At 35.0% G+C, this 144,179-nt stretch overlaps 1 pseudogene; it reads left to right on the forward strand.

Annotated features, from left to right (window-relative positions):
• The first annotated feature begins 24,694 nt into the window (after positions 1-24,694).
• Positions 24,695-73,910, forward strand: LOC123795504 (mitochondrial intermediate peptidase pseudogene; annotated as a pseudogene).
• Positions 73,911-144,179: the final 70,269 nt, after the last annotated feature.

Consider the following 144,179-nt stretch of genomic DNA (forward strand, 5'->3'; position numbering starts at 1 on the left):
TGTCAAGCCCTGGACACTTGTTTTTCGGGAGGTTTCTGATCACTGCTTCAATCTCTTCATAATTAATCGGTCTGTTTAAATAATCAGTTTCTTCCTGTTTCAGTCTTGGTAGTTTATAGGTTTCCAGGAAGGCATCCATTTCTTCCAGGTTATTTAATTTATTGGCATAAAGCTGTTGATAATAGTTTCTAATGATTGTTTCTTTTTCCTTGGTGTTGGTTGTGATCTCTCCCCTTTCATTCATAATTTTATTAATTTTGGTCCTCTCTCTATTCTTTTGAATAAGTCTGCCAGTGGCTTATTGATCTCATTTATTCTTTCAAAGAATCAGCTTCTAGTTCTGTTGATCTGCTCTACTGTGCCCCTGGTTGCTAATTCATCGATCTCTGCTCTAATCTTGATTAACTGCCTTCTCGTGCATGGGTTAGACCTGTTTTTCTGTTCCATCTCCAGCTTAGACAGTCTCTTCAATAAATGGTGCTGGGAAAATTGCACAGCTACATGCAAATGAATGAAACTTGACCACTCTCTCACACCATACACAAAGATAAACTCCAAATGGATGAAAGACCTCTATGTGAGACAGGAATCCAACAAAATCCTAGAGAAGAGCATAGGCAGCAAACTCTATGACATCAGCCAAGGCAACCTTTTTCATGACACATCTCCAAAGGCAAGAGAAACAAAAGATAAAATGAACTTGTGGGACTTCATCAAGATAAAAAGCTTCTGCACAGCCAAGGAAACAGTCAAAAAAACTAAGAGGCAGCCCACGGAATGGGAGAATATATTTGCAAATGACACTACAGTTAAAAGACTAGTATCCAAGATATACAAAGAACTTCTCAAACTCAATACACGAGAAACAAATAATCAAATCAAAAAATGGGCAGAAGATATGAACAGACACTTTTCCAATGAAGACATACAAATGGCTAACAGACACATGAAAAAATGTTCAAAATCATTAGCCATCAGGGAAATTCAAATCAAAACCACACTGAGATACCACCTTACGCCAGTTAGAATGGCAAAAATTGACAAGGCAAGAAACAACAATTGTTGAAGAGGATGTGGAGAAAGGGGATCCCTCCTACATTGTTGGTGGGAATGCAAGTTGGTACAGCCACTCCGGAAAACAGTGTGGAGGTCCCTTAAAAAGTTAAAAATTGAGCTACCCTATGATCCAGCCATTGCACTACTGGGTATTTACCCCAAGGAGACAGACGTAGTGAAGAGAAGGGCCATATGCACCCCAATGTTCATAGCAGCATTGTCCACAATAGCTAAATTGTGGAAGGAACCGAGATGCCCTTCAACCGATGACTGGATTAAGAAGATGTGCTCCATATGTACAATGGAATATTACTCAGCCATCAGAAGAACTATTACCCAACATTTGCAGCAACATGGATGGGACTGGAGGAGATTATGCTAAGTGAAATAAGTCAAGCAGAGAAAGACAATTATCACATGGTTTCACATAAGAACTAGGAAGATCGGTAGGAGAAGGAAGGGAGGAATGAAGGGGGGTTAAACAGAAGGGGGAATGAACCATGAGAAACTATAGACTCTGGGAAAAAAAACTGAGGGCTTCCGAGGGGAGGTGGATCAGGGATTGGGATAGATCAGTGATGGGTATTAAGGAGGGCATGTATTGCATGGTGCACTGGGTGTTATATGGAAATAATGAATAATGGAACATTACATCAAAAACTAAGGATATACTCTATGGTGACTAACATAACATAATAAAAAATTTTATAAAAATAAATAAATAAAAAATAAAAATACACCTCAAAAATATTCTGAATAAACTGGTAAGAAACATAAACTTACAACAAAAAAAACCTTTAAATATATAAGGGAAAAAAATGGTCATCAACTAAACCAACAAAGTGTGCAATTGCAGATAAGGAAAGTTTGTATATAATGAATATAATGACGATTCTTATTTGTTAAAATAAACTATAAAACTTAAAATCAGAATTATGATGAAAGAATAAAAATCTATTAATGTGATTTGATTAAAAACAAATAGACTTTTAAATTAAAACTATAACAATTGATTTTAAAAAAATCAAACAGGGGTGCCTAGGTGGCTCAGTTGGTTAAGCATGAGACTCTTGGTTTTGGTTCAAGGCATGATTTCCAGTCCAGAGATGAGTCCCTCATCAGGATCCACGCTTAACAGGGAGTCTCTTTCCCCTCTCCCTCTGCCCCTTTCTCCTGCTCAGGTGCATTTTTTCTCTCTCTAAAATAAATGAATAAATTAAAAAAAAAAAAAAGGTCAATCAGTGGGTGGGGTAAGCCAAAGATAAGGCACAGCTGGGAAGAGGGTGAACAGGAGGACACATCTGAAAATTAAAAAACCCAAGATAAGCAACATGGAGACAGGTGCTGGGAAATGTGAACGAGAGGAAAATTAGAATAGAGAAGAGAGCAAGAAATGTTTTAATACAAGGTCCGATTTTTTTAATATATAAAAGATGTACAACAGCCAAAAGAAGAGGATAGAAAGGACTGAAGAGATGAGATTTTCAAAATATAAAACAACTGATAGTGTTCTGGGATTGATGGATGACACAGGTCCTTCATTTCAGAAGCCCCATGATTCCCAAACAGGAATAACAAACAGAACTCTGTACCCAGACACATAACACCGAAATGCAGAAGATACTCTAATTAAAGAGAAGATTTTAAAACTCGCCAGAAAGTAGGGCCATACCACCTGCAAAAGAAGGGCAATTAGCGTGATGATGTGTTTCTTAGCAATAATGATGCAGCCAAGAGACAGTGGAATGATAACTTCGAATTAGAATCCTATACCCAGGGGCATGATCTTTTAGGAAGACAGACTTTTACAAAAGAGTGTATTATTAAAATATCCTCAGGGCGTCTGGGGGGCTCAGTCAGTTAAGCGTGGGACTCCTGATTTCAGCTCAGGTCATGATCTCAGGGGGTGAGATGGAGCCCCACATTCAGCTCCCTGTTGTGCTGGGTGTGGAGCCTGCCCAAGATTCCCCCCCCCCTACACACATGTGCGTGCTCTCCTTCAAGCTCTTAAAAAGAAAAAAGTGGAGAAATGTTATAAAAGAAGGGAGGGATGGAAGGAGAGTGGAGCATTAATGAAACATTATACTTTGCATAAACCTAAGAAAAAAAGTGATAGCTTCAGGTTTCTATGAATCAGTTTGTTAAGATCCATGGAACTACATTAATGAAGTTTATAAAACATTAAAATTTAAGAATTTTAATTGCATTTTTTCATGTATAAAAGCTACAGAAAGTTCTAATGCACAGCATAGTTTTTAAGCCTACAAAAAAGGAGATGAAGATTTATCAAGTATAAGTAAGAACGAGAAAGCCAAGACTTAGAAAGGTGGTCTATGTGGATTACATCATTTAAAATAGAAATAAGATGGCATGACTATTATAGGTATTACTGCAAAAAGAAGGTAAATGTGAACTTTTTCTCCATAGAAGTTTTATATAATGTAAAATTCTACAGAATAGCAATATACAAACAAAACATTTAAAAAAGAATTAATGGGTGGTATGAACACAACATAGACTAAAGAAAGACTTGATATTTATCTAATTCACCGGGATATAAAATTGTTTTACATTGGATTCTAAAGTGTAAATAGCTTCAGATAATAAACACCTATGAAAATGTGAAATATAATTATTAATAGAAGCCAAATCACCTGTAAGCACACTCTAGAAAACAGAAGAAAGTGAATACTAGCAGTCATAGTTGATACCATAGAAAAATTATGAAGAAATGGAAGTAAAATAATGAACAGAACAAAACGGAATGTAATAAATAAAGTCAAATATACTTCATGTATCACAAGTGCTGGCTACTATAAAAATAAATAATTTTTTATTATTCCTTCTCTTTAATTCAGCCAGCCCCTGATGACTTGCCAAATTAAGGATTTTTTTTACAAAATCAAGCAAAATAGCGAAGTACATTAAAAATAGGAAGAACTAAAATACTTATCTTTCATATGTCAATCATAGAATCTAAGTGGTGAAGATTTTTTATATTGATAAGTATAAATATAATATATATAAAACTGAAAAGCCTAAATACACACCTTTACTTATATTGATGTCATCCTGCCCTACATATACAGATTTGTTGCAAATGCTGAAAGAATAATTTTAAGTGATTTCCATAAAAAAAATCAACTGATTCTAACAATAAAAAATTTTTTTAAAGATTTTATTTATTTATTTGACAGAGAGAGAGACAGCCAGTGAGAGAGGGAACACAAGCAGGGGGAATGGGAAAGGGAGAAGCAGGCTCCCAGTGGAGCAGGGAGCCCGATGCGGGGCTTGATCCCAGGACCTCGGGATCACGCCCTGAGCCGAAGGCAGACGCTTAACGACTGAGCCACCCAGGCACCCCATGACAATAAAAATTAAACGGGATACCAGATATTAATAAAACATGAAGTCTAGCAATCAGTTACAAAAAGAAAAAGATCTCAACAAAATTACAAAATATATAGTAATACTAAAACAAGAATTGTTTAGAATTTCTAGAGAAACAATGACCAAATTTTGCTGAGGAATATGATAATTTAGTACATGCAAAATGATTTAACTCACCTGGGATTTGATCAAATTTGGATCAAACTAGCAAGATTCTCTTTTTCTTTAAAAAATAATTCTCATATCAATGTGGACAAATAAAGAAGACAGAATAGCCAAGAAAATTTTTGAAACATTTTAAAATATTTTTTTGAAAAATTCTAATGTAAAATTGACCTCCCAGATATTAAGTCATATTAATAGAAAGAGCAAAATACATGGGTGCCAAATAAATTTCAAGTAGAGAGGTTTGAAGCAGATTTTCAAAATGTACAATTCTGATCTGTAATAAAGGAGCATCTCGAATCAATGCCAAGATTGTATTATTGCTTTTATCAACTTGGGAAAATTGACTAAGTCATTTAATAGTTCAATTCCTCTTATATCATTTACTCAAATAAATACTGGAGAGACCAAATATTTAAATGCAAAGAGAGAAACCGTAGGGGCGTCTGGGTGGCTCAGTCATTAAGCGTCTGCCTTCGGCTCAGGGCGTGATCCCAGCATTCTGAGATCGAGCCCCGCATCAGGCTCCCTGCTCCGCTGGCAGCCTGCTTCTTCCTCTCCCACTCCCCCTGTTTGTGTTCCTTCTCTCGCTGGCTGTCTCCCTCTCTGCCAAATCAATCAATAAATAAAATCTCAAAAAAAAAAAAGAGAGAGAAACTGTAAACATAATTGAGGGAAATGTCAGTGCGGTGGGGAAGGATTTTGAAGCATGAACTCAAAGAGAAAACACTAAAAATATATGGATTAATCTTCAGTAAGTGAAACCTTCTAATTCACACAAATTCAAATACATGTTAAAAATTTAGAAAAAATTTAAAACATCTGTATCATAAACTGAAACTGATGTATTCCTTCAAGAAGTCTTACACACAGAAATAAAGTAAACCCAAAATAAAAAAAAGTTAGGGTGTAAATGATTCTTAATTATATGGTGATGTCCAATTTGAAAGTAATCAAAAGCATAAATTAAAAATTTTAATGGATTTTTAGCAGAAATGAAAAATATTTGTAATTATCTGTATTGATGAGAGAATATATAAAACTCCCTCAACTGTATATTTGCATATATATATATATATATATATATATATATATATATACATATAAACAACATATATACATATATATTATTGAGGCAATTATAATGGTGTAAGTCTGGGCAATTTGCTACTAAAAGTCAAGACACTTGGATAACATGCTATTTGACATTTGATTAGCTCTCTTACTTAGTAAATATAACTAGCCACAGTTCTATTGTCCATAACATGAGAATAAGGATAATAATTTCTGTGTATATGTGTTGTATTTATTGACATAGAAAGAAATTAACTTGTTATAAAATGAGAGAAATTACCTAATTGTTATATATCCAGGTTTCCGATTATGCACCTTAATAAATAAAGAAAATGGGTGGCATATAAACAAAAGTTATTCCCCAATGATTGTATTATGTGATTTTTTTTACTAGAATGAACTCGTATTAATTGTGTAATTAAGTATAAAATATAAATGAACCCAAAAATTGAGGACTATAAAAGCAGAAATTACATTCCCTTGCCCTTAATTGAGTGTAATCAAATGGTAGAGCCTTTTCCTAACCAACTTTATTAACACTTTCCTTACTGTGTTGTAAGTTATACCAAGAGATTTCTCCAGGCCGTTTTTATGGATCTAGCTTCTAGCAGTCAGGTATGGTGATGTCCCAGCTTTTGTCTTTATACCTGTGTGTTACTCTATTGGAGCTCCGATGTTTCCCACAGCTCCTTGGCTTTAACTGTGATACAAACTCCAGTCTGCCATCTTCCAGAGAGGGTGTGATTTTCTCTATTAATTTATTCCCCCTTTGCTACCTTCTTACCATATTTTCACATTCCTCTGAACTCTTGAGCATTCTCTATTCTTATACTAATAGACTTTGTGCTAGCCTTCTTTTTCAACTCTTCCATTAACAAACCAAACAACAAGCTCACATTAAAGGATTTAGATGTGTTTCACCAGCTGAATTATTAAGTGATAAAGGTGTTCAGACAGATAAAAAGAATTTTGGTGATCATGACTTCAGTGTTTTAGCTGAGCCTTTTAAAATATCACGTCGCCTTGGTAAAAAATAACACGTTGCATGTTCAAAGTAGTTGTAATAAACGTCTAAAGCAGCAGGTTGTAATTCTATCCACATTATATGCAGAAGAAGAAGGAAAAAAGGGTTATAAATGAAGGGTCAAGTTCAGTGGCTTCTGCAGCTGTTACTTGCTGTTTATTAAATTTGTTTAACAAGCAATCAAGCAAGATGCTGTGCAACTGTAGTGAGACTTCTCCATTGGTTTCAATACAACATACAGTTATTTAAAGTTTTTGTTGTATACATACATGTATCTTAACATTTGACTTTCAACTATGTAAAACATTTGTCAGTGGCCATCTAATAAAACTCAGAGTAGTAATATTTGAATTTTTTAATGAAGTTTCCTGTGGTTGGTTGGTGACATTTTTCCTCAATTATTTTTAGTTGGCGAAATATATTTAAATATATTATATAATGGCCTAGTGTCTGGGGTTGTTTTAATAACAATCTGTGAATAACATTTTAAATACAAAGTGTTGTTGCTTGAAAATCGGAATGGCAAGATCGGATCTAGGATTTTTTTCAGCTAGAGAAGAAAAATGTGATAATGAAATCAGAGGATAGCAACAAAAGGGACTCGATTTTTTAACTACGTTGGGCAAATTCTTTTCTGGTTCCCACTAATAAAATAGAAGTTGCAGCCCGAACTATTATCAGAATGCTTGCTGAGATTTTTCATTTTTAATGAACAGAAGTTGGTCGAAGCCCCATTTCCAGCTTGCTGCTCTTACTTCTTTATAGATGCCTGCCCACGTTCCTGGGTTTGGGTCTCAAAGGGCGATGCTAGATTTACTTCTAAAAGAAAATGTTATCAGCTATCCCATGCTTCTGAGCAACACTAGCATAACGCATAGAACCCTGACACCATTTCTTCAGTGTGGCTAGTCAGTGTACAAGGCAATGACTTTAAAAAACCCACAAGTCCTTAATTACCTGACTGTGAGCATTTAACAAGAGGCAGCCATCATGTTTGAACTTCAAGACCATTGATTATTAGTGTTTTCTGTTTTTCCCAGTTAATTTTAATGGAAATATTTTTGGAAGATGCAAGTAATTTTATGAAAAAAATCTCTTTTTGGAATAATTTAATACTGAAGACAAAATTGGATTTGTCCATTGGATTTCATGTTGAGTTATTTCAGGAACAATATACAGATTATCCAGCAGTTTTAAAATAAATTTTTTTTTCTTAAATAGTTTTTATTTCAAGACTCTTACTTATAAACTTAAATTTTATCTTACTAATGGATATTTAGGATGTGATTGCTAACTTAAAAATATAACTGCTTTTTGTCTTCAACTAGAGCTTGTCTAATTTTTTTTAAAGATTTTATTCATTTATTTCAGAGAGAGAGAACCCGAGTTGGGGGAGGGCAGAGGAAGAGGGAGAAGCAGACTGCTGTCTTGGGGCTCAATCCCAGGACTCTGGGATCACAACCTGAGCCAAAGGCAGACACTTAACTGACTGAGCCACCCAGGCACCCCTAGAGCTTGTCTAAATTAAATAAATGCTGAAAAGATCTTCAAATTGAGATAATAGATGATACTCTAATAGAAATGACAGCAGTAATTTCTAATTACCTATATTTGATGTCAACCAAATGTTACCTGTGCCTATTACCAGATATCAATAATCTACACATAATACAAACATCTCTTCCTATTTTCTATATATTTGAACAATGTCTAGTGAGTTCTCAAACTATGAAAAGAGAAAAATCTATGTTTTAGGCTCAATATTGTATATCACACTGTAATTCAGAAAATGTATCATCAACTTCTTTTTTGTCTGACCTGGATCTTGAAAGGTAAACCACACAGAAGAGACTCTAGTTTTAAAAATTATGTTTATTATATAATCTCATTATCTGAAAGAAAAACATCATTCTTTTTTCCTGCCAATATTGCTCAAATTTTCTATCATCAGTGCACGTATAAAATAGCATACATATTTTTTTTTCAAATTTGTAGTTTCCTTTTTTTTTTGTATTTTTATTCTCAACAAATTACACCTAGTCAGCTTAGCTTGTTTAGACAGATTTTCATACTTCTTATTTATATGTTGCACATTATTACTCAGTGATTTTATGACTTTGGAGCAATGAGTCACAGGCACAATCCCACCCTTTCAAAGACAAACACCCTCGCGACATTGAAATAATAAAAATGACAAGAGTATCAATCGTGATGATGGTATCTAACTGTCATTGTGAAAAAAATCCACAAAGTCTTTAGTTACCTAAAATGAGCTGCATTTTTAAGAGCTTATTTATCATGAGTTTTTTATACTCCAAGAAATGGGCAATTTGAACTTTTGAAAATCTTTTAATCCTCATAGCAATGACATGACGAAGATACTAATATTATCAATCTTCAATCTTTTCTGCTCTGGATGCTGAAGATCACTTCACTGAGCAACACTTTTTTGGGGGGGAGGGGGTAGAGCAGGGACAGGGAGAGAGGAGGAGAGAGAATCTCAAGAAGACTCCATGCTGTGTGTAGGGCCCAACTCGGGGCTTGATCTCACAACCCTGAGATCATGCCCTGAACCGAAATCAAAAGTCAGATGCTTAACTGACTGAGCCACCCAGGCGCCCCAAGCAAACCTTGATAAGTCAGGAAAGACCTTAGGTCAGTAAATCAAGTAACTATTTCCTGTCCCTATGTACCCGGGCTGATTTACATTGCATTCTCACTCCCCTTCCAACTTTGTCTTTCTCATTCTTCTCCCCTACTCTTTACCTTTCTTGCAGTACAGTAAGTCTGAGCCACTATGCCCTTCAGAAATACAAAAGTAGCAAAATTAACACCAAAGTCAATTTGACTTCTCTAGTGTGTCATATACCTGCCTTTTATTTTCTCCAAAGTAAGTTTTCTTATCATTTAATGTCAGGGAATATCAAGTTTGGTTTTGCATTGTAAAAGAGTCTTATACACCTCTGTCTTCTCTTAGCATTGCTGTCTTTGTTTTTTATGACCAGCAAATTTAAATTGCAGGCCAGATTGTACCATGCATTACCTGTAGCCCAGTTACTCATTTGAGTATTGTTTCAACTTATATTTAGCAACACCTAACACTTTCTAACCACAGGGCTGGTCTCTGGTCACTGGAGATGCAATGGCGCAAAGACCAAAAACATCGTCCCCTCCATGAGCCTTATCAATTTTGTTCAAATCATCCTATCAACTGAGATAAATAGTGAGAAAGGAACATCTAACAAAGCAAATTAAAAGACTCAGGGGACTCAGAGAAGGTGGCTCTGAAGAAGCTGTTTTTGAGTCGAGGTCTGGTGAAGGGACTGAGGAGATACCCAGGCAGTGGGGGAAAGTCCTGGCCCTTTCTATACATGTAGCCTGTCTTCTAACTGTATTTATCAGACCTTTCTGATCTTCCAGGTTGGAAGTTAGTTCTTTATAGCTAGCATGAATATATGTGAAGCATACCAACAACTCTGTTCATTCTCTCCTCCCAAACTGCAGCTCTAAAATTCTAACTACTCAGTTCATAGGTTAGGCACACACACTTGCATACATGCGTGCACATGCCTGAATAAAATAGGGGAGATGCTTCTGAGGGAGGAGTGAAGGGTTAACTGAGTTGTCAGGTTATGATGCAAAACAAGCTATGACTTCCTAACTGTGCTCTGAATTTTATTGCTTTAAATTAAGGTGAGTGGCTATTTCAGGGAGAGATGTCAGATTATTTTATTGAATAATCTCCCCTCCCCCCCCAGAGAAATAGATAAGACAGGTTTCTTATTAGCTATCCATTTTAAATTACAAGGTAAATTTGTCATTTATCACTCATGCTCAAGATCTGCATCTTTGCTGATTCAATTAATCGTAGATTTCAGCATGTTCTCTCTCTTATATTCTACACTTTTATTTTTGAAACATCAAATTGCCATCAGTTTTCATCATGACAAAATCATTTTGGGGAAATAGGTTTGTGAGCATGAAAGCAAAAAAAGGAGTTATACTTTCCATCTCTTAATCTACATTTCAATACTTTGGAAATGTAAAAAGGGAACAGCAAAAGGACATGGTCTTCCCCAACCCCGCATATCACAACCTCTCGGTAAACAAAGCTTGTCAACGTGAGTGGCTGAGTGGATGGGCTGACAGCATTTATATAAGTGCTTTTAGGAATGAGTGGGCAAACCCATTTTAAACTGGGACTAGAGCCAATACACATCTCTCTCTCTGTTTTTTGCTCTTAAAATGTTTGACAAGTGAAATACTGTAATGTCATGAGAGAGATGATTCTTGTCATATTTCCAAGGTGGTTGAGTTGAGGAAGCATTGTTGGATTTTTTTAATTCTATCAAGATCCCACTCTGAAGTGAAGACCCAACTTCCAACTTTTTCTCTATGCTTTTCTGTTTTGTTGTCATTGGCTTTTGTTTTTACGATGGGCAAAACAGCCCTGTCAGATTTAATAATTTTGGAAAAAATATTTTAAGGTAGCCATACCAAACAGTTCATGTATCACCTTGACTCGATAACATGCAGGGACACACACACACACACACACACACACACACACACACACAAAGAAAGGTATGTTATATTTTGTTATATTTTATATTTTGTATCACAAAAAAGATGAGTTTTAAAATAAAGAAAACCAGATGAGGGGCACCTTGGTTCAGTTGGTTAAGCATCCGCCTTTTGCTCAGGTCATGATCTCAGGGTCCTTGCATTGAGCCGTTCATGGGGTTCATGCTCAGCAGGGAGCCAGCTTCTTCCTCTCCCTCTGCCCCTCCTCCCTGCTAGTGCACTCTCCCTCTCTCAAATAAATAAATAAAATCTTTAAAAAAGAATAGCAGGTGATTCATGGAGAGAAACAGAGAAATTTGGTGTGAAGAATATGGTTTTTGACAATGGGCAGATTTGGGTTCAAATATTTTCTCTGCCACTTAGGAGCTGCATGACTTATAAGCAATTTTAAAAATGTCCTTGAGATCTCAGCTCCTCATGTTTAAATAAGAATAATGTCAACTTCTACATGCTCAATGATAGAGAAGACTAAGTGAGTTTACATCTAAAAATTACATGCTATGGTATATGGTATTTGCTTTAAATGCTATCTTTTTTGCTGCTGTTACTTCTCCTTCTTCTCCTTCTCCTCCTCCTCCTTCTCCTTTCTCTGCCACGACCTCCTTCTCCTCCTCCCCTTCCTCTTCCTCTTCTTCTTTTTCTCCTTCTCCTTCTCCTCTTCGTGGTCGTGGTTGTCCTCCTCCTCCTCCTCCGCCTCCTCCTTCTTCTTTCAACATCGTCAGGAAGTGACACCAGATATAAGGTATGGCTGTTACCTCTAGTGGCCGAGTGGTGACCAGCCTGTGATTTTCTGTTTCTGTCTGACAGCATCTTCCTGTCAGAATGAATTTCAGATCATCTGCAGGTTCATACATTAAAAGGAATGAAGCAAAATAGAGGAGATAAACCACAAAACAAAGAACAGATAAAAACCACCATGATAGAATCAAATAATGTGGTGAATAGTCGTGGCCAAATTTTTGTTGAGTAGAGTCAGCCCTTATCAGAAGAAAATATGTTACAACTTGTATTATTTTAACTAACATCTTCTCAATATAAAGTCTACTATTATGTAGGAAAGTATTCTAAAATGGTATTTCAATAAATGCCGAGTTCATTTTGAAAGCAGTTTGACTAATAGAAAAGTAGAAATTAAACTCTTGTTTCAATTGGAAAAATAAAACTTCTCCTTTTTATGCCTGTATCTCTTAAGGTCTGGTATATGATATGGAATAAAATATTTATTATGGGGTTGAGACCTTCTACAATTATGGGAGAAGTCAGCGAAATTAATTCTGAATGGGAGTGATTGGTAGGTCAGAGAAAAGTCACCAACCAGAGATGACAGAGGGACCTGGGGACAAAGTCTATGCAGGGCTGTGGGCTCTGCTTTTGCTAATGGGTAGCCTTGAAGTGGGAGGTGGACAGGTGAGGGCCTGGCTGTCCCATGTCATCAAGGTGAGCCAGCCAATCAGTAACAACGTGTGGGAGTTTTGTCTGCAGAAAATAAGTCCTTCTGCTTCCCTCCTGCCTTCCACATCTGCTAACTTCCGTGGTCAGTCCTAACCCAGAACCATATGAGGAAGGAAATGTGGGAAATGTAATCTCAGCTTGGCAAAATTGACACAGTAAAAGAAACCCAAAAAATGAAAACCAAAAAACCACATCAGTGCTTTAAAGATAAAGAAAGGAAATTCTGTTGATTTTATTCTAAAAAAATGGAAAAATAAAGTAAGAAAAGATACGTTAATCATAAGAGCTGTACTTAAGTAAATTTGAGACCCATTTTAGTTTCCTGTAAAAAAGCAAATACTAGTTATAGATACTAATTCTTGCTGGTCATTGGTGTTTCTCCTACACTGAACTCAAATCAGAAACTTCTTAAGACTTTCTGGTGGCTCAGTTCTATCAAATATAATCACTTCCACTCAGGCTCAGCGTGAAATTCAGAGATACTGTGAAATTAAAAGCATATAGGGCTAGAATCTCTGAGCTCCTCTTATGTGAGTAATACTAAGTATGTTTGTTGGTTTATGTTGCCTACTCTATAAAACAGAGCTATGGTGTCTTCGGAATCTTCAAATGCTCTGTCTTGAGTTTCACTGCAACTCACCACAGCTGAGCAGATGTAGTTATGACACCTTTGTCCCACTGTTCCCATTTCCTCCCTCGCCCCTCCACTGGGAGCTCTCTGTCCATTCTCACCATCTTACACGTCAGGTCATGTCTCTTCATGCCCAGCCAAACTACAAACTCTCCTGTGAAGAAGCAGGCTTTTATTATTTTCGTGTCTGACCTTCTTATGTATTATACTGTCAGGTGGAATATTCTCTCTTTTTCTCATTTTTAAAAGTAATCTCTACGCCCCATATGGGGCTGGAACTCACAGCCCCAAGATCAAGGGTTGCATGCTCTATTGACTGAGCCAGCCAGGTACCCCTGGAATGTTCTCTTAATAGAGATTTGTGAAAGGGTGAATGAATCAAACCAAAGCCTCTATGTGCATCTTTAACTTATGCTTAGTAAATACAGACATAGTTGCTTTCTTCTTTAATTTGTGCTTCCTTGATGCTCTGTAAATATTTCAAAATCTTTGGCCAGGGTTTGTCAAAATTATTGAGCTCTTCCAATAGTATCTATTTTTGAGCTTCTCTCAAAAAGCTTGGTGTCTTCAAATTATATTTTAAATTTCCAGTTTGATTTGCTATGACCCCATGTCGATACAGAATGAATGTTAGTTGACACACTTCAGTTTTTCTGTTCTTACTTACTTCAAATAGTAATGGTATGCAACTAAAGAATTGATTTTCTAGGAGAGTATTACATTTTTAACAATTAACTGCACTCATTCTGTTTACAAATGTTCCTTAATACTTACTGTTGTCATCCTATTATAATTCTTTCCTAGAAATAAATATATAGAACGTTTTGTCAGGTTTTGCTCAAATTTGTTATTAGTTTATTAGTTAAATTCACCATCGAGGAAGATGATTTAAGAATTTCTTTCAATTGGGGCGCCTGGGTGGCTCAATCAGTTAAACGTTTACCTTCGGCTCAGGTCATGATCCCAGGGTCTTCAGACCAAGACCTAAGTGGGGGGGGGGGTCCTGCTCAGCGGGGAGTCTGCTTCTCCCTCTCCCTCTGGACCCCCCTCGCCAGCTCATGCTCTCTCTCTCTCAAATAAATAAGCAAAATCTTAAAAAAAATTTCTTTCAATTATAAAAAATATCAAATTTAAAAATATTATATTAAGTAATCCTTAAATTCGAGCAGTTAATAATATTATTCCTTTGGTTATAAAAATCCTTCAAATGCTAATTTCATTCTTTTGTTTACTTATGTAACTTATTCAGCATTCCTGTATGTTCTCTAGACTAATCTAAATTTCAAGAAGGCTGAAAAGGTTAACATTATAAACCTGATGAAGCCAAGTAAGTTTTTTTTTTTCCTCAACAGAAACTATGTTTGCGATAGGAAATTGTAATGGCTTTTTAAAAAATTTTTTTTTATTTTAATGTTTTTTTATTATATTATATTAGTCACCATAAAGTGCATCCCTGGTTTCTGATGTAAAGTTTGATGATTCATTAGTTGCGTATAACACCCAGTGCACCATGCAATACGTGCCCTCCTTACTACCATCACCAGTCTATCCCATTCCCCCACCCCCCGCCCCTCTGAAGCCCTCAGTTTGTTTCTCATAGTCCATAGTCTCTCATGCTTCGTTCCCCCTTCTGATTACCCCCCTTTCTTTATCCCTTTCTTCCCCTACCAATCTTCCTAGTTCTTATGTACCATAGATGAGAGAAATCATGTGATAATTGTCTTTCTCTGCTTGACTTATTTCACTTAGCATTATCTCCTCCAGTGCTGTCCATGTTGCAGCAAAAGTTGAGAACTCGTTCTTTCTGATAGCTGAGTAATATTCCATTGTATATATGGACCACATCTTCTTAATCCAGTCATCTGTTGAAGGGCATCTCGGTTCCTTCCAAGATTTGCTATTGTGGACAATGCTGCTATGAACATTGGGGTGCATATGGCCCTTCTCTTCACTACGTCTGTATCTTTGGAGTAAATACCCAGTAGTGCAATGGCTGGGTCATAGGGTAACTCAATTTTTAACTTTTTAAGGGACCTCCACACTGTTTTCCAGAGTGGCTGTACCAACTTGCATTCCCACCAACAATGTAGGAGGGATCCCCTTTCTCCACATCCTCTCCAACAATTGTTGTTTCTTGCCTTGTCTATTTTTGCCATTCTAAATGGTGTAAGGTGGTATCTTAGTGTGGTTTTGATTTGAATTTCCCTGATGGCTAATGATTTTGAACATTTTTTCATGTGTCTGTTAGTCATTTGTATGTCTTCATTGGAAAAGTGTCTGTTCATATCTTCTGCCCATTTTTTGATTTATTTATTTGTTTCTCGTGTATTGAGTTTGAGAAGTTCTTTGTAGATCTTGGATACCAGTCTTTTATCTGTAGCATCATTTGCAAATATATTCTCCCATTCCGTGGGCTGCCTCTTAGTTTTTTTGACTGTTTCCTTGGCTGTGCAGAAGCTTTTAATCTTGATGAAGTCCCATAAGTTCATTTTATCTTTTGTTTCTCTTGCCTTTGGGGATGTGTCATGAAAAAGGTTGCTTTGGCCGATGTCATAGAGGTTGCTGCCTATGTTCTCCTCTAGAATTTTGATGGATTCCTGTCTCACATCGAGGTCTTTCATCCATTTGGAGTTTATTTTTGTGTATGGTGTGAGAGAGTGGTCAAGTTTCATTCTTTGGCATGTAACTGTTCAATTTTCCCAGCACCATTTATTGAAAAGACTGTCTTTTTTCCACTGGATGTTTTTTCCTGCTTTATCAAAGATTAGTTGCCCAAAGAGCCGAGGGTCCATTTCTGGGTTCTCTATTCTGTTCCATTGGTCTATGTGTCTGTTTTTGTGCCAGTACCATGCTGTCTTTGTGATCACAGCTTTGTAGTACAGCTTGAAATCCGGCATTGTGATGCCCCCAGCTTTGTTTTTCCTTTTCAACAGTTCCTTGGAGATTTGGGGCCTTTTCTGGTTCCATACAAATTTAAGGACTATTTGTTCCAGTTCTTTGAAAAATGTCCTCGGTATTTTGATCGGGATAGCATTGAAAGTGTAGATTGCTCTGGGTAGCATGGACATTTTAACTATGTCAATTCTTCCGATCCATGAGCATGGAATATTTTTCCATCTTTTTGTGTCTTCCTCAATGTCTTTCAAGAGTGATTTATAGTTTCTAGAATATAGATACTTTACGTCTCTGGTTAAGTTAATTCCAAGGTAACGTATGGTTTTTGGTGCTATTGTAAATGGGATGGATTCCCTAATTTCTCTTTCTTCAGTGTCATTATTCGTGTATAGAAATGCAACTGATTTCTGAGTATTGATTTTGTATCCCACCACATTACTGAATTGCTCTATAACTTCCAATAGTTTGGGTGTGGATTCTTTTGGGTTTTCCATATAGAGTATCATGTCATCTGCGAAGAGAGACATTTTGACTTCTTCTTTGCCGATTTGGATACCTTTGATCCCTTTTTGTTGTCTGATTGCTGTTGCAAGGACTTCTAGTACTATGTTGAATAATAGTGGCGAGAGTGGGCATCCTTGTCGTGTTCCTGATCTTAAGGGAAAGGCTTCCAGCTTTTCCCCATTGAGAATAATATTTGCTGTAGGCTTTTCATAGATAGCTTTTATGAGATTGAGAAATGTACCCTCTATCTGCACACTCCGAAGGGTTTTAATCAGGAAACGATGCTGTATTTTGTCAAATGCTTTTGCGGCATCAATTGAGAGGATCATATGGTTCCTGAGTCTTTTCTTGTTTATATGATGTATCAGATCGATTTGCGAATGTTGAACCACCCTTGCATCCCAGCGATGAATGCCACTTGGTCATGATGGATAACCCTTTTAATGTACTGTTGGATTCTTTTAGCCAGAATCTTGTTGAGGATTTTGGCGTCCATATTCATTAGGGAAATTGGCCTGTAATTCTCCTTTTTGATGGGGTCTTTGCCTGGTTTGGGGATCAAGGTAGTATTGGCCTCATAGAATGAGTTTGGTAGCTTTCCTTCTGTTTCTATTTTTTGAAATAGCTTTAGGAGAATAGGTATTATTTCTTCCTTGAATGTTTGGTAGAATTCCCCAGAAAAACCATCCAGGCCTGGAGTTTTGTTATTTGGAATGTTGTTTATCACTTACTTAATCTCTTCATAATTGGCCTGTTTAAAAAATCAATTTCTTCCTGTTTCAGTCTTGGTAGTTTATAGGTTTCCAGGAAGGCCTCCATCTCTTCCAGATTGCTTAATTTATTGTCATGAAGCTGTTGATTTTGAGCTGCTTTCTTTTATGCTGTCTATTTCAGTATCTACAACTCTTCTAAATTAATATTCCAGAAATCACTCTCTGATTTTATTTCTTTTTTAGCACAATTTTAAAGAAAGGTGCTATCTTGACCTTATCAGTAGTAATCTGGCAATATAAAAAAAATATTTGAAATTATAGTGTAAATGGTTTGATGGTTCTTCTAGTATATGATCTAGCAAATGATTTATATTTAAAAAAATCTCCTCTGTTGACTATCATAGGACAAAGAAAAGAGATTTGTTTACAATGGTATTTCAAAGGAATCAAAACCATGTAGTTTATACATTTTTAAAGCAACCAATTCCATAGTTGAGAAAATATTTCTCTGAAAATAGACCAAAGAATTTCTCTAAAGCAGCTGTGATCAGGGCCCCTGAAATGAAGTATGGAATCTTAAGCATGAGTGATTTTTTCCCCAGTTTTAATTAAATTGACCTTAACAGTGCTGATATGTCCCCATCTTTAAACTGAGCAGAATTTAATGTGTACCTCTTTACAGTAATGGCCTCTTATGAATAACACTTAGAAGTTCTTATCTGCATGCTATGATTAAATGTCTTTATCTCTAGGGACCACATTCTACTTTATTTGATTCATTTCCCCCCTCTCAACTCTTATTCACCAAAAATCAAAACTTTGGAGTCTGGGTGGTTATAGAAAAATATGTTAATGTAGATTAAAGCATAGAATAAATGAGGATGTCTCTTAAGAGTTTTTTCTCAAAAGGAACTCTGTCTCGCCCTCCACTGATAATCACATCTGTGCCCATAGCTTGAACCACAACCCAAATGTGGGCAATTCTGCTTCCAAAATACCAACCTGAAACATTCGCCTGTGATGACTGATTCCTCTGCTTGTCTTGGGCTTGACTACTCTGTGGGAGCAGTCAACACTAATGATCAAATCACAGGGCCTTCTACTTTCATCAGATGTCTCTCCCAGTTACTTCTTAAGTCCCTCTGGACATTGCATGTGCTTGGAGATATGCTTACTCCAGGTCATCAGTTTGCCCCTCTGCATGCCCATGAAAGCACCTCACCACCTCTGCTACCAACGCCAGCTTCTCATCGAGTGCTTCTGCTCTGCCCCACCTGCCCTGTGGTTTCTGGAGCCCAAACCCCTTTGTTTTGTCAATTCTTCACAAGTTCATTGTTTCCTTGTCTAAAAGGTGTAAGAGCTTCCTGTTCTGGTCACTTTGGAGAGTCTCATATTTTTATGGGCTCCCATATGTACAAAATTAAATCTGTTTTTCTCCTGTTAATCTGTCTTAATTATTAGACCAGCCGAAGAATCTAGAAGGGAAGGAGGAAGAGTTTTCCATCCCTACAGTGGATGCTTAGACTTCTGTGGATTCAGTTCGTTTGATTTTGATGTTTCTTCCCTTCGTCTTCAAAAATCAGTCTGGTAAATTAATCAATTAATGTTATAATTAATCTTCTCTTACCTCACCTACACAAAAATAATTTCTTACATCAAAACAATAATAACAATAAAAGGAAACAAATGACTTAGGAGACCTTGAGCCCACATGTTTCACCAAGAGGCAAAATCCATCTTCCATGTGGACTCAGATTTTGTATCTTACTGCATGGTAATATGAACCTTTTACAGTTGCCTAGCCTTAAATTCCAAGTTCTTTGACTCCTTTTCAAATCAACTGATGAATACAGGCAGTGATTTTCAGCACAGCATCTCCTTCTGGTCCTCTCTCTTCTTAAAGTTGCTACCCTGTATGCCTTGTTTTGTCCTGACCAATGCATTAGTTTTCTGGAGTACCCCTGTGTGTGGGCATGTGCATACATGCATTTACGTTTTGGATCTTGCAGTGACATTATGTCAGTGGTTTAAAACAGAAGAGGAAGAAGGAGAAGATTAAGAAGACATTAATGGGTTTAGAGGGAGGAAGAAAGTAAACCCAGGTAGGTGAAAACAAAATGATGCTGAAATGATGCATTATTTAAAGCATTCTTTGGCTGATGATGTAATTTAAACTAAAAGGCAAACTAGGTTATAAAATTTTCAGGTAAGGGAAAATATAGAACAGCCAGCCAGAAAGCGTAGATTAGTTTCATGCAATCAGGTGTTACTATTTAATGCAGGCAGTTGGAAATATGAGATTATTCTCTTGATGTGTTTGCATCTGAATAGAATTTTAATATTAAGCTAAATGTATAATTGTAGAGTAGTGATGCACAAAGTAAGGATCAAGAAGATTGATGGTGGTGTAGAAGCAAACTTTAGATCTCCTATTATTTATTTTAATCTAAAAAATAAAGAAATTAAGATTTACTAATATTTGAATGCAGTTTGAATTTACAGATTGACATGGGCCCCCTATCTTGGTCTGAGTGTGGAGAGATGGTTGCATATCATATGTGTTAAAATGTTTATCGTATTTCAACACTGAGATGCTAATATTCCCTCATGTTTGAAGGTACAACAGGAAGGAATAATACATGTCCGATTTATAGTATCTACAGACCATATTTCCTAGAGCCAGCTAACTTAATTTTCATTTGTAAACCTTCACATATTTTCATCCCACAAACAGGGTTGTAGTGAACTTTGAATCTAGTTTGCAAATATACTTTACAAAATATTTGTTAACTTTTCTGAATGGGTGTTACTATTAGTTAAAAGTTCAGCTTGGGGTATTAAATAATTAGTATGCATTATTATGTCAGTATATTTTGAAATTAAAATATGAAAGAAAAAAATCTTTAAATGATTAAGTATGCAGTATTTTCAATATCTGGCTATTTGCCACGGCTTTATACTTTTATTAGTTTACATCTTAAAAGCAAACCGTTCATCATTAAGAGTGATGGTGGCAAATCAAAACTTCAAATATTTTGGAAAATGGAGTGCCTGAGTGGCTCAGTCGTTAAGCATCTGCCTTCTGCTCAGGTCATGATCCCAGCCAGGGTGCTAAGATGGAGTCCCAAGTCGAGTCGGGGTCCTTGCTTGGCAGGGTGTCTTCTTCTTCCTCTCCCTCTACCACTCCCCTTGCTTATGCTCTCTCTCTTGCTCTTGCTGTCTCTCAAATAAATAAATAAAATCTTTTAAAAAAACCCAAATATTTTGGAAAATATACTAATGTTTTATGCTAATCTGTTGTCATGTCCAATTAGATCCCTCTGGTGTTTTCCTCCTCTTAGCATTGAATTGTCAGGTGGTCTTTAAGTTCTCATTGGGTCCCTGCTGTTTTTATAATATTCAGTCCATAATACAGTTAGAAGTATGTGTAAGACACTTTTGTGAGGCATAATTTAGTTAATGTATGATAATGTAATCTGTGAAATTCCTACATCACACTCTTTAAATCTCTGACACTTTTTAACAACTTCTAGATAAAATAAACTAGTCAAATTAAAATTAATATTTTCTACCAAATTTATAAGGAAGTCTTCAGTCCAGATTTAAACAGTCTATAACTCTAGCCTTGCTATCACCCTTTAATTTAGCCATTCATTACAATCCTTCAAGCCCTCTTCTGTACACTCAAGGGGATCTCTTTATCATTCCTTGGTTACATTTCTGCTTTAAGGCTTTGGTTCAAAGTGTTCTTTATCCTTATGAGACCATCTGCACCCCAAGAGCTCTGAGTGTTGAAACCTTATTATCTTTCTGGACTTCCTCAATTGTGACCTTTCTTATGAGGTCTTCTTTGATCACACCAACAAGGAGTCACCTCTCCCTTCTTTTATCCCCATGGAGGTTAACAACATCTTGTGTAATAGTTACTTTGTTACTGCTTTGTAGCAAAGTTGTTTATGAATACTTTTCTCCAACTGGAATATAAAACCAACCAAACCTTATCACTTGCCATACGCTCTTCCACTTGGCAGAAGACCCTCTTGGTAAATAAATGGTAGCAAGATGAATAAATAAAACAAGTACCTATATTACCATTTAAAAACAATGGTTTAGATGCAAGATTTCTTTGCTCCTTGGAGGCTACAATAGAAATACTAATGGCAATTTTTTTGAATCCATGTCCCATATAATATTTTGGACACTGTTAAAATTGTCACATGTGCTCTCCATGCATGAGAATCTTCTTGGTATGACTTTGTCCATTTTAAATTTAGATTTTAAAAAATTCGCTCCATTTTGTTTATTTCTACTCTCACTGGCTTCCTACAGGATTGGTTTCCTTTGTATTCAGTTTTCCATTTCATTTACTTTTACTGAGGAGATTTAACCCCTGGGTACAAGTTTACATTGTATTAAATTAATACAAGAGTTCGAAGTCAGGCTTCCTTTTTATTTTTATTTTTTAAAGGTTTATTTATTTATTTTAAAGACAGAGAGCATGTGAGCTGGGGGAGAAGCAGAGGGAGAGAATCCTCAAACAGACACCTCGTTGAGCACAGAGCCTGATGCAGGGCTCGATCCCACGACCCCAAGATCATGACCTGAGCCAAAACCAAGAGTCAGACACTCAACCGACTGAGCCACTCAGGCGCCCTAGGCTTCCTTTTTAAAAGAATGGAATGTTTCACAAATTTTCAAGTCACCCTTCAGCAGAATTATGCTAGTCTTTATTCCAGATTTAAATCTGTGCAATTTTCACTGAAACAAGCCTGTCCTAGATCATTTTAATGGAAGCTATAAATCCTATAAAAATAAAGACGAATATAACATAGTGAATTTAACTGTGAACCTTCAGAAAACTAGCTGTAGGGCACAGTCTGAATTGTAAACATTTGTTTTATAAGTGTCTGTAATGAGGAAAAGGAAGAGTGAACATCATTGGGGGTATCAGTATATATATCCACTTATAACTACACTTGTTATCACTCTATACTAAACACCAACAGAAGTTTTATGGCCAAGTAGAGAGCACATCTATGAAACTTCTATGGTGAAACCAATAAAAAACGTAATTATTTTTTTCAAGATGTCAAAATAGTTTATCATGTTAAAAAGGAATATAGTCCCTATATTGTACTAGAGAGAACTTGAGGTCAGAAAACCTGATTTTAAGCTGTTTCTTCCATTACGTGTTCACTACGCATAATACCACTAAGGCAGCAGACTGTCTCTATGCATTTTCACTATGTTTGGCAGTAAAGATAATATATTTGGTGACCTAATATATTGGTGAATGTGTGTTTTTATGAATCAGTTTTAATCACATTAGTATTTAATCATATTAGGTAAAATTTCAGTTATTGCTTGAATCACTCAACTTGCTCACAGAAATTCTGTGTTATTAAAGAAATGTATTGAAAAGGTATTCATCCCCATATATGAACTAAGCCTATAACATGCATGTGGGACAGTCAATTGAAGTTAAAGGGGCAAAAAAATTGGCTCTTTACTTGTTTGGAGAGAAAGGAAACTTTCCCTACAAAAGGGTGACCAGAAATTCCATGCTTTATCAACCTATAATTCACATGTAATGAATAACAACATAAAGAAATGTTTAGAGATGAAGGTATCCTTGTTGGGAAAGGGACGAAACACCTAAATCTTTGATCTGACTGAAAAATTAGTCAAAGTAAAAATAAAAGGGCAGGGACAATATGATAATAAGGTAACAATGTCGAGCAATGATAGTAGGAAAATATATACTGCCTGTGTACATTGATTAAACTATACAAGATACAAGTCTCTTATGAGATGCACAACTTGCAAATATTTTATCCCATGTGAACACTGCTCTTATAGGGTTATTCAATAGGGATAGTAATAGGGATAATAAAATTATTTACTAGCACTTTATGGAAGAGTTATAAAAAACCCATATTCCATCGTTGTTTGGGATATTTTAACAAAATGACTTCCCTAATCTGATATTAGAGACAGGTAGAACTTAATGTTCTCCAAGAGTCGTCTTCTCCTATTCTTGGTTGTGCAAGTAGACTGTATTTTAGGCTCCCTCTCAGCTAGGTGTGGCATTTCACTCCGTTCAAGCCAGTGGAATATGGGCAGTTTTGATATCTCCCACTCTCAGGCCTGGCATATAAAATATTTTTTGCTCCTTTTCTGTCTCTTTCCTCTTCAGTATGATAGATGCACTGGAGGAGAGAGAATACACAAGATGTAAAGAGATGAGTCTCTGAGTGATCATGAAGTAGAGCTCTCTCGACAATCTTAACATCCACCCAGGGCTCTTCCATTAGCAAAATATAAACTTCTATATGATTAAGTCACTGAAATTTTTGTGTCTGTTTGTTAGTTCAACAAGCCTAGTCCACAGGGTCTGTGCTTCTAAGATTTAAGCATATTAAAATGGTATCAGAAGAGAGTGTAAATTTGGATAATTAGAGGAAAAGGAGGCCAGCAATACCAGTATATCCTTTATGAAGCAATAAAGACAGAATACATGGGTCGATGAATGGCCCATAGACAGGGGAAGAGTGTTCATGTTATCCATTTCTGTATAATAAACTATTATGGAATTCAAAAACTTAAAGCAATAATAAATTCATTCTATCTTCTTATAAATTAAGATTTTGAGGGTCAGAAGTCAGACAGCTCAGCTGGACAATTCTTCTGCTCCTTGTGGGATTGAGCGATTGTTGGTAGATGGGTGAGTCTGGATCTGGACCATCCAAGACTACCTTTTTTGTGTTTTGTGTCTTTGTAGAAATGGTCAAAAAGTTGAGTTTAGGTGCAATTATGGATGAAGGGCCAGCATGTGATTTCTCCCCAGTATCAGGGTAAACTAATTCCTTACATGGCGCCTGAGGCCTCCCAGATAGAGTGTTTTAGGAGACTTGGTTAAAATCTGCAAGACTTCAAGCGATCTAGTCTTAGAAGTTCCAGCTCAACTTCAGGGGCAGAATAATTAGATTCCACCGCTCATTGAAAAGTGCAGCAAATAATTTGTAGTCACCTTTAAAGCAGAAGAACAATTCTTTTTAATAATTTGAAAGGAAGAATTAATTGATAAGAATGTAAATAAGCTTTTAGAATTTCTGGAAGAAAAAGTTGAATTTCTGTTGACTCTGGAAGGTAGGACTGGGAGGTGATGTTTTTGAGAGTGCTTGGAGAGAGTATAGGTTACTGGACATGCTGGTTCAAGTCCTCCGGGAAGCAGAATGGAACTGGATGTCCAAAAGAATTATTTGGGGATGTTCAGTGAATGATGAAGGGCAGTTAGCACAGGAAGCTTTCAGACCAAACACAGGTAAGAACAACTATGAAAGGAAGTGGGAAAGGAAGGGTGTTTGAGTAGAAGGACACCCCAACTGAGACAGCTTTAACAGAGTCTCAATCAGGGTGATGGGGTCCCAGAGTGAAGAGTGTACTTTTGAGGAGTCATTTCTCAGACAGAACAATGCTCCGTTCCTTCTGCCACACACAATCACTGGCAGGGAGCAGCCCAAGGAGAACCCGTCCTGTGTGTGAGGTGGTGATGGAGCCAAAGTCATGGCCCCTGACGTCAGTAAGCCAGCTACATTCTCGGTGGGTTCCTCTTGGAGGAAGATCTGAGCAGTACACACCCCTGGCTGCCACATCAGGCTTGAGAATAGTCGAGAAGGTATGAACAATTGTTTTTCTCTTGAATGGGAGAGAATCAGTCCAGGAGACATAGTAATGAATTCTATAATCGCTACCCCTAAGTTCAATGTCCACAAATTTTGAGCACAATGGACCTCCTGCAGATTTTTTTTTGCTCAGCCCTCTGGGTTCAACATTAAACTTTACTTCCCTGTTTTTCTCATTCCTTTAGTGCTCTTGTCTTTTGTAAATTATGACACAATTGAATTGATCTAGAAGAGAGAGTTGATGATTTAAAAAAATACTTTCCATTCTTTTAGACAAATCAAATTGATTCTGCTAAAAATATGCATATACATGTCCTCTGAAACAAATGGCCACCGAGTGAGAGTATACCTATGAGTGAAATTTTCAGGTCACAGAAATTGCAAATGCTAAAGTTTAGAAGATCAAGGGAAATATTTTCCAGAATGTACTAATTGCCAATTCCAACTGCACAGAGTCCAAGAATTTCTGTTGCTAAACTTGTTTGCTAATACTTGGTATTGTCATAAGCCTGCTTTTGTTTTGTGTTTGTTTTTTTGCCATTCTGGGGCATGTATAGTGGAATGTAATTATGCTTTAATATGCACTTGTTTGATTACTACTAATAAAAATAATCTTTACAGGTTTTTATTGAAGACTTGGCCATCATCCATTATATAGCATTTATAAGTCTTACACATTTTATTACTTGGTTATCTGTCTTTTATTGAATTCTGGGTAATCTTTATGTATTCTGACAAGGTTGGGTATGTTCAGAGTGGTATGGTCATAGACTGTGTATTCTGGATGTGAGATCTCAGTCAGCTTTATGTATTTCAAATACCTTTCACTGGTCTGTGGCTTGAATTTTCACATTTTTAATGATGCCTTTTAATAAATGTCTATCAATGTTAAAATTGATAAATAAATGGTGGCATATTCATTCTAAAATTCTGTACAGCAAAAACAATGGATAATCAGCATCTACTTTTAAAAATGCATGGATCTTAGAAACATACGGCTTACGAAAGAAATGATCTAATAAAAATAATACATTCCTTGTGATTCCATTTATCACAATTTCTAAAATAAGCAAAACGAATCTCTGCTGTTAGAAGTTAGGGTTGTGCTTGGACATGGATGTGGAGGAGGCTTCCAGGGTTCTGGTACTCTGATTTGAGTTGTATTTACGTGATTGTTTGTTTTGTTCGCCAATGAGTTTTATGAGTGTGCTCTCTGTACTTGTAGGCACAGAATGTATACTACATTTCACTTTTAAGAAATAATGAAAAATGTGAAATGCTAATTTTATGAAGAAAGTGTGAAAATTATGAAAAAGAAAATGGCATTCTTAATGCATGATGTATTTTAAGGAAGTCTCAATGAAGATGGGTACAAAAAAGCACAATACACTCACTCAGATTTATAGCATTGGTCTTCACAAGTGTTATCATTTATAATGTTACTGTAGAATTGTTTTCCGTCTTGTATCTTTTGAGTTATATGTTAAAATCTCAGATTCACATTTTTGAGCAACAAGGAGAACTACTCCAGATAAGAAGTTCAGAATTAGGGGAGCTCCAGGATATGTTGAGTCCATGTGCTATGAACTGAAAGTTTGTGGCCTCACAAAATTCATATGTTGAAACCTTAATTCCCAATGTAATGGTATTTGGAAATGAGGCCTTTGGGAGGGCTCTTCTTTCCTGTTCTTATGATGGCATTAACATCCTTGTGACAAGAGATGAGTGAGCTTATTTCTTCTCTCTCTGACAAGTGAGGATACAATGGGAAGACAATTGTCTTCAAATAAGGAAGAGGGCACTCACCAGACATCTAGTCCCCAGAACTGGGAGAGATCAATGTTTATTGTTTAAGTTACATAGTCTATGGTATTCTGTTAACAGCAGCTGACTGAAGACACCAGTAATGGCCTTAGGAACCCAGACTTTGAAAATCTTTTTCTTTGCTGATTTACATCAGATTATCCTAGGCTGGTTCATTTGTGTCAAAATATCTCATTTAGTCCCTATAACATCCAAGGTTTTAACAGGGACTCCCCATTAATTAGTAAGAGCAAGGGCACATTTCCTAGAAGCCCCTCAGAAGTTACCCTTTGTCTCATTAGCCAAAATGGTATTCCATAGCATCTTTTTAAAAAATATTTTGTTTACTTATTTGAGAGAGAGAGAGAAAGAGAGCAAGAGAAAGAGCATGAGCAGGGGGAAGGAATAGAGGGAGAGGGAGAAACAGACTCCCCATTGAGCAGGGAGCCCAATGTGGGCTCGATCCCAGGACCCCAGGATCATGACCTGAGCCAAAGGCAGACACTTACCTGACTGAGCCACCCAGGCACCTCTCCCATAGCATCTTTTAAACCAACCTTTGGTTGGTTGACTTATATCAATCAAAACCCATTGCTGGGCTTGATATGAGCATATCTACCATAAATCATAAAGGTCAAAGGTAGAAGGAAAGAAGGAAGAAAGGAAAGAAAGAGGGAAGGAGGAAGGAAGGAAGGAAGGAAGGAAGGAAGGAAGGAAGGAAGGAAGGAAGGAAGAAAGAAAGGAAGGAAGGAAAGAAGGAAAGAAGGAGAGGGAGAAGGAGGGAGGGAGGGAAGGAGGGAGGGAGGGAAAGATGTACATACAATATGTCACATATATGTTTTAAATTTCACATTCCAAGAGGAGAACATAGACATCATTAGAAAGAAGAAAATAGGGTAGACACACCATCTGTATTGCTTACATGATGCTAAATTGAGCAGTGAAGGACATTATCAAACAGACTGTGTACAGATCATTTCATGGTATATTATGAAATTATAGAATATCTCCCAGAGAACTTCATTGTGGTTTTAAGTTTGCTTCTCTCTTATATATACTGTTTCGCTTTCACTTTGAAATATTAATTTCCTTCCTACCTACTTATATTTTATTTATAAAATTCAAAATTCAGTTGGAATATATTAAACCACTATCTTGTTTTCTTTAAAATATTGGCTGTGTTATCAACCATTAAACAGATTTATGGCTGTTTCGCTGTTTCAAAGTGAATCTTTTCTCATTTTTCATGGCATGACAAGCAAAGGTTTTAAAATTTCTATTATTCAGTTTCGGAAAGTTAAATTACATTATAATTTATTACAATCTCTATAATAGCAATGTCACTCAAATGCTTCATAATTTTTAATATACCTGTTATAGCAGTTTTCCTAGTTTATGTAAATTTAAATCTTTGAAGATAGAAGCAAAAAGGACCATTCTTTTTGTTTTTTTGAGGTTGACTATTCCTTTTTAAAATTTTTATGTATTTAAAGTTTTTATTTCGATCACTCAGTGCTCATCACAACAAGTTCACTGCTTCATCACCATCACCTATTTCACCCATCCTGCCATCCATCTTCCTTCTGGTAACCATTAGTTTATTCTCTATAGTTGAGTCTGTGTTTTGGCTTGTCTCTCTCTCTGTTTTTTTTTTTTCCTTTGCTAATTTATTTTGTTTCTTAAATTGCACACACAAGAGTAATCATATATTTGTCTTTCTCTGTCTGACTTACTTCACTTAGCATAATACTCTCTAGCTTCATCCATATCATTGCAAATGGCAAGATTTCATTCTTTTGATGGCTAACATTCCATTGTATGTGTATACCACATCTTCTTTATCCATTCATCAATTGATGGACACTTGGGCTGCCTCCATGACGTGGCTATTGTAAATAATGCTATTATAAACATAGGGGTGCATGTATCCCTTTGAATTAGTGTTTTCTTATTCTTTGGTAAATACACACAGTACTGGGCTTGCTAGAGCATAAGATAGCTCTATTTTTAACTTTTTTGAAGAACCTCCACACTCTTTTCCACAGTAGCTGCACCAGTTTGCATTCCTACCAACAGTGCATGAGGGTTCCTTTTTCTCTACATTCTTGCCAACACCTGTTGTTTCCTGTGTTGTTGATTTAGTCATTCTGACAGGTGTGAGGTGATGTCACATTGTAGTTTTGATTTGCTTTTCTGTGATTGTAAGTGATGATGTGCATCTTATCATGTGTCTCTTGACCATCCATATGTCTTCTCTGGAAAAAATATCTTTTCATATCTCTCCCCATTTTTCAATTGGATTATTTGTTTTTTGGGTGTTGAGTTTTATGTCTTTATATATTTTGGATACTAACCATTTACTGGATACATCATTTGCAAATATCTTCTCCCATTCCATAGGTTGCCTTTTAGTTTTGTTGGTTGTTTTCTTCCCTGTGCAGATTTTTTAATATATGATCCCAATAGTTTATTTTTGCTTTTGTTTCCCTTGCTTCAGCAGACATATCTAGAAAAAAGTTGCAATGGCTCATATCAAAGAAGTTACAGCCTGCACTCCCTTCTAGGATTTTTAAGGTTTTGGGCCTCACATTTTTATCTTTAGTACATTTTGAATTTATTTTTGTGTATGGTGTAAGAAAGTGGTCTAATTTCATTCTTCAGCATGTTGCTCTCCAATATTCCCAACATCATTTGTTGAAAAGAAGCTCCCATTGGATATTCTTTCTTGTTTTGTTGAAGATTAATTGACCATATGATTGAGGGCTTATTTCTGGATTTTCTATTCTGTTTCATTGATCTATGTGTCTGTTTTTGTGCTAATACTATTTTGATTACTACAGCTTGGTAATATAGCTTGAAGTCTGGAATTGTGATACCTCCAGATTTGCTTTTCTTTTTCAAGGCTGTTATGGCTATTTGGGGTCTTTCGTGGTTAAGATTGTTCTAGTTCTGTGAAAAAATGCAGTTGATATTTTGATAGAGATTGTATTAAGTGTGTAGATTGCTTTGGGTAGTTAGACATTTTGACATTATTTATTTTTCCAATCCATGAGCATGGAATGTCTTTCCAATTCTTTGTGTCATCTTCAATTTCTTTCATCAGTGTTCTATAATTTTCAGAGTACAGATTTTTCACCTCTGTGATTAGGTTTATTCCTACATATCTAATTTTTGGTGCAATTATAAATGGGATTGTTTTCTTAATTTCTATTTCTGCTGCTTCTTTATTGGTGTATAGAAATGTAACACATTTCTGCAGGTTGATTTTGTATCCTACAGCTTTACTGAATGTGTTTATCAGTTCTAGCAGTTTTTTAGTGGAGTCTTTCAGGTTTTCCATGATAGTATTAGATCATCTGCAAATAGTGAAAGTTTTACTTCTTCCTTACTGATTTGGATGCTTTTTATTTCTTTTTGTTAGTCTAACAATTGCCCTTCTCTACAACCACAGCTTCCTCCCAACCATAGCATCCATGAACCGTTTTTCTCCTAAGCTACCTCTCCACACTTCCTACCTTCTTTGATGTGACCTCTTCTCTACCTTTCGTTGTGGAGTTTGTTCTTCCAGTCTTGATTGAATTCTGGAGTATTTAGGATGATTTGATAGTTATCTAGTTGTATTCATGGGATGAGGCAAGCCTGGGGTCCTCCTACTCTTCCACCATTTTCCCCTCTCTCTCAAAAGAAATCATTCTTGATGATTTTTAAGTATAGGTCATGCAGATAATAATAATTCATGTAATAAAACTGTTAGGTAAGGTAATAAATAGCAAAAAGCAATGTAGTAAATGTAGATAAACATCATAAGCATTTACAATAAAGAAAAATTTCATGGCTCAGAATTCTGAGTTATATATTCCTTTCAACAGAATTATTATCCATCATTCTTTTAATAGGTATCTAACACATACAAAGCACATACAATACAACAATGAAGAGGAAATTATATTGTCCCTAAGGATCTTAATCTAACAGGGAAAACATCTGATTCCACTGAAATATCTCAAATGCAGGTATTATTTAAAGTGAAAGCAGGGAGCATAAAAAAGGAAGGAAGCAGTTTTTTCTACTTGGGGGGTTAGGAAAAAGGTTTGACAGGGTTTATACTGTGAGTATAAATAATACTGTGAGTGTCCTAAAGATGTGAAAGTCTATGGCTTCCTATTACAACTATTTTTTTCATTATTTAAAATAAACAGTATTATATTGTGAAATTGTTTAGAATTCCTTCTGGTTAGTACACAATGCATATGTATATTTTGATATCAGAATTTTCCAGTTTTAAAAATTGCTTTTGAATTTTCCAAACATATGCCAAAGCAAAGATCATAATTTGAATAACTTACTTATATAAAATACATTGTACATAATTTATTTTATGACTCAATAAAGTCAGATATTGAAAGTCATATACTTTTGTTAAATAATATAGCCAGCAAGTTAAACTAACATTATTCATAGATGAAATCTCAAAGCAACTTTGTTTTGTCTTGCATGTCTCTTTCAAATATATTCAGTATAATTTTTTTTCCATTGCCCTAGATGAAAACTATGATGGTGGCAGGGTTTTGTACTCACATGTCATATGTCTTCACAATATAAATTAAAACATTTCATTTTGAAAATTAAATTGGTACTATTATACAATGAAAGTGTTGAAATTAATTTTAAATATATCCACCATCCCCAGATATGTAGTGCAGGAAGAGATAATTTGATCAGCAAATATCTGCTCTTTGACTTTTGGCTTCTTTCTTTACTTGTTTTTCTTCTGCAACTTGTTAACTATAGTTTCTGAGAAATGTAAGAGAAGGGAAAAATGAAAAAGGGAGCAAAAGTATTTTCACTTGTACTGTTAATGTTTAATTGATACTGTGAACTTCAATTCACTTGTTTTTTTTTTAAGACATTCTAAAGCTATTGGTTTTCTTATATTTATTTTATAGCAGACCACCTTATTGGAAGTTCTAACAAATCTACCAATGTGACAGACACTTTTCTTGGTTATTCCAAACCAGCAATAATAACATTAGCATAAAGATATCTGTTATGTCTCTTTCATTCTGATATTTATATCTCATTCATTTTTATGTCTTAAAACTATTACCTAGAAATTGCAGGTAGTATTGAATATTACAGAGATCTTGAGCATCCATATTTTTTTCCTTGACATTCCTTTTAATGTTTCTAACATTTTATTATTCAATGTAATGTGTGCTATAGATTTTTGAAGGTATCTCTTCCATTTTTTATTAAAAAATATAATCATACATATAAGTTTTGAAATGAGTCCTGATTTGTATTCTCTTATTCCTGTGAGAGCTTATCAGGGAAAATGGAATCAAGATTGAAGAAGCAGGAGCTAAGGGTGGTCACAGTAAAATTGAAAGGGGATTTGACTCTCTAAGACCCAAGAGATGGCGAGCGTATAAGGAACACAATAGTAGGACAGTACTTTTGATTTCCTCTACCTACTCCTTGAAACTGATCATTGACAAGGAAGTGTTACTTTAGAAATACCTAAATAAATGTTGAAGAATATTGTTTCCACTGTTCTGCTTCTCAAGACTGTGGACCAGCATAATTTCCAACAGGGAGTGGGCATGGTGGTGCAGAGATGAGGGTGGTGTGGAACCTCATTGCAGAGTCTGAAGAGGAACTCCTTGGTACACATGGCTTGGCCACAGTGTGAAAGGATCCAGAAGTTTCTGCTTACCCTAGTGAGAAAATGCACAAGTTCTGAGAATGGCCTGTGGGCACCCAGAGGTCTAATCATAGAGACAAGGACCCAGAAAGCATGACGAATGGCTAGGACCATTGGCTAGGCTGTATCCCAATAGATCCGTTCAAAATTTCCAGTGGGATCTGCCGCACTTGGGAGTTGCCAACCCAGATAACAGGTCAGATGGAAACTGGGGCAGAGAGCAAATTTGTGAGACATCACATGGGTCCATAGAGAGAGAGTGGACATCTTCATAACCAGAGACTCTTTGGAAAGGGGGAAGGAGAAGTGGATTTTTAAAGCATTTAGCTCAAAATCACCAAAGAGACTTTCTAATTCAGCAACCAATAGGAAGCTAAATCTTCTACTATACATACTGACTGTTTAATGGAAAGATGGCAATTAAATTTGAAAAGACCAAGTTATTCTTGATTTGGAAGTATACATTTACAGATTATTCAGTCAGGTAGAAACTTCTTTGCACATGTGAGTATAGCTTGAATGAATCTGTGATAATTATTATTAAGAATAACTTCTGCTTATTTCTTTACTAGGAAAATGTTAAATTTTATAAGATGGATTTTAAATACCCTTTGAGAAGATTGTGTTTCTTTATTTTAACATGTTAATGTAGGATAATGATTCTCAAAATTTTTTGATTCAAGACTCCCTTATACTCTGAAAATTTTTTGGGCACCTCAAGGAGCATTTGTTTATGGGCATTATTCTATTAAAATTTGCCTAGAAATTAAAACTAAGAAAAAATTTAAACATTTATTTATTCATTTACAATAGCAGTAATTCAGGTCATGGGCTCAGGTTCATGAGATTGAGCCCTACATTGACAGAGCTGGGCATGCAACTTGCTTAAGATTCTCTCTTCCTCTCCCTCTGCCTTTCCTCTCCCCCAGCCACCTTCTCTCTCTCTTAAAAAAAATAAACAAACAAATAAATTTAAAATAGCAGTAATAATCATTACATGCTAACTTACACAACATACTTTTGTCTCAAATAATTGTATTTTGGAAAACAGACAAAAATGGTGAGAAGAATGGCACTGGTTTACATTGTTGCAAGTGACTTTAGTGTCTGGCTGGATTTTTATACTTGTTCTTGAATTCATTTTTCATGTTTCATGGATCTCACTTATGTATCATATTTCATGCAGCCTCTGGAATCTTTATTCTACACTCTAAGAGAATGGTAGTGAAACAAACATAGAATGTATTAGTATCATTGTGAATATAGATTTTGAGCCACTGAAATGGTGTTATGTTTTATAGTCAAGGTTTATGGCTTTCCTGTAGTGAAAGCTAAATATCAAAAGCATCTCTAACGTGGGGACATTGTACTGAGTCTTCTGGTGTCCACCCCATTCCCTAGCCCAACCTCTGGTCTGTCTTCTGGACTCCCCTGATCTATAGGTGATATGGTATGTACATGGAAGACTCTTCAGGACTCTACTCTAGCCCAGGCTGGTGCCCAGAATTGTTAGAGCCACAAGATTCAGTGGATCTCCTGCCTGTCCTGTATCTTGTGTAGCCAGTGGCTGCTTGCCTCCGATCCTGCTATGATTTGAGTTACATTGTGGGACTACTTCAGAAACTCAAATAATCTATTATTTACTAATACACACACTTTTGGGGTTCAAATTTTTGAAATTGCCACACTGAGCATCAACTGTTTTATTATGCTGGCATAGACATAAGAGCAAAAAAACAAAACAGAAACTGTGAGCTTTTCTTTTAAAAAAATGGTTCAGTTTTTTGAAGACTTTGCACCATTTTGTGTTTAAGGGTTGTGTCTTCAGACTATACCAAGTTTGGAGGTAAATTTATGAAATTAGTGTTCTCTAAAGCAAATCTGGCTCCTGTGGTAGGAAAATCACTGTTTCATATGCTAAAGCCTGCAGTGGCAGGGTGGAGAGCTGTTTGTTTTTATTTTTATTGAGCCTAAGGGATGTTTTGCTCTATATTAGCTTGTGTGCCTGTGAAGTTAATGATGTCTGAGAATACCAAAAAGGAAGTTTCTTTTGGATAAAATTTGATGATCGCCCTCATACAAAATTAATTTAACTAAATTTTGACAACTTAGACATCAACTACTTTTGTTTATTTGTTTTTAAATGATAATTCCAGTATAGTTAACATACAGTGTTATATTAGTTTCAGGTGTAAAATATAGTGATTCAACATTTCTATACATTACTCAGTGCTCATCATGTGTACTCTTAATCCTCTTCCCCTATTTACCCCACACCTTCCCTCTGGTAACCATCAGTTTATTCTCTATAATTAAGAGTCTGGTTTTGGTTTCTGTCTCTCTCTTTTTTTCTTTTGTTCATTTGTTTTGTTTCTTAAGTTCCACATTTGAGTGAAATCATATGGTATTTGTCTTTCTATGACTGATTTACTTCACTTAGTACAAGACTCTCTAGCTCCATCCGCATCATTGCAAATGGCAAGATTTCATTCTTTTTGATGGCTGAGTAATATTCCATTTATCTTCTTTATCCATACATCATTTGTTGGACACTTGGGCCACTTCCATAATTTGGCTATTATAAATAATGCTGCAATAAACATAGGTGTGCATATATCCTTTTGAATTAGTGTTTTCATATTCTTTGCATAAATACCCAGTAATGAGGTTACTGGGTCATAGGTTGTTCAATTTTTAACTTTTTAAGGACCCTCCATAGTGCCTTCCACAGTGGCTGCACCAGTTTGCTTTATTACTAATAGTACATGAGGGTTTCTTTTACATCAACTACTCTTTGTGAAGGCATTAACTCTTCCACTACTGAGAGCAGATAGATGGAAAATGTCAAATGTGATTTAAATCATATAAAGTTGCTATCATTTTCAGATTAAAAAGCAGTCCCTCATCCTCCCTTCCAAGCATTTACTATCTCTTAATACTTCCAGTTAATTTCTTAAAACTCAGAAACTCAAAAAACTTAAAAGCAGAGACTAAATTGAAGAAACTTATGCTAGTCTTTATCTCAACCAAAAAGAAGTCACAGTACTGGAAAGAAGTCAAGCTAGTTCTAAAGTAGGAAATTAATTTTTTTGTATCATCGAGTCCTTTGGAAAACTGATAAAGTCTTTGACTCCTCTCTCCAGAATAGAAAAATGAACAAATCCACAAAATGTTCCAAAAAATTTCACTGAGTGCATGATCTCCATCTATAAACTTTGAAAGGTTTCATGGATCTCCGAGAGTTTAAGAAACTTTACAAATGAAAACACATATAAATTTTAATGAAATGGAAATTACCAGCTGTACTAATTTTGATAAATGTTTCAGTGTTTTACATTTAATGATTGTTATCTATTGGTATAGCCAAAGCTGAAAATTCAAAAAATTATTATTCCAGACAACACTCATGCATGCTGCTTCTGAATTAAAATTCTGACAAATTCACAATGGTGTTGTCTGACTTGTGTCTTCCCAGTGCCAAAACTCACAGAAAAATTCAGCTTGTTGAAAAAAAAAATCAATGAAATGATGTCAATAAGCTAAAAAAGATTTTGAGGTAATTTAACACATTTTATTGTAAGTCATCAGATGACCCATTACTATATTACTGATTAAAGTATGGCTGATCCGGAGTTTTGTATTTTTTCCTTCTAGAGTGGCTGTCCAAATGAAATATAATGTGAGCTACATATGCATTATTTAGTATTCTACTATTTTTAAAAACTGGTAATATCAATTTTAATATTATAATTTTATTTAACACTATCCAAAATATCATTATTCCAGCATGTAATCAATATAAAATAATTTTCTGTTTTACATGTTTTTTTTTTAACTAAGTCTTTGTAATCCAGTGCTTGGTTTATTGTTTACAAAAATCTCAATTTGGACTGGATACATCTCAAGTGTTCAACACCACATGTGGCTAGTGGCTACTATATTGGACAATGTACATCTAGAGACTGACCTAAAGCAATCACAGTCCTTTTCTACATCTTAAGGTCTATATATTGTTTGTATTATTTCATATTAAAAACATTTTATTAAGGCTAAAATGAATAACATTGTGGTTCTCTATTTGTAATTATCTGTCACTGTGCAGGTTTTATAAATTTTAAAAGTTAGGCATCTGATACAGATATTATAGTTTATTGATATTTTTAGTATGCAGTTTGGCTCATGAGTCCAGTAACAAACTGTTCTCTGCCTCCTAAGGTTAGACAGAAAGGCTGGTGGGCACATGAGTCAGGTAAATAACATGCCAAGTGTAATAAGGCATATAAATAAATAAATAGAGTCTTCTTACTTGGAGAGTAAGCCTCGGTTTTGAGGAATGCTCTGGTTGTACTTCAGATGTTAATTTTCTGCTCCTTCTGCCAGAACCATGAAGTTATCTTATCTTTCAGGATCTTCACAGTGAGAACCTGTTGAGTTCCTTGAAGCAAAATCCACAAGACTGGGGGGAACCCCTAAGACAGGCCACCAGGAGTTTTTCTCTGGTACCAACCTCACTCAGACTTGAGCAGTCTCCAAAATTACCATTTAAGCATTCCTACCTGTTCATTGTTCTCATGGTTTCTGCTCTGAGTAAGCAGATCACTGCTGTGATTCTGATTCACAACTCTTTCTGGATTGGGGGATGACCAATTTATCCTGTCTTGAGTTCTCTATGGGTTCAAGAAAATTCACTCATTTTTAGTTTAGATTTTTCTTACTATAAGGATAAGAGTGACACAACACAGGTTTCACATGTCAGAATCGAAACCATAACTCTGTAACTCCCCCTCTAGAATGTTTTTATGGTAAATCAGATAGGATCTTGCTTATTCTCACACATTACTCCTTCACATATGCACACTCCTAAAGATGTCCTGTGTTAACTTTAATACTTCAAAGGTGTAATGAAAAGACCTTTTTGGGTGTGGGGGGCATATTTGGGGGTAAGGGGTTGATTTCAAATATAGTGCTTTTCTAAGGCCTTGGAGATCTTAATGCTACTCCAATAGACACAAACTGTTCTTGTAACAAGCACAGTAAATCAAACATGGTATACAATGGACATTATTCTGAAACACTCACACTGAGATCTTTCCTCTGTTTGGCTGAACCAGAAAACGGATTCCGTTTGTATAGGAGTCTATCTGGTCTTCTGAAACAGAACTGTGTCATCTTAATGTATCTTAACGTGTGGCTCAGGTCTTCAAATGTACCCATCTGTATACATAGTACCTAATCTAAGAGTGGGTTAATTTCTACATTTCATAAGTTAGCCTCAGATTCCAAAACTTACATGGAAAAATAGCAAATAACTGCTGTTAGAGAAATGTATACTGGAGGAGGAAGAAAATAAAACTATGCATAGAATTTAAATGAAATTTATTTTTATTTCTATGCTTAGATCTAAAGGTTATTAGTGATGCCAGATGTGAGCTCCTCGTTTGCGAGAGCGTACCCCACACCATGGTAGCACTGACAATTTGATCTCAAAAGAAACTGAACCTCTCACATATCTCAGGAATCTCAATTCCTTCCCTAGTAATCATTATGTTAAGAGCATTCAGCAAGCACATTTTGGGAATGTGGTCTCACTGTTGATGAGATAAAATGTCATGACTAGACCGTGTTAAAATAAAATTCAGAGGACATATTCAATGGTTTCTACTAAAATCATCCTTTGAACAAGCATATTCTTGAAAACTTGCAAGAAACAGGGATTTCAGCTGCTTCCTAATTACTATGCCACGGTCAGCTTTCCCAAGCGTATTCTTCGTAATTGACTAACATTCTGCTGAGATTATTCAACTCATTGGAAATAAAGAAATATTTAAAATATTGGAGGCATCGACTCACCAAGACTTTTTCATATTAAGGATTTAATTAGAGACATACTTTGAAGTTTATAATATTTTAATATAAAAGAGGCATCACTGAATAAGATAAATCATTAATGTCTGGCATGACTAATGCAAAGAGGAGCAATAACTAATGAAATGATATATTATTATTTTCTCTCCCCCTAGATAAACAAATGTAATTTGATATACAGTGCTACAGGAAATCATTAAGAAATAAACTAAAGCTCATCTGTGTGTGTGTGTGTTTCTGTACAGCGTAGTATAGAGAAAGAGATGGTAATGATTTTATCTACGGATCTCAAAAGCATAACTTAATAGCAAGAACTAAGAAAAAGTCAAATTGTTTTCTTGGAGTGTATCTTGTATAACCAAGCACATTTATTAGTTGAGAGGTACATGGCAATACAGTTCACCCTTTGAAAATGAAAACAAAACAAAACAAAATGACAGACAGAAAGAAATGCATTATTTCAGAGCTTTCTCTGAAGAACATTTAAAAATTTATGCTATTTTCCCCTACCCTGTTCTCATTATAGAGAGAACATTTTTAAATTGAAAGGAACTCTATGTTCAGATTACCTCAATATTTGAGATACAGAGAAAGTTTGGAATTTTGAACAATTTTGACAAATGGAAACAACTTGGTATGCATGTGTTTTAATTTATATTAATCATGAAAATTTCTGAGAGAGCCTATCTAAATTACATGAAGAGCATTTACAAAGTCTGTAATTTAAATAAATGTATAATTTGAGAAGAGTGAAGAAAACAATCTGCTTTTAATATTCCTGTGAATCAATACATTTTCTCAACACATATACTGCCATATGAAAATAAATGCTATACCATGCCATTAGAAAACTACACTTTATTTCTCATTATAGAATAAGAAGTAATTATGCTGTACTTTAATAATTTGAATTAAACATTTCATAGTGTAGAACTTTGAAGGATCTCCTCAACAACTATGATAAGCCTGCATTTGATGGGTGGCCAATCAAAATGACTGGATGTACGTCAAGTCTTTTGCAGCACTTAGATAAAAGCGAAGCTCATTTTGTAAGATGATCACATATCAGAAAACTTGCTTGAAAAATGCTGATTTTTAAAAAACATTTTATTTATTTGACAGAGAGAGACACATCAAGGGAGGGAACACAAGCAGAGGGAGTGGGAGAGGGAGAAGCAGGCTCCCTGCTGATCAGGGAGCCCAGTATGGGACTTGATCCCAGGACCCTGGGATCATGACCTAAGCCAAAGGCAGACACTTAACGACTGAGCCACCCAGGCACCCTGAAATATGCTGATTTTTATAGTGAATATAATTCAAGAACCTATTTGAGCGCCCATGAAATATTAACTTTGTAGGTTCTGAGGGATGACCAAGTTAAAAGAAAAAGAAAATCATGGGATGCCTGGGTAGCTCAGTTGGTTAAGTGTATGCCTTCAGCTCAGGTCATGATCCCAGGTACCTGGGATGGACTCCCTCATCTGGCTCCTTGCTCAGCGGGGAGCCTGCTTCTTCCTCTGCCTGCAGCTCCCCTGCTTTTGATTTCCTTCTCTCTCTGACAAATAAATAAATAAATCTTAAAAAAAAAGAAAAGAAAAACATTTCTGGAGATTTTCAGTTCTGTCCATATGGAATAACTTGTATTGATACCTTTTGACTTTGGACATTAGGCACTTCAGTACTGTAAACTATGAGGAAGGGAAAGAAGCATGTTGAGCCTTAAAGTGGTCTAGGCTTCCTGCCGGTAGGCATTTGTCAAAATAGGGTTGAGGAATCAAGAGAGCATATTTATCTCGTTGAGCTGAAGATACAGGTATTAAAGACTGGGGACTTAGGAGATATCAAATTTGAGAGGCAAAGAATCAGAAAAAAGATAGGCAGGGAAACACTCAAATATCCATTGAATGTTCCTGAATATTCAAGTGCACATACAAAGGGTAGAAATTAGGTATGAAATTGGGTAAATAGATACAGGCTGCTGTAAGCTGGAAAACTAGTAAAGTATACACAAGAGATATCTTGATGGATACCTGGAGAAATCAGGAGGGAATCAAAAAAAGAGATGCCTGAGGAATAGGGCCAAGGAAGCCTTAAAATGACCAAGCTAATTTGCACCTAAGCTGACTCCTAAGAGCACCAAACTCAATAGTCTTTAGAGAAAGGCAAGAAAATTCATATGCTTAATAATCTAAGATTCAAAATGCCCATTGAGAATGCAGACTTAACAGAGAGGAAGGTATGTCCCACAACCAGGAAGGACTAATTATTAGAAACAGATACAAGGAAAAAGAGTTGGAGAAAAGGCTGGAAATTTTTCATATGTAATAAAATCTATAAACACAAAGACCCTAGATGCTCAACAAACTCTAAACTAAAAAAAAAAAAAAAAAAAAAAAGGAAAAGAAAATTATACTATGGAAAGCCATCCTAACCAATTTGTAGAAAAGCACTGATAAAAAAGAAATACTATAAGCACCAGTGTGGGGGTCATTACATGTGGGAAAAAGTAATGACTACCATTCTCAAGGAAAACACTTCCAGAAGAAAACTGATTATCATATTTAAAGAGGAAAGGGGGGGGGATCTAAAATCTGTGTCCAACAAAATAATATTTCAAAAATAAAGATTGAAAAGACTTTTCCAACAAAATTGGTTGGTAGCAGGCATGTAATAGAACACATGTTAAAGGCTATTTTACAGGTTGGAAAAATGATACCAAATATAAATTTGGATCTGTAGAAAAGTGTGAAGAACAATAGAAAAAAATAAATATGTGGGTAAATTAAAAATACTTTTTATCATTTAAACATTTCTTTTTCTTTTTAAGATTTTATTTATTTATTTGACAGAGATAGAGACAGCCAGTGAGAGAGGGAACACAAGCAGGGGGAGTGGGAGAGGAAGAAGCAAGCTCCCAGTGGAGGAGCCTGACATGGGGCTCGATCCCATAACGCTGGGATCACGCCCTGAGCCGAAGGCAGATGCTTAACTGCTGTGCCACCCAGGCGCCCCCATTTAAACATTTCTAATATTAAAATGTGAGATATACCATATTTTAAGAGTTAGAATGACTATCTTAATATAACGACAAGTAGACATCAGAAAAAAGTTACATTACAACAGACAGTGAAAGACATTTTATAATGAAAGAAGGTTACTTGCTCAAGGAGTTAATAATCCTAAAAATGTATGCATCTAATGGAGGATCCACAAAATGCATGAAACAAAACCTGACAGAATTGAGAGAAGTAGGTAGTACCACAAAGAGTTGAAGATTTTGACCCTTCTCTCTCAGTGATTGATAGAACAATTAGATAGAAAATCAAGAGATAGAGAATGTGAACAACTCTCACCCATTTGACTTCACTGACCTTGTAGAATGTTACATGTGAAAATGTCAAAACACACATTCTTTTCAAGTAAAATGAAATGTTCACCAAAAGGATCATAAGGTAGTCATAAAAAAGGTTGAAATACTCAGTACTTTAGAAATAATATATCGCTTATTTTCTGAATAGAGCAGAATACATTAAAAAGTAATAATAATGAGACATCTAGGAAAATTTAAAAAAATATTTGGAAATTAAGCAATATACGTCTCCATAATCCATGGTACAAAGAAGAAATCACAAGGAGATTAGAAAATATTTCAAAATGTATGAAATTAGAAATACCGTCTAATAAAATTTGTGAAAGCCACTAAGAGTTTGTTGAGGGAAATTTATAATTTTAAATGCTTAAATTAGAAAATAATATCATAGTAATAAATAATAAAATAGTACAGGACTAAAATCGGTGATATGAGTAAATTCTACTCCAGGGAGTTAGAACTAAAAGACCAAACTCGGCTTGAAATAAGTAGAAGACATAGAAGTAACCTAAATGTTCATCAGTAGGTGAATGGATTGTGAAACATATATATGTTATATATATATAACATATATATAAAACATATATATATATATATATATATATAATATTACACAGCCACAAAAAAGATGAGATCTCACCATTTGAGACAGCGTGGATGAACCTACAGGATGTTATGCTAAGGGTAGCAAGTCAGAGTGAGAAAGACAAATACCATGTGATTCCACTCATAAATGGAACCTAAAAAAGAGAGACAAGCAAAAAACAGTATCAGAACTATCAGTACAGAGAACAAACTGGTGGTTGCCAGAGGGAAGGGGGTTGGGGGTTTTGGTAAGATGGGTGAAGGGGAAGGGAGACATAGCCTCCAGTTATGGAATGACTAAGTCATGGGAACAAAAAGCAGAGCATAAGGAATACAGTCAGTGATGCCGTAACAGTGATGTAATGGGACAGATGGTAAACTATACTTGTGGTGAACAAAACAGAATGTATGAACTTGTCAGATCACCAAGTTTTACACCTGAAACTAATGTAATATTGTGTGTCAACAATACTAAAAAAGTAAGTAGAAGAAAGGAAACAATAAAGATGAGAATAGGAATTAACAGAAGAGGGCTCCTGGATGGCTCCGTCAGTTAAGCGTCTGCCTTCGGCTCAAGTCATGATGCCAGTGTCCCAGGATGGAGCCCAACATCGAGCTCCCTACTTATTGGGGAGTCTGCCTCTCCCTCTCACCCTCCCTCTGTTCTCTCTCTCTGTCTCTCTCAAATAAATAAATAAAATCTTTAAAAAAAAAAGAAATCAACAGAAGAGGAAACACACAACAAGAGAAAATAAAATTAGCAAAACGCTCGTTCTTGAAGTTAAACAATATTGATGGATCCTTAGATTGCTAAAAAGAAGGAAATAAAAAAAAGAGAAAAAAAAGAAGGAAATATTTGTTGTCAATACCAAGAACAAAAGGGATGCTATTGCCACAGATCTTAATGACATCCAAAGGATAGAAAGTGACTTCTGTTGCCACATATTTGACAATTTATATGAAATAGACAAATTTCTTAAAAAACTATAATTTAACAAAATTGGATACAAAATTTGAATAGTTCTATATCTATTAGAGAAATGAGTTCATCGTCAGAATTCCCACAGTGGTAACTCCAATCCCACATGGCTTCCCTGGTGCATTACATGAAATATTTTTTTTTAATGTAGCCCTTATCAACAGACTCACAAAATATAGGAATAGAGAGTACTTTACAATAGTTTCACAAAACCAGCATAACCCCAAAACAAAAATCTGACAAAGACATTGACAAATATAAAAATTATCAATATTGTAGGACACTGTATGTCCTATGAAAATGTTAGCACGTTCTCTTAAGATTGAGAATGAAGCCAGGTGCCCATTCTCACATTTTTGTTCAGTCATACTGGTTGTCCTAGTCATTGTCAGAAAAAGGTAGATTACATAGTTGTCTACATAGAAAATTTTAAGAAATCTATAAAACTACTATAACTATTAAATGAATTTAATAAGTTTGTAGGAACACAACTTAGAGATATAACAATCAAGTATAGTTTGTGTTCAATAAATGATACCTACTATGCTTTTTTTGTTGTTGTTCTAAACTGAGCAAATAATAATAACATTTTACAAGACTGGCTCAAGGTTTGTTGAAGGAATGAAATGATGTAATAAATATGAAATGGCTTTTTATATTATAAGGGACTAGCTAAAAATAGAGTGTTATGCATCAATGCTTTTCAAATAATATTCAGTTACTAATAACCATAATTTCAGGTACTCAAAAATGATCAAATTCTTTAATAATATTAAAAAAATCAATTATAGTTTTGGGTACTGGAAGGAAAAAAGAATAATATGAAATTTAAGGGATGATGGTGCCAAAAAACATAGAATACTTAGGGATAAGGAGTATGCAAGACCTCTTTACTGAAACCACTGAAAATTGCTGACAGATACAAAAGAAAATCTAAGCAAATGATAAGATTCATAGTGTTTACAAATTGGAAAGCTCAATATTTTCAAAGTGTAATTTAATTCCAAATTCATTTATAAGATCAAAACAATTCCATGTATAATTCCATCAGGAATCTTTTAGAAATTATTAGGTTTGCTACAAAATTATATAGAAATATTATTGACACAGAAAATCCAAACCATTTTTAAAGGGATGAACAAAGTTGGAAGAAAATACTGCTTGATTTCGATGCTTATAATGACTTCCAGTGCTAGCCAGGAGTCACTGGATGGGATTTACCCTCCAGCCTTAAAAACTAGAAAAAAAAAAAAAAGGAAAGAAAAAGGTTTGTGTCTGCACATTTGCATTACATCTTTTTAAATTAACTGTTTTACACTGGTTCATGTTCCCAACTAGACTATAAACACCTTGTGATACAGAGACATATCTAATACTTTCCCTATATATACTCTGATATTCTTAGAACTTACACATTACCAAGTTGAAAGAGAACTTTAAAGACTAAGTTTAAAGTATACTAATGTCCATATGAGGTAAAGAGCTTCTTATGAAAGAACATGTTTTGAAGTTTTTCAAACTTGGGTTTGAATTCAACTCTTCCACTAGCTAAGTGGCTCCTTGGACAAGTCAGTGATCCTCCGTTTTCTTACTTTAAAAGTAGCTGAAAGAATGTCTAACTCATTGATTTGTTTTGAGGATGTAATAGATTATTCAAGCAAATTACCTTGCATAGTAGTGGGCACACACTATCTGCCCATTATGGTAAATTCTCAGATTTCTTCTTCTTATCACCTCAGTATTTTATCTAAAGAAAACCATATTATAGTGTTTGACTTTTCTATATGCTGTTGCTTTTGCATAGAAATTTGAAGGACTGAAACTACATGAGAAGTCCCAACGGGCACCAGAACACACATACCAGTCACTGGTAATTCTTAGACTCAAGCTTTATAATTGCTGCCTTTGAACTCCCCATGGATAGGGTTGATTTAGGACAAAACCCAGGAGAGAATAAAAAAGAAATGGGCAATCAAGACAAAGTAATTTTCCTCAAGGGAAAAGAAAGAGGGCACCGTAGGAATCTGTAGATATCATTCCAAATCCTGAGAGAGATAAGTGACTTTTAGGGAACAGATGGTTGCAATCAAACAAATGATCACAAGTCTTTACACGGAGTCAAATACCATGTCATTGGAGAGAAGACAAAATACAAGCTTTAGGGAGTTGAGAATCAAGCAAAGACTCACACAGAATATATTAACAAACTTTTCCAATAAAAAACATTCACTTTGAACTTGATGCTGCCTTTACATTTTTACTATATACAGTATTCTTTTCCATAAAATGATGACAAATGATTCTAGGTATATTGGAAAAGGTATAGTAAATACATGTAATTTTTAAACATAGTTATTGATTTAAAGAATTTCTTCTTGCTTTTTTCTTTTCTTATATATACTTGTTTCTTATATTTGATAGTTGCAGTCATCTTGACTTTTTTTCTTGGACATTAAGTTGGGCATAAATACTGCATTGCAAATTTAATTGGCATTTCATTTTTGTATTTTTATAGTAAATTTAGTAAATTTGAAGTGATACGTACTCATTAAACAAATATTTTTAAGTGGTTACTAAGACATTATTGGGTACCTTAGTCCATTCATATTGCTATAACAAACACCACAGACTGGGTGACTTAATTTATTTCTCACAGTTCTAGAAGTTGGAAGTCCAAGATCGGTGTTCCAGCAGGTCATGTTCTTGTGAAGGCTTTCGTCTAAGTTACACACTGCTGGCTTATTGTTATGTTCTGGTATGGCGAAAGGGACTAGTGAGTTCTGTGGTGTCTCTTTTATAAGTGCACTAATTCCATTTATGAGGGCTTCATCCTGAAGAACTAAGCACTTCCCAAAGGCCCCATCTCCTAATGCTATCACATTGGACATTAGGATTACAACATATGAATTTTAGGAGGACACAAACAGTCAAACTATAGTACTAGGCTAAGCTCTGATATCATAATAGTAATATAATATAATATAATATAATATAATATAATATAATATAATATAATATAATATAAAATATATTCAAGGTACTACCAGTTTAAACAAGGAATGGTTGGCATAGTCATTGCTCTGTTAAGATTATCTTACCCTATCAGAACACAGAGGAGAGACTTCTAACTATTTGTAGCAAGGTCTGTGTAAGAGAATGGTCAATGAGATGGAAGAGGTCTAACCTAAATTGAGTCGTGAAGGATAAATAGGAGCCAAGTTTTGTAGGGAGGAGTGGGTAGGATGAGGATATTCAAAATTGAATGAATAATGAACGTAGTGTATACATTATTAGAAACCAAAGAGAATGTTCAAAAAATGCTTCAGAACATGCAAAAAAAAAAAAACCCAATTTATTTGTGGGGAAAAAAGAGAAAGTTATGCTGAATAGAGGGCTCTATCAAGAGAAAATCAGAAGAGGAAAGTAGGGCCTAGATCTCATGGATGGTGGTAAGGATTTTATTCTAAAAAATGAAACCACCAAAGATTTTTAAGCAGAGAATTAACTTGGCTAAGGTTGTGCTGAAAAAGTACCATTCTGACTGTCAAAATTGATTTTGAAAATTTCAAGACTGGAGTCATAGCTGTGATCTGGACTTTATACTCATTCATTTGGAAACTGAAGAAAGCTTGGGGGCTATCTTGTGGCTCCATCCTGATCCAGGGTAGCATTCAAAGACATACTAGGGTGGCATCCAAAAATAAGTACCAAACAATTTAAAATCTTTCCAGTAGCTTCTAAGAACATACCAGCAGGTGGGATAATAAAGTTAAATTTATAATAAACAACAAAATTTCTCAAGTCCCTTTTCCCTCCTATCGCCTATGCTTCTCACTTATTCCCAGCGTTTTTCAACTACACAACCAAGTCACTGAAACTTGGCTTCTAAACTTGCTCTAGAAAGTCTTAGCTCTTTCCTCCTTTTTTAAACCTTTTAAAAATCTCTTAAAGATAGGGATCTTTTGCCAGGTCTATTGTTAAATTAAGCTGGATTCTAAGCCTTAGGGAATCTCTTCTCCCAGCCTTACCCATTACCTTGATCCACAAGACAAGGTCTAAAATTAGATTAGGTAAAATATAACTTATTCTGTTATACATTCATACAATGAAAATGTATCAGACATAGCTCCATGCTGGATACAGTTAAAATCCATTAAAGTAATTATAATCCAGGGAGAGATAATGATGATGATAAAAATTAAGTATGGATTCAAGAGAGAAACAGAAGGTCACCAGGAAATGGTAGTAGAAATGAGGAGAGAAGAAATTTTTAAAAACTTCCAAATTATATGGCTTGGTAGGGATATAAATGTTTATGCTATTCAAAATATGAACTCAGGCCTTGTAACAAGTTGGGATAACAGTGAAGATTTCCATTTCGGGCACTGGGTACAAATAGAGGCATCCTGTAGACAGGCAATTTGATGTATGTTTTTAAAAATCAGAAGAAGTTACGTAGGTGCTCAAACAGATTTGGTTATCATTAAATTTGAGGTGTAAATTCAGGTACCTGAACAGTTGGTTGAGTGTTGAACTCTTGGTTTTGGCTCAGGTCATAGTCTCAGGGTCATGAGATCGAGCCCAGGGTTTGTTTCTGCACTCAGCATGGAGTCGGCTTGAGATACTCTCTTCCTCTCCCTCTGCCCTTCCCATTCATGCTCTCTCTCTCTTTAAAGTAAATAAATCAATCTTTTTCAAAAAATTGAGGCATAAATAAACACAGTGGAAAAAGAGTATGTAGATTGAGAAGAAAAAAAAGGTCAATTATTAAACCAAATTAGGAAATCATTTATAGAAGTCAAGGACAGAGAGCAATTTAAGGTGGAAGAAGTGGTTCTCCTGGTACCTGAAGAAAAAAGTTATATTCAAATTTGCCTTTTGAATTTCTTAGAGAAGTTGGTTCCTTTGACAAGAATCAGTTTCATGTGAGTGGCAAGCATAGATACAAATCTTCAAGAAGTTTCAAGGGAAATGGGAAGAAAAGAAGTCGCAAATTTAGTATAAACAACTCTTTGGAAGTGTAATTGTGAAGATAAAAGCAAGAGAATATTATAGGCAAGTATATGCTTTTTTTTTTTTTTTTGATACAGAAACCCCTTTGTGCATTATTCAATGCTGTCAGCTTTCTGGAAATATGAACTCTGCGTACAATGTGTAGCTCAGATTTTTTAATTTTTGGGTCTCTATGATAGTAACCATTGTTAACATTGTTAGAGATGGTGAGCATTCTTGACACTTTAATATGTGGCAGAGATTGACATTGGATGAACTATAGTCCTTGTAAAAAGCTGTTGCCAAATTAAAGTGTTGGATCTATTGGCTATCTTGACTCAATGAGGCTGTACTATAGTCCTAATCTCCCCTTTTTCTAAATCACCTAATATTGGTGCCTCTACCCTCGAGTCAAAGTTGACCTCTTTCTTTCATGCCATACAACTAGTCAACCAGGAAATCTGGTTCTGCTTCAACATAAACCTCAAATCAGACAAATTCTCTTACATCATCATCTCTCATGTAAGAGTTTTGGAACAGGTTTCAAATTTATATCACTAATTATGTTCTTGCTGCCATACAGTTTATTCTTAACATAGCAACCAAAGTGGATTTTGTTTTCTTTTAATTAAGCCAGTGTCTAGCAAACAAAAGACAATTACAAGCAGCTTTTACTGGGCAATACTTCCTTAGCCAAGAGCAGGAGTGTGGGGTCCTTGCTGCTCAATGCATTATAGGAAAGTGCATAGTAATCTAACGTGGATGGGCATAAGACCTAGGGAGAGTGATGTGGCTTTCAATGGAAGCGCTCCCTCATGACTTGACCAGGGACTGAGATCAGTAATAAGATCGCATGGAAAATCCTTGGCTCTAGCCCTGTTCTGCCAGCTCACATTGCAGAAGCCCAACTTCCACCAGGGACGAAAGACCACTGATGCAGCCTCATGGTGACAGCTGTATGATGACATAAGCCAGTAGCATGATTTGCCACCACAGCGCTAATGGTTGGAGAGAAGCAGAGGGCCTTTTGAGGCAAGTCTTGTTGTTGACTGGGATTAATTTTTTAATCATGAGGACGTAACCGGTCTCCATGGAGCCTTCTAAGAAGCCAGCTCCTTTTCCAGGAAGTCAACCTGCAGGAGATCATTCTTGAACAAATTAACCCTCACCCTGGGCCATGTAATGTCACCTTCCGCCTCAATAATTTCCAATGGCTACTACCTCACTGGGGATAAAATTCAAAATCATCACCACGGCTAGTGAGGCCCAGATGAACCAGCTCCCTTATCTGTCTCTCTGATTCAATTTTCTATCATTTTTCCTTTATCATTGCCCTCTGTACACACTGGTCTTTCTTCTGCTTCTTGTACATGCCTTTGCATAGTATTTTTAGTGCCTTTGCAATCTCTTGCCATCAGACTTTTGAAGATTGGTATCTACCAATATCTTGGCACATTTTCAGCCATTATGCCTTCTATCGGTCTATGTGTGATTTTCCTTTAGTTTGTGGAAATAGTGGATCACATTGATTCATTTTCAATTGTTGAAATCAGCTTTCTTTTACATTTTGTCATTCTAGTGGACATGTAGTGGTATCTCACTCATTTTAATTTGAATTTCTCTGTAACTAATGATAAATATATTTTCATGTATTTGCTACCAGTATATTGAAATTTTTAGTGTCTTTCAAATATTTTATCAATTTAAAAATTGGTTTGTGGTATTATCTTTGTTATGTAAGAGGGTTTTTTAAAAAAATATATTCTGGATACAAGTCCTTCGTCTGATTTATGTTTTTAAATGTTACCTCTCTATTTGTAGATTGACTTAAGATGTGATTTTTTGTTGCAGCACCCTATTTAATAAATGTTTACAAAACCCCAGAGTCATGGGATTTTCTCCATATTTTATTCTAGAAATTTTATAGGTTCAACAACTACATGTCTTTGGGCAATACTTTTGTATACAGTTAAGAGTAAGAGCCAAGGATTGTTATTTTCTTTGTGGCATATGCATATCCAATAGCTACAACACAATTTATCAAAAACATTGTCCTTTCTCCATTTAATTCCTTGGGACCTGTCGAAAATCAGACAATTTGAATGGGTCCATTTCTGAACTCTGTCTGGTTCCATCTATCTATCTGTGCATTTTTATCCCATAGTTGCTTGATTATAGTTATCTTTAAAATACTTCTTGAAGTAAGTGGTGATGGTGTTCTACAGTTTATTTTCCTTTTCTAATTTGTTTTTGCTATTTTAGGTCTTTTGAATTCCCACACTAATTTTAAAATCAGCCTATTTATTTCTACCAAAAGCAATCTGGGATTTTGACTGTCATTGCATTAAATTTGTAGTTCAGTTTGTGCAAGTACAGACATCTTAACATTACTGAGTTTCTGAATCCATGATGAATAGATCTCTCCACTTACTTTGTTCTTCTTTAATCTCTGTGCAATGTTTATAGTTTTTGGTGTACAGATCTTGTGGACCTCCTGACAAATATATCCATAAATATTTTACACTTTTTGATGCTAGTTAAGTGGTATGTTTTAAATTTTAATTTTACATTTCCTTTTCTAATGTGTAAAAAATTAATTGTTTTTGTACTTACCTTGTATTCTGCAAACATAAAAGTCACTTACTAGTTTTAGTAGCCTTTTTGTAGTTTTTTTCAGATAAGATCATATGATCCTATCCTGTGAATAAAGATAGTTTTAATTTTTTTCCAATCTCTATAGACTCATGACTATACCTATATCTAATTGGCTACATTATGGGTGCACAAATGGATATGTATCTTTAAATTAGGCATTTAGTATTTTTTTACAAGATTTTATTATTACATACAGAACAGGAAAACCTCTCTTTCAGTTCTGGAACATGTAAGGATATATATATCCATATTTCTTGGTCATAAGCCCATGCACATGGGAATATAGAGGATGAGATGAGAGTTCAAACAAGAATATTCTGAGAGCATGTGAGCTTCTGGATGCAGCTAGATATACCCTCTGGTTACTCTTATCATTTTAGTACAGAAGACAATATATTCCCACTTCCTTTTAGTTTTTGCCTAACTTTGTTTAATGTGGGTTTACATCATTTGCAAGTGAAATGATCTTGAATAATACAATAATGATGAATTGCAAGGATTATAACACTTGTAGATGTAATATGAATGCCAACACGAAGGCTGGGGGAGAGAGAATGGAAATACACTGATTGACAGCCCGAAAGGTAAGTGTATATTTATACTTTGGCAACAGCCACCCACTATAATGGAGTTTTGTTCTGGGTGAAGCTAAAGGATACTCATATATTCCATATAACTCTAGTTACTAAGTAATTAGAAAACAAATACAAATGTAGCAATCAAAACTAGTTCATTAGAAGAGCAATATAGTAGAAACTCTGTAAAGATATATCAAAAATAAAAAAAACCACATACACATTCAAATATGCACATAATTATTAGAATCATAATAGGATAGGTTTTGCTCAACATGGTAATTCCATGAAAAAATATTTTCTTAATCTTGATGACATAATGATTTTTTCCAGGCAAAAGTAATTTACTAATAAGACATAAAATTCTGTTTTCTGGTTCTACATGTAAGACGCTTGGAAGTTGCCATTCTGTCCTAACCAAAAGTGAAAAATGGACTGAAAAGTTGACAACTCTTCTTGGATCCATAAGAGAGATAAGTACAGAGGGTAGACCACTGCACCAAAGATTGGAGAGACAAAGAGGCGAATACAAGGAGTTATAGCTTACCAGAACAGAGACTTATGAATAGAAGCCACCACAGGAACGAGTGCCAGGATAGGAAAATCTCAACTGTAGTTGAAACACCATTGGAAGTTCAGTGTGGACAAGTTTGAGAGTTAAAACTCTGGGGATAACTAGTCAGAGAAGGGTGCCTACAGTATTGTGAGATTTACATCCAGGAACCCAACCAGATTGTTACGGTAAATACTGGGGAAAAAATCCCCTGATGCTTCCAAATGGAGGAGAGGGAAGAAAGGAACTATTTCAAAATATACCACAGAACTCTCATCTTCTTAACTAGAAGAAACTAGTTAGCTAAGGTCTCACCTGCTAGGGTACTGTCAGAGCCTAATTGACTGGGAAGAAGGGAAAGTCCCAATTTCAACCCATGTTAGCCATCTTATCCCTCTGAAAGAGGGAGAAAAATAAAAACTGAAAAATACCTATGAAGTTCACCATCCACTAGGCTCACTAAAAGATTGAGACATAATCATAGGACTTCCCCTTTCTATACACCTTATCACCACATCACTGTAGTTCTATTTATAGCAGTTCTGTTTATGTGGTACAGCATGTCTGGTTATTAAGAAAAAATTACAAAATGTACTAAAAGGTAGAAACCACAGTTTGAAGAGACAAAGCAAGCATCAAAACCAGACATGAAAGGGGTATTGGAATTAAAAGACAGGTAATTTAAAGCAGTTAAGGGCTCCAATGGGTAAAGTAGACAGAATGAAAAAACAGATAAGCAATGTAAGCTGAGAGATGAGAATCTTAAGAAAGAACCAAAAAGAAATTCTAGTGCTTGGGGCATCTGGGTGGCTCAGTTGGTTATATATCTGCCTTTGGCTCTGGTCATGATCCCCAGGTCCTGGGATGGAACCCAACATTGGGCTCCCTGCTCAGCAGGGGGACTACTTCTCCCTCTGCCTCAGCCTGCCGCTCCCCCTGCTTGTGCTCACTCTTTTTTTCCTCTATGTCAAATAAATAAATAAAAATCTTTAAAAAAGAAAGAAATTCTAGTACTCAAAACCATTGTAACATAAATGAAGAATGTTTTTAATGAGCTTATCAGTAGACTGGACACAGTTGAGGAAAGAATCTCTGAGCTTAAGAATATATTAACAGAATACTTGAAAACCAAGAAGCAAAGAGAACAAAGAAAAAACACAGCTGAATAACCAGGAACTGCAAGACAATTACAAAAGATATAACAAACACATAATGGGAATACCCAAAGAACAACAAAGAGAGAAAGAAACAGAAGTAATATTTGAAAAAACAATGACTGAGAATTTCCCCAAATAAAGTCAGACACTAAACCACAGATTCAGGAAGTTCAGAGAACCAAAACAGGCTAAATGGAACAACAACAACAAACTACACCTGGAAATATCATTTCCAAACCATGGGGAAAAAAAGAAGAACAAATCCTGGAAAAAGCCAAAAGAGAAAAACCACCTGACTTATACAAACAAAGATAAGAATTATATTGACTTCTTCTCATAAACCTTGCATGTAAGATGATAAATGAGAGTGGAGTGGAGTATTTAGTGTTGAGAGGAGAAAAAACAGGAACCTACAATTCTGTACACTATGAAATTATCTTTTAGAGGTGAAGTAGAAAGAATGATTACAAAATAGAGGAAATTTGTTGTTGGTAGACCTACCTAAAAGAGGTTTTTTTGAGAGAAGGAAAATGATATAAGAAACTTGGATCTACATAATGAAAGAAAGAATATTGAAGAAGAAATGTGTGAAGTTAAAATAAAAAATTTTATTTTATGTATTCCCAATTGATGTAATAGATAAGTTTGTTCAAAATAATAATAGCAATAATGCATTTCATTATATACACACACACACACTTTCGTGCGCATATATATATATACATATATATGTATATGTATATGTATATGTATATGTATATGTATATGTATATATATATGCTTGTATATGAGTGAAACCAATGATGGAAATAATACGGGGATGAACAGGGAAGAATTAGGATTATTTTGTCAATATAAGGTCCTCAAACTACCTGTGAACTATTGCAGGGTTATTTGAAAGTGTATTTAGATTACTGGTAGCATATATTGCAAATTTAAGTCACCACTAAAAACAAAAAATAATAATAATACTATACTAAGAAAGGAGAGAAAATGTAATCATATAAAATGCTCAATTAAAATGACAAAAAGAAGAAAAAGAGTGGAAGACAAAAATGGGAACAGAACAAGAACAACAAATGGAGAGCAGTAATAATGCAGTAGATATTAATCCAATTATGCCAATAATCAGTTTGAGTGTCAATCATCTAAATGCACCCATCAAAATACAAAGACTGTAATAGTGGATCAAAAGACAAGACCCTCCTATATGTTATGTACAAGAAAGTCACATTATATATAAGACACATATAGATTAAAAGTAAGGGAATGGAGACAAATACATCATTCTCGCACTAATCAAAAAAAGTAGGAGTCGATATATTATTTTCATAGACAGCAGACTCAAAGCAAGGAAAGTTATCCAAAATAAAGAATGGAAATATATAACAACAAAAGGGGTAATTCTCCAAGAAGACATAAAATGCTTAACATGCATAAGCCTAACAACAGGACATCAAACTATGTGATGTAAAAACTAGTAGAAGTGCAATTGAAGATTTCAATATCCCTATATCAGATAGGGACAAATCTGGTGGGCAGAAAAATCATTCAGGACACAGTTGAACTCATCATTACCTTCAATCATTTGATATATTTACCATCTATCGAATATTTTATCCCAAAACAGCAATATCCAAATATATGGAATATTTGCAAGATATACCACATTCTGGACCATAAAACACATCTTAAAAGAATTTAAAAAAATACAATGCCTGATCTCAGACAACAATGGAATTAAACTAGAAAAGACAGAAACATAACTGGAAAATCTGAAAATAAATGGAAATTAAACAACATGCTTTTAAATAACACATAGATCTAAGAGAAAATATGAAGAGAAATTTAAAAAAAGATCTTGAGCTTAATGAAAATGAAAATACAATGCACCAAAGTTTGTGGTATGTAGCATAAACAGTGCTTAGAGAGATATTTATAGCATTAAATACACACACTGGAGGGGCGCCTGGGTGGCTCAGTCGTTAAGTGTCTGCCTTCGGCTCAGGGCGTGATCCCGGTGTTCTGGGATCGAGCCCCATGTCAGGCTCCTCTGCTGGAAGGCTGCTTCTTCCTCTCCCACTCCCCCTTCTTGTGTTCCCTCTCTCACTGGCTGTCTCTCTCTGTCAAATAAATAAATAAAATCTTTAAAAGAACAAATAAATAAATACACACGCTGGAAAAGAAGATCCAAAAATCACTAATTTAATTTTCCTCCCTAGGAAACTAGAAAGAGAAGAGCAAATTAAATCTAAAGAAAGAGAAGAAAATAATAAGAGTGAAAGCAGAAATCAATAAAATTGGAAATAGTAAATTAAAAAAGAAAATCAATGAAATAAAAAACTGGTTCTTTAAAAAGATCAATCGAAATCAATAAGCTTTATCTTTTATCTTTTTTTTTTAAGAAAAAATTATCATATGGTTTCACTCATTTATGGAACATAAGAAATAGGAAGATCGGTAGGAGAAGGAAGGGAAGAAGAAAGGGGGGATAAACAGAAGGGGGAATGAACCATGAGAGACTGTGGACTCTGGGAAACAAACTGAAGGCTTCAGAGGGGAAGGGAGGGGGGGTTTGGGAGAGGCCAGTGATGGGTATTAAGGAGGGCACGTATTGCATGGTGCACTGGGTGTTATATGCAAATAATGAATCATGGAACATTGCATCAAAAACTGGGGATGTATTGTATGGTGACTAATATAACAAAATAAAAATTATTAAAAAGAAGAAAGAACATGCACATAGATGCAAAAATTCCCAAAAACGTAGAAGAATTATACACCACGTCTAATTTTATTCCCAGTATGTAATACTGGTTCAACCTTTAAATATCAATTAATATAATCCAAAAGCGGAAAAGAATAACATGATCATATCAATGGATTCAGAAAAAGCATTCAAAAAAATCCAATCCCCATTCATGATAAAAACTATCAGTAAACTACGAACAGAAGGAAACTTGTTCAATGTGATAAATAAAAAAATAATCTCTACAAAAATCTATAGCTAATATTATACTAAATAATGAGAAATTCTAAACTTTCCCGCTAAGATCAAGTATGAGACAAGGACATCCCTTCTCACTACGTTTCAACATTGTATTGGAGGTTCTAGCTAATGCAATGATATGAAAAGGAAATAAAAGGCATAAAGATTGGGAAGGAAGAAATAAAACTGTATATGATCATCTGTAGAAAATATGAAAGAATTGACAAAAAAACACCAACTCCTGGAACTAATAACCAATTATAGCAAGGTTTCCAAATGCATGATTAATATACAAAAGCAACTGCTTTTCCATATACCTGCAATGAATAAGTGGGATTTGAAATTAAAAACACAACAACATTTCCATTAGACCCCCAAAATGAAGTACTTAAGTATATATCTAATAATATATTTACAGGATGTTTATGAAGAAAACTATAAAATTCTTATGAAATCAAAGAATAACTAAAATGGAGAAATATTCATGGTTAGGAAGTTTATGGTTTATGGTTAGGAAGATTCAATATGTAAATTCCTTCCAAATTGATCTGTATATTAATACAATATCAATCAAAATCAAAATTGTGGATATCAACAAACTTATTCTAAAGTTTATGGGGAGGCAAAAGACCCGGAATAGCTAATACAGCTTCGAAGAACAACAGTTAGAGAAGTAACACTATCCGACTTCAAAACTTACTATAAAACTACAGTAATCTATAGAGTATGGAATTGGTGAAAAAAAATATCAAAAAGATCAGTGGAACAGAATAGAGAGCCCAGAAATAGACCCTTATAAATATAGTCAACTGATCTTTGTCAAAGGAGCAAAGCCAATGTAATTGAGAAAACATAGTCTTTTCAACAAATGATGCAGGGACATTTGACATCCACACGCAAAATAATTAATATACATACAGAACTTATATTTCATAAAAACCAACTCAAAGTGAATCACAGATGTAAATGTAAAATGCAGAACTATAAAACTCCCAGAATACGACATAGGAGAAAACCTAGGTGACCTTGGGTATGGTGATGTCTTTTTAGATAAAACACCAAGGGCATGATCCGTGAAAGGAAGAATGGGTACGCTGGACACAATGAAAATGAAAAACTTCAGCTCTGTGAAAGACAATGTCAAAAGAAGACAAGCCACAGACTGGGAGAAAGTATTTGTAAGGACACATCTCATAAAGGAATTTTATCCAAAATAGAAAACAAACTATGAGAACTTAACAATACGGACAAACAATGGCCCCAAAATGGGCCAAAGACATGAACAGACACCTCACCAAAGAGTATATACAGATGGCAAATAAGCATATGAAATGATGTTTATGTGCCATCAGGAAAATACAAATTAAAACAATGAATACTACTATATGCCTAATAGAAAGAAAATCTGGAATACTGACCACACAAACTGCTTGGGGAGGATGTAGGGCAACAGGAACCCTCATTCATTGCTGGTGGAAATGGAAAATGGCATAGCTGTTCTGAAAGGCAGTTAACTTGTTCTTATAAATGACCATAGGATTCTGCAATCGTGTTACTTGGTATTTACCCAAAGGAGTTGAAAACTTACATCCATACAAGTACCTATACATAGATGTTTATCAAAGTTTTATGCATAAATGCCAAAATTTGGAAGCAACCAAGGTGTTTTTTAGTGGGCGAATAGACGAACTTTGGCATATCCAGACAATGGAATATTATCCCATGTCAAAAAGAAATGAATTTTCAAGCCATGAAAAGATATGGAGGAAACTCAAGTGCATATTACTAAGTGAAAGAAGCCAATCTGAGAAGGCTACATACCATATGTTTCCAACCACAAAAGGCAAAAACTATTGGAGACAGTAAAAAAATCATTGGTTTTCAGAGGTTGGTGGAGGTAGGAGCTAATAGGTGGAGCACAGAGGATTTTTAGGGCAGTGAAAAAAGCTTATGATACAATAATGATTCATTACACATTTGTTTAAACCAAGAATGTACAAAACCAAGACTGAATTTTAAGATAAACTATGGACTTAGGGTAATTACGGGCTAATAGAGGCTCACCAATTGTAACAAATGTACTACTCTGGTGGGGATGTTGATAATGGGGGAGACTATGCATGTGTTGGAGTGGGGGGTATATGGGAAATCGCTGTATCTGTCTCTCAATTTTCCTGTGAACTTAAACTGCTAGTCCCTAAAAATAAAGTCTACAAAAAAATCAATTACAAATAGACTATTTGGACAGTCTAATAAATATATGCCAAACAGGTGTTAATGAATTCCAGCCAAAATTTACTAGGTACAGATTATTTTAGAAAAAATAATTTAGTTAAGTTTTAAATAACATGCTATGTAGGTAGCATAATAACTTTTCAAGCAATGTAAGAATTTACATATTAATTTTCCCAGTTTATTTGAAGAATGAAATATGGCTCTAACAATAAAATACACAGAGGGCTCATTTATAGAGTATTAAGTGTTTTTCCCAAGGTCTTCCTCCTCTCAGAGAGAAAATTTTTATATTTGTTTCCATCTGCACAGTATCTCATAGAATTTCTTGGAAGTTATTATATTTTGACTGCTCTGTGCCTTAGTTTTTAATATTCATGCTTGTTTTTCCTTACTTTTATATTTTTAGCCTTAGAATTTTAGTAGGAAATAAAGGTATGCCATTAAGCTTTCATTATTTATTTATAAACTCTCTTGCTTGTTAATGATCAAATTAGGGAAAACTCATACATCATTGAGGTTATAAAGAAGGTATGAAGTAATAATTTATTCTCTGGCATCTGCTTATTTCCTATTTCTATATCTGGTATTATAGTTGTCCTGATTTAATGTCAAATTCTCTTTTGAGAGGACTTTACTAATGTTTTAGATGACACGTGTTATTTTGTTTTTTTTTTTTAAACAATTTTTTTTTAAGATTTTATTTATTTATTTGACAGAGAGAGAGACAGCCAGCGAGAGAGGGAACACACTCAGGGGGAGTGGGAGAGGAAGAAGCAGGCTTCCAGCGGAAGAGCCTGACGTGGGGCTCGATTCCAGAACTCCGGGATCACGCCCTGAGCCGAAGGCAGAAGCTTAACGACTGCGCCACTGAGGCGCCCCGACACGTGTTATTTTGATCTCCTATCGTAAGAATGAAAGGAAAGAGAAAATGTATGTATGTTGAGTACCTGGTCTTTTTATTTGCAGGTTTATTTTATTTATTTGGGAGTAGTAAGTGTGTTTAGGATGTTGGGGTTTAGATCTGAGTTATAGCCCATTATAAACCATATATTGCTGTTGGACTGTATTTTTTCATGATGTGCTTTTTACATGTATTAATTTGGAGGCAGGGCACAGTGCCATAAGGGAAGTGTGCTTTTGGCTCTATGTCAAAACAGATCTGAAGAAATCTGATGAAAAGGGAAAGAAATGAATATGTCCCATGGACATCAGTCAGCTATAGAGAGCTGGTTGTTAAATATCTTTTTAAATATCTAACTATATAATTGTATTGATGTAGCAAAATTCTTATTTCTGACCTTGATTCAACTGATGTCAGAGAGGCAATCTTGGAAACATTATCTCACCGAAATGTGAGAACGTTAACATTATATGTGACAGTTTTAATAAAGAAAATTAATGTTGTTAATGTTCTGTATGTTGTTAAATTATAAGAAATTTCTATATAAAATTAAAAATTGGAAACAAGTTACTCATTATGCAAACTGACAGTAACAATAGTACTTCATATATATTCATGAATAGTAACCACTCAATGTGGTCCAATTTTCCTCTCAGTCAGCTTTTCATCCTGACATTTTGTTTTAAAATGGTGCAACATGTTTTTCTTTTCATTTCTCTTGCATGAACAAGTTCAAAGCAACCAGTCTATAATTATCTTTTCACAAACAATAGCTAATTGATTTTTGTAAGTTTCTACTCTATCATCTACCTGCAGAGAAAATTAAGCACACATCAAGAAATTATGTGCTCACTTTTGGTGTAATGTAGACTTCATTTTACCTTTGGATATGTTGATTAGAATTTTCCTTTGAGAGTTGGACTTAAAGAGTTTGTTGGCATCTAAGTTAAGGTGCTTATGAAAGAGGAAAAAATGTGATACAGTCCTATATCATTTGGCAAAGCAAAATATGTTTGATGTAGTAAATACTAAATGCTTAAAAAAAAAAACCCAAAATACTAAGTGCTGATTGCTATACAGCATATGTCAGTTCTTAGTTTACACCATTTGACAATAAAGAGGTCAAGTGAGCATTTTCCTGGGAAAAGTGACAAAGCTATACAAAAGCACTGTCAAGGCTGGAGAGGTTCCAAAGAATTGGAGAAATTAACTCTTGGCAAATGAAACATTATAGGGTAGCTTTCTGCTCTCAGGTACATGTGGGCTGTCCATACAGAAGCCACATGTGGTTAGTTGAACTTTAATTAAATCAAAGTAAAATAAATAAGTTCAGTCTCTCAGTTGTCATAGCCACATTCAGTGCCCCATGTGGCTAGAAGTTATGCTACTGGTAAGCACAAAGAGTATTTTCATTTTCTTAGAAGTTCTATTGGACAGACCTGAGGTAGACTTATGGATGGAGATGTCCAACAGTTGGGGATGTGGGTTTCAAAGTGAGGAGTGAGATTCTATATAGGATTACTAATTTTATGGTCACCCAATTAAAAGTAAGAGCTGGAACCATGAAATAGATGAGATGAGATTGCTAAGAAAGGTAAGGCACAACCCTTTCAGAAGCTCGAAGACTGGATAACAAAATAGAATGTTTACTTACAGAGAAGATTCAAACTTGCCCATGTCATCAAGGTCTTGAGTAACCGGACCAGCACTTTTAGTATTATCCCGGAATTATCCATTTCCAAAAATTGTGCAATGTGCAATCTTACACTGATAGCAGAGACATTCCACAAAGTAGCCAGAGTTTAAGATCTCATCCTTTGCCGGGACTGTCACTGTTTCCATACTTTTGGGAAATTTGCTTCTTTTTTTTTTTTTTTTTTTTGCCTTTATGGCTGTCACCAAGCTGGATTCCAAGCGTCCCAAAGTCTCTTTGTTTCTGTGCTAATGAAAGACTTGCAGCAAATATTTCTTTGGGGCAATTTTGAGGAAGTCTGAGATCTCTGAGAGTTTTAATTAAAAATGCAAATAAGTGCTTTAAAATGAAATCTATTAGTATCATTTGCTATTCCAAAGGCTTTTAAACTGACAGCATCCAGATCAGTGGATCATTCTGTTCCACAATTCGTCTCATGATATTTCCATGTTTCTTCCCCTCCCCCAGATTGTAGGACAGTCACATCTTCAGCCCTGCTAGAGTTGTCATTTTAGAAGTCGCTATTCATAGTCTCAATAATTCTTGATATTGTCAGACTTTTAAAATTGTATATATCTCATTGGTGTGAAATGGGATTTTACTTTAATTTGCATTTCCTTGAATATTAGAAAGTTTGAGCAATCTTTCCACATGGTATTAGCCATTTAGCTTCATTTTCTGTGAATTGTCCTGTTTCTCTAATGAGTTATTTTTTCTTGATTTTCAATAATAAAATGTCTATTTATTTATTAAAATTCTTAATGTACTGTCTTGATTGTTTACTCATGTTTTAAAAATCATTTCTTTTTCCTTGACTTGCCTTTTAGCTCTCTTTATGATATCTTTCTGTAAACATATGTTTTACATTTTATTGTAGTGAGATTTATTGAATTTTACTTTTATGGTTTATATATTTTGTACCTGTATACATCTTAGCCTATCCAAGGCTAATAACAATTTCTCTGACATTTTCTCCTAAGAGATGTAGAATCTTGCTTGCATTTACATACATATTCTAAATTGGCTTTATATTTCCTATTGTAGGAGGTAATTAAAAAATATGAACAATTGCTTACAACCAGTTATTGACAAGTTTATCATTTTAGTGCTATTCTGTAGATCCACTTACATCATGTGTCAGGATCCATATATGGGTGGTTTTGTATGGACCTTCTTGCTCTGCTTCATTGGTCTCTTTGTCCCTGTGCCACTACCATAGTGTTTTAATTACTATCGCTTGACATTAGATCTCGATATTTCATAGGTAAAATACTCCGATTCCTTCTTCAAAATTTTGATCTTGCTCCTGGTCCAGGAAGCTACTTAGCTTATTTCTGAGTCCAATAATCACTTTTATTTAATATCACTTTCAATATTGTATCCACCTTAACGGCAGGTAGTATACACCAGATTCTGTGTTTACCATGCTGTCTTCACCTTGCAAAGAGCTTGAGTGCCCCCGTGTTGTTCTTGTTCCTGTGATCCACTCACCTATGGTCATTGTATCAAACATGAATGGTGCTCCCACAGTATGCTTGGAAATGGAAGCAGAAGATCAGTAATGATTAGCAAGGAATGAAGATGTGCAGACAACACAAATGTGTCTTCAACACATGTTTACTGCTTCTGGTATCACTGTATCACTGCTACTAGAATTTCAATAGTTTCCTATTGATAGTTAGAGTCAATCATTCCAGTCAAAACCATGATTTATCTTTCCGAATGAAGTGGCGATGTTAGACTCCAATACTTTAAAACATTATGTTCCCTGATTTAAGTTTCCTGTCCCTAGGAACCCAAGTCTTAAATTGCCATAGTTCAGGATCATAAGGATAAGAAACAATTATCTTATCTTTAAGTTTTTTTACTTACTTTATTTAAATTCAGTTAGTTAACATACAGTATATCATGGGTTTCAGATGCAGAGTTCAACTAATGAAATCATTAGTTGCATATAACATCCAGTGCACATTACATCACGTGCCCTCCTTAATGCCCATCACCCAATTACCCCAGCCCCCCCATCTCCCTCCAGCAACCCTCAGTTAGTTTCCTGTAGTTAAGAGTCTCTTATGGTTTGTCTCCCTCTCTGATTTCATCTAATTTTATTTTTCCCTCCCTTCCCCTATGATCCTCTGTTTTAAGAAACAATTATATTAAAAGTCAATCATTTGTTGCAACTATAGGAGGCAGCAGCTCTATCTCCAGCTCTTGATCTTGGACTTTTCAAGTGTGCTAACAAGAGGAGGAACAGTGTCCTTTCTCACAGACCATCTTGGTCTTCTCAGCCAGCTTCCAGACTCATGATTTGGTACCCCAGCTTGTGTAGCAGACATTCTCTTATTACACAAGGTCTTCACACGCAGTTGATAGAGTTCGTGATACTATCTGTGAGTGAGTTCTATGGCTCCACCTCCTCCTCCTTTCTTAAAAATCTAATCTATGTTCTTGTTAGGAGCAATGATGTGAGAAATACTCAGATCTAGAATGTGACATTTAGCTTGGACGTTCCTATAGACGGAAGGTTTGTGTCTGTCCACCTGCAAGTAATCATTCTGAATCATAATTGCGCCATACATTTTGTAGCATAATGAAGCCTATTAATAATCCCATGCCTATTTGGTAAATGTACTGTAATCTTGTGGTTTTAAAAAGGAATTAAAAATCACTCTTTTGGTGCGTTATACTAATATGAAAATGGCATTTTCTGTACCATACATTTAGATTATAATTTTCTTACTTTGTGTGCAAGGTGAACAGGCCAAGCTAGTAAGCTAAATGTCAGGGGTTGAAGTTAAAGAAAAAAAATATGTAAAGTTTTTGAATAAGACTGTAGTAGATGAAATTCTTACCTTCTTATTATTTTTTGTTTTTTTTTCACAACCACGGCGACAGAAAGTCAAAAAAATGGTGAGATATGCGGGACAGATTTCAAAGTAACTTGTATAAACCTCACATGCATTAATTAATGGAATGCTTCTGTTTATACATTCAGATTTAATACTGAATTTGTGCACAGACCCAGAGACCATCAACCACTATTTTAAATCAAAGCAATTGCACTTCACTAAATAGAACAGGCCACTTTTATAGCAAAATCTATTTAATTCTGATGGATTTAGCATACTTTAAGGAAATGAATCAAATATAATAATATTTAAAAATAGAGAATCACTATGTAAAATAACTTTGTAAGTCTGCAATTATTCAACATTGCACACATGGTCTAGGTAATTCCATTATCCTCCTAATTAACATCTAGTCTTAATTTAATTGGTGTGTTTTCTTCTTGTTACAGTTCATTTGTTATTTTTAAAAATATATTTACCGGGAACACACAATATGTCAGACTGTACTAAGCCCTCATTGGAAATTATAATTCAGTAAGGGAGTAAAAATAATAAATTAAGCAAGAAGTGAACACATAATTGCCAATTGTGAACAGTACTAGAAGGGAAAAGCAAAAGCAGCCTCCAAAAACATTGGTGAGCTTATCCTGGCTACAATATTTAAAGAGAGTAGGTGAAAAGTTGAGGAAGATGGGAGATGCAGCAATCTGGGACCTCTAGGACAAGGCAAGATTTTGAATTGAACCTGAGTGTTTGGAAGTCATTGAAGGGTTTGAAGGTTGAGGCAATTCTATATTGGTGGAATCTGAAAGCAACGAAAGCAACAATTAAACCCAAATTCAGCTCCACTACTTGTGAGATTGATTAAACCCACAGTAACATTGTACTGAGAAGGGAAGAGGTGTGCTCATTAGATATGGCCCAGATAAGTGGCAGCTATCTAAAAAGGACTATAAAATAACCATGAGTTATGCCTTCCGGGTTCTGGAGGAAAAGTTAAGCAATGTGCAGAAATAAAAAAGAGGTTTCACACATAAGCAAGTAGTGGAGATAAAATGAAATAGAAGAAACAGTCAAAATAACCCACAAAATAGAAAAGCAAGCAAAGAGCATATGGGAGAAATAGAAAATAGCAAGATGCATCCAACCATACCCATCATCAAACTAAATACACTGAGATAAACTCAGTGGTCTAAATACTCCAACTAAAAAAGTAGAAATTGTGACATTGAATTAAAAAACTAAGACCAATTTGGATGCTGTCTGTAAAAAACTCACATTAATTGTAAAAACATGGGTAAGTTAAAGGTAAAGAGATAGACAAACACTTGACAAAAACTAATTTCCAGTAAAGGAGATTGCAGAGGCAAGAGTCGATTCAGTGGGAAGACAAGACAACCCCAAGTGATTTTGCTTCTAACAGCAGAGTTTCAAGATCCCAGCAAAATCTGACTGAACTGAAATGAGAAATAAACAAAACATCCAAAGCTACTGTTAGGAGACTTCAACATTCTTCTCTCAGTAACTGACAGAACAAGAGAAGAAATTAACAAGGTTATGAAAGACCAAAATAACATTAGTTGTCTGTTTGAACCACATGAAATCCATCATTTATTCATAAAGCAGAATCAATTTTTCTTTGTCTTGGATTATTAACTTCAATTTAGAGGACTTTTTCTGATGATGAAATTAACCTGTTAATTATAGAAAATTAGAAAAATACAAGAAATACATAAAGAAAAACATTTTAAAAACCTGTAATTTCTGGGGTGCCTGGGTGGCTCAGTCGTTAAGGGTCTGCCTTCGGCTCAGGGCGTGGTCCCAGGGTCCTATGATCGAGCCCCGCATTGGGCTCCTCTGCTGGAAGCCTGTTTCTTCCTTTCCCACTCCCCCTGCTTGTGTTCCCTCTCTCGCTGGCTGTCTCTCTCGCTGTCAAATAAATAAATAAAATCCTTTAAAAAAAACCAAACCTGTAATTTCTTTCCTAGACATAACTGCTACTTTTATTTTGGTATAAATACTGCTGAAGGGATGAATACTCAATGACATTTGTTAAAGATGGTTAAGGCAAACTTTATTCAACACCATCATGATTGGTGCGGGTCCCACTGCAATGGGTTTCACAGTGGGGGACAGAGATTGGGCTTAACTCCAAAAAAACATGAGTAAGTGGGAATTTATAGCCCAGGAGCAGGGTGGGGGCAGTGAATGGAAAATTACTAAGAGGAAATATCAAAGGTGAAAAGGATTCTGGCTACGTCAACCTAACAGGATTCTTTGTGGCCAACAAGCCGGGTGATCAGACATCACCCTGGGTGGTAGAGAATGCAGAACCTGACTGGATATCTGGGGTGATCAATATTGAGAGTAGGGGGTTCTGCTAAAACTGGATTTTCAACTGTGCACACATGGGCCTAGGGGACGTTTAGGCCTGACTAAGGACTGGTCAAGCAAACAATCTTTGTTAGTATATTTAGATGAGATATTAATAACTATGAATAATTATTAATAACTAATTAACTATTAATACAGAATTAAAATCATATAGAGCATACAGTCTTATAATTTGCCTTATCCACTTGTTTGTACCATGACAATATATGGATGTATTTATTCTATGTAAACAAAGTGATTTATTTTGCTATCTCTCCATATTCGGGCATTTCGATAGTTTCCTTTCTGTTGCTGCTGCTATGATAAGTGACTAATGAATTTGTGCACATAAGTCTCATTTATTTTTAATAATGGAAACTTTGAACATAACATAATGTGATTATATATAGTATCAAATCCTCAGAAACAGATGCTTGAGTAAAAGGGTAGAAAGATTCGAGATACTCTTGCAATACAGTATCAAATTGTTTTTCATAAAATTTGTTTAGTGTTCAATGAATGACATTATCAGTTTGGGAAGGCCAGTTTCCTGAACATTAATACTTTTAAAATTAAACTTTTAAAAAAATTAGGTAATTGTACATTCACAAGCAGTTGTACAATCCAAGATGGAGAGATCTTACGTACCCATCACCTAATATGACCTATACCGTCTTTTCCACCTAGGGGAAGAGCTACCAGCATATTGCTCTCAGACAGCCAAGGTACAGAGCATTGCAATCACTGCAAAGTTAGCTCATTATGAACACATTCCCATCTATAGTTACAGCTCCCCTCTCCTCTGCGTCCACTTCTTATCCCCTGGCAACCAGTAATCTGTCCTGCATTCCTAAAATTTTGCCATTTCAAGGATATCATCATACACTATGTAACTTTTCTGGTTTAGATTTTTTTTCTCGCACTCATCATAATTCTCTGGAGAGTCATCCAGATTTTGTGTATTAATAGGCTCTTTTTATTGATTGTTGGATTGATGGGTAATATTTCATGCTATGGAGGTACCACAGTTTGCTTAATCAAAAGCCCATCGAAGGACATTAACCCATTGGGTATTTAGCAGTTTTTGGATATTACAAATAAAGCTACTGTCACAACCATGCTGAGATTTTTACGTGAACGTAAAATATCATGATTCTAGATAAATTGCCCACAGGGCAATTGCTGGGTTTTACAGTAAGTGCAGGTCTCGTTTGTGAAAGACACTGACAAATTGTTTCCCAGAGTGGCTGTATCAATTTATATCCCCACAAGCAATGTACGTGTGATCCAGTTGCTCTGGATGTCTGCCAGTATTTTCTGGTGTCATTTTTTATTTTAGCCATTCTGATAGGCGTGCAGTGGTACCTCCTGTGGTTTTAATTTGTAGTTCCTAATGCTTGTTTGTCATCTGTAGATATCTGTGGTGAAATATCTGTTCATTGCTTTTACCCATTTTCTAATTGGATTTTTTTTTTCACTGTTGGATTTTGATAGCTTCCTAAAAGTTTTATTCTGGATACTAGCCCTTTGTCAGACATGTGATAGACATACATTTTGCAAATGTATTCCCTCAATATGTAGATTTTTTTTTCATTCTCTTCTTAGGGTCTTTGTAGAGCAAACATTTTTAATTTTGATGATGCCCTATTCATCAACTTTTTCTTTAATGCATCCCATTTTGGTGTCAAGTCTAAGAATTATATGCCTGTTCCTAGATCCTAAATATTTTCTCCTATTTTTTACCAAGAAGTTTCATGGTTTTATATTTTACACTAAAGTGTGTGACACATTTTGAGGTAATTTTTGTGTAAGTTGTGAAATAGGTTGATGTTCAATGTTTGGTTGTGGGTATGCAATTTATCCAATACCACTTGTTGAAAAGGCTCTTTCTTCTACTAAACTGCTTTGCACATTTGTCAAAAATCAGTTGGGCATATTTGTGTGGGTCTGTTTTTTGGTTCTCTATTATGTTGTCCCTGTGTATGTGTCTATCCCTCTACCTATATCACAAAGTCTTGATTTCTGTACCTCCTTAATAGATCCTGAATGAGGAGCCAGTTCAGTTCTCTTAATTCTTACTTTTCACAATTGTTTTAACTGTTTTAGTTCCTTTGCATTTTTATATATTTTTAAAATAAGCTTGTCTATCTCTACCCAAAGATTTGCTGGGATTTTGTTAGGAATTGCATTAAAACCTTATATTAATATGTAAAGAATTGACATCTTTGTTATGTTGGACCACCCAATAATGAACACAGTACGTCTCTCTATTTCTTTAGATCTCCTTTGATTTATTTCATCAGCACTTTGTAGATTGCAGCATACATGTTTTGTTAGATTTAGACCTAAGTATTTCCTTTTTTTTTTAATGATTTCAAATGGTATGTTATTTTTCATGGTTCTCCAGAGAAGTTTTAGATATATAAAACTATGTAACTGTATATAGCTATATATAGCTATATATAGCTATATATATATATATATATATATATATATCTACATATATAACTATGTAACTATATATAACTATATATATATAACTATGTTTGACTAAATATAGAGAGATATGTAACTCTATGTATTTATATATATAACTATGTAACTATATATGTAACTATGTAACTATATATAGCTATGTATTACTATATTATCTCTCTGTGTGTGTGTGTGTGTGTATATATATATATATATATATATATATATATATATATATATATATATATGAGAGAAAGAGGAGAGAGAGAAAGACACTTAGGAGGCTGATAAATCCCACAGTCTGACATCTGCCGTCTATAAGCTGGAAAACCAGGAAAGCCAGCAGTGTAATCAGTGTGAGTCCTGAGTCTGGAGGTAGAAGAAACAGGAATCTGTTCTCCCAAGGCAGGAGAAGGTGGAAGTCTCAGCTCAAGAAGAGCAAGAGAATTCCCTCCCCTTTTTGCTCTATACAGCTCCTCAACGAATTGGATGATGTCCATCTGCACCATTGAAGGTGAATCTTCTTTACTCAGTCTGCCAATTCAAATGTTAATGCCATCCTGAAACACCTGCACAGATGCACCCAGAAATAACTGTTTTACTGACTATCTGGACATTCCTTAGCCTAGTCAAGTTGGCATCTAAAATTAACCATCACAGTATTACCATTTTAATTTAATCATTAGTTTTAGGAGGTTTTTTTTTTTAATATTCCTTAGATTTTGTATACATAGATAATCATGTTTCCTCTCAGTAGGATAGTTTTGTTTCTTCTTTTCTGATATGTATGCCTTTCCTTTCTTTCTTTCTCTTTTTCTTTCTTTCTTTCTTTCTCTTTTTCTTTCTTTCTTTCTTTCTTTCTTTCTTTCTTTCTTTCTTTCTTTCTTTCTTTCTTTCTTTCTTTCTTTCTTTCTTTCTTTCTTTTTCCCTTGCCTTATTTCACTGGCTAGATCTTCCAGCATTAGGGTGAATAAAGTGCTAAGAGCAGACATCCTTACCTTGTCCTAGATCCTAGAGGGAAAGTACTCCAACTTACACCATTAAGTAGAATGTGAACTACAGGGTTTTTGTAGATTCTATTTTTCTAAATGAAGGAGTTCCCCTTTATTCCTTTTTATTTGAGAGTTTTTATCATGAATGGCTTAAATTTTGTCAAGTGCTTTTACTCCACCAATTGATATGTTCATGTTTTCTCTCATTCTGGTTGTTAATATGGTGGATTGTATTGTTTGATTATCAAATATTGGTCAAACATTGCTTCTCTGAAATGAATCCCACTTAGGCTTGTAATTCTTTTTATATATTTCTACACTCGATTTGACAAGCTTATTAAGGATTTCTGTAATTTTGTTTCTTCGTTTCTTTATTTGTTTCTTTCTCTCTTTCTGAAATTATGTTTGTCTGGGTTTGGAATTAATGTAATACTAGCCTTATAAAATGAATTGGAAAATATTCCCTCTTTCATCTTCTGGATGGGATTGTGTAGAATTTATGTTCATTCTTCATTAATGGCTTGGTAGAACTCCAGTGAAACTATCTGAGCCTGAAGATTAGTTTTTTTGGGAGAGTTTTAAATTATGAATTCATTTTTCTGAATAGTTATAGGGCTTGCAAATTATTTATTTAATATTTGGTGAGTTGTGGTAGATTGTGGTAGATTGTTTTTTTAAGGAATTCATCCATTTTATGTAAGTTGTCCAGTATATGTGTGCACAGTTGTTCTCTGCATTATCTTGTTATCCTTTGGGTGTTGGCAGGATCTATGGTGACATCCTGTTTCATTCCTGATATTGGTAGTTTATGTCTTTCCTCATTTCTTTGTCAGTAGTGCTAGAAGTTTGACAATTTTATTGATATTTTCAAAGAACCAGAAAACACGTTCTTTTAAATTGCACATAGAAAATTCACTAATAGACCATATTCTAGATCAGAACAAAAATCTCCACTTTAAAATCAAATGGAGTGTGTTTTTTTAATTTATCTTTTGAATTTTTTAATTTATTGATTTTTTAAATTATTATGATATGTTAGTCACCATACAGTACATCATTAGCTTTTGATGTAGTGTTCCATGATTCATTGTTTGCATATAACACCCAATGCTCCATACAATACGTGCCCTCCTTAATACCCTTCACCGGGCTAGCCCATCTCCCCACCCTCTCCCCTCTAAAACCCTCAGTTTGTTTCCCGGAATCCATAGTCTCTCATGGTTCACCTCCCCCTCTGAATTCCCCCCCTTCATTTTTCCCTTCCTTCTCCTAATGTCCTCCATGCTATTCCTTATGTTCCACATATAAGTGAAACCGTATGATAATTGTCTTTCTCTGCTTGACTTATTTCACTTAGCATTATCTCCTCCAGTTCCATCCATGTCGATGCATATGGTGGGTATTCATCCTTTCTGATGGCTGAGTAATATTCCATTGTATATATGGACCACATCTTCTTTATCCATTCGTCTGTTGAAGGGCATCTCAGCTTCTCCCACAGTGTGGCTATTGTGGATATTGCTGCTCTGAACTTTGGGGTGCAGGTGCCCCTTCTTTTCCCTACGTCTGTATCTTTGGGGTAAATACCCAGTAGCACAATTGCTGGGTCATAGGGTAGCTCTATTTTTAACTTTTTGAGGAACCTCCACAATATTTTCCAAAGTGGCTATACCAACTTGCATTCCCACCAACAATGTAAGAGGGTTCCCCTTTCTCCACATCCTCTCCAACGTTTGTTGTTTCTTGCCTGGCCAATTTTTGCCATTTTAACTGGTGTAAGGTGGTATCAGTGTGGTTTGGATTTGAATTTTCTGATGGCTCATGATGTTGAACATTTTTTCATGTGTCTGTTAGCCATTCGTAGGTTTTCATTGGAAAAGTATCTGTTCATATCTTCTGACCACAGCAGGATCAATAATAGGTATTTGGAACCAACATATTTGGAAATTAAACAGCATGCCTTAAAATAACCAATGGGTCAGAGAAGAAAAGCCTGGAGAAACTAAAAAAAAAAAAAAGTCTGAAGTTAATGAGAAATGAAAACTGAGTGTGATGGAATATAACTAAAGAAGTGCTTAGATGGAAATTTAAAGTGATCTTTATGTTAGAATGGAAGAAAAGTCTCGACCTAAACATCTTAACGTGTACTTTAAGAAGTTAGCAAACAATAGCTAATTTAAACCAAACCTAGCAGGAAAAAGAAAATAAAAAGCAAAAGTCAAGGAAATCAAGGCTGGAACTGCAGTGCTGAGGGTGGGTGCCAGTGGTTGGCACGGGCCGGGGAGGGGGTGTGCGCAGGCGGCGCTTACAGCTGGGAAAGTCAGCTCTGGACAAGATACTGAGCTCCTGAAGCCTTGGCAGCCTCAGAGCCAGGATCCCGGCCAGAGAGGGGACAGCACCAGCTAGTCCTTGTTGGGTACTGTCTTCGCTATCAAGCCCCAGGATAATTCCTGGATGTGTTCACCAAGCCCTGGGGAGGTCCTTTTGGAGATTTTGAGTTCACTCTCCCAGAAGGATTTCAAATTGCACAGGAAAAAGCCTTGAGAAAGGATTGCTGGTGGAGCATGAATTCTCTATATTGCCTGCCCCCACACGCTGCTCCTCGGACGCACTCTGGGATTCCTGGTGCAGAGTGGTTGATTTTGTGAAAGTTCCTCACCTGAACTGGAAGAAATCTTGCAGGTGTATTGGCACCAGGGGAGAAAACTTAAACACAAATGTAGAATTATACCAAAGTTTCTGAAAATTACTAGCTGATTAAAAAACTTGTGGGTTCCTTTAATCCAGAAACCCATTGAGTGGTGGAACTGATTATGCTTGACTTTAAAATCAGTGGAATCCATCTAGATAAGAAAAGCATTAAAGAGCAGTGGATCTTACTATTAAAATCTTGGATTTGAGTAGAGCATTTTTTTATGGGGAACAATTTTTCCAAGATTGATAAGCAATTCTTCGCACAACACTTTTGCCAAAACTTTATTTTCGATAGAGATTCTGTAATAATTGATGGTCTACATGCAGAAGTACTAGAAGTTTTATGCAAGGAGCTGCTTGCACAATTTTTCTTTATCCCAATGCTGGCCAATTGAAATGTCCAGAAAGCTGCTCAGCAGCAGAAAACATATGACGAAGTTAGTGGGATATGTTTTTTTACAGGACTCCCCAGAGAACACTAGCTAAAAATTCAGACTGTCATGTAATTCCTTGAGAAACTATTTGACAAATTATCTGGCAGAACTATAAGAGATTTTTAGGAGATATGAGGAAAAAAGTGAAAGGGAATCTTCAAAATTCCAAATGAATGTCTTGGGATTCCCCTCCATCCAGTGGTATGATTTACGCAGAGAGGTAGAATATTGAGCCCAGTGTATATTGATGTGTTTCTCCCTGAAAGCCTGAATGGAAAAAGGTCTAAATATTTTTTTTAACTAATTGTTGGGGATTTCATTGTCTGCAGAGCTGCCTGGAAAATGAGGTGTGGTGTGAAGATTTTAGAATATTGGCTGTGGTTCACAAATTCAAAGGACTGCTGGGTGCATTTACTGCAAACAGACAAACCACATCAGGATTGTCATTTTACAATCTGTGGAAGTAGACTGGAAGAAAGAGACTGTTAACTCCATTGTAGTTCTTAAACTGTATCTTCCCCATTCCTCAGGGAGTTTACCAACTTTATTAACTCTTGGAATGATGGAAAAGCTTTCCCCTGAAATGGGGCATACCATACATTCTGTGCTAGGATATACTAATTAACAACATGTCAATGGACCAAATGCCCTACTGATTTTGCTGAGGTTCCTTCTATGCTGATGAAATATTTTCCAAAGTTTATCAAGTGGTTAACCAATTTGCCAGACATTATCAAACTGGGCAGCCACTGCCCAAAAATATGAAGTCTCATCTTTGTGAGAAAGGTTTGTGCTGCAGCCAATAGGCAACTTCAGGTCTTTTATGCCACTTTGCGTCTGCTCCAGCATGGGAAGCATCTCTGAGGCAGCCAACCTCAGACATCCCCATGGACACACAGGGTCAAGTTTATAGCTGACCATCCATTGCAAATACTGCCTAGCAGCTGTGAGTCAATCACCTTGTCTGTGATGGTATCACTCTTACCAGACGTCCAGGGTACTAGCTTCCATGGTGTAGAAGGAATGTTTTCTATAGGATCCTTCTAAGAGACAGGAATGCTTTCTATAGGATCCTTCTAACAGACGGCAGGAGAGTGCTCTTGCAGGGAGATGCTGGCACGTGGTAGGAACGAAGAGCCCATACTCACACTTCCATGAACTCAAAAGGGCTCTGCTGTTCAGTATGTTTGGGAAATGCCACATAAGCTTTTTTTTTTTTCAATTTTTTTTAATTTAATTAATGATTTTTTATTATATTATGTTAGTCACCATACAGTATATTCCCGGTTTCCGATGTAAAGCTCGATGATTCATTAGTTGCGTATAACACCCAGTGCACCATGCAATACGTGCCCTCCTTACTACCCATCACCGGTCTATCCCATTCCCCCACCACCCTCCCCTCTGAGGCCCTCAGTTTGTTTCTCATAGTCCATAGTCTCTCATGTTTCATTCCCCCTTCTGATTATCCCCCCTTTCTTTATCCCTATCTTCCCCTACCGATCTTCCTAGTTCTTATGTTCCATAGATGAGAGAAATCATATGATAGTTGTCTTTCTCTGCTTGACTTATTTCACTTAGCATTATCTCCTCCAGTGCCATCCATGTTGCAGCAAATGTTGAGAATTTGTTCTTTCTGATAGCTGAGTAATATTCCATTGTATATATGGACCACAACTTCTTAATCCAGTCATCTGTTGAAGGGCATCTCGGCTCCTTCCACAATTTAGCTATTGTGGACATTGCTGCTATGAACATTGGGGTGCATATGGCCTTTCTCTTCACTACGTCTGTATCTTTGGGGTAAACACCCAGTAGTGCAATGGCTGGATCATAGGGTAGCTCAATTTTTAACTTTTTAAGGGACCTCCACACGGTTTTCCAGAGTGGCTGTACCAACTTGCATTCCCACCAACAATGTAGGAGGGATCCCCTTTCTCCACATCCTCTCCAACAATTGTTGTTTCTTGCCTTGTCAATTTTTGCCATTCTAACTGGCGTAAGGTGGTATCTCAGTATGGTTTTGATTTGAATTTCCCTGATGGCTAATGATTTTGAACATTTTTTCATGTGTCTGTTAGCCATTTGTATGTCTTCATTGGAAAAGTGTCTGTTCATATCTTCTGTCCATTTTTTGATTTGATTATTTGTTTCTCGTGTATTGAGTTTGAGAAGTTCTTTGTAGATCTTGGATACCAGTCCTTTATCTGTAGTGTCATTTGCAAATATATTCTCCCATTCCCTGGACTGCCTCTTAGTTTTTTTGACTGTTTCCTTGGCTGTGCAGAAGCTTTTAATCTTGATGAAGTCCCATAAGTTCATTTTATCTTTTGTTTCTCTTGCCTTTGGGGATGTGTCATGAAAAAGGTTGCTTTGGCCGATGTCATAGAGGTTGCTGCCTATGTTCTCCTCTAGAATTTTGATGGATTCCTGTCTCACATCGAGGTCTTTCATCCATTTGGAGTTTATTTTTGTGTATGGTGTGAGAGAGTGGTCAAGTTTCATTCTTTTGCATGTAGCTGTCCAATTTTCCCAGCACCATTTATTGAAGAGACTATCTTTTTTTCCACCGGATGTTTTGTCCTGCTTTATCAAAGATTATTTGCCCAAAGAGGTGAGGGTCCATTTCTGGGTTCTCTATTCTGTTCCATTGGTCTGTGTGTCTGTTTTTGTGCCAGTACCATGATGTCTTTGTGATCACAGCTTTGTAGTACAGCTCGACATCTGGCATTGTGATGCCCCCAGCTTTGTTTTTCCTTTTCAACAGTTCCTTGGAGATTCGGGGCCTTTTCTGTTTCCATACAAATTTAAGGACTATTTGTTCCAGTTCTTTGAAAAATGTCCTTGGTATTTTGATCGGGATAGCATTGAAAGTGTAGATTGCTCTGGGTAGCATGGACATTTTAACTATGTTAATTCTTCCGATCCATGAGCATGGAATATTTTTCCATCTTTTTATGTCTTCTTCAATGTCTTTCAAGAGTGATTTATAGTTTCTAGAATATAGGTCCTTTACATCTCTGGTTAAGTTAATTCCAAGGTAACGTATGGTTTTTGGTGCTATTGTAAATGGGATGGATTCCCTAATTTCTCTTTCTTCAGTGTCATTATTCGTGTATAGAAACGCAACTGATTTCTGAGTATTGATTTTGTATCCCGCCACATTACTGAATTGCTCTATAACTTCGAATAGTTTGGGAGTGGATTCTTTTGGGTTTTCCATATAGAGTATCATGTCATCTGCGAAGAGAGACATTTTGACTTCTTCTCTGCCGATTTGGATACCTTTGATCCCTTTTTGTTGTCTGATTGCTGTTGCAAGGACTTCTAGTACTATGTTGAATAATAGTGGCGAGAGTGGGCATCCTTGTCGTGTTCCTGATCTTAAAGGAAAGGCTTCCAGCTTCTCCCCATTGAGAATAATATTTGCTGTAGGCTTTTCATAGATGGCTTTTATGAGATTGAGAAATGTCTATTCCTACACTCTGAAGGGTTTTAATCAGGAAAGGATGCTGTTTTGTCAAATGCTTTTTCGGCATCAATTGAGAGGATCATATGGCTCCTGAGTCTTTTCTTGTTGATATGATGTATCACGCTGATCGATTTGTGAATGTTGAACCACGCTTGCATCCCAGGTATGAATCCCACTTGGTCATGATGGATAATCCTTTTAATGTACTGTTGGATTCTATTAGCAAGGATCTTGTTGAGGATTTTGGCATCCGTATTCATTAGGGAAATCGGTCTGTAATTCTCCTTTTTGATGGGGTCTTTGCCTGGTTTGGGGATCAAGGTAATATTGGCTTCATAGAATGAGTTTGGTAGCTTTCCTTCTGTTTCTATTTTTTGAAATACCTTTAGGAGAATGGGTATTATTTCTTCTTTGAATGTTTGGTAGAATTCCCCAGGAAAACCATCCGGGCCTGGAGTTTTGTTATTTGGAAGGTTGTTTATCACTGACTTAATCTCTTCATAATTAATTGGCCTGTTTAAGAAATCAATTTCTTCCTGTTTCAGTCTTGGTAGTTTATAGGTTTCCAGGAAGGCCTCCATCTCTTCCAGATTGCTTAGTTTTTTGGCATATAGCTGTTGATAATAGTTTCTAATAATCCTTCCAATTTCATTGGTGTTGGTCATGACCTCTCCTTTTTCATTCATAATTTTAATAATTTGGGTCCTTTCTCTTTTCTCTTGGATAAGTTTTGCTGGTGGTCTGTCAATTTTATTGATTCTCTCAGAGAACCAGCTTCAAGTCCTGTTGATTTGCTCTGCTGTGCTTCTGGTTTCTAATTCATTGATTTCTGCTCTCATCTTGGTCAACTGCTACCTCGTGAGTGGATTAGGCTTGTCCCTCTGTTGCTGTTCCAGCTTCTTGAGGTGAGAATATAAAAACTGCATTTTAGATTTTTCTATTCTTTTGAGTGAGGTTTGGTTGGCTATGTATTTTTCCCTTAGGTCTGCCTTTGCAAGGTCCCATAGGTTTTGGACCATTGTGTTTTCATTCTCGTTGGTCTCCATAAATTGTTTAAGTTGATTTTTGATGGGAAATGCCACATAAGCTTTGAAGGTGCACTGTGCACAATTAGAAGACCTACAATCATGAAACATATTTCGCATTGCATATGTAACTCAATATTTCCCACCCCTTGTTTAGGAATACCTATTGGTGACATTTTTCAGAACACTAGGAAATAAATGCAAAAAGCATTCAGATGGAAATGACAATCTTACAGATAAAAGGTTCAAAATTTATGTGATTGCAGAACGCAATTGTTTATCAACATAAAAAGCCAGAGACAAGGAAAAACACTTGACTGGTAAAGGCGGATGCAAATGACATTCCCAGATATATAAGGGCTCAGGAAATATCTCAACAGTGTACTTTTCTATAAAATTGCTTAAAGAATATATAATCTTGACCAAGTCAAAGCAAGGGAAATCTTTAAGGAACTATTGAAAATGTAGAGAAGTCAGTCTCTTTCACAGTATCTGGATAAATCATAGTAGGAAATGATTTAGTTATGAATATTTTTCCTAGTGATGGGAATAAACACACAAGCAATCCTTCTGGGGGAAAAAATTCTCATGAGGTTACGGTTTATCACCAGTTTCCAAAAATCCAACTTGAAGTGCTTATGATTATGGAAAAGACAACCAAACAATAACTAAAAAATAACCTAAAAAAGAACTGGAGGAAAACAAATAAAATGTTAACATACCTGTCAAAAAAGTCAAGGAAATCAAGAACAGTTAAATCAATAAAGCCAAAAATTGCTTCTTTGCAAAGATAATATAATTGATAAAGCTTTAGCCAGACTAATAGAAAAAAATTGAAAAGACAAATATTATAACATAAAGAACAAAGAAGGGAAAGGAAAACCTCACTACAGATCCTATACACAATGCCAGTGTAATAAAAAATATTAAGCAATAAATTTGACAACTTAAATAAAATCCTTAAATTTCTTAAAATACCTAAGCTCACAAGGATCACAAATATCAGTCTGGAGGAAATGAGTTATCGGCCTATATCATATATATATATAGAGAGAGAGAGAGAAAGAGAATTCCAGGGTCAGATTCAGATGGCTTATTTGGCAAAATTCTCACCAATACCTAAGAAAAAAATAATATCTATTCTATACTATCTAAACAGAAATTTGAGGAAGAGGGAAACTTCCCATCTCATTTTATGAAGCTAGCATTACTTCAATACCCAAACCAGACAAAGATATTACAAGGAAAGAAAACCACAAACCAATATCCTCCATGTATAAACAAAAACATTCTTAAAAAATTATTAGCAAATCGAACTTAGCAGTATTCTCAGAGAATGCTAAATTGTCGCCCAGTGGAGTTTTTCTAGAAATCACTTCTAATATTGGAAAATCAATCAAAGCAATTCACTATCTACACACAAACCTTTTAAAAAATGTAAATGAGAAGGACCTAGAATGGTCAAAATAATTTCAAAAAAATCATATAATTAATATACACTGAATGTGTTTAATTATATAAATAATGCAAAGCGATGATGTTCAAAATGTTTTTTTGGGGAAAGGGTAGCTATGGTGGTCAGTGGAACACAATAAATAGTCCCAATGTAGAGTCCACCTGTATACAGTCCATTCATTGTTATAAAGAGGTGAACCAATTGAGTAAGGATGAATCGTTTCAATAATTGGTGCTAGACTATCTGGTCTATATGATGATGATAATAATAATAATAATAAACATATACTACTGCACATACTGTGTAAGGGTTAACTTGAAATGGATAATAAACATAACTGAAAGAGTTAAAAGCATAATTCTTATAGAAGAAAACATAAAAGTATATTTCCGTGATCTTGGCATAAACAAGTATGTCTTAAGTAGGACACACACAAAAAACAAATAAAAGAAAAAATGATAAGTTGGACTTTATCAGAATTAAAATATTCTGTTTTTTGAAAGATGCTATTAAGAAAATCGGGTGATGAGCATTAAGGAGGGCACGTGATGTGATGAGCACTGGGTGTTATATGAAACTGATACGTTATTGAACACTACATCAGAAACTAATGATCTACCATATAAGTTGGCTAATTGAATTTAGATAAAAAGAGGAAAATGAATAGGCAGACCACATAACTGGGAGAAAATATTTGCAAACATATTTTATAATGTACTTGTATCCAAAATACATAAAGAACACTTATAATTCAGTAAGAGACAACCCATTTAAAAAAGAGGAAAGGATTTGACCAGATGTTTCACCAAGGCAGAAGTGTTAATGGTCAGGAAAATGCAAATTAAAATCACAAAATTATGATAATACATAGGAGAATGGCAAAATTAAAAAGACGGACCAGATCACGTCCTGGCAAGACTGGAGCAACGTGATACAGCATATAGTGCTGGTGAGAGTGCAAACTTGCATCACCGCTTGGTAAAACTCGCCAGCAACGTCTTAGAAAGGTAGATGTGCACCTACCATTCTACCTAACAGTCTCATTCCTAGGTGAAAACTGGGATGCTCCTTGAAATAAAAAATGAATAAACTACTGATAAACGCAGCAAAATTAATGAATCTCAAAACGACTAAAGCTAAATGCAAGAAGCCAAAAGCAAAATGCTACTTTATGCTTTATTTCATTTATATGACTTTCTGGAATAGATAAAATTACAACAGAAAACAAAGTAGTGGCAGCTAGTTTTTGGAGATTGATTGCCAAGTGTCATGAGAGAATTTAAGGTGCTTAGCAAATGTTCTGACTATTTTGATAGTTACCTGACTGTATGTATTTACCCAAGTTTATGGAACTGTATGCTTTAAAACAGTGAATTTCCTTGTGTGTAAATTAGACCTCAATATAACTCACTTAAAAAGCTATCTTTTTATTCCACTGGCTGATCGACCTACCAAAGTAGCCACTAAAACTACACTCCATTGTCATTACTTCTACCTCGAGTTTATTTGCTGGGTGACAGTTTGGGAAGTTTGAGCATAGGGATAGGAGGTCAGCAGCATGGGTAAAAGCTGTGTGAACTATGTTGAATAATTGTTGCTCTGGGAGCTTTTAATGAAAGTTACTGGCCAAGAGTCTCTGTACTTTAATAGATTGTAACTCTCATTAAAAGAAGTTTTTTTTTTTTTTATGTTTTTGGTTTTGGTTTTTGTGGGTCCTTTTTTGTGATCCTATGGACTAATAGAGTATTGGGTGCTTAATAAATGTTTCTTAAATGAGTGAAGAAATGCATTTAAGAATTATAGTGACAAAGTAATCAGAAATGTTAGAAATGGATGTTTCAAAAAACTAGTATGGCCTACAAGAAAACGTTCACATGGATACTTAAGTGACTTCATTTCAGTGGTTTTCAGCTGCTGGGATTGAGAGAGATGGCAGGTCCACCTTTTATAGCAGATATTTTGTAAATGTCTGAGAGCATTTTAGGCTGTAAAGATGATTAAGGCGTGCTACTGACATTCAGTGGATGTGGGCCAGGTATGATGTTTTCTGGCCATGCCTGGGATAGTTCTGTGCAATTAAATTTCATCCTGTGTCTTTCTTGATTTTAGAACATCATATAGGTGAAACACATCTTTATAATTATCCAAGCTGGGAAATAACTCATTTTACACATAAATAGAAAACAAATATTTGTGCGTAGCTTAATGCACTCTGAGCTTTCTAAGAATGTAACACCATGCAAATTGAGAGAAAAGTATAATTCATTTCATTAGAACTTTATTGAGAAGCATTCACCACTTGGAAAAATAATTTGGTGCCATGAATGTTGTTGATTCTGGAATAAAACCTGTCTATGTAATAATGTGTTTGTAGCTGTTGCATTTCCAGTGATACATTCTGTAAGTGCAAGCATCTGTGATCTTCATGATCCCTCCTTGTGTAGTCTTGTCTAGCATTTGCATACTGAAAACACAATCCTTTTTGTAAGTTGTTTTTTTCCTTTCTCCTTTATGCAGTAATTTGGGCATTATATTGATTTCCCTAAAATTATAGGTATATAGGTAAGTTTTATTCTGTATACATTTTCTTTTAGCCTAAGGAGCAATAGATGTGATAGAATTGGAAACAACTTATAAGTCATCCCTGAGCTACTTAATATTTCTCTTCAGTGTATATGCATGATACAGTTCCAATTATCCCAAATTTTATTCTCCTATTTTAGTTTCTTATTATGCTTTTAAAATTTGTCTCCAGCTTTGTTGAGGTATAACTGACAAATACAATCATAAGTTATTTAAAATGTACAATGTGATGATTTGATATATGCATATACTGTGAAAAGATACCCCTATCATGTTAATTAACACATCTATCACTTCACATATTTACTTTTCTGTTGTTGTTAAGAACATTTAAGTTTGACTCTTTTAGCAAATTTCAATTACAAAATACAGCATTCCCAACAATCTTGTCTATGGTACCCATTAGATCTTCAGAACTTATTCATCTTATAACTGGAAGGTGGTACTCTTTTATGTCTTATTTTAGTTATTAATTTGAAATGGCTTCCACCCAGATCAAATACTTTATCTGTCATATTTAACCGTAAAAATGGTAAGTAGCAAGAAGAGCACAACCTTTCCAAAGGAATTAAGCCACACATTTCAAATACTTAAGATTTATAATTCATATGACCTTCCTTAAAGATAACAGAATATTTAATGTCTTAAATTTAACACTAGAAAACTTATGTGAGCCTTGTAATAGAAGAAAAAAAATTAAAAAGAAAATAGGGAAAAAAAGATTTGGTGTCAAAGAAATCAAGAGATTAATAATTGATCTAATAAACATAGTGATATGAATAATAGAGAAACACCTAACGTAAAATTCAAACTTTCTGGTATGAAATAAGAGTCCTTCTTTCCAATCTTTTTTTACTACTTTTTATGGACTGTATTGCATTTCTTCCAGAATTCATATGTTGAAGTCCTAACCCCACAATGTGACTATATTTGGAGATAGTGCCTTTAAGGAGGTAAAGTTAAATGAGATCATAAGGATGGGGTTCTACTCCCTTAAGACTGGTATCTTCATAAGAAGTGGCAGAGACTCCTAAGAGCTCTTTCTCAGTGCACACATGTGAGAACACAGCAAGAAGGCAGCCATCTGCAAGTCAGGAAGAGCGTCCTCACCGGAAAATGGATTTTCCACCAACCAGATTTTGAAATTCTAGCCTCCAGAATTGTGAGAAAATAGAAATTATTTTATTTTATTTTATTTTATTTATTTTATCTTATTTTATTTTTAGAGAGAGAGAGAGCATGTGCACATGAGCAAGAGGGTGGGGAGCAGAGGGAGAGGGGGAGAGAGAATCTCAGGCAGGCTCCTGGCTCAGGGCAAAGCCTGATGCAGGGCTCCATCTCACGACCCTGAGATCATGACCTGAGCCACAATCAAGAGTCAGAGGCTTATCTGACTAAGCCACCCAGGTGCCCCAAGAAAATAAATTTCTGTTGTTTAAGCCCCAACCCCCCCAAGCTGGAGGTATTTTGTTATGGCAGTCTTACCAGAGCAACACAATACTTACTGTCCCCACTAGCCATTTTTAGCTCCCAGAACAGAACATATGTGCCTTTGAGCTCATCATATATTCCCAGATGTAGTTTGTATGTTGGGTACTGTTTCAGTTGCTAGAGATATAGCAGTGTACTAGATATATATAAGTTCCAACCTCATAGAACATATTCTAGTAGGAAAGAGAAAGGTAAATAGGTTAATAATTTCATAATGTGATATCAGTTAAATGCTAGGACAATGATGATAAAGAATAAGGAGGACCATAATGGTAGATATGACTACTATAAAGAAATGAAGAGTTCTTTCTGAGGAGAAGGCAGCTGGACAGAAACATGAATAAAATGAGTGAAGGGAGTGGAGTGACAGTGGACCCATAGCAAGTTCAAAAGCCTCAAGGTGGAAATGTGCTTGGGACCTTTAAAGAATCACCCAAAGGCTGGAGTCCTGAGCTCTGTGAACAGGTGAGAGAAACAAGATAACTGGAGGAATATGAGGCTTTGGTAGGAATTTTGGAGAGAGTATGGGAAAAGGGTGTTTCCATGATCCCATACAGTTGTAAGGCTATTTGGGCAATAGTTGGAATAACTGAATTTAAGAGGGACAAGAGGGGAATGAAGGAAAACAACCAGGGTATTATTAATAAGAAACAATCTCCCTGTATTTTCTCATTTTTAATTCTTCAACGATGGCCAATGGGGTCTAGCCCCTCAGATGCTGCAGTTGTGGAAGAAGAACAAAGTAAGAAGAAAATAAGAAGACAATGAAACAGTATAAATTAATCCCCAAGTTAATATAAAGTGGTTTCAGGGAGTCAGATAAAGACAACTGTTCCATAAACAAATTTACTCCAATCAACCAAGGATATAGTGAGGCCAGCATTAAGACTTGGATGAAATTAAATTCTTGTTCTAGTAAGAAATTGTGATTCTGAAATCAGTAGTTGCACATGTGATCTTTAAAAATACAGATGCATATTTTAATAGGTTTTGGCTGTTCATGAAAAAAAGCCAGTTATATAAAGTTATTAACAATTATTTCAGTCATATTAAATACAATCAACTGAGTCATGCCTAACATCAAGTAAGAAATTCCATCTTGAAAGGGAGTGAACCAGAATCGTATCTGTCAACCAGGATGAAATACTATCTTCGATACACTATATGGTAAACATTAAGTTTTTGTGTGTGTGTGTGTGTGTCTGAGTTTAGGAGAATTTCTTTCATATATTGAAAAAAAAATTTAGCAATCATGTCACCTAGAATACACACTTTTAAAATAAATGTTAGGAAATGTCATTAATTACAGTCATTTTTATGCCTTTATTGTACTAAGTGATTAAACAATTAAATGTCTAAATGACACAATAATACCCATATTTCCAAAACCAAGTTCATTGCCATTCCCTAAAGAACTGCTTCACTAATTGTCCTTTATAGCTCATATTTTTTCCAGGCTGAAGAGGAGAGATAATATTTTATTAGTAAAATATTGAATATTTTTTCTGGTTTTGCCTGTATCTACCAAATTTCCTGAATTGTCAAACTGCAATCAATCCTCTAAGGGTTGTTCACATATACTACCATAAACAATGCGGTATTTTTTGTTCATTTTTGTTTGTTTTCTTTTCCTATCAGCAATGATCACATGGATCTCTGCTGTTTCTGATGCAAAATTTCTCCTTCATTATCCAATAGGTTTCCAAAAGTGTCTGCATTGGAAAATACTGCCCATGAAAACCTTACGAGCATTTAATCTATGATCCCTCAATGTTGTCAGTACCAAAAAAATCATCTTAAAGTCACTGGTGTTTGGACCCCTTCCTCCTTTTTTTCTTCCAGAGGCATCCTCTGTTTGGGGAAAACTGGGCTAGTGGATTCAACAAGTAATGTGCACTGTGTTGTATCCAAATGCAAGCCATATCCCCCCATGTTTAAACATGAACGTTCTGCCAAGTTTGTGCACACCAGCTCTCTGTTAGAATAAATTTCTTATCATGAAAATTCTTAGCCTTCAAATCTCTGAATGAATCAAAATGATTAAAATTTAACTCTGAATGAGTCGGAATGATTGACTCTCAAACATCCATATCATCCCAAATTGAGAATTCAGGTCACTGAGGTAAACCAAAGCCCCATGAGTGAATGGCTTAAAGTTGCAGAATAGGACAAAATCCTGACTAATAAGACATGAAAGGAAATTGAAGGTGGGGCTTCGAATAAGTTTACTTATTCCTAAAATGAAACAATATGACAAATAGTTCATTTTCTCAATTTTTCATATGTTATTATAATTCCTAGAACTGCTGCAACCATCTGGGATCACAAAGGCATCCCCTTGTGCCCCCCCAGGAGATGGCAGAGAGGAGGAGAAAGTACCCTTGACAGTAGTGACCAAGCTGACTGAAGTTCACAGCTAGTATTACTCTTAGTTCTCCCCATGCTGTCATGAAATGGAAACATGTAATTGCATGAAATCAACAAGTGAAGCAAGTAATTTATCTAAAAAAAAGCTGCTTTCATTTATGAATATTTTTTGAAGAATCATTAATTGAGCACCAACTCTATGTTACAACAGCTGGTCTCAAGGAGCTCTGGGTGTGGTTGAATGCATGTGTGGCAGAATATGTACGTTCAAGAAACTCCACAGCTAAGACACCAAAAATTTTGTCAAATCTAGTAAAGTTGGCCTGTTAAAAGACATACCTAATTAAGATTGAAGAAAATTATACTATAAACATATTTTCCTACACAGATGGAAAAAAGTCTTCCATGTTGGTTTCTGACAACTCCTGGACTGGAATCTGTTTCGTTATTCTTTGTATTTCCAGCAGTTTCCTAACACCTGATCCATAGTAGGCTTTAACAGATACATGCACAAACAACAAAACAAAACAAAATGTAATTGGAGATAAAAACAGATTATTCCTATTTACCTATCATTAGGAGGTTTATGGAGTTGGGATGAAGTATAAATTACATTCTGTTTGAACTTTTAAAAAGTTCATATTTTGATTACCATTTTTTTTGTAGACATTCATCTAAAAATGAAGTAGCTTTCTTATTTGCAACAAGTTATCATTTTATATTTATTCTTATATTGCCATTGTGTTATGCTTGTTTAAACCTACATTAGAGGGGTGCCTGGGTGGCTCAGTCAGTTAAGCGACCAACTCATGATTTTGGCTCAGGTCGTGATCTCAGGGTTGTGGGATCCAGCCCCACCCCGAGCCCCACCTTGGGCTCCACGCTCAGTGTGAAGTCTGCTTGAGATTCTTTCTCTTCCTCTCCCTCTGCTCCACCCCTCCCCTCTCATATAAATAAATAAAATCTTTAAAAAAAAACCCTACATTAGATTGATAAAATTAATCATCCTATGTTTTTATTTCCTAAAATAAGTACCGCAAATTTAATAATACATATATCAATATCAATATTTTGTTTTTGCAAATCAATACATGGTTGAGATGTTTTTTAATTATGCAGATGATGGCGATTTGCAAATTTCAATTAACAAAGGCATAATTAGTAAGCTTGGTGTCGGATGTCCCTCGATAGTTAAATCAGATTTCAGTGGTAATATCCTACCTGGCATCTATGCAAAGATTCTTGGCATTGATGTAAAAATCTGCCATGGCAATCTAGACATGCTTCCTTTGTATTCTCTGAGAATTGGCTCTGTTCTTATTTTCTGCCATCAACCCAGTGAGAAATTCAGAGAAATTGCCAGATGGCTCATCCTGTGAAGAACTTTATGTAATCAGGAAGAATTTTGAAATAAAGCAAGGCTTGGCAGAAACCAGTTAGCAGAACTCATCATTATTGCTGTTGTTTGAAGATCTGTTGTCCTGTTCTCAGGGCAAAAATGCAATGGCTGGAAACTCAGATTTCCACAGAGGGAGCTACCATAAATTCATTTTATTTATAGGGAACTTTACTAATTACCCTTTATAACATCTTTCAGGTTACCTCTATGTTCAATACTTGATTTAATTGAGGACACTCAATCCTCAGAAAATTTAGTAACTGAACATTCACTGCAATTTTTAGATTTAAGACCCTTGAGACTGAGACTTTTATATATAATAATGTACATCAATGTGACAAATTAACAATATTATTTTTGTTGGAAAAGTATGAAAAGAAAAACATGAACCGTCGCGCTGTTAACACTGTACATCTCTACACAAACCCAGACATTTATTATTACCTGTCAAATTAATCTAAATAATAAACATTAATTTTCACTGGATTATTTTGTATTTAAGAATCTATGTTTTTCTAATTATTTACCAAGTCTAATACAAACTCTGGAATTTGGAACCATTCCTTATTTAATGGTCATTCTTGTTTCAACTCCTAACACACCCGCATGTCCACGGTCAGTTCAATAATAGCAAATTCCACATGCTGACCCCCTACTTAGAATGTATTGTCTCTTTTATGTCAACCCAAATTCTATGTTAATTTCAAGCCCTGTTTTTCATCCTACCACATTTCCCTAGTCATTCTTGTTAGTTTTCTCATAACCTCCTTTAGTGTTTTAAAAAAAAAAATAGATCTATCATTTGAGAGAGTGAGTAAGCATGGAGGTGGGTGGGCGGGGGAGGGACAGAGGGAGAGAGAGTCTTAAGCAGACTCTGCCTTGAGCATGGAGCCCCACACAGAGCTTGATATGACAACCCTGAGTTCACGACCCTAAGACCAATGCCTGAGCCAAAACCAAGAGTCAGTCGCTTAACTGAATGAGCCACCCAGGAGCCCATCTTTTGGTGTCTTTATATATTGGTGTTCCTTGAATACTTGTCCTCTGCTTTCCTCTTGCTTTTTATTTTAAAGAGTCTTTCAGGGTCATTGAAATCATTGCTATTTCCTTTTATCTTTGTTTTATGCATCTTCTTTTGTTTTTAATTGTCATTTATAGTCTGATCAATCCCCAGTCCAATCTCTAGCAAAGACCCCTCTTGCAAGCAAGCCACAAACCTGTTTAACCACCTGCCTATCTCATATCTTCACGTGGATGTCTTACAGAGGTCGCATATCTCAAAAATTCTCCAAATGGATCTCATCATCCCTTTTGCATGGAAACTTGTACTTCTGTCATCTGCTACCTATGCCAGAACTTGGAGGTCCTTGTTGACTCTTACTCACCCTTAGACTAGCTCCCCAACCTATAATCAATAAATTAAATGTAGTTTCTACATATAGCTCCAAATCTTAAAGATCTACTATTCTATATTCCTACTTATGTTACCACAAGTTAATGCCCACTCTTACCTGGTTTACTAAAACAGCCTTCTTATTGGATGCCCTACACCTATCTTTCCCCCTACCCATTACTACTTTACCTAGCCACTTCACTTAGCTATATCCACTGTTCTTTTAGGTCTCAGATACTGGAGGTAAGCTCCCCATATTACATTCGAGTCTTCTAATTTATGCTTCCATATAAACTGTATTTATGTTTGTTAGCATACTTGTTTTTTAGAATTACTGGTCCAGTGCCTGTTTTCCCACCTGAATTGTAAGATTCGTGAGTGACAAAATGCAATTGATGGAATAATGGTCTCCTAACAATGACTCATCCACACCTGATTTCAATGGTTTAGATATTGAGACTTGGGGATTTTGAATTGATGATACTTAAATGAGATTTTTAGGTGGAGTGAATGTACTTTGTGTGGGGGTTGGACGTGGAGGTCTGGGGTTAGACTGTGGTAGGCAGAATAATGGCCCACTAAAGATGCCCGCATCTTAATCCCCTGAACCCGTGAATGTGTTAAATTACATGGGTGGCAGGATTTTCCAATGTAAATAAGGTAAGGGACCTTAAAGTGAGATTATCCTGGATTTATCCAAGTGGGCCCAATCTAATCACAGGAGACATCAAAAGCCAAGGACTTCCTTAGGATATAAGTTTTCCACAACTTTGGGTAAATACTAAGAAGTGCGATTGCTGGATCATTTGGTAGAAATATGTTTAGTTTGTGAGAAAACACCCAACTGTTCCAAAACGACTACCATTTTGCATTCTCATCAGCAGTGAATGAGGGTTCTCGCAGCTCAACAGCCTCGCCAGCATGTGGTGGTGTCGTTTTGTCCAGTACAGTAGGTGTCTAGTGATAACTCTTTATTTTACTGGCTCATGTTTTTTTAAATCAGAAAGTATTTAAAGGTTTTAAGTTTGTTTATAGAGTCAGTACCTTTTCAACTTTTTTCCCACTGCACTTGAGCAGTTTTTTAACAGAATACAGGATATTCCTTTAGAACTTAAAAATATAGCTAATTTTTCTTCTTCTGGAATCATGTGTTACTAATGAGAAATATGATGAAAATTCATTATCTTTCTTGTATGGTCAGATTAAAAGTGTTTGGGATTTTCTTTTAATGTAGAGTTCAGAATTACTACAGGATGTTACTAGCTATTATTATTATTATTAATATTATTACTGTTATTTATTTTATTTTCATTCTTTTTTCTCAGAACTTGGTGAGCCTATAACAGACTGAAGATTGATTTCAATTCTGCTTTTAAGAATGATCTATTTTCTCCTTCCTCTCTCCCTCCCTCTCTCCCTTCTCTTCTGCTTTCCATTCTTCCTGTATTCTATCTTTTCTCACACTGTAGAACTCATTCCTTATAGAAGAAATTGGACCCCTTTGATGTATTTTCAGTCTTTTGTTTCATACTTTCTATATCCTATTTCTTTAGTGTTAATCCCTTATTTTTTTCACTTTTTATGTTTATCTTCCTTTTTATTTACTGAACTTTTGTTTGCTTTGTTTTAGTTTATTACAAATTGATTTTGAATTTCCAATAGCTCTTAGTTCTAATTGGTCCTATTTCATAACATGCAATTATTTTTATGTAAGTTTATTATGGATAAAGTTATACAAAATTCTTCCCAGCATATATAATTGTACTTAAAGTTTTTTCTTGGTCATATTATTTTTTCAGATTTTAATTTTTGTTTGAAGAGATTTGTCTGATTATCTTCGTACATGAAATGTATTCCTTGAGCATCTGCTCAAGGTACTGGAGGAAAGGAGCTAGATATGTTTCTGCACATGATATATATTCTGGAAATACTGTTTTGCTTTCTGGAATGTCTGATTACCTGGAAAACTGATGAGACTCTGGTTCCAGCATCCAACTCCACAGTTCTTGGGCAGAGAAAGAAGAGGAATAGAACATCCTCACTGTCCTGGGACATATCTGCTGGAGATTGCCACAGATCACACCTCCTCTGGGCCTTGGTTGTTCTTTTACCTTTGTATAGTCTTCTCTTGCATCTATTTATGCCCAGGCCTCTGTGCAGCTTTGCTTCTGTACTGATCTTACCCTTTGCTTCTGTGCTGATCTCCTTTAGTATTTCCAGGAACTTCTCAAAATCAGATGTTTATGGTTCCATTTCTAGTTGTTGTTTTTCTGATGGATTTAAGATTTGTAATTTTATATAGATAATATTCTGCAATTTCTTTTTTACAAATCTGTGTTGGGGATGGTAGACATAAATAGTAGCTAAGATTTTTAAAAGGTGAAATGTGATCAAATTAAGAAACAGCTAAATAAACAGAGACCACCGAGTGTGATGGCTAGTGCATAGCTTTTCAACCTGATGCTTACAAAGACTGCAAAGAAGTAAAGGAAGACTTTTAGTCAATTATTTATTTTTTTAAATGAGGTTATAAAAAGCATATTTAAATATAAGTGATGGTTTTAACTCTTTGAAATATCTTAAGATGTTATGGGAGATAAATATACCCAAATAACATATCATTAGCTAAATTAGTGGCAATGTCTTTTTCTGTTTTCTCTAGTTTTCTCATAAGTGATTATTATTTTATTGTTAAATGATAATATATAGTCATATTTTTCATTGGAAAATATATTATTTGGAAGTCATCTGATTAAGTATAATGGTTGTGTTTCTTTATGTCTTTTCTTGACACCTTGATTTGCTAGAAGATTGAAAGAGAGAGGCTCAGTCCTATAAGACTCTCACGAGATGCATACGTTTTCAGTATGAAATACTGTGCTCATACATAGCTTGGTAGTTTTGGTAAACTTTTAAGCTGCATATGGTTAAATAAAAATAAATTGCTTCAAATTCCAAATATTTTTTAAAAATTACTATGATAAATCCTGGATAAATTATTCTGGAAGATTTTCTTATTTGGATGCTTGTAGATATTTTCTAACTAAAATTGGTGGATCAAAATTCAAATTAAAAATGTTGACCATATCTCAGTTTGGAAATGAAGTGCATCATCATTTCCTATTCACATAAAATAGATTTTAAGGCAGGACTCTCCCCTGCATTGGTTTCAACTGAAGTGTCAGTATGATAGCTATTCATTCCCAAAATGAGTTTGAGAGAGTTTGCTGTATGCAGAAATTACAAGGGAATGTTTCAGGAACTGGTTCCATGAGCCTTGGACTCTTCAACATGATAAAGGATATAAAAATAGGTCAGAATGGAAAGAGATGGAGGATATTTTGAAGAGGTTTTTTTTGAAAGTGTATTTGTCAGACTAAGTCTGCTCATAAGAAAGAATGGTGGAATTATTACTTCCTTCACCTCATGCCAGCAAGAGCATGGCTCTAAGATCTTCAAGTTTGTGTACCTCTAAAGACACAAGAAGTTAAAATGGTGGAGCTAACATAGAACATGGTAGAAGGTCAGAAGTGGCTGCATTTAGAGTCATCTCCAGATTCAGAGTGTATAGAGACAAGGAAAGCATACTTTTTATGAATGATTATAGGCCAAATGGGGGACTTTCTCAATGTGTGACTTGAGGAAAACACATAAAGTGATACCAAATTCCCAGTGTGGCTTTGTTACAAGGACTAACACTCAGTTCCTAGATAGAAAGGAATTTAAGCACTGCATAGACCGCCGATGCTCTACATTTATAGGAGCTATACCCGGTTTTCTGATCCATCTCAGTGATTCACAACAAACATTTATTTCTTGTTCATATTATATAGAGGTGGTGGTGCATCAGCTATCATGGCAACATCCCACCAGGACAGGTCCCAAGCTGTAGGAGGAGCCCCTATTTGGGTCATGCTTTTGTCAGGCAGAGGGAAAAGGGCAAGACATATCTCTTAGTTTTTGCTCTGATTGATAAACACCATCTTCCAGGAACATTTCTATTGGTCCAAATAAGTCACGTGACAAGACAATGGAGAAGAAATATTCTCTTCCTACTGGGAGGAAACACAGACAACATGGAAACAGGCAGTGCTGCATAAGCCTTTTATTACAAGACAATGATAATGTGACTTACAAAGGAAGACTTTATCATTGTCCATAAGATTGTTCTGTGAGTTACTTTTCATTTAGTGATCTTTTAACTTGATATTGGAAAAGGCTCTTACTCCACTTTAAGGAGATACAAGACTTTGAATTAGAATAAAAGCTAAGCCAGGAGTAGCAAAATAGATCAAGAAAAGAATGATATTTGACTTCAACGAATCAGAATTTATTAGATTTAATAAAAGATACATTGCATAACAGAACAATCAATACAGAGGAAACAGTGTGATAGCATCTTTGTGAACTTAATGATTACCTTGGTACCTATAACTCCGAAATATTCCTCAAAGATATTCTCATGTAAGTGGGTTTTTATTTTTTTAATTTTTTTTAATTTTAAATTTAAATTCAATTAGCCAAAGTATTATTTTTTGAGAAAACGTTCAATGATTCTTTAGTTGAATATAACACCCAGTGCTCATCATATCAGGTGCCCTCTTTAATTCCCATCACCCAGTTATCCCATCCCCCACCCACCTCCCTTTCCTCAACCCTCAGTTTGTTTCCTGGAGTCAAGAGTCTCATATGGTTTGTGTCCCTCTCTGATTTCTTCCCATTCAGTTTTCCCTCCCTTCCTCTGTTGTCCTCTGCACTATTCCTTATATTCTACATATGAGCGAAACCGTATGATAATTGTGTTTCTCTGATTGACTTATTTCGCTTAGCTGGGTTTTTTTTTAAATGTGGTAACATATATGCTGTGTTATGACAAACAAGAATATTATTGACAGGAAAATATTTGACTGTGATATATTACATCACAAATTTGAATAAATATATATTCAATCACTTTTGTTTATATGCCAAAATTTATGCTATTAAGGAATAAATCCTTGTAAAGTCAATCTACTAGGGCTTATAGTTAGTAATTTAGAATGAATGAGGAACGAAGATTTGTTTAGCCTGCTAAATTTTGGAGCATTTTCTTCTCCAGAAGCCTCACTTAATCCTCGTGTCAACACGTTAATGGAGCTGAGTGCTCCATCTGACTACTGAGGAAATTGAGGCTCAGATGGATTTAGTGGCCACACAGCATGTCTAATTTTATTGACATTTACTTTATGCTGATTCTACTGAATTGTGGAAGTGTAAAATACATAAAGGAACTTAACTGACAGTTAAAGAAAAAATGTTATATGGTCCAACAATGACAGAATCAGTGGATAGCAGAAGAAGGTTGTTCATTGGAGAAAGGGTAAATGTTCAATGATATTTAAAACTGACATATCAAGTAGTAAGCATAATTAAGAATAAAAAACTAAACTTCGAAGAGAAGGAACTGTCTTCCTAAATTAGGTAATGAAATAACAGGATTGAAAGGGGAAAAGTTAATGATGTAAGGATATTAGCTAAACAGAGAAATAATGAAATAAATGTAAAAATCTGCATATAAATTATCACTAGAACAGATTACAAATTTTAAAAGAGAGACTAAATGGGAAATATTTTATATTTTGATGCATTATATGTACATGCATGTACACACATACACATATATACTGAAAAAATAAAGTAATATGACAACTAACAGCAAACGCATTTGTCATATCAGTAAATATAATAAAAGTAAATATTGTTAGCTTACTGTCTTGGTCTGCTCAAGCTGCTATAACAAAATACTAAATATATACTAAAATATTTACTGAGTAGTAAATATCTAAATAAATAATTATTTATTTCTCACAGTTTGGAAGCTGGGAAGTCCAACATCAAGATGTTGGCTGATTTTGGCTCCTAGTGAGGGCTCTCTTCCTGGCTTGCAGATGACTGCCTTCTGCTTGTATCTTCACAGAGAAGAGAGGGAAGGCTCTGGTATTTCTTTGCCTAAAAGGCACTAATCCCATCATGGGGATTCCATCCTCATGACTTCATCTAAACCTAGTTACCTTCCAAAGCCTCTACTTGCTAATACCATCATGTTGGGGGTTAAGGCTTCAACATAGGTATGGCGGGGGGGGGGGGGGGTGGGAGCACACAACATTCAGTCCATTGCATTTACGAATTAAAATATGAAGATTCTCAGATTAGATCAAAGAGCAAAACTGAATTCTTTGATAGACACGCTAAAACAAAATAATTAAAAAAGCAAAAATTATAAGTTAAGCAATGGTGAACAAGGCAATATATAAAGGCAATATTTAAATGAAACATAAATACTGAGTTACTAGCATATTCACAATAAAGTATCTAAAATGGATATTTGATAGCACCAAAAGACTTGATTCAAGAGAAAGATACGACTATTAGAAATATCTATGCAACAAATGAGCAGCAGTGTAAGAAACACATTATAGGAGATTCAAGAAGAAACTGATAGTAGTAACACAAGTTTTAAATTTTCGTAACCCTTCTGGGGTCAAGTTAAATCAAGCAGAGGGAAAAAAAAAAGAAGACTATTGAAGATCCAAAGCAAAAAAGAGTGAAGTGTAATGGGTTTATATAGAACATCTTGTTCTTTTTTTTTTTTTTAAGATTTTATTTATTTATTTGACAGAGACAGCCAGCGAGAGAGGGAACACAAGCAGGGGGAGTGGGAGAGGAAGAAGCAGGCTCATAGCGGAGGAGCCTGATGTGGGGCTCGACTCCGTAACACCGGGATCATGCCCTGAGCTGAAGGCAGACGCTTAACCACTGTGCCACCCAGGTGCCCCAGAACATCTTATTCTGATAAGAGAAAACAAGACTTTGCTTCAAGATTCCAAGGAATATTTATATAAACTAATAATATATCAAGTCAAAAAGAAACCTTAATAAATCCCGATAGTATAAATAATGTAACAATATTCTCTGACCACAATGGAAATAAAATAATGGAAAACAAAAAAGTTTCCTTGACTTGGATGATTAAAATATAGAGCTAATGATGTTTTAAATCAAAAAGGTATTTTAAGGAAACGATGATAATGAAAATATTGCATAGAAAAACCTATGGAGCGCAACTACAATAGTACCTGAAGAAAAGTTGTAGCATGAAATAGTCATTAATAAGAACATGAAAATTGATAAGTTAAGAATCAAACTAAAAAAGTGAAGAAAAATATAAAACTAAAACGAATGATACCAAAAGGAAATTAATACAAGTTAAAGAAAAATTTAGTAAACTTAAACACAGAATAACTGTATAATAGAACAAATAAATGCTTTGGTTCTTAAAAAAACTAGTAAAAGTAATAAATCATAAGCAAAATGACAAATTAAGTAGTCGGAAATATGCACTAAGAAATTTTGATATAGAAATAAACACAAAGAGAAAAGAAAAAAAACACAAACAGGAAATGTTAAGAATCACAAGGGACTAGTTTACACAATTCTGTGAAAATACATTTTCTCATGAAAATACAGCTTACCAAAAGTGACAATGAAAGAAGAGAGAGTTAATTGTATATAGCAATTTCCATTAGGAAATATGGAAAAACAGGGGTGCCTGGGTGGCTCAGTCGGTTAAGCATCCAACTCTTGATGTTAATTTGGAGTCATGACAATGAGCCCCATGTGGAGTTCTGCCCTGGGCATGGAGCCTGCTTCAGTTTCTCTCTCTCTCGCTCTCCCTCCACCCCTTCCCACCCCGTGTTCTCTCTCTCTCTCTCTCTAAAAGGGGGGGAAAAAAGGAAAGAAGGAAAGCAATGTTTCAAAGAACACATTTCAAGGCAATCCCAAGACAGTTCCACACATTTTACAGGTGAATACACCAAAATCTGTTTTTCAATTAGCATTTTAAATTTAATATATGTAGCACATTTTTAGTTTTTATTAAGATTTAATATTTTGGAGCAGTTTAAGGGTCAGGGCACCACTGAAAAGAAGGTACAAAAACTTCCCATAAACCCTCTAACTCCCCATGGGCATGGCCTTCCCCATTATCAGTATCCTCTGCCACTGTGGTACATTTGTTCAATCAATTAACCTGCTGGGACACATCATGATCACAGAGTCCATAGTTGACCTTTCGGCTCACTCTTGGAGTTGTACATTCTATGATTTTGGACAAATGTATAATGACATCTATCATTTTGTCATTATATCATTATGATATCACACATTGTTACATCATACAGAGTATTTTCACTGCCCTAAAAATCCTCTGCACCTCACCTATTCATCCCTGCCCATCCCCGCACCCCTGCACCCACTGATATTTTTACTGTCTCCATAGTTCTCATGCATATATTTGGATATATTTGCATATATAGATACATGACGGAACCCTGTGTGAACAGTATTCTGTACCTTTCCACATTAGCGCATATAGATGTAATTTTGTTATATAATTGTTATTATTGCATAGAATTCCATTGCATCATTATCGTAATCTTTTGAGCTAGTGCCATATGGTTGTACATTTTAGCTTGTTTATAGTTATTGCTATTAATGATGATGTAATGAAAATCTCTTGTCATCTTTTATGCATATATAGATATGTCTATAAGATAAAATTTTTGTAGTGGAGTTATCTTAGAAAATTCCTGCAGAGTTTTTCTTTTCAAATGTTGACCCCAATCTACATTTAATTTATCATTGTATGGAATGCTTCTGCAGTGGATATAATCCACTTTTTTTCCCCAGTGCTTCTTAGAGTCTGTATTTCTTTAAGAGAACTTTTAGGCATACCTGTGTGGCTGTTGGTTGAGTGTCCGACTCTTGATTTCAGCTCAGGTCATGATCTCAGGGTCCTGCCTGCCATTTCTCCAGCTGCCTTCCATTTCTCTTCTTCTTAGGCTCCTCACCCAACAAGAGTCAACCCAAACAGATTCATCTGAAAACAGTCCTTAGGCTCAAACAAAACCCTGAGTAGGGTTTTATAAATTTCATTGTAGCATTAGTAATCGTGGATTTTTAATTGTATGACTTGTGATTAAGTCTTTAATAGTTTACATAAGTTTTAAGTGCTTCATAATTCCAGCTGATAATAGCATTTGTAGTAAGCCCTAATCTTTGTTGGGTTCATCTATAAATTTATTTATAGTCATATATTTCCTACTAATTATGCATTTCCAGCCTTTCCTAAGCTATTTACTTCATGTCCACTAAACTGTGCTTGAAATGGCCAACTGCACAAATTCTTCTTTGTATTTTGGCAGAGATTACTAGCTTTATCGAAATCCATTTCCATTTTTTTCTGCACACATTGCTAAACCAAATGTGCCAATCTCCCTTGCAGTTAGTATGGCCAAATCAGTGATTTCTAAGCAATACTCTGTGAGCAAAACTGCTCTGCCCCTCCCATGACTTTCTAGCCCATAAATCTTTCCAACATGTGCTTCTCCATCTCTTTCCCTCTTCAGTTGGGCTGAGATGGAAATAACACACAAGACCAGAGGACACACCATATGGGAAATTGCAGAGTTCCTATAAATCTGGAACTATCCTGATCTGTTAAAATAAGTAAAACATCTACTATTATATTGAGCTATTGTTTACAGACCAACATGTTTAGGTCTCTATCAGAACTAAGGTACCCATAGTCCTTAATACCTGTTGCCAAGTTAGCCTCTAATGTCTATTACATAATCTAAAAATAACTTCCATTGCATGGAACTACTTCCTTTGTGTGCTACTACAGTCTGCCTTAGCAAATACATATATGGACCCTAAAATTGTGGCAAACTTAACTTTTATTGTTGAATTCCTTGGTGATGTTTCCAGTGGGTTTAAATTGCTTCATTAAACATTGAGTTCAAGTGCTTTCTAGGATTCTTTTCAAGACAAATTTTAAAGCTAAAAACTGCAATCAAGATTCCTAATGATTCTTTTGTGGCCAGGGGCCCGGATTTGTTTTGGGATGCATAAGCCCAAGTCTATAATTTGAAACTGAGCTACTAGAAGGAGATCACAGCATGTGGCTGCCTTTTTTTTTTTTTTTGCATGGATCATGGCCAGCCAAGGTAGCATTGTTTTAGATTTGGCAGGTGGCTTCCAAAGTCAGTGTCTTCCTGATCAACAGTCTCCTCAGGTGGTAGAAAAATCAGCTTCTTTGGAATCTGTGTCATGTGGTGGATTTTAACACTATTTCTGTGAGGTTAGAATCTGTTTTTAGCCCTCTCTCTTTGTGTCCTAATTAATCTCTTTCTGCTCAGTAGAATGGATTCCCTTTCTGCAAATAAAACTCTCACCAGTGCAGTGACCTGTATGTCCTAGACCCACGGCCTACCTCACTCTCTTCCATAATCTCCAGCACCATCTACACCACCTCCTTTGCTTCATCCATTCCCAAGGTAATGTCCCTGAAAATCACAGTAGACAGGAGGAAATGAGGCAGAGTTGGCTGAGAGGGAAATAATCAGTGTAGATGCTGGTAATTAAGCCAGTGTATTGAATTCCTGTTTTACCCTCTTTTGTCCAGAATAATCATACTTCAATACTTTGCTTCTCCTCCCTAGGCAGAGGCTTTTATTTATGGAGGTCAGAGTCTTTAAGAACCAAACATGCTCTGGCTCTTAATTTCTCTTATTGTAGCAGAGACAGATATAGTTCAAAATTAGGGAAAATGTTTTAATATGCAACACTTTCAGGGAAACATTATTATCCAGCTGCTGCTGCTTCTTTATTAATGTTCAGAAATTCAGATCTGCAGTGTTTATGGAAACACAAACATCCCGAAGTCAAGTATGTGTGTGTGTATATATATTATATATAGTATATTGTATATTTATATGTATTACATATTTTGATATACTATGTATATATTTTATATAAATATATTATACATATATGTTTATGTATATATTTATAAATATATATGCTTACATATACATTTACATATATATGTATATATTTATATATATATTTACATGTGTGTATGTGTATATATACATATATGTGTGTGTGTGTGTGTGTATACACAGTAGTCCCCCCTTACCTACAGCATTGCCTTCTGTGGTTTCAGTAACTTGCACTCAACTGTGGTCTAGAAGCATGTGACCCTCCTTCTCACATATGGTCAGAAAGTCAGTCGTAGTCTAATGCTATGTCACAATGCCTACGTCATTCACCTCATTTCATCTCACCATGTAGGCATTTATTTAATCATCTCACATCATCACCAGAAGAGTAAGGCTGAGTGTACTCTTAGTGTACAATAAGACACTTTGAGAGAGTAAGACATATACATACTTTTTATCACAGTATATTGTTATATTTGTCCCATTTTATTATTAGTTGTTGTTAATCTCTCACTGTGCCTAATTTATAAATTAAACTTTTCAATAGGTATGCATGGTAGGAAAAAACATAATATATGTAGGATTTGGTACTATCTGCAATTTCAGGCATCCACTGGAGGCCCTGGAATGTACCCCAATGGATAAGGGGAGACAACCATATATATAATTTTGAGGATATACAATACTGTCTTGTTGGCTTTTGTCACGTTTTGTTTATTAAAAGAAATGGCACTTGGCTTTTTTTTTAAAGATTTTTATTTATTTATATGAGAGAGAGAGGCGATAGAGAGCATGAGTGGGTGGGAGGGACAGAGGAAGAGAGAGATGGAGAAGCAGACAACCCATTGAACAGGGATCTTGATGCAGGGCTCAATCTTAGAATCCTGAGATCATGACCTGAGCCAAATCAAGAGTTGGCTGCTTTAACTGCCTGAGCCCCCCAGGTGCCCCACCCCTGAAGAAATTCTTGTTTCATTTCTTGTAGTTCAGATCTACTACTGATTCTTCTAAACTTTTGTTTGAATACAAATGTCCTTATTTCACTTTTATTTTTGAAGGATATGTTCTGTCATATTGAATTTTGAGGTAGCAAGCCTTTTTTGTCAGCACTTTACATATATGGTTCCATAATATTCTAGATTGCTTTGCTTCTTATAAGAATGTTGTTTATTCTTATTTTTTGCTCTCTGTATTATGTTTCTTTTTTCATTGACTTCAGTTGTTTTTACACAATTTGATTATGATATACTTTGATCTGTTTATCTTTGTATTTAATCCATTTGGTGATCATTGAATTGTGGATTTCTAGTTTTCATCAAATTTGGTAAAAATTGTTAATGTTTCAAGTGTATTTTTCTAACACTCCCACTGTGTCTCAAATTTTATATGTATTTAATTGCCTGAACATGGGATCACTGGTAACTGTTTAATTTTTTAGTCATTTTACTCTTTGTGATTCAACTTGGATATTTTCCATTGTATATCTTCAAACTCAAATTTTTTTATGCAATGTCTAATCTGCTATTAATTTTATCAAATACATTTTTTTCACTTGAGAGATTGCATTTTTATTTGTGATGGATGTTTTCAAATGTTCTACTTGCCTTTTCAATATATTATTTTTTTCTCTAAACCCTTATGTATATTTATACTAGTTCTTCTAGAAGTGTTGTTTGCCAATCCATCAGTGCTGTCCTCTCTGCATGTGTTTCCATTGGTTGATTTTTCTCTTGGTTATGAGTCATGTGTTCCTGTTTCCTTTAATGCTTAGTAATTTGTATTAATGCTGAAGATTGTAACTATAAATTCGTTGAGTATTTTTGTTTTGGCAGGAAATTAACTAACTTACAAATCAACTCAATAACTGTAACCTTTGTTTTTAAGCTTTGTTAGGGCAGGTGTAAAGTAGCCTTTACTCTAGGGTAGTCTAGCCCTCCTACTGAGGAATGAGCTATCTGAGTCCTCTAATGTATGGCCTGGTCATTTCATGAGGCCCCTCATTTCTGGTTGATTGGAACTCACTATTCTCTCAGGCCTAGAAAACTCTGGGAATTCTTTACCTTACAGCTGCTCAGAGGTACTTTTCCTGGCCTGCTGGATTTCACACAACATATCTGCAGAGAATTCTTTAGTAACAGATTCAAGGGAGCTTTCCTGCAGGTTTCTGGAGAAGTTTCTCAGTATAGCTCTCTCCTCTCCCATATTATTCCCTATAAATTCCAGCTGACTTGTCATCCCTAAACTCCAATCTGTTTTTACTCAATTGTGCAATAGTAAAGTGCTCTCCTTGGTTCTGTCTCCCCCTTTGCTGTCCAGAATGTACTTAACAAAACATCCAAGTATATCATAAATATGACCTCATTTGATTGCCTTTTATTTTGTAATCATAATCCTATGCCACATGTATCCTAATGCCTGAAAATTGCTGTTTCATGTATAGCACCCAGTTTTCTATTTCTTTTTGATGAAAGGTCAGTAACATGGCCAGCAGTAGAAATTAGACTTCATTGATTTCTAATTCATGTCTTTATTTTCTTCTTTCCAGTCTTTTAAAGTGATTTTACTGTTATTTTTCTAACTTCCTAGTTAAAACTAGGTTGATTTTAAGCTTTCCATTTTTCTAATATGTGTTTTTGTAGGTATTAATTACTTTTTTGCCAAATCTTTTGGCTTCCCTTCAAAATTCCATTATGTCATATTTCTATTTCTATATACATTCAAAATATTATCTAATTTCTCTTCTTCTTCTTAGGCTCAGATTACCGTATGTTTGTTGCTTAGTTTCCACATATTTGGGCATTTTCTCATTAACTTTTCATTATTGATTTCTGCTTTAATTTATCTAAAATTAGAGGAAGTACTTGAATGATTTCAATATTTTCTGATTGTTTATAACCCAAAATGTGGTCTGTTTTTATGAATGTTCCACATGCATTTGAAAAGCATATGCATTAAGCAGTGTTTGATGTGCATTCTAAAAATGACCGTTATGTCAAGTCATTTAAGGTTATTTGCAAATCTCCCATATTCTCACTGATTTCTTGTTGATCTGGTTATTACCTCAATAACTAAAAGAGGTGTCTTAAAAGCTTCAAACAAACTTAGGGACTACAAATTGGGATGAGATAAGTTAAGAAATGAAATAGGAGTGACTTGAACATCACAGCAATTTGCTAATTATGCATGGATGGCAGAGGTGGGGCTTTGCTCATTTTTGTGTGTGGCCGTAGCTGGATTCACAGCTTACGTGATGTGCAACACTGTAAGACAGAGCATTCAACAATTCAGTTAGGAAAGATAATGTCAGGAAAGGAAGAATGAAAGACATTGGGAGCACGTAATAAACAGTGAGGTTATGCAATTTTAAGATATGCTCTGGATTGTTTTTTAACTGGTATTGCTTCCAGGCTAAACATTAAAACTTTTTTTTAATGTAACCAGGGAACCAATTAGTGGCAGATAGGTTAATTTGAACTTGATATATGATAGTAGGTCACATTGTGCAGCCCAGTTATTTTTTTATTTACTTGAGAGAGAGAGAGCATGAGGACCCTGAGATCATGACCTGAGCCCAAGTCATATGCTTAACCAACTGAGCCACCCAGGTGAGTCACAGCCCAAACGTTTTATAGTGTTCTATGGTTTATCAGCTGGTGTCCCTAGCTCCTATTTCATGAAATTCTGTGTGTTAAGACTCGTTTCTTTCTTCTACAAATGCAAAATCCTCTACAAAATCCCAGTATATTTTGATCTTAAATATTTTAGATTCAGTATAATTTCATAGTCACAGAATTTCAACATTTAAAATAAAAAAAATCTTTTAGCATAAATTATTATTTTTCAAATGAGAAAAAAAGACTCAAAAGGTCACAGATAGCCTAGGTTCTTCTTCCTCTCATTGAGGAAGAACTTTCTCATTTTCGGTATTTCTTTACTTAGTATTTTTCACAGGCAGAATTTTAACTTTCATCACAACACTCTAATGTTATTTTTCTTAAATAATGTCTTAGATCACTGACTTTTCTTTCTGCCTTTTCTCCCCTCTGTGTGTGTTCGGGAAATAAACATTCTTACTTTTCCTAAGAATGCCTATTTGGGATAGCAGCCCAGTAAGGGATAACTACAGCATGTCAAATGCTAGAAATGATTATGATTTATCAATGCAAACATGCCTTTATAATTTTATTCAGATTGAAATGCTCTTATTTATATCTGCATAATTCTCTCATTTTCCACACAGATCTAATTGCAACCCCAGATACACTTTGATCAAATATCAACTTATATTTAGCTTGCGGAAACAAAACATTCAAATCTATAAATCACAAGAGTGCTAGTCTGCCATGTGTTTTAGAAATGGTATTGGTAAATGACAATTATAAATTCAAATCTCCATTAATAAACTCCAATATCAGTCTATGAATAATGTGAAATCACATTTCCACCCCATGCAAACCAATGCTCTTCTATTCTAGAACATCTATTTATTTAAGGGCTCTATCATATCTCCATTTAAGATATTTTCCCTAAGAGATTCATACCTTAAATTTTAAAAACTTAGATAAAATGAACTATTTTCTAGAAAAAGATAGGGAAAGATAAATTCAATATTTCTTATTCATTAAATAAAGAGAATTAATAGTTGAAACTCCTTACTAAGATAATTCAAAATATAAACTTGTCCCAAAATATTTTATGTTAATTCTGCCTAACATTCAAGGGCTAGAAATAGAATAGAGAAATGAGACTCAATAAAATACTTTGTGAAGTTATTAACTTGACAACAAAATCAAGCAAGAAATGTACTAGGCAATATATTTACTATATATACATATAATGTATATATTTAATATATTCCCTTATGAATGTAGATGCAGATATCCTAAACAAAAATCTTACTAAACCAAATATAGCAAAGTTATAGAAAAAAAAAAAGCTTTAAGAGGTAGGATTTATTTCAAGATATGATAGTGAGAACATTAGAACACTTGGAATATTTACACACACACACAGACTCTGATACACTGATAGTGGAGTGTGTAATATCACTTTGGAAAAGTATGTCCAAGAAACTTTGAGAAACAATATTAAAAATCACCAAAACTTTTAACAAAATATTAATAGTAATATGAATAGTAGTTGTACTGTATTCATACAGTAAAAACTATATGACAATGGAAAAATAATGACCTGAATCTATATGAGAAAACAGACATGAATCTCAAAGAAAAAGAATGAAAGCAATGATAGAAAGAGAGAGTGCATGCAGCATGAGTCACTTTGTGAAATGTTCAAACACAGGTAAAACTAGACTATGTTTCATAGTTTGCCTCTCTCTCTCTTTTACTCTTTCTTTCCCCTATGTTCATCTGCTTTGTTTCTTAAATTTCACATATGAGTGAAATCCTATGGAATTTGTCTTTCTTTGACCTACTTACTTTGCTTAGCTAATACCCTCTATGAGAACAAATGGAGGGGTGATGAAGGGAGGTGGTCAGGCAATGGCCCAGATGCGTGATGGGTATTAAAGAGGACACTTGCTGTGATGAGCACTGGGTGTTGTATAGATGTGATGAATCACTGAATTCCACTCTTGAAACCAATAATCCACTATATATTAACTAACTAGAACTTAAATAAAAACTTGAAACAAACAAAATGAGCTATGTTTCAAAGAGTGTAAGGGCTACCCTGTGGGATGGGACACTCAAGCAACTCAAGGATGCTCATGTTTGAACATCTCGATCTGTGTTTTCGTTACACAGATGGGCAAAGTTACAGAGAAATACACTTAATATATACACACTTTACCCTTTGTATGCAATATTTTGTACTTCCATAAAAACCTATACAAAATATAAAGAGAAGACAAAGACATTTAAAGAAGGAGGTATTATAAGCAAGAATATAAAGCAGAGGGGCGCCTGGGTGGCACAGCGGTTGAGCGTCTGCCTTCGGCTCAGGGCGTGATCCCAGCGTTCTGGGATTGAGCCCCACATCAGGCTCCTCCACTGTGAGCCTGCTTCTTCCTCTCCCACTCCCCCTGCTTGTGTTCCCTCTCTCGCTGGCTGTCTCTGTCTCTGTCAAATAAATAAATAAAATCTTAAAAAAAAAAAAAGAATATAAAGCAGATAATAGACCCGGGGGAAATGTACTAAATTCGTGTACCCAGATTATATTTAAACACAAAAAAACTCCTACAAACCAATAACTAAACAAACAAAAAAACCTCTCACATCAAATGGAAAATGGGAAAGTTATATATAAAGGAGTTGCACAGACCAATAAAACTTAATGATTTGTGGATAAAATGTTGCTCCATCCACCAGAAATCAGAAAAAAATGCAAATTTTAAAAAGGACACAGCCATTAGATTATTAAAATTAAGCACAAACCAAAAAGTCTGGTAATAGCACATGACCAGAGTGTAACTAGGCACTCCTTTGAAGAAAAATGTAGCAGTATCCTATAAAATTGCATAAATACATGTCCCACAGCACAGCAATTTCACTTCCGTATCCAGAAACATACTCAAAATAATTCTCAAGGGCATACTTATAAGGATATTTGTTGTGACATTATTCAAATTGGAAAAAAATCAAAAACATTAAATATCAATTTTTAAAGGTATAAATGAAGCACATTTTTCCTCTTGTGCTATGTTACACAATGATCAAAGAATTTTAGTACATCCATTCATACAACTTGGGATATATTTTCAAAATTGTGAATGAGTAAACTAAAAGCCCAATGATATACTTAACACATTATCATTAATATAAATGTACTAAACACGCACACAAAACACACAGAATGCAAGTATATATTTTAAGATATCCATCAATATGAAAATGTATTTGAAGCATGTAAATCTGTTTGTTGATTCATGTGCATGTCAATGGGAGACTAAAAAATAAGACTGAGGATATCAGAAGTGGGGGAACCTAAAACAATTTAGAATTAACAATAAAACAATGGTATTGGAGTCCATCAAGATGGCGGAGTCCCATTCCTCCCATGTTCTACCTTTTACAATTAAAAAATCTTTAGCTTTTACAATTAAAACAGCCCATCAACAAGCATAGGGAGTCTCTGAAAGGTGGGGAGAAGAAATTGGGCCATGGAGAGGATCCTGGAACTTTTCTTGCAGGATTTTTTATTGGATTTTACTGGATTTTGTTAATGGCTCCCATGTATCCCAGACAGGGTGTTGCAATAGTCTCCAACATAAAACCACCAACAGGCATAGACAAAAGAAGCTCCAAGAAAAATCTTCTCCCCAGACCCTAACAACAGAAAATCTTTTGGCAACACCTGCTTTATTCTAGCCAACACCAACAGAAAAACTGCATCGCCTCCCCTAGGAGTTCAGGGATCCAAGCGGGGAGTTGATCTTTCAAATAATCCCTCTTTCTCACAGAAGCAAGGGATGCTCCAATTTCCCAGCCAGATGATTTTTACAGGACCTAGTGGACAATTGATTTTCCATCCCTTAGCTATCAGAACTAGGTGGTGCTCTGATCCTTCATTTCTACCTAGAAATGGTGAGATTTAATGAGGCTGTCTCCAGAAGTTTTCACCCTTGTCCCCTGCACATACACGGAATTAGTAGAGCTTATGGGGAACTCAGCGTTTACACCCACCTAACATCAAACAAGATGCTGCACATCAGAGGTAATAAGCACATCACTTCCTCTTACCTCTGATGTCATCGAGGCCCATTAAGAGGCTGAACCTCCATACCAACATGGCAAAGGACAGACTGAACAAAGTAGTGGGAAGTAGGGTTCTCCCCTCTTCTGTATCAGTGAGATCAAGTGATTTAATGAGCCTCCATTCACACCTGGCATCAATGAGGCAGAATGAGGTACTGAGAGGCAGAACTAGTTGGCATTCCATTCCCCTCCTCCCTTTTCCTGGTGTCAGAAGGGTAGGGAGTTGGGGGCAACAGATAGAGAGAAATGACACATTAGTTATTTGGGAAATTCATTGTCTGTTTGAATGAGAAGCTATTTTGAATGAGAATGAATTTCTCATATAACATAACATTTTTTCAGGTACTGAGAGAAAAGAACTGTCCATCACAAATTATATATAATGTGAAAACATACTTCAGGAATGATTAAGAAATAAAAATGTTTCCTTGGCTGTGCAGAAACTTTTAATCTTGATGAAGTCCCATAAATTCATTTGCCGAGATGCCCTTCAACAGATGACTGGATTAAGAAGCTGTGGTCCATATATACAATGGAATATTACTCAGCTATCAGAAAGAACGAATTCTCAACTTTTGCTGCAACATGGACGGCACTGGAGGAGATAATGCTAAGTGAAATAAGTCAAGCAGAGAAAGACAACTATCATATGATTTCTCTCATCTATGGAACATAAGAACTAGGATGATCAGTAGGGGGAGAAAGGGATAAAGAAAGGGGGGGTAATCAGAAGGGGGAATGAAACATGAGAGACTATGGACTATGAGAAACAAACTGAGGGCCTCAGAGGGGAGGGGGGTAGGGGATAGACCGGTGATGGGTAGTAAGGAGGGCACGTATTGCATGGTGCACTGGGTGTTACACACAACTAATGAATCTTCGAGCCTTATGCCGGAAACCGGGGATGTACTGTATGGTGACTAACATAATATAATAAAAAATCATTAAAAAAAAAAAAAGAAATAAAAATGTTTTCAACAAAAGAAAACAAGAATAAATTGTTGTTAGCAAGTCTGCCCCTTTTTAAAGATACAATTGACATATGACATTATATTGAACTCAGGTGTACAACTTAATGATTCAATATTTGTATATATTGCAAAATGATCATAAGTCTAGTTAACATCATCACCATACATTGCTATAATTTTTTTCTAGTGACGAGAACTTTTAAGATCTACTTTCTTAGCAACTTTCAAATACATAATACAGTACTATTAACTATATTCACCATGTCGTACATTACAGCCCCATGACTTACTTATTCTATTAGTTGGAAATTTGTACATTTTAACCCTCTTTACCAACTTCACCCACACCTCCCTGCCCGGTCTTCAGCAACCACCAATTTGTTCTCTATCCATGAGTTTGGTTTTATTTGTTTTAAATTCCATATAAAACTGATATTATATGGTACTTGTCATTCTCTAACTTATTTTATGTCAACTTATTTCATGCTTCACTTAGCATAGTGCCGTCTATGTTCATCCATGTTCCCTCAAATGACAAGATTTCATTCTTCTTTATGGGTGAATAATATTTCATCATTTATATATGCCACTTCTTCTTTATCCATTCATCTACTGATGGACACTTACATTAATTCTCTATCTTGTCTATTGAAAATAATGCCGCAATGAACATAGGAATGCATATGTCTTTTTGAATTAATGTTTTCATTTTCTTCGGATAAATACCCAGAAGTAGAATTGGTATGACCATATGGTAGTTCTATTTTTTTTTTTTTGGGGGGACTCTCCATAAAGTTTTCTTTAGTGACTGTACCAACTTACATTCCCACCAACAGTGCACAAGTGTTCCCTTTTTTCTACATCCTTGACAACACTTATTGTTTCTTGTCTTTTATTTATAATAGCCATTCTCATAGACGTGAGGTGATATTGTGGTTTTGATTTACATATTCTTGATTATTAGTGATGTTGAGCACCATTTCATGTACCTATTGACCATCTGTATGTATTTTTTGGGAGAATGTCTATTTGGATACCCTGCCCATTTTTAATTAGACTGTTTGGGTTTTTTGCAATTGAACTGTATAAGTTCTTTATGTATTTCAGATATTAACTTCTTATCAGATATACAATTTGCAAATTTCTTCTATTTTGTATATTGCCCTTTTATTTTGTTGATGGTTTCCTTTAATGTGAAAAAGCTTATTAAATGTAGTGTCACTTTCTAGTTTTTGCTTCTATTGCCTTTGTTTTTGGTCTCAAATTCAAAAAATCATTGCCAAAACTAATGTCAAAGAGCTTACCTCCTATATTTTTTCTAGCAGTTCTATGGTTTCAGGTCTTACATTCAAGTCTTGATACATTTTGAGTTAATTTTTGTATGCGGTGTAAGATAGTGTTCAGTTTCATTCTTTTACATGTGGCTGTCCAGTTTTCCCAACACCATTTATTGAAGAGACTTTTCCCAGTGTATATTCTTGATATCTTTGTTATAAATCAATTGACCATATATGTGTGGGTTTATTTCTGAACTCTCTATTCTGTTCCATTGATCTATTTGTCTGTTTTTATGCCAATACCATACTATTTTGATTACTATATCTTTGTAATACAGTTTGAAATCAGGTTGTATACTGCCTCCAACCTTGCTCTTCTTTTTCAAGATTGCTTTGGGTATTCAGTCTTTTGTGGTTTCATACAAATTTTAGGGCTGCTTGTTTTATTTCTGTGAAAAGTGATATTGGAATTTTGATAGGGAGCACATTAAATATGTAGATTGTTTTGGATAATATGGAAATGTTAACAATATTCATTCTTCCAATCCAGCATGGAATATATTTCCATTTTTTGCGTGTGTCTTCTTCAATATCTAGCAAGTCTGCCCATAAGTGGCTAAAATAAATTCTCCAGACAAAAAATAAAAGAAGAAATTTAGAAATTCAGAAAAGAAGATAATTAGAATGGTAAATAAAATACAATATTCTAATTTTTGTTAGTATTTTTTTAAGATTTTATTTATTTATTTGGGGGGGGGGAATGAGTGAGAGTACACAAGCAGGGGGAGCAGGAGACGGAGAAGCAGTTTCCCCCACTGAGCAGGGAGCCCAATGTGGGGCTCAATTCCAGGATCCTGGGATCATGACCTGAGCCAAAGGCAGATGCTTAATGGACTGAGCCACCCAGGTGCCCTCCTTGTTAGTTTTTTAAAAGAGTTGAAAATTGAAGCAAAAATTATACCACAGGTGTGCTGCTTGATATATAAAGAAAATACTTAAGGGAATTGTATTTTAATTATTTATTTATTTTTGTTTCAAGTTTTTATTTAAATTCTAGTTAGTTAACATACAGTGTAATATTAGATTCAGGAGTAGAATTTAGTGATTCATCACTTACATTTAATAGCACTCAGTGCTCATTGCAATAAATGCCCATCTTAATCCCCATCACTCATTTACCCCATCACTTGCCCACTCCCCTCCAGCAACGCTCAGTTCGTTCTCTATAAAGTTGGGATGTAAAGGAATCTAAGCGGAAGTTAAGTTTCTATACTTCTTTCACAGTGATAAAAGACCAATACCAGGAGGTTGTTACAAGTTATATTTACATATCATAATATTTACCACAGCTACTAAGAAAAACCATACAAAATTACATATTCAAAGGCACTATAAAAATAAAGATGAAATCCTAAAAAATATTCAAAATCCATAAAAAGTTAATGTTGGGGTTAGGTAGAGCATGAAATCAGCCATAATACCTGGCTTGCTAAAATGTAACACAGAGGCCACTGAGGGCAGGGAAGATTTTGGAGAAGGGCGTAGGCCTTTGGAATGCCGAGGCCTGCCTGACCACTCTGCCCTTGGAATGCCTCAGGGAGTTGCCTTCCACAAACTTTCCTAGCCCAAACAGTCACCCTGCGATCTAAGAGATTGTAGGCATTGTCCCTTAGGCTATGTTTAGCGGAACTTGTGGACCATGAAAATTAGCATATCGTATCTTTCCCGTAAGCATATCCTCCCAGTTTCAGTAAGACCCCTTGTCACACATCCCCTGCTTAAGAAACAGTGATAAGGATTTGTGATTATCTTGAAGGACCAATAAAAGCTGGAGCAAAGAAGAGCAGAGGGTCCTGGCCTCTGAGCATTGACCCGCTTGCCTTCTCCTCTCTTTCACAGTGAAGTTTGGAGTAATCTTTCATCCATCGGTACAGGGACTGCTGGCCATTCCCAGCAAGTTAAGAAAAGATAAACCAAGGAAAGAGAGGCAAAAGAAGCAAATAGAAAACAAAAATAAGATGACAAATTTAAGCCCTAATATATTAACAATTATCTTAAATATAAAACATCTAAATATATCAATTATATGATGAAGATTTGCATGTTGGATAAGAAAGAACAGAACCCAACAATCTGATGGCTATAAAAAACTGACTTCAAATACAGTGATATAGATAGGTTGAAAACAAAAATGTGGAAAAATATATGCCGTGCAAGCATCTATCCTTTAAAGAGCAGAAGTGGCTAGATTATTAAACAAGATAAACCTCAAAGCAGAGAAAATTACTAGAGACAGAAAGACATATCACATAATAATGAAAGAACAAATCTACCAGGAAGACATAACAATTATGTCTATGTGCACCAAACCATAGACCTTATAATACATTTAAAACTGATAGGACAAAAATAAAAATAGACAAATCCAAAATTAGTGTTGGAATTTCAATATCCTTTTCTCAGACTGCTGAATCTACTAGAAAGAAAATCAGTAAAGATACTGAAGAACTACACACCAAAAAAAAAAGTATCTAATTGGCATACATAAAACATTTAAAAAAGAGGAATGCACATTTGTTTTAAATGCCCATGGAAGTTCATTAAGATGGACCACATCTTGAGGCATAAAACAAACCTCAACAGATTTAAAAGAATCAAAATTATACAGAGTATGTTTCCTGAACATAATGGAATCAGTCAAACTAAAAATCAATAACAGAAAGATCTCCAAATGCTTGGAATTTAGCACAGTAATAAATACCTTTGGATCAAAAAAGAAGTGTCAAAGGATATTTTAAAAATTCATTTTAATTAAAGAAGCTGAAAATACAATTAATAAAATTTGTTTTAGTTTTGTTAGAAGAATTTTTCTGGCAATACATGTACACATTAAGAAAGAAATGACTCAAATCAATAACCTTGCTTACTCTTCAAAAATCTAGAAATAAATGAGTAAAATAAACCCAAAGCAAGAAGAAGTTAGGAAATAACAGATATAAGAGTAGAAATCAATAAAACTGAAACCAGAAAGTAGCCAAAATTGGTCTTTTGAAAAATCAGTAAAACTGGTTAACATTTGGTAACACTGATAAAGATTTAAAAAAAAAAAAAGATAAAACACAAATCACCAATATCAGGAATGAAGCAGTAGATATCAGTGCAGACCCTGCAGCTATTAAAAGAGTAATTAGGGAATACTATAAACAAGTTTACAATCAAATTCAACGACTTGGAGAAATGGAGCAATTCCTTGCAGACTGTAAAATGCCACAACTCCTTAATACCCATCACTGCACAACTCGCTCAATATTAGAGACAGTCTCAATTATTCCTATTATCATAAATATAATTGAAATAGAGATTTAAAAACTCCCAAAAGGCAAATTTTCGGGCCTAGATGGATTCATTGGAGACATATACGAAACATCCAAAGAATGATCACCACTATTAAATAATCTTTTTCAGAAAATAGAAAAAGGAACACTTTCTAATTTTATGTGGCTAGTATTACCCTGATATAAAACAGACAGGCAGTACAAAAAAAAAAAAAAAGATATACAAACCAATACCTCTCATAAACTTACAGAGAAAAATTCTTAATAAAATAGTAGGGAATTAAATATCATTGTATAGAAACTATACACACCATCACTAAGTAGAATGTATTCTAGACATGTAAAGTCGCTACAACACTAGAAAATGAATCTATGTAATCCAGCATCTCAACAGGCCAATGTAGAAAAATCGTATGATTATTGATGCAGAAGAAGCATTTGACAAAATCCAATACCCATTCATTATATAAACTCTTAGAAAACTGGAGTAGAAGGGAACCTTGATAACCTAATAAAGGGCACCTACTAAAACCCTATAGCTAACATTATATTTAATGTTGAAAGATGAAATGCTTTCCCTCAAGACTGGGAGCAAAGCCAAGATGTCCACTACCACCAGTTTTATTCAATGTAGTATTGGAAATTCTAGTCATTGCAATAAGGAAAATAAATAAAAGCAATACAGATTAAAAAGAATAAATAAAACTTCCTATTCATAGATAACATGATTGTGGAGAAAATCTCAAGAAATCTACCAATAAAATAAAATAAACGAACACACAAACCAGCCCCAGCTAGAACTTATAAGTGAGTTCAGTGAGGTCACAGACCATCTGATCAACACAAAAAGCAATCACATTTCCATATATTAATGTACTAGTGGAAAGCAAATTAACTATTCAACTTCCAATAATTCCAAATAAAGTGAAATATTAGGTATAGCCTTATCAAAAGAAATGATGGCTCTATATGCCAAAAACTGTGAAATGTTGACAAATGGAACCAATAAAGACTATATAAATGCAGAGCTATACCATGCTCATAAACAGGAAGGCCCAACCTCCACACATCTCCCTAAAGATCACTTCTTTCAAAATTGATATATAGGTTTAATAAATGTTTTGTCAAAATCCCGGCATAGATTTTTGTAAATATAGACAAGCTTGTTCTGAAACTTACATGGACAGCTAAGCCATAGAAGAGCTAAAACCATTTTGAAAAATAAGAATGTTTGAAGAATCACTCTCCTCAATATTAAGACCTACTATATAGATACAGCAATAAATACACATGGTACTGGTGAGGGATAAACAGTAGATCATTAGAACAGAACAGAAAACCCTGAAAAAAAACACATATGTATGCCCCACTGATTTTTTTTTTTTTAAGTGCAAAAGAAAATCAAAGGAGTTGGTTTTAACCTTTCAACAAATGGTGCTGGAGCTAATGGACATCTACAGGCAACAAACAAAAACAGCAAAACATAACCTAAAGTCATTCTTTATAGAAAAATCTACTTAAAATGGATCACTGATTTATGTGGAAACTATAAAAAGAACAATTTTTACAAACATATCATAAAAGAAGGTATTCACAATTTAGGTCTAGGCAGAAGATCTTAGTCTTGGTACAAAATAACTACCTATAAAGAAGGAAATTGGTAAGGTTAGCCTTATTAAATGAAAAACTAATATGTGGGGGCGCCTGGGTGGCACAGCGGTTAAGCGTCTGCCTTCAGCTCAGGGCGTGATCCCAGCGTTACGGGATCGAGTCCCACATCAGCCTCCTCCACTATGAGCCTGCTTCTTCCTCTCCCACTCCCCCTGTTTGTGTTCCCTCTCTCGCTGGCTGTCTCTATCTCTGTCAAATAAATAAATAAAATCTTAAAAAAAAAAAAAAAGAAAAACTAATATGTGAAAACCCATGTGAAAAGGATGAAAAGGCAATTAACAACTTGGGAGAAAATGTTCACAAACCACATATCCAACAAAGGATTTGTATCTAGAATACATAAAGAAGATCCAACCCTTGCAGAAAAGAAAAATCAATTAGAAAATAGTCAAAAGACATGAAGGAACATTCCACAAAAAATATGTAGATATCTTTACACAACTTATCATACTGAATAAAAAGAAAAGTGTAACAACAGCAAATACTGGCAAGGATGAGAAACTGGATCACACATTCATTGCTGTTGAGAAGGAAAATTCTGCAGGCATTGTAAAAAAATCTGGCAGTTTCTTGAAAAACTAAGCATGCAATTACCATATGAGTCAGCAGTCCTACTCTTGAGCATTTTCTCAGAAAAATTAGTATTTATTTCACATAGAAACCTGGACAAAAATGTTCACAGAAGCTTTATTCATGATGACCAAAAATCAGAAACAACCTTCAATGGACAAATGGTTAAAGAAATTGCGATACATCCATTCCAGGGAATACTACTAGTACATTCCATGATGATGAGTGTGGCCATAAAAGCACAAGATGGGGGATGATTTTATTGATAGGATTTATCTGAACCTTGAGTGTCAATATCCTGGCTATCATATTATACTATAGTTTTACAAGATAAATTACCATTGGGGAGGCTGGAGAGAGTGCATGTGCTCTATCAATATTATTTCTTACATGCGAATTTACAATTTTCTAAAAAAAATCAATTAAAAATATGTCTATGTTGACAGCCCTGATAACCTCCACAATTGATCTTTAAGGTCAAGTAAATTGCATGCATTAAGGCTTGACTAATGGGTGGGAGGAACCCCTTTTTATTTGAATAATTTCCAGTTGTTAACACAATGGAAACATAAAATAATCACTCTGCCTTTTCCTTTTAATAAACTAAGGTTAGTATGTCCCTTTTTTTCATCGGAAACAACAACAACAAAAAAGTAAAAATTCCATAAGGGCATAAAACTTGTAAACAAAACCAAAACAAAACAAGGGTTCTATCAGTCTTCACATCAAATCTGATTTTCTTATAAACTATCAGGATATGTTTCCCAAATGTGGATACCTTCCTTTTCATCCTAAATCTCTTTACACTTTCATCTAGCACCAGGCTCACCCAACGCCCCCAAGTGATTGTGTATTTCTTCAGGGCAAAGACACTGGACTCTTTATCTCTGCATTTCCAACTCAACTTAAACTCCAACTGAAACTCAAATAAAAATATATTAAAAATAAAACTTGGATAATATAGGAATTAATTTATTACAAATTATTAACAAAGCTGCCACAAAATGTATTATATACACATTGGATTTCTTTTTTAGAAAAATCTACATGGGAACCAAAATCAACAATATAATGTATTATTTAAAAATGAAAAATAATAACCATGGTGTCTTATGTAAGAAAATTATATTTTATTTTCTTTCAGAAGATCATTATTTTTAGTTCGTAGTTCATAGACTTCAATTATACATTAATCTTCTGAAAAAAATTTTGTGAATATGTACATTCATATTTTTCTGGCAGATTTAAATAGTTTTCCTAAGCAATCAGGCTTCCATGGTGACCCAAAAGTTGAGAATTACTGAATTAGACTCATTCTATAAAAATAGGCAATTTTTAGAGTTTTCTTTGAGTGTGGAAATAGAGCAAGAATTAGTTGTATATATAATATAATATATTTGCAAAATACAGTAATATCCCAAGGTTTAGAGAGTTTGATAAATTCATGATAAGGCAAGTACTAAAGTGAGTGTTCACAGAATTTTTTTCTACCTGCTCTCCCCTCTCAGCTGTTTTCCCCTCCCTTTCTTGAATTACCTCTGCTTGATACATCTGCTGCAGGATTCCCTGGTGGCTACTGGAATGAGAATTGGAAGAAATGGATACAGGAGAAATCTCATGGGGACTTGGATTTAGGGCCAGATTTTTCACCACTGCATTTAAAGAAAGGGCATTATGCCATATAATGCTATATACGTTTTTTTTAATTACATGGATTCATTCACTTTTTTCTTCATTATGATTTTGCATAGCTTTATTTTAACATACTGAGTATTTTGTTTAAAATTTTGTTTAAAGGGAAAATTTTTGCTCTATTGATTTCTCACTTGGTAGGTGAGAACTATTTCATGGTTATTTCCAAAACAGGCAAAAAAAAAAATCACTGTTAATTTGTTCACATTTCAGTATTAATCACTGATCACTAGTAAGTACTGATAAGTGCCTCATTTATAATAAGCCTTATAGCAGCACAGTATATGGAGGGAATATTTGCAAAATTTCTGAGCGATTCTGTCTTTTATCAAAGATCGTGCACTCTGATAAATAAGAGATTATATACACATATATTACACACAGAGTATCATAAAATAGATGCCTAATATGTAGTACAAATGGAATAAATATTTGATAAGAACTATAATTTAAAAAAATATTCTGTAGCAACAGCAAAAAATTAAAAGCAATTGGCAGTTAGGTGGGACAACATTTGAAGTATATACAACCTAAGCTGGAACATTTGAGAGAGGGAAGACACAGGTAAATAAGACACAGGAAGAGTCTAGGCTACTGATGAACATACATGCATAAAAGAAAAATATGTCCAGATTACAGTTTTTATATTCACATTATCAGAATTTCCACAATGGCACGCTATTAAATCTCTATGGGTATTCTCATTTTCAAGGAAATATCCAAAGAAGCTAAGTATATATCGCATTATTCAACTTTTTTCTCCCAAACTAACATATTTTCTTCTTAAAACATATTCCCCATTACTAGAAGGAGGCAAATTTATCCAAGTTCATTTACGCTGTGGTCTAATCTATACTGGGTTGTTATGGCAACTTATGCAGCACCTGATTTAATTGGATGAAAATTTATGAGCTCATTGTCTTCATCTACTAAAGATCAATTTATATCTCTCAATATTCCAGGTCACAAGTATAATTAACACAGTATTACTTGTTTATTTTATTGTTTCCAGTTATTGGAGGTGATATGCACAGTGCATTTTTGCTCTTGGTATCTCTTCCCTGTATACATTTTCTATCATAACTTCCTCCCCACTTTTCTATTTGGAGTCACAGTGTGCGTTTATGCTGAAGTCTATAGTAAGTCCTCAAAAAATACCATTATTCATTCTACCATTTACAGATTTCATTTCTTTTCTTTTTACTTTTGTGTATGTGTGTGCGTGTGTGTGATGGGAGTTGGTATGGAAAGGAGAAATGGGAATAGGACTTTCAAGAAGATATTGCAAATAAGCCTTTCAACTACCACCTGTGGGATGGTGTGGGAGCAACTAAGGATGCCTCATCATATCAACTCTGTTACTTAATTCAGTGCAGTGAATCAGAGTTGCTAAATTAAGTATTCTACAATTTTCTCTTCCAGGCAATCCCCTGATGACTCATCCTGTTTTCAAAGTTGTAGTTATAATCTCCGACAGATTAATGGCGGCCATGTCTTTGCCACCTGGGGTACTCTTTGAAACCCTTTATTTCCATTGACTTGTTCAAAACATTTTCTTGCCTACATCTCTCCTGCTTCAAAAAATTAAGTAAGCAAATCTTTGAATAATTTAAGGCTTTTAGAAGATCTTATTTTAGAGGGTATTTAAACAATAACTTAAAAAACAGAGGAAAAATTAGCTACTTCCCTTCTTGTTTATCCAATAGGGAGGCACAAGTCATTTCTAATGAGAAAAAAAAAATAAAAGCGAGTGATCAGAGTCACGTTATCAAAGCCAAAATTTAGTAGCAAAGACAAGAATGAGAAATTTACATTTATTATTTATACATTTAGTGTTTGCTTGTGATCAGAAAAACTACAAAAGGGCAAAATACATAGTTCATAATGTGCTTATTTCTTCAAACACCCAGAAACTTTCAGAGTTAAATGTTTCTTATGGTAACTTTCAGAAATTTTATAAGTATATGCACAAAAATATATTTAATACAAACGTGATGTTTATACCCTGTATTATAAAATAGCCTTTCTTATCTGTACACAGTATACCTTAAATAGTTTTACAATCTCTGTTTATATTTTATCCTAATTTGAAACAAAAATTTTTTCCATATCGAGCTAGATCTCGGTAGTTTCCAGTACTTTTACTATTGAAGGCACAATGAGATTGAATGTACCAGTATACTACCAAAGGGCTTTTTATATGTGTAGTAACCAAGTCAAAGGAAATATATATTTAAGTTCTGTCATAAATTTGCATTTGAGAATTAACTGAAGCACTTATATATTTATTATCTGATATATTTTATAGTTAGAAAAATAATTGAAATCCATCTTATACTTAAAAATGCCAAACAAAACTAAAAATGTATTCTGGGGAAAAAAAAATCTCCCTAGTACTCCTGTCTACCATTTTCTCTCTTTCTTTTATTTATTTATTTATTTTTAAATTTTTATTTTAGGAAGAAAAAGAGAGTGAGCATGAATGGTGGGGAGAAGCAGAGAGAATAGGAGAGAGAGAATCCCAAGCAGGCTCCACTAGCATGGATCCTGAGGCAGGGCTCGATCCCACAACCCTGAGATCATGACCTGAGCCAAAATCAATAGTCAGATGCTTAACTGACTGAGCCACCCAGACAGCCCTCTTCTCTTTCCATAGAAATAAAATTTAACATTAATTTGTACATTCCACCAAATTAATTTACTATATAAAAATTGTGGATTAATTGTGCTCAAATTTACATATTTATAATGTCTTGACTTCTTATTTATTATTAAGACTTTTTTCCTCTAACAGGAGCTCTTTGTTGTTGCTTTTGTTTTGTTCTGTGATGCTTAGAAACAGAATAATTTACTTCACTGTATTTTAAAATTGATCACACTGGTTAAATTAATGCTACTGTTATTAATTTCAAATTTTAAAGTTTATACTTACTCACCTCACTTATTTTTCCTCTTGCATTGTCCATGTATGCAGACATATATATTTTTTAACAAAAAAGGATAATTTTGTATTTTCATTTTTGTGTATAATGAACAATTGTGTACTTCAATTGATTGCACTGGCTATTAGTTTCAAAATAATTTAATAATGGTGATAATGAGCACATTTGTCCTCTTGATTATATAGAATGCTTTGTAATCTTTTATAAGAGTTAATGATGCTAGAGTTTTTTTCTTTAAATAAATATTTCCTGTTACCTTAATAAAATTCCTTAACTTTATCAGGAATAGATGTTGAAAGTATATACTTAGAAATGATAAATTTTCCTCTAACATTAGTATGGTGAAAATATTAATCTTTTCCTATTCTGTTTGCATTCCTAAAATTACTACTACATGTTAATAATGTATTGTCGTTAATGTATTGATGAATTACATTTGATAATGTTTTATTCATACGGTTTTCATTAATATTCATAATGAAATTGGTTTCTTTCATCGTAACCCTCCTTCTTCCCTCCATCCACCTTCAGTTCTGTCTGATCTTTCTTCTTAATTTTTTTTTTTTGCAATATCAGTGAAGTGTGAAAAGTAAAGCCTTGAGTATGGTGTGAGAGAGTGGTCAAGTTTTATTTTTTTGCATGTTGCTGTCCAATTTTCCCAGCACCATTTATTGAAGAGACTGTCTTTTTTCCACTGGATGTTTTTTCCTGCTTTATCAAAGATTAGTTGCCCAAAGAGCCGAGGGTCCATTTCTGGGTTCTCTATTCTGTTCCATTGGTCTATGTGTCTGTTTTTGTTCCAGTACCATGCTGTCTTTGTGATCACAGCTTTGTAGTACAGCTTGAAATCCAGCATTGTGATGCCCCCAGCTTTGTTTTTCCTTTTCAACAATTCCTTGGCGATTCAGGGCCTTTTCTGGTTCCACACAAATTTAAGGGCTGTTTGTTCCAGTTCTTTGAAAAAGGTCATTGGTATTTTGATTCGGATGGCATTGAAAGTGTAGATTGCTCTGGGTAGCATAAACATTTTAACTATGTTAATTCTTCTGATCCATGAGCATGGAATATTTTTCCATCTTTTTGTGCCTTCTTCAATATCTTTCAAGAGTGATTTGTAGTTTCTAGAATATAGATCCTTTGCGTCTCTGGTTAAGTTAATTCTGAGATAACGTATGATTTTTGGTGCTCAACATTTGCGAATCGATCAGTGTGATAGATCATATCAACAAGAAAAGAGTCAAAAACCATATGATCCTCTCAATGCAGAAAAAGCATTTGACAAAATACAGCATCCTTTCCTGATTAAAACCCTTCAGAGTGTAGGGATAGAGGGTACATTCCTCAATCTCATAAAAACCATCTATGAAAAGCCTACAGCAAATATCATTCTCAATGGGGAAAAACTGGAAGCCTTTCCCTTAAGATCAGGAACAAGACAAGGATGCCCACTTTCGCCATTATTATTCAACATAGTACTAGAAGTCCTTGCAACAGCAATCAGACAACAAAAAGTGATAAAAGGTATCCAAATCGGCAAAGAAGAAGTCAAACTGTCTCTCTTCGCAGATGACGTGATACTCTATATGGAAACCCCAAAAGACTCCACCCCCAAACTACCAGAAGTTATAGAGCAATTCAGTAATGTGGTGGGATACAAAATCAATGCTCAGAAATCAGTTGCATTTCTATACACAAACAATGAGACTGAAGAAAGAGAAATTAGGGAATCCTTCCAAATACAAAAGCACCAAAAACCGTAAGAGCAGCATTTCTACTCACTGAGCCGGCCAGGTGCCCCCACGGTCAGGTTTTGATTGTAAATTTTCTTTGGCTTAAAAAACGATTAAAAGTGGATGTGGCTCCCTCATGGTTCAGTCAGTTAAGCGTCTCCCTTCGGCTCAGGTCATGATCCCAGGGGATCATGGGATCGAGCCCCGCATCAGGCTCCCTGCTCCATGGGCAGCCTGCTTCTCCCTCTGACTCTGTCTCTATCGCTCATGAATAAATTAATAATATCTTTTTTAAAAATTATTTGAATTATTTTCTATTCTCTAAAGCTATTTCTCTAAGGTTGCTTTATCTCTTTGCTTACATATTTGGCACAATTTGTTACTGAAGAGTTTTGTTTTCCAGTGGTTTTTACTTTTGAATTGAATTACTTTATAGTTTATTGATATAGAACCATCTGTACCTTCTATTTGTGGTTTCTTTTTCTTTTTTTTTCTTTTCTTTCTTTTACTTTTGGTATAATATACTGTTTTAAATAATGTTTTCCTTTTCATTCACATTTTCAAATGTATTTGTTTAACAGAGTCATTGATTTTTTTTTAAGATTTTATTTATTTTTTTGACAGAGAGAGAGACAGCCAGTGAGAGAGGGAACACAGGCAGAGGGAGTGGGAAAGGAAGAAGCAGGCTCCCAGCAGAGGAGCCTGATGTGGGGCTCGATCCCAGGACTCTGGGATCACGCCCTGAGCCGAAGGCAGATGCTTAACCGACTGAGCCACCCAGGCGCCCCAGAGTCATTGATTTTTAACTTTTGTAAGCTATGGTGTGGTGACTTTAATTCCTAATAATGGAAATCTGTTATCCTTTTTGGATCACTTTTATTTATGAATTTAATTAGTCTTTATCAGATTGTTGGTATACAATAAATCAATAAGTTTGATATTTGTTGATTTTCTTTATTGTGTATTTGTCATGTCCTTGATAGTAGCTTTTACTTTTAATATTTCTAACCCAATTGCCTTTTAACCTTTAAATATTTCAATAAGTATTGCTTTTTCCAACTTTTTATTGAAAAAATAGATATAAAATCTACCATCTTAATACTTCTTAAGCGTGCAATTCTGTGATATTAAATACATTCATAATATGCTACCATTACCACCACCCACCCCAGAGTTCTTTCCATCTTGCAAATCTGAAATTTTATACACATTAAACAACAACTCCTTTTACCTCTTTCCCTGCCAGCATCTGGCAACTACCATTTTCCTTCTTGTCTTTAAGAACTACCTTCTATCCTTCTTATACCCCATAGAAGTGGAATTATGTATTATTTGTCTTTTTGTGTCTGGCTTATTTAAATTAGCATAATGTCCTCAAGTTTCATCCTTGTTGTAGCATATGTCAGGATTTTCCTCCTTTTTAAGGCAGAATTGTACATATGCCATATTTTGCTTATCTATTCATCTGTTGATGGCTTCCACATTTAAGCTATTGTGAACAATGCTGCTATGAACATGGGTGTACAAATGTCTCTTCAATGCCCTCTTTTCACTTCTTTTGGGCATATACTCAGGAGTGGAATTGCTAGGTCATATTATCATTCTACATCCCTACCAACAGGGCACAAATGCTTCAGTTTCTCCCCATCCTTGCTAACATTTGTGATTTTCTTCCGTTTTTCTTGATAGTAGCCATCCTAATGGTTGTGAGGTGGTACTGCAGGTTTTGATTTTACATTTTCCTAGCAATCAATGATTTGGTCATATTTCATGTGTTTATCAGCCATTTGTTTATCTTCTTTGGAGAAATATCTATTCAAGTTCCTCACCCATTTTTAAATTGAGTTGTTTGTTTTTCTGTTGTTGAGTCTTAGGAATTTTCTTTGTCTTCTGGATGGTAATCCCTTATCAGTGATATGATTTGCAAATATTGTCTCCTATTCTGTGGTTGCCTTTTAATTCTGTCGATGGTGACTTTTAATGCAAATATTAAAAAATATTCAAGAAGTCCAGTATCTATTTTTTCTTTTCTTGCCTGTGCCTTCTGCAAAACATGCAAGCAAGAGATAAATCAACCTTACAGAACTATCTTTCGAGACTAGAAGAGGTAGAATTCATTGTCAAATCATTTTTAAGCTGAAATAACTTTAAAATATGGTTCTTACAATCACAAATACACTTACATTTACAAAGTATTAGAAAATCAAATTCAGAATATGTATATATCATGTCCGATTTATGTTAATGTGATTTTAAATACTTGACTTTCAAACAATGAGGTTTACTATGTTAATAGAAATGAGAGGAAATCATATAATCATCTCAGTAAATTCAGAAGAAAAAACCTATTTCTTCAAATTTAATATCCACTGATAAAGAGTACCCTCAGAAAAGTAAGAATGGAATATAACTTTCTTTTTTTTTTTTTTTAAAGAATAGAGAGAAGGTGAAGAGGTAGCCATGAGTCAGGGTAACAGGTTTCTTTTTCTTTTTTAAAGATTTTATTTATTTATTTGACAGAGATGAGACAGCCAGCGAGAGAGGGAACACAAGTAGGGGGAGTGGGAGAGGAAGAAGCAGGCTCATAGCGGAGGAGCCTGATGTGAGGGCTCAATCCCAGAACGCCGGGATCACGCCCTGAGCCGAAGGCAGATGCTTAACCGCTGTGCCACCCAGGCACCCCGGAATATAACTTTCTTAAATTAATAAAGGTTATGTACACCTGCAAGTGACATGATAGTTAGTGATGGGAAATTGAGAATTTTCCCTCTGAGATCAGGACACAAAACTCATCATGGTGTTTGAAGTCTTAGTGTAATATGACAATGAAAAGAAAAATAGAAAACATGTAAGAATTGGGAAAAATAAAAATATATAATTATTTGAAAATGACGATTGTGTATGTAGAAAATGAAGACTCATCTACATATACAACAACCCTTTGAGGTGGGTATTTTTATATGCACATTTTATGTATTCATATACTTAGGCTTGTAGAGTTTAGGTCACCTGCCTCGGATCAGGTAACTAGCATCACTGTGAGGTAAAGCAAATTGAGCCTTTCAGTCTTGAGAGCTTTTCTTTTTATTTACTTTTACTTTATTTTTTCTTTCTTTCTTTTTTTTTTTTTTGTCTTCTGAGAATTGCTCTTCTGAGGGATATATAAATATGAGAGGACTAAGTGATTATTATTTTGTCTGCCTCAAAATTTATTATCCCAGAGGAAAAAATGCTAGTTTCCTTGGCTTTGGGTTTTATATACTCTAAAAGGGTATAGAGAAGACCCAAGAGTGGAGGCAAAGTGACATATCTTCTGCCCTCCTGTGTGATTATTTTGTAAAAAATAAGAAAGCATGAATTAAGGTACTTTTCATTGTTGTTTTTTAAATTTGTAATGTTGCTTTATCTAGATCCTTGCAGTTAGTAAGGATTATTCTATAATTATGAACATAGGTGGTCAGTAAATTTGGGGGTTTTGGTGGGTTTATGAGTTTTGGTCATTTTCTAGAGTTGATGGTGGTCTTCATGGTGTCTTCATAAAAAGCTGGGAAATACTGCATCAGGGATTGCTGGCCTAATGATATCAAAAAGTAAAACAGAATTTCTTTCAAACTAGCATGGGTGCCAAATAATTCTTTTACATTTATTATTATTATTTAATTTGTACTAAATTAATTCTTATTAAATTATTATGAAGAATATAATCATACCAGATTCTATGTGTGTACTTTTCTGTAGATTAGAAAAATGCCACTTCCCTGAATTGTAGATTCAGTCCTTCCAGTATGTCATTGTTACCAATAATTAAGTTCCTTGCAGTTTAAATAAAACACATTAAATTGTTTTAATTATTATATTATTTTGTTTTTTCAGTGTGCAGCCTTAACTTTGTTATTCCTCAATGTATACCTGATTTCTTTTTATCTCTTTTTATTAGCTTATTGTGTTCTCTAATGTTTGCAAACTTTTGCATCTGTGTACAATTTGCTATCATAATGAATGAGTTGTTTGTTCTTTTTGCAAGTTTTGTTGGTGTATGTCTACAGAGCATTTGGTTGATTCTCAGAGCAAAAATTTAAACTTCACCCTCCCAAAAATATAGCTACTGAATTATTTATATGAAAAGCATTTGTGTTTTTGATTTATAGTTTTCAGAGTGTGACAAAGCATAGTGGATACTTAAGATATTGTTTTAAACTGATGTCCACATCTTTACCTCCCTACCATCTAAGTTACTGGAACATACTAATGAATAAGGGGTACTTCCTATTGTAGGCTGTGGCACATTGACATACATCATTTTTACCAGTCTCCAACTGTATGTGTTTCTGGGCTACCGAAACATTTCTCAGACTCCCTACATATACATGTTTATATGTATGTAACTTCTAACGTCCAGATCTTCAGTACATATGCACAATTCGGAAGATCTGATAGAAACAGAAACTGTATGGTCAGCTTTTTCTGCCATTTTTGACTATATTTACTGTTACTGATATGCTTGGTTTTTCGGCAGTGGCTTTTTTTTTTTTTTTTTTTTTTTTTGAGAGAGAGCGAGAAAGAGAGCACACACCCCATACAGGTCTCCATCACAGGATCCTAAGACCCTAAGATCATGACCTAAGCCAAAATCAAGAGTCAGTGGCTCAACCAACTGAGTCAACCAGGTGCTCCTCGGTGTCTTCTTGATCATGACATTTTCTTAATTACAGATAAAGCAATGATTCCTTAATACCCTGGTTCTGCCATGTGACTCTCAAGTCATTCCTGATATCCTGAGCTATTTCTTCAGCTTTCCAAGAGATTCTTTAAGACATTCACTCCCCTATATAAATCTCTCTCCTTAAATAAGTTATTTCTTTAATTCTTTACCTAAAACAAACCCTTACAGATTCACTATCTGACAGTGTGTGAAATGATACTTAATTCTGAAGAGACTGTGAACTAAATCTTATATTTATGGCAAAATATTAATATCAGCAAATCAGAAACTTTTACTCGACATATAGGAACACATCACATTTCACTGTCTCTGTAAAGCCTCAGATACTGGAGTTACATTATATCCAGCAAGATGTGGTTATCATAAGAGACCCAAAATATCTTGTACCATTTGACCATTTGTATCACATGAGTCACGATGTCTTTAACTTGTGAATACACACTTATGCGTGGTGACAATTCTTTGCTTAATCAAAAACACAACCTATGAAGTCTTTTTCTTTAATTAAGATCATATTTTAGAGCAATTTAAGATTTACAGCAAAATTGAAGGAGGGATACAGAGATTTCCCACAGGCTTCCTGTCCCATACATGCGCAGTCTTCCCATTATCAACATCCTCCACCAAAGTGGTATGTTTGTTACAACCGATGAAGCTACATTGACACATCATCATCCCCCAAAGTTCATGGTTTACATTACTGTTTATCATGGTGCTGTGCATTCTGTGTGTTTAGGCAAATGTATAATGACATGTATCCATTATTATGGTGGTTCTAAAAAAAAAGGCAAACACTAACCTGTCTAAAACAGAAACATTTATTTTTTTAATAATAATTTTTTACTATATTATGTTAGTCACCATACAGTACATGCCAAGTTTTTGATGTAAAGTTCCATGATTCATTACTTGCATATAACACCCAGTGCACCATGCAATACATTTTAAAGCAAGGAATTAGAGAGACTAAACCTTTGGGGTCTGTTTTATTGTTGTAATCATTTAAATCAGGTTCTATATTTATATATTTCTAAAGAAAATATAAATAAAACAATTTCTCTATTAATTTATTTTTAATTTTCTTATTAGGCAAGAAGATAGAAAATAAGCAAGCAAATACCTGCCTTGGGAAACTCACCAGAAAGAAAAAGAAAAAGAAAGAAAGAATGATTATTCTGTGGTAAGTTTTTGCTCTCTCAACATCTCTGATGGTCAAAGCCAATAATTAATTTTACAATATTTCATTCCTGTGTTCTTACTGATTATATATATTTTTGTCAGCTCCATCAGTGACCTTGCCCTGCTTTCTTTACATCTCTACTACCACTGTGGAACCTCAACTTTGGATCATTTTAGCTAATTGCACAAACAACTGCAGTAACAGGGAAAAATCATAAAATTCCTCCAGCAGTTTCTTGAATTGCAATATAGTTAGCCCCTCAGAACCTCTTGAGATCCTTTTAGGTGAGGCTCCTGCGTTTCATTTGTCATTATACAAACGTGGGCTGTTAGTTCTTTAGATCAGAAGAGTTAGCTCAAGGCTATTCTATGTGAAACTTCCAAAGCTGCTAAACTGAATCTCTTACAAATTCAAAATATATGACTGAAAGTTTCACACACGATTTTATTAAAAAAAAATTTCCACAAGAATAACACATGAAGATCTCTTGGTCTCCCCTCTCCTGCAGCAGAGGGTCCTAGATCACTGGTGGCACAGATCTGACCAAACTCTTGTGGATTTTATTTCACTTCCTCATTTACCACCTGCTCAGCTCATTGCTGGCTGTCCCAACACTTCATTCGAAGTCTCCAAGTCACCTATGATGGTGTCAAAACAACAGAGAATATGTTTTATATTCAAAATATTTAGAAGAATGTTGGGAAATTTGGGGTCATAGACATTCTTACAAAGCTGACATATTGAAATGAGAGCTCTCCAGGTTTTATTAAAATGCTAATTAACCCCTATTGTTGCCAAGGACAGCACTCACATGATTTCAGAGTATATTGGTGTCAACAAGCCAGGTTAAAGGAATCAGGAGGGAAGAGCCTGTCTGTTGTCTTGGCTCTGGCTTCCTCTTTCTGTAGTGTGGAAATGGCCCTCAGAGGCACAGGGACAAAGCACATTTTCACCTGATACAGCCTGCTGGGGGAGTTACAGGGATGGCAGCGTGCCAGGTAGTTCTACAGTAACTTGAGCTTTTGAAGACTTTCTCTTCAGCTGAGAGGTGAAATAGTTGTGAAAGAGGAAATGGAAAGATTTTTTATAAGTGATTTTCTCAGTATCTGTCATTACTGTTATCAAAAGATACATCAACAGCATGTCACCTGCTCAACATGCAAAATAAAGACCCATCTAGGTAGTGGTTAAAGATCTAGCATAAGGAATACTTCAACTAGTATGCTAGCCTAATGGTTCCAATCATTTTATTTACAGTGTACGTCTATAAGTAAATTATAAATTCCCCAAACACTGATGATGTACAGCTCAGATTCATATTCCTTAGATCAGAGCTCAAGCTAGCCTTGATGAATGAACACGTTTATTTTAAATTCAAATCCTTCATGGAATAGGAAATTAGTTATTAGTAATTGCAATAGATCAAGTGCTAATAGTAATGCAAAACTACCAGTTTAGGTTTACTCAGTATTAGTAAATTACAAATTAGTAATTAGTAAGATATACTATAAATGAACTGCTAGAAAAATAAATGTAAAATAATATATATAATAAGTCCCCAATTGTTATTAGATCAACAGATACAAATCACTTGGTCAAATTGCTATAAAAGTTTCTAAATCTTTACTCTCAATTTCTGAATTCATCTCTTTGTGGACCAGGTTACTTAATTCAATGTTATGCAAGTGTTCCGGATAACTTAAAAAAAAAAATCTGTCAGGATAGTAGTATTGTCCCTTCTTTCACAACTGATTTTAGTTATTTGAGTCTTCTCTCTGTTGTCTCGGTCAGTCTGGATATAGGATTGTCAATTTTTGACGGCAGTATCTTTTGGAAGAGCCAGCTTTGGTTTTGTTGCTTTTCTCTATTGTTTTTCTGTTCTCCATTTCTACCATAATCCTTATTATTCTATTCCTATGCTTACTTTGAGTTTGTTTTGCTTTTGTTTTTCTGTTTTGGTAGAACCAATATGCCATTTGACTTTAATTTTTTCCACAGACTTCAGTTTTAACTAGTGGAAATTATCCATTTTTTCCCTGGAAATAATTTATTACAGTATGAAATATGGGTGCAATTTCATGTTTAACATAAGAATATACAATTGTTAGAACTGTTTATTAAAACATCGTTCTTTAACCACTGACCAAACTTTCCACCTATGTCATACATATATCGATGGTCATGCTTCCAGGTTTTCTTTAAGCTTTTTTTTTTTAACCTATTTATATCTCCCTGTGCCAATATCATATTGTTTAAACCATTATAGTTTTAAAATATGTCTTGATTACTGGTAGAACAAGACCTTCTGTCTTGTTCTTGGCAATTGTTTGCTTTTAGAATTATCTTGACAAATTGTACACAAAAATTTCCTGGGATTGTGATTCAGATTTTAATTTAATTTATATATACTTCTGTAGAGAATTTATATATGACATGTGTGTTCCATGAAACCAATGAAAATGCCATATCACTCAATTTATTTAATTTTGTTTACTAAGTTTTGATATTCAAAGTTGTATCCACAAAATTTTATACCTCCTTTGTTAGGTTGATTTCCAAGAAAATCTATTCATATGGATTGCTGCTATTTTAAATGATAAATCTTTTAAAATTTAATTTTCTAATTGTACATGGCTGGTATATAGGAATGCAGTTAAATTTTGTGAATATCATTTCCAGTCACTTTTCCAATCTTTCTTATTAATTTAATATTCTACATGTATATTCCTTTGTATTTCCTATAGACACAAAAATACCTGCAAATATTGACAGTTTTGTTCCTTGCTTTGCAGTCTTTGTGTCTTTATTCCCCCTCTTCTTACTTCATGTTTAGAACTCCCAGTATGATGATGAATAGAATTGGTAAAAGTGGGCATTTTTGTCTTGTTGATGATCTTAGTGTTGTTAGTTTTATTTGGGTTTGCTAAAAGTTTATAATAATAATGATGATGACTATCATAAATATTATTAATATTCATGATTAGGTATTGAATGCTATCAAATGCTTTTTCTAAAAAGATTAATTTTGTTGTGGTAGGCAACTTGTTAAATGGCACCCATTGACTACTATTTCCTAATATTCATAGCTTCATGTAATCCCCTTGAGTTTGGGCTTAATGGAATGAATAGAAGACGGAAATTTTGATAGGATGTCAGGATGCCTATTTTTCAAAATTAAGTTACAAACAGCCTCTAGCTTCCAACTTGCACTTCCTCACTTAGAGCCAGATGTTATGCTCTGAGCTACTCTATAGAGATGCCTTTTCATCAGCTTGCTGTAAGAGGAAAAAATGGGCTGTGGTAAAGATATTCATGAATTCTGGGTAGTGTTCAATAGCTTTTTGTTTAATCAGGGACTGAAAGGAAGAAGATCAAATGATTTGTGACTAATGAATTCAGAAGAAGTGTGTGAATTCCTCTATGGAAGTTGGCATGTGCATAATGGCATGTGGAGTGGGTCTCATATCAACTCACTAGAGAGCATCCACCAGATAAGAATAACCTGAACAGGCAGATCAATAGCATGACTGAGCCAGCATATATTACCACACTTCTGTTTATGGTTTCTGTTTATGCATTCTAGGGCTTGTGCAATGACCCTATAATTGATCTACCTACATCCATAATGGGTGAAGTTGTCAGCATAATAGACCAATGTTGAGTCATTAAATGGTACCACCCTTTGAAGAGTCTAATTAACTAATTCAATGAAAGTTTATTTCATCGGAAAATTTTAATTCTGGACAAAGAAGTAACTAATTTTTGAGATTTATATCTATTCTTGTTGTGATTTGCTTTTGCAATATCTCAGCAGTACAATTACCCAAGTGTTGTATTTCTTATCATTGGATCCTGCATAATGTCACTCTTACCAAGGGACTTACTGTAGGAATAGGCATGTGGCAATGAATCCAAATTGAATTCTCTGGTTTTACTTCTAAAGCAGTCAACTGAATACAACATCAGAATGTTTAGATAAACTATCAGCTTGGGGATGATGCCCTGACGGTTTAGGATATTATTCTTCAATATGTGATATATACGTTGAACCAATGACCGTTCACAAAATTTCATGGGTCCTGAATCCCAGGGGTGAAAGTAAGGATAGACCCTTTTCAGCAACACTCCCAGTGAAACATTTGGGGAATTTGTTCTGCCCAAACTTATAATAAGTTCTGCTATTTCCACATGGGATGCTTTCCCAATGCCTAGAGTAAGGGAATTGTTAAATCTAAAGTATACTACCTCGGAAGCTATTTTAGGCTATTCCTCCCAGTAGAAGCAGGAGAAAAAAGGAATTACTATACTTTACCTTCATAGGGTTGTAACTATACTTGAAGGCAAAGAAGAGTGTTTCTATAATAAAAACGGAATTGACAACTACCATGGTCCTACAAGGCAGAATAACCAGGGGTTTAGACCACAAAGGAAGAAGAGCTGTGTATGCTACTTGATAAGCAACTTAAACCAGCAGATATGCCAGCATAAGAGCAATGGAATAGACAGTAGAGGAGGGAAGTTATGAATCTTACGTTCTCAAGATCACCTTCAATAGCAGGGACCTTAGCTTCTTCCACTCACCTTACTGTTGCAATTAATTATTTTTAATTGTGACATGCTGCCCTTTGGAAAATCAGTGAAAGGACAGAGTATTCCTAACATGGAGCATGGATGTACAAAGTGGTATGCAGTGGTAACAGACATTGTCAGTGCCCTGCTCTATCCCTTCCACCTTCACCTTTAACCTGTCAAAAGCTGCTTAATGTAGTCACATGTGGGTTATTGCTGCAGAATTTTTATCTGGCTCCAGAGAGACCCTGGCAACCTGTACAGGTCAACCTGAAAACACCAGCTACTTAATGCTTTCGGAAGAACTGCTAAACCAAGGATACGCAGGGATTTGGTGGATGACTATGTCTGTTTTCTCATACCTTGGTTGAGGCCGCTGTAAGCCATAGTGGACACTCTTTCCCAGAATTGACCAGTTTGATTGAACTCCAGTTGCCCAAATGTTGTGAGTATCTTGACAGCACAGGTTTCCCCGGCTTCCCTCTCTTTCCCACCTCAATTCCCTTAACGCATTATCAGTGTTTCCCAGGATGACGTGCTAGGTACACATCCTGTACTCTAACCCTTTACGTATGGTCCATCTCTAGATGATCCAAAACTAAGGAACATCTGTCACGGATTCCTAGAAGTCTGTGACTTAGAATTGAAAAAAAAAATTCTTTCTATTTTCCCTTTTTTTTTCGCATTCTATTTGTACTAGGAATGGTAAGGCAGAGCATTGCATACTGTTTTCATATTGTGGTATTGCACACAACTAACTTTGGGCAAACATGCAATTGATTGCTTTAGTGTAACTTATTTAAGCACAAAATTTGCCTTCATGCAGACATCATAAAAGTCTGTCTATAAAACTATGTTTAAAATTTTACTTTTAGCTAATCATACTTTTTTATGATTTAAAATATTAAAAACTGGCATCTCATAGCTATTTCAAGATTTGAACTACCAAGAGTACATTTTTTTAAGCCCTGGTATCTTTCTATTTGCCTCAGCAAGCTTTTAAAAAATTTATAAATGGTCAAATTGTAATGATTTCTTGTACACTCATAGGAAGTAATTTTGGGGGGTTCCTTTGATAGTGGCTGCCTACTGACAATTTTTGATAGCATTACTATGACTTCTTAAAATTTGACCTCCTTGGAAAATTCTGCTGCAAGTGTTTTTCTTTAGTGTTATCTGCTTAGGATTGGTTTGCTGATTCCTTCAGTTTCTATCTTTAATTATTTCACTGTAAGACTTCAAAAAAGATAATGATAATGATAATAATAATAATAATAATTAATAATGTAACCATTATGAAATGTCCCTTTTTTCTCCCAAAGATAAGAACTATTCTGATATTAAACACCATAGATTGATTTTTTCCTGTTTATTTATCTTTTAATTTAGAAAAATGAATTTAATGGTAGATATCATTTTTGCTGATTTATTTTGCTCAACATGATGTTTGTGAAATTTATCTTCATGTTCAGTTTTCTCATTTTCATTGCTCTAAACTATCCTATCACCCACTTAAAATATTTGTCCTTTCTATTGTGAGTAGACATTTGAGCTTTTCTGCATTGTGCTGATTACAGACAATGCTGCTGTAAACATCCTTGTACATGTATGGTAGATCGAATATGCATGCATATTTGTTGGATGCATGCCTAAAAGTAAAATTGTTAAGTATTTTGGTGTGCACATAATCAAGTTAAATAGAAATGTAAAACATTTTCCCAATGTGCATTAATTTGCACTTCTACTCATATGAAAACTTTCCAATTGTTCTATACCTGCTCCCTCAACATGTGACACTGACAGTAGTTTTAACATGTGCCTATCTTGGAGGTATGTGATAGAAACTATTTTGACTTCCTTGCACTTCTCTGATCACTCATGATTTTGAGCATATGGATATCATCTTTTATGAAGTGGCTGTTCAAGGCCTTTGACCATTTTTATACTGAGTAGTCTGTCCTTTTCTCATTGGCTTGTCAGCAAACTCAAGAACCAAATCTGGCCAGCTGCCTGGTTCTTGTGCGTCTGTGTGTGTGTGTGTGTCCCATGAGCTAAAAAGGGTCCCTCATTTTTAAATAGTTAAGTGGCTTGTAAAAGTACCTATATGATATCCGTGGATGCCACTTGGCCCCAAAGCATAAGACATTTGTTATCTAGCCCTGTAAAAAAAAGTTTGCTGATCCTGAATCTGGAACATGGTATTATCCTGAAGTGAAGTTTTATTTTTCTCCACCTGGTTATCCAATTGACCCAGCAATATTTATTAAAAGGACTGTCATTTCCTTACTGTCCTTCACATAGTGTCAAAAATAAAATCTAGTGTCTATATATGTGCAGCTGTGTTTTTGAATCCTCTGTTAAGTTCTATAGTTCGATTTGTCTATATTTGTACCAATATCACACTGTACTAATTAATGCCATTATAATAAATCATAACATCTGGTAAAATAGGTCCTCAACTTTAAAAATTTTCTTCAAAGTTGTTTAGGCTGAATTTGTTGCTTTGAATTTTAATAGCAAAAATTTATAATTAGCTTATAAATTTTGACAAATCCTGTTAGGATTTTGATTGAGATCATACTGAATCCATAGATCAATTAGAGGAAAACTGATAATTCTACAATATTGAAACATCTAATTTAGGTACAGGATACATTGCTTTATTTATTTAAAATCACTTTAGCTTTTCTCACTAATTTTTAAATTATGCTTTTGTTATGTTTCTTCCCACATAGTTCATATTTGATGCCTCTGTAAATGATATTTAAGTTCTTTTTCATTTTCTAATTTTTCCTAATAGAGAACTTATTTTTGGATATAGATATGGTTTCATGATAAACTCTTCTGTTATATTTAATATTTTATATATAGATTTTATATTTTTCTACATATATGATCCCATTATCTGTGGAAGTGACAATATTAATGTCTCCTTTTCATTCTTAATATTTTTCCTTTGTCTTTCATTACACTGGTGAGAACCTGAAGTAAAATATTGAACAGAAATGGTAGTGTCCTTTCTTATCTGAATATTAAACTCAGATGTTAAAGCTTTAAATCTTTCAGTACTAAACTTATCCTGTACTTTATTTTTTGAAGATGATCTCTTAGTGAACTTAAATATTTCTTTCATCTATTCTCATACTGTTTGAATTATCAGTAAAGGTGGGTTTAAATTTATGCTCAAGTTCATGGATGCTATGGGCTTCACTCATCACCAAGTTTATGTAGCTTTAAGAAATAGTAAAGAGAGACAACACAGATGCATCATGATGACATAGCAGAGGATTCTTGATTCCCATGTGCAGCTTCCAATTTCCTGAAACTATACTGTGCTTAGGGATCACATTGTCAATGTAGATGGCTCTGAGTGGATATCAACCACCTCAGCTCAAGAAAGGCATCAGATCTGTGGTCTCTTCAACTTTTATTCATTGCTAAACACGTAGTCCCACATCAGCATGTTACTTGTTTCTGGTTTTCTGGGTAGCCGCACCTTATCAATAAGACATCACTCAATAAACAATCTCTGCCATCACATAGCAAATTCATCAGGACCCTCATTTACTTTTGATCCAACACATTTCTTAAGTTATCTTTGAAGAAGGAGTTCTCTAAAGCTAGAGGAAAGGCTGTGGAAAGGCCAATAACACCATTCCTTTCTCATATATTTCTAATTTTCTAGAAGTTTTGAGCTGTTGCATTTCCAGACACCAATAATGAAGCAGCAGAAAAAGAAATTAAGAAAACAATCCCATTTACAGTTGTACCAAAAACAACAAGATACCTAGGAATAAACCTAACCAAAGAGGTGAAAGACCTGTATTCTGCAAACTATAAAACACTGATGAAAGTTTGAAGATGGCATGAAAAAATGAAAAGACATTCCATGCTCATGGATTAGAGAAGTAAATAATGTTAAAATGTCTATGCACCCAAAGCAATCTACACATTTAATACTATCCCTATCAAAATACTAACAGCATTTTTCACAGAGCTAGAATAAATAATCCTAAACTTTGTATGAAACCACAAAAGATTCCCAGTAGCCAAAGCAGCCTTGAAAAAGAAAAACAAAGCTAGAGACATCACAATTCCAGACTTCAAGTTATATTACAAAGCTATAGTGATCAAGACCATGTGCTACCGACACAAAAATAGACACATAGATCAATAGAACAGAATAGAAAACCCACAGAATAGGAATGAACCCACAGCGATATGGTCAATTAACCTTCAACAAAGCAGGAAAGAATATCCAATGGGAAAAAGACAGTCTCTTCAGCAAATGCTGCTGGGAAAACTGGACAGCAACATGCTGAGGAATGAAAGTGGAGGGACACCTGGGTGGTTCAGTTGGTTAAGCATCTGCCTTTGGCTTCAGGTCGTGATCCCAGAGTCCTGGGATCGAGTCCCGCATTGGGCTCCCCACAGCCAAATTCTCCCTCTGCCTGTTGCTCACCCTGCTTGTATGAGCCCTCTCTCTTTCTCTCTGACCAATAAATAAAATCTTTAAAAAAAGAAAGAGTGAAACTGGACCACTTTCTTATACTGTACACAAAAATAACTTCAAAAGGGATCAAAGACCTAAAAATCCTAAAACCATAAAAATCCTAGAAAAGAACACAGGCAGTAACTTCTTTGATAACTTCTTACTAGATATGTCTCCTGAGGCAAGGGAAACAAAAGCAAAGATGAACTATTGGGAATCAATCAAAATAAAAACCTTCCGCACAGCAAAGGAAACAACTGACAAAATTAAAAGGCAGGAATGGAAGAAGATGTTTGCAAATGACATATCTGATAAAGGGTTAATATCTAAATATATATAAAGAACTTATAAAACTCAACACCCAAAACAAATAATCTAATCAATAAATGGGCAAAAGATATGAACAGACATTTTCCCAAAGAAGACATACACATGGCCAATAGACACATGAGAAGATGCTCAATATCATTGATCAACAGGGAAATACACATCAAAACTACAATGTGATATCCCCTCACACCTGTCAGAATGTCTAAAATCAACAACACAAAACACAAGAGGTGCTAGCAAGGATGTGGAGAAAGGGGAATCCTCTTGCTCTGTTGGTGGGAATGCAAACTAGTGCACCACTCAGGAAAACAGTATGGAGGTTCCTCAAAAAGTTAAGAATAAAAAAAAAATTAATTTGAAAGTAGGACTACCCTAGGGGCGCCTGGGTGGCTCCATCTGTTAAGCATCCAACTCTTGGTTTCGGCTCAGGTCATGATCTCAGTGTTGTGAGACTGAGCACCACATGGGGCAACCTTCTCACCACGGAGTCTGCTTGAGATTCTCTCTTCCTCACAGTCTTCCTCCCTCCACTCATGCTCTCTCTCTCTCTCTAAAATAATAAATAAATAAATAAATAAATAAATAAATAAATAAATAAATAAATAAAATCGTTTAAAAAATAGAACTACCCTATAATCCTGTAATGGCACTACTAAGTACCCAAAGAATGCAAAAACACTAATTCAAAGGGATACATGCACCTCAATGTTTATAGCAACATTATCAACAATAGCCAAATTGTGGAAACAGCCCATGTCCATCAACTGATGAATGGATAAAGAAAATGTGGTGTATACATACACACACACACACACACACACACATATGTATATATACACATAGAATGGAATATTACTCTTCCATCAACGAGAATAAAATCTTACCATTTGCAATGACATGGATGGAGCTAAAGAGTATTATGCTAAGTGAAATAAATCGGTCAGAGAAAGACAAATACCATATGATTTCACCCATATGTGGAATTTAAGAAACAAAATAAATGAGCAAAGCGGGGGGGGGGGGGGAAGAGAAGAAAACCAAGAAACAGACTTTTTTTTTCCTTAAAGATTTTATTTATTTGAGAGAGACAGCAAGAGAGGGAACACAAGCAGGGGGAGCTGGAGAGGGAGAAGCAGGTTCCCCGCTGAGCAAGGAGCCTGACACAGGGCTCCATCCCAGAACCCTGGGATCACGACCTGAGCCGAATGCAGACGCTTAATGACTGAGCTACCCAGGCGTCCCTAGAAATAGACTTTTAAATACAGAGAACACACTGATGGTTACCAGAAGGGAAGTGGATGGGGGATGGTGGAAATAGGTGATGGGGATGAAGGAGGGCACTTGTGATGAACATCAGATTTGCATGGAAGCATTGAATCACTATATTGTACACCTGAAACTAATATTACACTGTATATTAACTAACTGGAGTTTAAATATAAACTTAAATAAATAGAAGTTTTGAGCTTACATAGATATTTAACTTCATCAAATACTTTTTCTTCTTTTTTTTTTACATCTTACTGATATGAGTAGAAAACTTTAAAAAATCTTTTTTTTATCACTTTGGTGATTTACAGTGAAGAATCCTGGAATTCTAAATCTACATTGGGTTTGTGAAATAAGTTCAATTTAGTTATAATATATTATCTTTTTTTATATATTTCTGTACTATGTTTTCTGACATTTTGTTAAGGATTTTTGCATTAGTTTGCATTAAGATTAGCCTATACTTTTACCTTCTTGTTATCCGTTTGTCATTTTTGTTATTGCAACCTCATTCAATTGAATAGGAAATTGAGTTTACACAAAGAGTTGAAATTGTCAACATAGAATTATGTGAATTATAGATCTTATCCAACATCAAATCTTATTATCGATTAAAAGAATTTTGGCAAATGCTAAGCATATATTATGTATTCTTTTCCTGAAGTCATCCAAATCATTTGACATAGCTCCACAGTGTGTTCCTTTTCTTTTATACTAGGATGTGTTTTGATTATGAAATAACAATCAAGTTTTGAAATGCATGAGGAAACATTACTCATGAAAGGAAACCATTTTGGGTTAAGAATACTTCCCACTTATGTTCATTAATTACATAAGTATCCCTCATTTTTCATCTGGTCACACCGCATAATTACAAACATATATAAGAAATATCCAGGATATTTAGAGCACTCTTAAAACAACAATAAAAAAAATACAAATAGGCAAAAGATATAAACAAACACTTCACAAAAGAAGATATGCAGGTTCCAAATGCATTTACGAAGAAATGCTCAGTCTTATTTATCATAAGGGAAATGCAAATAAGGACCCAAATGAGATTATATTGCAACTTATTGGACTGGGAAGGGGTTAGTTATAATATAAGTGATTGTGAGGATAAGGCACAGCAGGAACGCTCATTCATTTTTAGGTGAGAATATGAAATGCCATTCTGGAAAGCACTTTGGCAGTTTTTTGTTTGTTTGTTTTAGTAATATTAAACACAGACTTTCAACTAAATCAACCAAACACTTCCCAGTTATTAACCAAGTGAACATGTTCATATTAAAATCTGTGCATGAGTGTTTATAGCAGCTTTATTCATTACCAAGATCAAGAAACAACCAAGATAGGGGCGCCTGGGTGGCACAGCGGTTAAGCGTCTGCCTTCGGCTCAGGGCGTGATCCCAGCCTTGTGGGATCGAGCCCCACATCGGGCTCCTCTGCTATGAGCCTGCTTCTTCCTCTCCCACTCCCCCTGCTTGTGTTCTCTCTCTCGCTGGCTGTCTCTGTCAAATAAATAAATAAAATCTTTAAAAAAAAAAAAAAAGAAAGAAAGAAACAACCAAGATATCCTTCAAGGTATACACAGATAAGTCAACTGTGGAACATCCGTGCAGTGAAATTCTACTCAGAAGTTTTAAATGGGACAAGCTATGTTCTCACATATCAACATTTATGAAACTTAAACACATATTGTTAAGGGAAACTCGGGCCCAGAAATCTGTATATCATATAATTCCATTTATAAAACACTCTGTAAAGGACAAAATGTAGAGAAGGAAAATAGACCCATGTTTGCCAGAACGTGCAATATAGTAGCGGCTTAGTATTAACATGCCACACAGTGGAATTATTAGTGACGAAGTTGTTCTGTAAGAGATGAAGTGTGTGGATACATGACTATGCATTTGTCAACCCCGTAGAACTCAACACCACAAAGAATAAATCTGGCTCTATTCAAATGACAACAACAGAACAGGATGTCAGAGGATCACAGGGTGTAATACAGACTGTGACAAACTAATCTATCTGTATTATAAATGTGTGACGTAACCTCACTGAAGAAGTGGGACAAGAAGAACTAACAGAAGTAACTTCGGAAAGTTGGTATCTTTGATTAGATACAATACTGCTGAAGATAAAGATAACTGTACTTTAACATTATGCACTAGTTGGTATATTTGTTTCTCACAGGGATATAAGTGAGCAACAGTTTGAACTGCCTTACAAAATAGAGATTGTGTGTCTGCATTGGATAATATACACATTTTCTACCTTTCCTCCAAGAGTGCCTACAGGCTATGACATCTAAGTAGCAACAACCACACCCAGAGTCCAGATCTTGATTTCTAAATACTATTCTTGAAAAAGAAACTAGGATTCCTTGGGGTAAATAGCTAATTCTAAGGCTGATGGCAAAAAAATACAAGATAAGCTTGGGGAATCTTACAGTGCTAGAAATTAGGGAAGTGCTCAAAAACAGAAAGATGTCAAAAGACACAGGAGGCAACATGCAATGGTTTCTGAGTACTAAAATTGGAAGAACGTAACAAAATAAATAATGATAATATTATATTATAGCACAAATAACAACAAATATGCATAAATTAATAATGACACAAATTAAAGAATAAATAAAAAACCTGAGAAGAAAGACAAATAATCCTTACAGATAAAATCCAAATAGCACATATGATAAAGTTACAGTGGAGAAGCCTGGCATACAGCTAATACCTTCACCAAATCATCAGAGTTAACATTGCAGATAATCGAACAATAGACTTTGGCCTTCTAAAAGGATGCACTGAGACAAAATTAGCATCTTCTCTGGCATGCCTACTGAGTGTGCATATCTGAATTTAATCATAAGGAAACATCCAACAAATCCAAATTGAAGAGAGTTTTGACTAACCAGGACTGTTGGATAATTTCAATGCCATGAAACATAAAGACTGGTGCTGTTCTGGATTGAAGGAAACAAAAGAGACATGACAACTGAATGCAATTGCATGGTCTTGTAGTTTTCTTTTGCTGCAATAAAGCTTCCTATAAAAGGTGGAGGAATTGGAATAAAGTCTATGGATTAGGTGATATATATTAACAATACTCATCTCTAGATTTTGATAATTGTAATTTCTTTGCATAACAGAATATCTTACTTTCGGTAAAGTATTTAAGCATATATAGGCATCACAATTTCCCCTTATTCTACTGTAGTTTAGAAAAATTAATTTTACATGAGAAAAACAGAGAGAAAAAGACCTTTGTGGGGAGATTTTAAAATACAAAAGAAATTCATTTATTCTTTTTTGGATCACCTAATTTTTAAATTCAATCAATATTCGATCTGGTATTTTTTTCCTACAAACTTATTCATTTTGCCTAATTTTTGAGATTTACTTGGAAAAACTCTTCCCTATTATTTTAATTTTAGACATATCTATAATTATGCAGCAAATTTGTATGCTCAAGTGTGTTCATTAATTAGTTCATGTCCATATGTACTGCATTATATTTTTATTTGGAGATCAAAGCTTTGAAACTCAATTTGTAATCTCTTGCATTTGAAAAGCATACCTGTCTAGTCACTTCATCAGCCTCTCACACAGAAAAGCCTTTAATAAATTATGTTTGATGATTATGTCACTAAGGAGAGTGGCTTTTTCTACTTTATGTGACTCAGGCTATTGATTGAGTGTGTACTTTTGAATATAAATTTCTCTGTCTAGTCAGCACAATTTCAGAAATATCGATCATCAACTCAGAGGTGAATTTACAAAGCCCTTTGACATATTTCATAAGTATAGTCAAATTATTCGCACATCATTTTTAATTATTTTTGAGCAGTGTAGCATTTGCAAACATGTAAACTAAACAAAAGATTTCAAAATATCAATTTTTTAATATATTTCTACATTTTTAAAATGACTGATCATAAACACTAGTTTATTTTTGGTCAAAATTAAAGTATGCTGAACATTTTTAATTTTCCAAAAACATTTGAAGTCTTGGAGTTTATCTAGAAAATACTTGTATCTTGATCATTTCTGGAACTTACAGTGTTATTCTATTCTGTATAGGTTAAAATGTATCATAGATATTATATCCAATTCTATAATTGTATATAGTGTGTGTGTGTGTGTATATATATATACACATATATTATATATATACACATATATATTTTCTATGTCTCTGCTGAAAGCAGCTACAGGCTGTGACATACCCAGAGTCTAGGTCTTGATTTCTAAATGCTATTCTTGGAAAAACTAGGACTAATTGCAGAAATGGCTATCCCTAGGTCTGATGGCAGAAAATACAAGATGAGTGATATCAGACATCCACTGGTGTTCTTGGGACATGAGATATATCCTGCAGACAAGGGAGGGCTAGTGTAATTATATCTTTTTTTAACTATGAAAAACTATAGCATGATTTAGAATAAAACCTATACAAATTACATTCAAAAAGATCCTCTTACCTTTCTTTTATCCTTCCGCCTATATGTAAGTATTTTAAACTGTTTTTGGTTTCTTTTCATTTTTCCTTTCAGACAACAAAATTTATACACACATACTTATGTACAACTTATTTTCTACACCAGAGTACATTATAGACACTCTTCTGAATATCATTTTGCTTTGGTTGATGACATATGGTGGAAATAATGTGTAGCAGTATTTATTTCTTTCGGTAACTGCATGACAATATATTACATGAATGTATCATGTCTATTCAACTGCTTCCCTATGGGCAAGTGGGTTCTTTCAAGACTTTTGCTATTACCAGCAGTGTTTCAGAGAATATCTATGTTCATTAATCACTTCATATTTGTGCCAGAAAAGTTGGAATAGTTTGCTGGAAGTGGGATTTCTTGATCAAAGGGTAAATTCTTAAATAATTCTGCTGGAATATGCCAAGCTCTCTTCCAAAGATATTGTTACATTTTGCATTGGTTGTTACAAATGCATAAAAATGCTATTTATCCACAGCCTCATCAACTGTATATATTTTCAAAATTTCAGATTTTTACTTATTTTTTTAAAGATTTTATTTATATATCAGAGAGAGAGAGAGTGAGAGAGAGTGAGATCATGAGCAGAGGGCAAAAGGTAGAGGGAGAAGAAGCAGACTCCCTGCAGAGCAGGGACCCCCAATGCAGGAATTGATGCCTGGACCCTGGGATCAGACCTGAGCCGAAGGCAGACACTTAACAGACTGAGCCACCCAGGTGCCCACAATTTCAGATTTTTAAATGAGGAATTGTAATTAATGATAGTAGTAATTACATTTGCCTTACTATGAATGAGGTTGAACTTCTTCTCAAATGTTTAAGCATCATTTGTGTTTCTTCTTTTTGTCTGTTCATATCTTTCTCTGAATTTCCATTGGGTTGTTGTTTCTTCTCAATTTTTAGAAAATCTATCAGTCAGGGCACAGTCACTTTGGCTTATAATCCAGTACTATGTATTTATTTTGTTGCTCAGATTGTCGCAACTTCCATCTTTAGAAGATTTTTTAGGTTGGTTTCTCTGTCCTTTTGATATATCCCATCATCTTGTTTTACGAACATTTCCTTATTTGTTGGCACAATAAGATGTCCCAGGCTTATCCTATATGCTTCCTGCCTCAACCATAGGATCAAGAAATCCTAGCTCAAGAATCCTGACTTTTTTTTTTTTTAATTGTAGGATGGTGATAGAAACCAAAATCTGGGAGCTGGGTGTGCTCATTGTTATTGTGGTACTGTTGCTACTCTAGACACTGTTAGAGGATGAGGGGAGACAAGGACTTTCATTCATTGTTGGTGGGAATGCAAAATGATAAACCTACCTTGGAAGGCAGTTTGACAGTTTCTTACACAACTAAACATAGTATTACCACATGATCTATCACTTACTCATCTTGGTCTTTACCCAAAGGAGATGAAAATGTATATCCAAGTGAAAATCTGCACACAGATGTTTATAGCAACTTTATTTATAATTGGCAAAACTTAGAAGAAAGCTAGAAGTGCTTCAGTAGGTGAATGGACAAGTAAACTGTGATACATCCAATGGGATATTATTCAGCACTAAAAAGAAATGAGTTATGAAATCATGAAAAGACATGGAGAAATCTTAAATGAAACCAGCAGAGCAGTTTCCAAAGATGGAATCTTAAATTCCATCTAAATGGAATAGTCAAATCTGAAAAGGCTGTGTGATTCCAATTAAATGGTATTCTGGAAAAGGCAGAACCATGGAGAAAGTAAAAAGATCAATGGCTACCAGGGCTTAGGGAGGAAGGAGGAATGAGTAGATGGAGCACATAAGATTTTTACAGTAGTAAAACTATTCTGTATGATGTTATGATGGATACATGTCACTGTATATTTATCCAAATCCATAAAATGTAGACTGCAAAGAGTCAACTGTAATATAAATTATGGGCTTTGGGTGATTATGATGTGTCAGGGCCAATTTATGGATTATAACAAATGTACCACTCTGGTAAAGAATGTTGATAATGGGAGAAACTGTACATGTGTGGGGACAAGAGGTGTACATGGGAAATCTCTATATTGTCTCCTCAATTTTGTTGTGCACTTTAAACTGCTCTAAAAAAAATAATGTTTAACAAAAACAAGCAACAAAGAGGAAATCAGGTAATC

The sequence above is a fragment of the Ursus americanus genome, chromosome 6, assembly GCF_024610735.1.
Source record: "Ursus americanus isolate L20-20 chromosome 6, mUrsAme1.1.p, whole genome shotgun sequence".
NCBI classification, from domain to species: domain Eukaryota; kingdom Metazoa; phylum Chordata; class Mammalia; order Carnivora; family Ursidae; genus Ursus; species Ursus americanus.